At 37.3% G+C, this 108,753-nt stretch overlaps 17 protein-coding genes, 1 long non-coding RNA gene and 2 pseudogenes across 37 annotated transcripts; 10 read left to right on the top strand and 10 right to left on the bottom strand.

Moving 5' to 3' along the window:
- Nucleotides 1-642: 642 nt before the first annotated feature.
- On the bottom strand, nucleotides 643-2,793 carry LOC120005530 (heat shock factor protein HSF30-like). The gene is made up of 2 exons (XM_038855211.1): nucleotides 2,103-2,793; nucleotides 643-1,852 (listed from the first exon to the last, which is right to left on the bottom strand). The coding sequence occupies exons 1-2, from the start codon at nucleotides 2,685-2,687 to the stop codon at nucleotides 1,001-1,003; spliced, it is 1,437 nt and encodes a 478-aa protein (XP_038711139.1). The 5' UTR covers nucleotides 2,688-2,793; the 3' UTR covers nucleotides 643-1,000.
- A 2,125-nt stretch (nucleotides 2,794-4,918) lies between these two features.
- On the bottom strand, nucleotides 4,919-11,335 carry LOC120005529 (zinc finger CCCH domain-containing protein 65). Of its 9 annotated transcripts, none has more exons than XM_038855209.1 (9): nucleotides 11,044-11,335; nucleotides 9,175-10,352; nucleotides 8,435-8,503; nucleotides 8,060-8,188; nucleotides 7,091-7,141; nucleotides 6,667-6,807; nucleotides 5,551-6,520; nucleotides 5,289-5,452; nucleotides 4,919-5,213 (listed from the first exon to the last, which is right to left on the bottom strand). In XM_038855209.1, exons 1-8 carry the CDS (start codon nucleotides 11,228-11,230, stop codon nucleotides 5,433-5,435), a joined length of 2,745 nt encoding a protein of 914 aa, XP_038711137.1. In that variant the 5' UTR covers nucleotides 11,231-11,335; the 3' UTR covers nucleotides 4,919-5,213; nucleotides 5,289-5,432. The 9 variants fall into 9 exon arrangements, with proteins under 9 accessions (XP_038711137.1, XP_038711134.1, XP_038711138.1 ...); XM_038855206.1 differs by having other exon boundaries at nucleotides 4,919-5,202; nucleotides 5,289-5,436; XM_038855210.1 differs by having other exon boundaries at nucleotides 5,289-5,432.
- Nucleotides 11,336-12,781: 1,446 nt separating this feature from the next.
- Nucleotides 12,782-16,768, top strand: LOC120004955 (nucleosome assembly protein 1;3-like). Of its 2 annotated transcripts, none has more exons than XM_038854340.1 (11): nucleotides 12,782-12,960; nucleotides 13,065-13,111; nucleotides 13,217-13,312; nucleotides 13,695-13,787; nucleotides 14,832-14,919; nucleotides 14,996-15,057; nucleotides 15,158-15,342; nucleotides 15,430-15,607; nucleotides 15,692-15,735; nucleotides 15,983-16,175; nucleotides 16,403-16,768. In XM_038854340.1, the coding sequence occupies exons 1-11, from the start codon at nucleotides 12,912-12,914 to the stop codon at nucleotides 16,472-16,474; spliced, it is 1,107 nt and encodes a 368-aa protein (XP_038710268.1). In that variant the 5' UTR covers nucleotides 12,782-12,911; the 3' UTR covers nucleotides 16,475-16,768. The 2 variants fall into 2 exon arrangements, with proteins under 2 accessions (XP_038710268.1, XP_038710267.1); XM_038854339.1 differs by having other exon boundaries at nucleotides 12,784-12,960; nucleotides 16,400-16,768.
- A 1,485-nt stretch (nucleotides 16,769-18,253) lies between these two features.
- On the top strand, nucleotides 18,254-23,369 carry LOC120006266 (DNA repair protein recA homolog 3, mitochondrial-like). Of its 2 annotated transcripts, XM_038856239.1 has the most exons (8): nucleotides 18,254-18,531; nucleotides 18,786-18,843; nucleotides 19,262-19,479; nucleotides 19,876-19,963; nucleotides 20,373-20,545; nucleotides 20,819-20,965; nucleotides 21,803-21,937; nucleotides 22,560-23,369. In XM_038856239.1, the coding sequence occupies exons 1-8, from the start codon at nucleotides 18,475-18,477 to the stop codon at nucleotides 22,941-22,943; spliced, it is 1,260 nt and encodes a 419-aa protein (XP_038712167.1). In that variant the 5' UTR covers nucleotides 18,254-18,474; the 3' UTR covers nucleotides 22,944-23,369. The 2 variants fall into 2 exon arrangements, with proteins under 2 accessions (XP_038712167.1, XP_038712168.1); XM_038856240.1 differs by lacking the exon at nucleotides 18,254-18,531 and having other exon boundaries at nucleotides 18,801-18,843; nucleotides 19,236-19,479.
- Nucleotides 23,370-24,624: 1,255 nt separating this feature from the next.
- Nucleotides 24,625-27,117, bottom strand: LOC120006647 (cytokinin dehydrogenase 3-like). Its single transcript, XM_038856768.1, has 5 exons — nucleotides 26,485-27,117; nucleotides 26,207-26,334; nucleotides 25,395-25,646; nucleotides 25,044-25,294; nucleotides 24,625-24,919 (listed from the first exon to the last, which is right to left on the bottom strand). Exons 1-5 carry the CDS (start codon nucleotides 27,098-27,100, stop codon nucleotides 24,625-24,627), a joined length of 1,542 nt encoding a protein of 513 aa, XP_038712696.1. The 5' UTR covers nucleotides 27,101-27,117.
- A 5,136-nt stretch (nucleotides 27,118-32,253) lies between these two features.
- LOC120006048 (stemmadenine O-acetyltransferase-like) lies at nucleotides 32,254-33,265 on the bottom strand. Its single transcript, XM_038855924.1, has 2 exons — nucleotides 32,878-33,265; nucleotides 32,254-32,828 (listed from the first exon to the last, which is right to left on the bottom strand). The coding sequence occupies exons 1-2, from the start codon at nucleotides 33,263-33,265 to the stop codon at nucleotides 32,254-32,256; spliced, it is 963 nt and encodes a 320-aa protein (XP_038711852.1).
- A 1,717-nt stretch (nucleotides 33,266-34,982) lies between these two features.
- On the bottom strand, nucleotides 34,983-36,593 carry LOC120005418 (stemmadenine O-acetyltransferase-like). Its single transcript, XM_038855043.1, has one exon. It carries the CDS (start codon nucleotides 36,437-36,439, stop codon nucleotides 35,081-35,083), a length of 1,359 nt encoding a protein of 452 aa, XP_038710971.1. The 5' UTR covers nucleotides 36,440-36,593; the 3' UTR covers nucleotides 34,983-35,080.
- Nucleotides 36,594-46,151: 9,558 nt separating this feature from the next.
- Nucleotides 46,152-47,549, bottom strand: LOC120006680 (pathogen-associated molecular patterns-induced protein A70). The gene has a single exon (XM_038856813.1). The coding sequence runs from the start codon at nucleotides 47,417-47,419 to the stop codon at nucleotides 46,529-46,531; it is 891 nt and encodes a 296-aa protein (XP_038712741.1). The 5' UTR covers nucleotides 47,420-47,549; the 3' UTR covers nucleotides 46,152-46,528.
- Nucleotides 47,550-51,289: 3,740 nt separating this feature from the next.
- Nucleotides 51,290-54,247, top strand: LOC120005126. 9 transcript variants are annotated; one of them, XM_038854599.1, is made up of 4 exons: nucleotides 51,290-51,644; nucleotides 51,736-52,000; nucleotides 52,543-52,631; nucleotides 53,252-54,247. In XM_038854599.1, exons 2-4 carry the CDS (start codon nucleotides 51,943-51,945, stop codon nucleotides 53,405-53,407), a joined length of 303 nt encoding a protein of 100 aa, XP_038710527.1. In that variant the 5' UTR covers nucleotides 51,290-51,644; nucleotides 51,736-51,942; the 3' UTR covers nucleotides 53,408-54,247. The 9 variants fall into 9 exon arrangements, 4 of the variants coding, with proteins under 4 accessions (XP_038710527.1, XP_038710526.1, XP_038710524.1 ...); XM_038854598.1 differs by having other exon boundaries at nucleotides 51,293-51,609; nucleotides 52,528-52,631; XM_038854596.1 differs by having other exon boundaries at nucleotides 51,299-51,644; nucleotides 52,528-52,631.
- Nucleotides 54,248-56,973: 2,726 nt separating this feature from the next.
- On the top strand, nucleotides 56,974-65,803 carry LOC120005524 (mediator of DNA damage checkpoint protein 1-like). The gene is made up of 22 exons (XM_038855193.1): nucleotides 56,974-57,688; nucleotides 58,237-58,338; nucleotides 58,426-58,701; nucleotides 58,827-58,961; nucleotides 59,054-59,176; nucleotides 59,291-59,413; nucleotides 59,529-59,651; nucleotides 59,770-59,892; nucleotides 60,008-60,130; nucleotides 60,257-60,379; nucleotides 60,475-60,591; nucleotides 60,684-60,773; nucleotides 61,345-61,473; nucleotides 61,687-61,887; nucleotides 61,968-62,045; nucleotides 62,138-62,239; nucleotides 62,362-62,469; nucleotides 62,566-62,937; nucleotides 63,017-63,310; nucleotides 63,656-64,045; nucleotides 64,144-64,387; nucleotides 64,632-65,803. Exons 1-22 carry the CDS (start codon nucleotides 57,601-57,603, stop codon nucleotides 65,320-65,322), a joined length of 4,155 nt encoding a protein of 1,384 aa, XP_038711121.1. The 5' UTR covers nucleotides 56,974-57,600; the 3' UTR covers nucleotides 65,323-65,803.
- Nucleotides 65,804-66,242: 439 nt separating this feature from the next.
- LOC120005727 (transmembrane protein 258-like) lies at nucleotides 66,243-69,522 on the top strand. Its single transcript, XM_038855519.1, has 4 exons — nucleotides 66,243-66,396; nucleotides 66,508-66,608; nucleotides 69,160-69,238; nucleotides 69,337-69,522. The coding sequence occupies exons 1-4, from the start codon at nucleotides 66,394-66,396 to the stop codon at nucleotides 69,382-69,384; spliced, it is 231 nt and encodes a 76-aa protein (XP_038711447.1). The 5' UTR covers nucleotides 66,243-66,393; the 3' UTR covers nucleotides 69,385-69,522.
- A 339-nt stretch (nucleotides 69,523-69,861) lies between these two features.
- LOC120005726 lies at nucleotides 69,862-70,891 on the top strand. The gene has a single exon (XM_038855517.1). It carries the CDS (start codon nucleotides 70,073-70,075, stop codon nucleotides 70,625-70,627), a length of 555 nt encoding a protein of 184 aa, XP_038711445.1. The 5' UTR covers nucleotides 69,862-70,072; the 3' UTR covers nucleotides 70,628-70,891.
- Nucleotides 70,892-71,369: 478 nt separating this feature from the next.
- LOC120005725 (probable polyamine oxidase 5) lies at nucleotides 71,370-74,770 on the top strand. Its single transcript, XM_038855516.1, has one exon. The coding sequence runs from the start codon at nucleotides 73,051-73,053 to the stop codon at nucleotides 74,698-74,700; it is 1,650 nt and encodes a 549-aa protein (XP_038711444.1). The 5' UTR covers nucleotides 71,370-73,050; the 3' UTR covers nucleotides 74,701-74,770.
- Nucleotides 74,771-77,724: 2,954 nt separating this feature from the next.
- On the bottom strand, nucleotides 77,725-81,997 carry LOC120004865 (beta-galactosidase-like). Its single transcript, XM_038854192.1, has 18 exons — nucleotides 81,600-81,997; nucleotides 81,418-81,513; nucleotides 81,220-81,332; nucleotides 81,077-81,143; nucleotides 80,894-80,986; nucleotides 80,657-80,800; nucleotides 80,492-80,580; nucleotides 80,291-80,396; nucleotides 80,115-80,202; nucleotides 79,897-80,015; nucleotides 79,650-79,814; nucleotides 79,378-79,556; nucleotides 79,188-79,297; nucleotides 78,991-79,100; nucleotides 78,781-78,891; nucleotides 78,583-78,690; nucleotides 78,279-78,484; nucleotides 77,725-78,179 (listed from the first exon to the last, which is right to left on the bottom strand). The coding sequence occupies exons 1-18, from the start codon at nucleotides 81,771-81,773 to the stop codon at nucleotides 78,068-78,070; spliced, it is 2,190 nt and encodes a 729-aa protein (XP_038710120.1). The 5' UTR covers nucleotides 81,774-81,997; the 3' UTR covers nucleotides 77,725-78,067.
- Nucleotides 81,998-84,467: 2,470 nt separating this feature from the next.
- Nucleotides 84,468-86,129, bottom strand: LOC120004866 (GATA transcription factor 21-like). The gene is made up of 3 exons (XM_038854193.1): nucleotides 85,799-86,129; nucleotides 85,266-85,661; nucleotides 84,468-85,073 (listed from the first exon to the last, which is right to left on the bottom strand). Exons 1-3 carry the CDS (start codon nucleotides 86,006-86,008, stop codon nucleotides 84,717-84,719), a joined length of 963 nt encoding a protein of 320 aa, XP_038710121.1. The 5' UTR covers nucleotides 86,009-86,129; the 3' UTR covers nucleotides 84,468-84,716.
- Nucleotides 86,130-89,541: 3,412 nt separating this feature from the next.
- On the top strand, nucleotides 89,542-91,108 carry LOC120006552. Of its 2 annotated transcripts, XR_005470035.1 has the most exons (3): nucleotides 89,542-89,619; nucleotides 90,410-90,530; nucleotides 90,842-91,108. It is a non-coding gene; the product is annotated as an uncharacterized LOC120006552 (long non-coding RNA). The 2 variants fall into 2 exon arrangements; XR_005470034.1 differs by lacking the exon at nucleotides 89,542-89,619 and having other exon boundaries at nucleotides 89,637-90,530.
- Nucleotides 91,109-91,431: 323 nt separating this feature from the next.
- Nucleotides 91,432-96,508, top strand: LOC120006533. Its single transcript, XM_038856593.1, has 14 exons — nucleotides 91,432-91,706; nucleotides 91,786-91,927; nucleotides 92,018-92,074; nucleotides 92,181-92,232; nucleotides 92,341-92,414; nucleotides 92,509-92,636; nucleotides 92,991-93,114; nucleotides 93,236-93,369; nucleotides 93,466-93,795; nucleotides 93,891-93,945; nucleotides 94,020-94,765; nucleotides 95,505-95,621; nucleotides 95,761-95,915; nucleotides 96,385-96,508. The coding sequence occupies exons 2-13, from the start codon at nucleotides 91,903-91,905 to the stop codon at nucleotides 95,854-95,856; spliced, it is 1,938 nt and encodes a 645-aa protein (XP_038712521.1). The 5' UTR covers nucleotides 91,432-91,706; nucleotides 91,786-91,902; the 3' UTR covers nucleotides 95,857-95,915; nucleotides 96,385-96,508.
- Nucleotides 96,509-96,524: 16 nt separating this feature from the next.
- LOC120006534 lies at nucleotides 96,525-101,909 on the top strand (annotated as a pseudogene).
- A 451-nt stretch (nucleotides 101,910-102,360) lies between these two features.
- On the bottom strand, nucleotides 102,361-105,962 carry LOC120006535 (annotated as a pseudogene).
- A 443-nt stretch (nucleotides 105,963-106,405) lies between these two features.
- Nucleotides 106,406-108,437, bottom strand: LOC120006571 (tetraspanin-2). The gene is made up of 2 exons (XM_038856642.1): nucleotides 107,754-108,437; nucleotides 106,406-106,986 (listed from the first exon to the last, which is right to left on the bottom strand). The coding sequence occupies exons 1-2, from the start codon at nucleotides 108,249-108,251 to the stop codon at nucleotides 106,675-106,677; spliced, it is 810 nt and encodes a 269-aa protein (XP_038712570.1). The 5' UTR covers nucleotides 108,252-108,437; the 3' UTR covers nucleotides 106,406-106,674.
- Nucleotides 108,438-108,753: the final 316 nt, after the last annotated feature.

Raw genomic sequence — 108,753 nt, 5'->3', positions numbered from 1 at the left:
ACATAACGAGATAGTTGGCGTGGCATTAACATAAGGCAAAGTCTAAATGCACTTCTTCTTTTACTCTATATTACTATATAGTATATAAAAATAGAAAAAAAGTGGGATCAATGGTGAGATCAGAGGGTGTATAGAAAAAAAAAAGGGGGTGTATCTAGATCAACCCTTAACATAATCAAGATTTGTTTTGTTGGGGTCTGTTTGAACTTTCTGTTGAAGATCCAAGTGTATTGGGCTTCACACAATTATATTCATTGAATATACTATATAGTATTAGAGATAATGACACATAAGATTATCCATTGAATATACTATATAGTATTAGAGATGATGACACAAAAGATTATCCATTTTTTGTTAGATGTTAGGAAGCATAGTAATCATGTCCTGTTATAAGGGCTTCCTTCTAGATTCTAAGATTTGCATGCTGTTAATCCAGTAGCTGCAGCCCTTAAGGAGGGAGTCACTATGTACAACGTAACAGTTGGACATTTGCCATTAAAATTGCAAGTAAACTGCAGTGACTTTTATGGGTTAGATGTTTGATTGATAAAAGATAGACTGGTTCAAACGATAAGTTGAAATTTTTTGACCAATCATTACTGATCAGTTTTTAAGTACAAAGCAACTGATATGAGACCTGAAAATTAGCAGTAGTGATGAACTATCATTTACCAGCCACAAAAACTTACAAAAGATTTTGATGCTACAAGATCTGTTCTATCATTATATACTTATATGCTGCTGTTGCAGAAGGGATTTGTACAAGCCTATTGTTAAGGAAGAGGAAAACGTTCAAGAAAGGAAATATAAACATGCAACAATATCGATACACCCAGATCTCCAGTAGAATCAAAATCCCTTAAAATTCCAATCCTGGCAATTCAACTGCTAGTATTCTCCAATCCCGCGAATTCCAACAAGAGCAACTGCAACTTTGTCTACATTGCTAGCTAGGCAATACCATATCACTCACAAATAGGTAATACCATTGCTAACATCAATTTATTGCGCCAACACAGCCGATATGCTCAACCATCTCACTCACAAATCCTCCCCAACTTGGCCGCTTCTTACTTAAATCCTCCAATTCAGGCTTCGTAATCAAATCCTCCAACTCAAAACATAGGTTAGTGTCATTCACAGCAAGGTCTTCATCTACCAAATTCTCAAGAACCATGTTATCTCCCATCAACTTCTCCGACATTCCATAATATGTAGAAAACATGTCAGGAGCACTTGCTCCGCACATCAGATTCTCCCTATGACCCCCAACAGGGTAGCAGAAGTCGTCACTTCTTGGACAACCCTTCTGCATTGTGAAGGTATCCATTCCGCCAGGCAACACATCACCATTGTTGGGTTGAACTTCAGTCAGTTGCTCCTGCACTTGATTTCTACAACCGGCACATTGGTCAATTGCCGGGGTCCTGAGTAACCTGCGCCTCTTGATGAATTCACCACCATGTAGAGCTGTTTGTTGCTTTTTCTTGTACATTAGTTGTTGGATAAGTCCAGGGTTTTTGGTTGCTTTGATGAAGAATATGAACATCTGTAATTGCTTAAATTCTGCTGTTCGTATGCGCTCTCCGACAGCACCTATTTGGTCATCTGCCTCCAGTTGTTGCTGTCTCAGTTTCAGGATTTCACCTCTCAACATGTTCTGATCAGTCATCAAGGATTGAACCTCAGCTTCCAATGCAGGCTTCGATGAAATGACATGAGATGTGGCTCCCTGTTTCTGCTTTTCAAATCTCCTCCTCCTACTGATGTTCTTGAGCAAATCTTTATTGCCCCCTCGAAACCCTTCATTCGCAAACTCCCATCTATCTGAATCAATCTTCCTAAATCCCTGAAACCAGAATTGCACAGTTCTAAAAAAAAAAATCAAAATTGAAGCAGAACAACGTTACAACTTGCATATTCCCAATCATTTGGGATCCACAACAGGAATGAAAAATCAATTTAAACCTACAAATGGATTCTCATTCGCCATATCAAACGAATTCTTTGATTACGGATTTTTGGAGACTTTCCGTGGAACAAATAATCAAACGAATGGAAAACACTATGACATAACAAAATAAACAGAGAACCCTCACATAGGTATTGAGCTGGCGGATGAAGCTGGAGAAGTTGCTGTGCTTAAAATATTTGGGAAGCAGATTTTTGGAGAATTCATGAGAGTCCCAAACAACGAAACTGTCAAGATTCTTGCTCCACGAAACGACCGAATCGGTCTCCGGATCCTCCACCATCTCGAACGTCTTTTTCAAGAACGGTGGTGGTCCCGACTCGTGCAGTCCCTCCATTGGCTTAGGCAGACCGACTGATGATGACGAAGAGGGCGATCCATTTCCATTTCTGTTCGTATTCTCCACTCCGTCAGCGAGTTTAAACCGATAGCCTCCGTCCATATAATCAAAGGCTTCTAGGTCGTCGTCTTCTCCCTCCTCTTCCATTTTGATTGTCACGATTTTGAGTGCCTCTTCTTTCTTCGACGCCGACGACGATGAATAGTACGGCCCTCGCTGTTCATCAGGCATGTCCAGATCATTCTCTGCGTCAGTGGATTCCTTCAGTTCTTCAATGGGTTTTGGCAACGGAGCTGATAAAAATCCTCGGGGCGAAGGGGGAGCCCGACCGTCGGCACCGACACCGCCACCGCCTGCGCCAGGTAACACCATTATTTTGTATTATATGGAAATTTGAGTCACTGTGATTCTGAAGTTGCAGAGAGGGAGAGTAGGCGAATAGGTTAAACTGAAAAGAAAGTATGTGTGAAGGGAGAGTGTTTTGCCTATTTAAAGAAATAAAGGCAAGTCGCCACGTTTCACTACTTTTGAATAATTTCCATTTGAAGCAACACTTTGCCTTCCTCCCGGGACCCACTGTTTTTTGGATAAGATCCAAAATAGTGCGTCTACTCGCAAAATGGGATGGATCGAGTCCCAATCCTTTTTTTTTTTGTTCAAGTTCTTGTATTTTGAACAGTTAGCTATGTTAGAACACTCACATCGATATCGGTGTCTCTTAACATACTTTTTATTTTATCTACTCAAACATCATTTTTTTTTTCTTTAACATATTCTTTATTTTATCTACTCAAACATTATTTTTTGATAGATTCTATTTAGTAACAACTGCATCAGTATCTCTATTATAAATCTCTATAATATTAAAATATTAGTTTCTTCTTACTTTATTATTATTTGTCTATATTATCTTATTTCATGTAAAAATTAAAATGTTTCATTATATATTAATTTTAGAAAAATAATTAGCATTAATTATAAATAAAAATAATTAGTAAAAATATAATTAATAATAAATAAATAATTATTAAATTATAATAAACTAAAATCCCAACAACTATATTTGAAAAGTAAAAATTCCCAACTATTATATTTCTATATTTATAAATAGAGGCAACCTCATTTTGTTGTTTACAACAATTACTTCCTTCATTCTTACCCTCCGATTTTAATTCTATTACATTTGCTATCATCATTCCCACAATCAAATGGGTTCATCTATTTTAAATTTAATAAAATAGTATGTTATTAATGTCTTTTGTAATGTTTGAATATTGCAATGATTTAATAAATAATGAATATTTTATATGATACATAAAATTATCTTTTAATGAAGTTATTGGGTGTTTTGATGATTTTTAAAATACTCGGGATAATATAACCTTACACAAAAGTGATTCTTATACAATACCGATCGTATAATTTTGTTTTTTTAAACAAGGTGGGGGGATTCGCGCCCTGATCATTATGGTGATATACATCATCCTTACCACTTCAACTAGTGGCTCAAGTGTAATATATCAAATGACAAAAAAGACCCTCACTCTCACTTTAATTAGGGGTAACTCAGACATATTATCACAAATCTTATACTTTACTAACCTAATATCAAATTCTTTTCAAATACCAGATATGATTAAATTATACATCAATTTATATAATGATTAAATTATATATTGGATAGCAATATTAAACTATTCTATACGGAGTTCCAAACAGAGTCTTTGATGTTAAAAACTTCTAATTTGGCAAAAAAGTTTCATTTTCTTTTGATGACATTAAACAATGACTTTTAAATGACATGGCATACAAACATAAATTTTCACACACAAACCCTAAATTTTGAAGAAAATCAAAAGTTGGAGAATGGAGATTAGAGAGGATACCCCTGATTTGGACGGTGGCAAAATACTTCCTACTCTCCTGTTTTTGTTTAAGCTGGAAGGCAGTCCAATTTTTAATACAATTGTGGCTACAATTCTTCCCAAAAGAGTTAATAATTGGTATTTAGGGTTTATAGTTCAGAGTTTAAGATTTAAAATTTAGTTTTTAGGGTTTAAAATTTACGATTTTCAATTTGTTTCAAAATCTATTATATTCCAACTTTATGAATATCAAAATACTTAAAAAAATATTTAATCAATGATTTAAGATAATTTTGAGGAATCAACGAGCGATAACTCGATTGACAATCGATTGGGTTAGACATATGTATCCCCAAAATCTGATTCCAATGAGAAACAAAATTCTCAATGGTATTTCAAAAAAAGGGAGATAATTTTGAGGAGAATTATAATTACAATTATAACAAAAAATTAGAGCTCCCCCTATTCCATTTTTGTTCTCTCTACAGAAAATCAACATGACCGTACAAGTGCCACTTGGCAGCTAACTGACCGTGTTGCGTTGGAGTAGGTTGTTGGGTGGGCCCAGCCTAGTAATCGGTGAACTAGGTGGTCGGTGGTCCACTCTTCCAGGTGTAATTATTATTAAGATAAAGTTTACCAGGAATTTAAAAAAAAAAAAGTGAGTGTCGGCTAATAGTTCGTGGGTTGGGCTTTAATCGGATACCTTCATAAGCCCAGCAATTTTATAGACAAGTAGACGACAATATTTAACTAGTATTTAAATACTTAAAACCAGTCCACATAAGGACTCAGCAAGAAAACACAGAGTCCCCCATCAACAGATTTTGGCAAAATATCAGGAATGACAAACTTGATTTCAACTATCTGAAATATAAACAAACTACATGTTATATAAGATTGTATGGTGTACCGTAAAGAGAACCACCAAAAGAGTCGACACTGCACCGATCAAGAGGGCTTCACCTCACCTCCATTCCCCTTGCCAAAATACAAACCATCACGGCCAGCTATGTCCAAACCTGATAAACTCCTGTATGATAAGAACACACTAATAATGAAATCTATTAATTCAACTTGCACAATGTAAATCAAAGCAGAGGAGTACCTGGTTAACAATGACCGGCGCTAAAAGTTATACATGAAGAATGACTGACTATCAACAGCCGCTGGATGTTACATTGGGCTCTGACCACTCCAAGATTAGAATCGCTAGTAAGCACATTTGTTGTCTCGGGTCTTGAATCCTATTCTAACTACAGCAGAAACAATCTACTTAAGAATCAGTTCTACAACGAACTCCGGCCAAGAAAAGCAAAATTGTTAACAATTTACAGAATCATTTTGTGAACCTAAAGAAGCAGCAGTACCAGTGCCATTGTCCTTATAACCCCCATTGCCAACCTCCAGAGCGCCAAAACTGGATCTATCGATCTTCATATCGGATTCAAACTTTGCAACAAATGCAAGTGTCGACATGAGTGCCTTCTGAGAGGAGTTTGGTGTCTCTTTAAAGGACACATGAGGTAAGTAATCTACAGATGGACCCGAAGTAGGTGGAGTAGCAGGCATCTTCCATGGGTTTGAACTTGACCCTTGTTCTTTTCTTTTGAAAACATCCAATGAATAATGATCAAAAGAAGGAAAAGGCGGTCTCTGTGGTGCTGCAGCAGGTTGAGTTTTCTTCAGCATCGCATTTAACTTCTGAATCATGTTTGACGTAGTTGGGTTTGTCAAGCTGCCTTTGTTTACACTATCAACCAAACATGGCGATGAGCAAGCTTGTTTATGTGCACCAACATTGTTTGATGAAGATGATTGGACACTTTCATTGCTATTCAAAGTCAGATTAGCTAATTTCCTAGCACCTGAATCTTCGAGCAGAGATTTCCCAAAAGAAAGGAAATTTATTCCCTTTGGTGGAACAGTTGGTGAATTTCTCTTAGGAAATTCATTCAAATTATGAGCAGTACCAGATGCACTTATGGCTGTAGCATTTCTAGCTTTGACACCCTCATTATTCATTGGAGATGAGCTGCCCTGTCTAAGTTCATTGGATCCACTTGTCGATGATTTTCCCACAGCTAGAAATCTGATGCCTTTGGGTGTCTGTTGGGGCAAAGTCTGCGTGCTCTTTACCTTCTGTCCAATATTCTTACAAGTAACATCTCCCGCATAGGACGATAGCACATTTATATTCTGATCAGAGTGTCCATCAGTGCTAAGTTGCTTTTTAGATATTGAGTTACCCATCAAGAATGGAGGCGTAAATCCAGGTCTGCAAAAATTGGGATTCGATGAAGATTCTATCTTGAGTGGAGAATCTTCCTTCAACGGCAACTGCAGGGAAGATGCTTGATTAGACACTCAACCAACAAGCTTTATCCTCTAAGCAAATTAGAGAATGTAGCTAGTTTGACCAATAGGTAAATGTATTAAAATATTAAGTCACTCAACAGTAATCCTATACAAGGGCAAGAGGGTACCTTGTGCGAAAACTTGCAATCCTTGCCTCTACTGCATGAACCCATGGATGCATAGTTGTTGCAAGGATACTTAGAGAGCTGATGATCATAAGGACAGTCATCCCCCTTCATGCATGAGTTACGAGCAAAGTAACTGCATGGCTGCAAAACAGAAATGCATCAGAAAGTGAGGGAGAAGAGACATATATTGTGATTTTCACATGAAGCATCAATATCCAGCTCATCGTATGTAAGTTATGTATGGAAAAGTGAACTAATTTACCTCCGCTGTAATTTATCGACAATGAAATTTAAAAAAAAAAAACATTATAAAACAAGTTAACTACTCTCAGAGATCTACCTAAGCTATTCAACCTAGCAGTCATTGGAGAATACAGCAGTTACATCATGCAAGAGGACAAGGTTTAAGGTCAAAACACCATACCATGGATTTTGTCAAAGGTATCACATCATGTGAAAATTTGCACTTCTCCCCCTGTTGACAATGAAACGATCAAATTAATTAGATTGCAATTGGATGAAAGTCCACATTGACTCTAACAGATAACAAAACATTATTATATATCACACATAACCATATTTGAGACTACAACTTTACAGTTAATTCCTAATTCAAACTTAACAAAAGCTCGGAGTCAAAACCATGCAGGTCCAGATAAAAGATTCTTGCTGGGAAAAACAAAGATAAAATCTAAACACTCAATTAGTGAAAAGAAATACTCTTACATCGTGCCATTGTTAACAAATGTAATCAAAATAACTACATTTAGCTGAAAAGTGACTACGCTACATTCATTTATTCAAATAGTTTGGTTATCTGTCAAAATATCTCATGTGCCTCCACCATAAATGATTATGGTGTTTCTTTCATTTTATATGCTAACAGATTTCACCATAAAATATCAGATTAAACAAATAAATCTGTTATCACATGAAATGCAACGCCCCAACCATGCATTAGACGAGAGAATTTATAAAATTTTGACTGCTTAAAACACAGAGGGTGGACTCACAACAAACTTGTTTGTTGCCAAGTCCCAAGCTAATCAAATTCTTCCAGTGTTACAGATGGAGGCTCCAGCCTCCAGGGACCTATTATCGTGTCAGGGTAGAGTTAGGAACAAGAGGGCATGTTGTCAAGTATCTTTCTAAAATACCTAAAAACTAACAGTGCCATGACATATCCTCCTATTAAAAAGCACACAATGATATTAAATTGAGAAAGCTTTTTTTAAGCCTTGGCGTGGCGGTAAAGTTGTTTATGCTAAACCAAAAATTTACCAGAAATAGATGAAGTCCTAACCATGATTAGAATGTCGTAAAAAAATTTTAAACAGTTCAAGCAGATAGAGGAGATTCATACAGAAAAAAAGGAAATTTAGAACGGTCTAACCTCATGGCATCTGCCCTTTAGATAATGTCGACAATGTGCCACAACTTTTGGTTTCAATACTGGTTTCAGTTTCAACCTTTTGACTCCAAGTAGCCGATTCTTTTCTGCTCGTTTCTTCCGATCTCTTTGCTGCAATTAAATTTGAAAATGAATGAATTTTTAGCATTTTGCAAGGAGTACCTATGACTAGGATACATAGTAAATAGTCACATTATAGGGTAACAGGAAAATAAAATAAATCAACAAATTTTACATGAATGTGGGGTATAGATTACAAATTAATTGTACCCATCTAAAATTAATATATAATGTCTAGACAAAGAAATCATTAAATAGTGCATAAATTTTTAAAATGCTCATGAAAAATAGTAATACCTTTTTCTTAGCTTTCTTTTCCTTAGAGGGGGGAGCCCGCTTTTTCTGATTACAAACACCAGCATCCTGCTGCACATGACCACATAGATTATATGTGAATAAAACCACACAAATTCCACAAAGTTAAATAACCTAGTTTGTTCTTTTTTTTATTTGAAACTAACCTAGATTCAAGCTCTCCAACACATTGTTAAAACCAAAAGGCTTTCAAGCTAGTCCAATGCACCAGGGGCACACATTTTAATTTGTGCTAACCTGTGTGCATGTGTGTGTGTGTGTGAGAGAGAGAGAGAGAGAGAGAGCACAGCCTATAAAATAAAGTTATAAAGTACTTTGGATGTGAGAGCATGCTTCATAACTAAATTTACGATGACAGAAACAACCATTTACTCAAAATTCCATACCTTACTAGTTGCATAGAAGATTAAAAAAGCTCGAGGTAGTGCCTATCACTAGAAATTGCTCGACTATACAGTCAAAGTCTACTCATGCACCATGTTAAATATTGAGAGATCATGTGCATACTTTTTTTTTTTAAACCTCAAATGAAAACTAGTATCTGTCATAAAGCCTCCCCAGAGAATGGTAATGGCACGTCACAACTCAAGTAACAAAATGTAAGACATTTTGCAAATAAATATTAACAAACTAGAGCAAAGGTTTGGTAATTGGTATCATAAAGAAACATAATTCCTAAGCTACAAGTAATCACAGAATAAAGAGAGTCACCTAAATTATACCTTTTCCTTAGCTGTTATCATTTGCCCTTCAGATGCACTTTCGTCCAGTTTTTCTCCTCTCAATGCCAATTCATCAGGAATATCTGCTGGAGAGCAGTCACCTCCAGCTCCACCACCTTCTTTTTGATTCTCATAATGGTTTACCAATTTACCTATTCGAGCATCTTCCAGAACAACCATTGGGGGTCCAGGCACAATCTCATTCCTGATGCTTTCTTTGCGTTTTGTTTCCACAACAAAACTTTCTTCATCGACTGCATCCACGGTAATAGAACTGAGTCCAGAATCTTTCCCATTTGCTCTGTATTTTTCATTATAAGAGAGATCTTCTCTCCCTGATATGTCTTTGGAAACTTGCTTCTGCTTAGAATTCTTCTCCTCCAACATTACAGCATCTTCAAGAAACCTATTGTCTGAATTTCCAGATGCCTCAAATTGACCAGGTATTTCTCCTTCTTCCACATCTTCAATCATATGGCTAAGAGAATCCTCTGTGCCACTGGCACAAGCCAATTTCTCAAATTCCATATTTTTCTGTTCCAGTTCATTATTTTGTTCCACAACAATAGTCTCCCTCAAAGAAATTATTTTGCTATCCTGAGCTGAAATTGAACCTTTACTGATGACACAATTATCCAAAGATGTATCCAAGGCATCAGAAATGTTTTGTCTGCAATGCTCTTCATCTATTTGTAGCTGACCAAGATTTCCAGATTCCTCCATAACATCTTGTGTGAGTTTAATATGTTCATCAGGGTTATTTATCAATTTAAACTCACCACTGAAAATTTGCCTCTTGTCTTTCGGTGAGGTTGAGACATTGCTGTTGTTGTTGCATCCAGGTTCTTCATTCCCTTTTACAATATGTTCGAGCTCATATACCAGCATTTGGACCTGATCAGACCTTCTATCTTGCGATTCAGCCCCTTCAGTTAGGCAATCAACCATCATTTCCTTTTGTTTAGTGAACTCTTCATCTTCTTCTATTCTCATCATAGTGTCTATTTCATCTACTACCATTTGAGTATCATTAGACCCACCGTCTTTAAAATTACTACCTTTAGGGTTCCCATTACGAGCCAGAATATGTATGGGCTTCGTGCCATCAGGGCTGACCAATTCACAGCACTCATGAGCTTCATTCCCAGAAGCTTGCTCCAATGCATTACTACCATGATCTTCAAACAAGTGAAACAGTGTAAACTGTCAACAGCGTAATTAAAACATCTCATGGATTAGTAATGGAAATGCAGTAATAACGAACTTAATTATAGGAAAAGAAGGAGATGCATTAATAAACTATTGCCCATGAGCCACGAATGATTTAGACTGACTGGAGATCGGTGAGAGAAGTTTATATGACTTGTAATTCATTAAGCAATTTCAAGACTGAAGAAGAACATACGAATAGTAAATATATATCAACTGAGCTGAATGGAAGTACCAAAGAAAGTTCAATGCGCAATAATTTTTCAATAAAAATGTCTTTCGGTCAATCTGAATAAACCGAGTAAGATGAATTTTATTATTTGTTTCATGGTAAAGAACTCACAAAGTAATTCATTCAACGGTCTCATAAGTCTAGAAACAATATAAGATTCAGAAACAACACAACAAACAAGCTAAATCGAACTACGAGAATCATGAATAGCTCATGTGTGTGGTTTGAAAAAAAAACACTATATCGAACTACATATTCCATCACTTCCTCTTTTCAATTTCTTAATCATGTATTCTTTATTAATTACTCTTGACCGAACATGATAGATATTTTAACAAAAACACAACCAAAAAAAAAACGGTGAAGATTAACAAAAATTTGAGTAAAGAAAATCAATGGAAACATGATCCAATAATTCATGTCATCACCTGGTCTTAGCGACTGAAGAGGCGCAGAATGAGAGGTCTCACAGAGCTGAGGGGCCTCGTAGCAGCGAGAGAGAATACGAGCGAGCGTACGATACGTTTCACTCTCGAGATGCGATTGGCGATAAGGAGGGAAAGGAAACGGAGTTCCAACAGAGGGATTCGAGTTCTCCATTCGAATTCTCTCCATGCTGTGCCCACAATTGTAAACCCTCGACCTCGAGTCTAGCTTTCCGTTCGCGGCGAGGTTAGGAGTTCTTGTTCTTTTTTTTGAAAGTGTGAATTTTCTAACACTTTAAATAAAACACGCACAAAAAGAAGGAAGGAAGGAAGGAAAAGGTTAAAAAAAAAAAAAAACGAAAACCGCATCTTTTCTCTCGCCAAGACGGTATCGTTTTTGGTCTGGTATTCACAATTTGACGAATATTCAACTAGATCCCTCTACTTTGGGCTGGTTGCAAAAGACCCTCTATAGTTTTAAATTTTAGAAATATAGCCGATAAAATTTTCACTCTCTTTTATAATTGCCACGTAATTTCACTTCCTTGCAATCTCATTGATATCTATTAATTTAGTTGGGTGAGTTCAAATCAGTAAATTTTTTTCCCCTTTTTGTTGTTAATTTTATACCCATTACTCTATGGTTGTGTGTGAGATAATTCTCTCTTACCCATGATAAATAAATTGTCACAAATAACCAATTCAAAATAGTGTTATTAAACTTGGCTCGCTCTGTCAATCGAATCGAATTAAACCGTTTCTTTTAAAGAACCATGAACGCATCGCTCTTTAATTAATTACTATATTATAGTTCATTTTCTAATTGTGTTTCGTAGAAATAAGTTAGGAAATCAATTGTCATCATTTGCCATAATCTTGGCGATAATAGGTTGGAAAACGAAGTTTTTACTAAAGCTTTAGTTGAAAACAATTCATGCATGAATAATTTCAATCGCAAAGTTACTCTTTTTTATCAAATTTAACCCTTTTTTTCATCTTCATCTTCAAAGTCTTTATTTTAAACCATTGGAGCAAAGTTATACAATCAATTAGTACAAATCAAATTAGTTCATCACATAGATTCCATTCAAGGCGATCTTCCGATTTGATCAAATCACTCTTTATCCTCCTGTCACATTTGCGCCACCAATGAGTTAGGAGTTGAAGCCTGTAGGCTGTAATTTCCCGCCACACTGGCTCCAACCATTTGCTTTGACATGAATCACAATCTCAACCTGCACTTGCGTCACCATTTGGTTATGATATGAAGTCGTGATCTTCAGCCACATTGATTCTTTCGATTTTTTTTCAATTTGAAGTTACACTCTTTACTAATTTAGATTGATCACATTCAATAAAAATGTTTTCCATTTTGCTGCAATTTCTATATGATTATTAAATTATGTTCCCTCTTAATTTACTCATTCCCATCCCATGAAAATGTTATCCAATTAGCCATGGGCGTCCTGGGTGAGGCGACATGGGTTGCCTAGCTCCATAATCTTGGAAAAATATCAGTTACACCACCACAACCAGCGAGAGCTCTGCACCCACCTGGTCGGTGATTCTTAGAAAGTGAAGATTTTGCATTCCCACTTGTCATTAGACTTTTACTCAATGCGCCATGCGGCCTTATTGGGGGGTAATATTGGAAATATAATGTGGATTTCTCACTGCCGCCGAATACTACCAACCCCAGTCACCAGGTACATATAAAGGTGAGGGGAGTTTTAAACGAACTCACGCTTCAAAGACCGCCTCTCGCTCTCTCTAAAGATTTCCTATTTGCTCCTAGCTAGGGTTTTAGCTTATCGCTTCTTCCCTCCTCTCCTCTCCTATCTGTCTCTCGAAATCGAATTGGACCCCAAAATATGAGCAACGACAACAAGGATAACTTCAGCATGGCCGATCTCTCCTCTGGTAACATCTCTCTCAACTGAAACCTTACTTCGCTCGGTGAAATTTATTGTTTGCGTACATGAAGTGGCCTTTTTTTTTGTTTTCCTTTGTTTACTTATCGTTAGTGGCTCTCAACGATGAGGATCGAGCGGGTCTTGTTATTGGTCTCAAGGTCAGTGAATTGTGTATGATTTATTTTGATTATGATCGGGTGGTTATGTTGGGGAATTGTTGTTTTGATGGCTGATTGGGGTGAGTTTGTGGTGACCTGGTGCAGGATAAGCTGCAGACTCTCGCTGGACAGCATTCCGATATCCTGGACAATTTGACTCCGACTGTCAGAAAGCGTGTTGAGGTTCTCAGAGAGATTCAGGTGGCTTGCCTTCTTGCAAAATAAATCTCGTTTTTGTGATGCAACGGCCTTTCATTTGTTTAATGTTGATACTTTGTCTCTCATCTCTCGGAGACAAAAAGTGGTGCTCTTTAAAAAGGATTTATGTTTTGTGTATAATTTGGATTGCGTTCCTGCTCAATTACAGTTCTCTGCATCGACGATTTGTTGTGTACATGGGTTTGGAGGTGTCACTGTTCTTTTCTTTATATATGCTTGTTCATTCTTCCCCTTTTTTTTTTTTTTTTTTTTTTTTCATTTACAATTTCTCTTACACAGTCTTTCCTTTACAGCTTATTTATCTTACCTGAACAAGATAAAAACTTTCAATATATTTTTCATTGTATTTTTGCTTCATCTGCAGATCCAACATGACGAATTGGAGGCAAAATTCTTTGAGGAGAGAGCAGCTCTCGAAGCCAAATATCAAAAATTATATCAGCCACTTTATGCAAAGGTATTTATCCACATAAACTTTTTAATGATGAGCCTGAGTGTGTGTCCCCTTTCCCTTATATGTGCACCACAGATGACTGATCTCTTATAGATTTACCATAGAAGAATGACATGCATTATGTAGGAACGTACTTTTACCCGAGCTAGGTCCATCTGTTTAAAGACTCTTAGCCATAGTTAACCAGGTAACTATTACGAGGTGGATTACGATAGAAGGTTTGAATGAGACCAAGATATATTTTTTGTAGCTACTGAAAGCTTGGGAATGACATGTCTAATTGTGCCCTTATTAAAGCTTAGATTTTTTTTTTTATCACATTCAAACATCTATCGACTGATTTCGATGAAGAGAGCCCATTGTTATAATTCATGCAGCTTCGTATCTTCTTTGATATATCATATTGTTATCTTTTTTTGGTAAGTAATTAATGCATTGAATAAGAAGCCTGTACAAAATAGGAGGGGCATACGCCCGCATACCTTAACATCAAGTCCAAAAAAGGACACTAAATAAAATTAGAACAGCCGTGGAAAATTAACACCAAGCTCATAGCCCGCGAGTCTAAACAAGCAGCCCGTGAGCCGAAAAAAACCCCCGCAGCCCACATACCACTTCAATTGATAGGGCCAATCATACTTGCAACAACACCACAAAAGTATCTCCGTAAAATAGAAACACGTAGCCCAGAAAGAAAAGTGGCCCGTGTCATTTTTTTCCCGTTGCAACATTAAGTTCGAATTAATAAGATACCATAGTTTTTGGATGCAATCATAAAATTAGTTGAGGAAGAAAAACAAGTTTTAAGGATACTGTGTTTATAATATGCATTGATTGTGTTGTAATGTTATTGGTGAATATAATATATAATTTTTTGCTTTGTCAGTTTTATGAAGCTAGTGGCTGAACTGAATGCCTCTACCAAAGTAGCAACTAGTAGTTGCATCGGGCCTTAGCCTTGCATTTAGACAATGGCCACATTGGTTTGACCATAATTAATCGCTGTCATTTCCTCTCTTCAGTAGTTAATTTATTTAAATTTTGCAGCGCTATGATATTGTTAATGGTGTCATCGAAGTTGATGGGACACCGGATGAATCCACAATGGACCAAGAGGGGGATAAAGCCGCTGAAGGTGCCTCGATGATCAGTTTAGATAATCTATTTGTGCATTATCTTCGTGACCTGATAACAAGTTTCCTTGAATACAGAGAAAGGAGTGCCTGATTTCTGGCTTACTGCAATGAAGAACAATGAGGTTTTAGCTCAGAAGGTTAGTTCTATGAGTGTGTAAAAATTCTGTTATATATGTTTTCTTTTAGTTTAAATTAAAATTTTGACTGATAATATTTCATCTCACACTTTGCCGTCAGATTTCGGAGCGTGATGAAGGGGCACTTAAGTATCTTAAAGATATTAAATGGTGCAGGATTGATGATCCCAAAGGATTCAAGCTTGAGTTCATCTTTGAGCCTAATCTATACTTCAAGAACAGTGTCTTGACAAAGATATATCAAATGATTGATGAAGACGATCCTATTTTGGAGAAAGCAATTGGGTAATTTCGTTGAGTGTAATGTGATAACTTTTTTAAGCCTATGACTAGCTTTTTGAAAAAAATACCTAACTGATTTGGTTATTGTAGAACGGAGATCGAATGGTACCCTGGGATGTGCTTAACACAGAAGGTCCTGAAGAAGAAGCCAAAGAAGGGGACAAAGAATGCCAAGCCTATAACAAAAATTGAATATTGTGAAAGTTTTTTCAACTTTTTTAACCCACCTAAAGTTCCAGAGGATGATGAAGACATTGATGACGACGCTGTATGGCCAAATATCATTGCACTTATAAATGCTTGATTTTCTCTCATTGTGTATTATGTGCGCTTATCGTATTTGCTCTAACAGGCTGAGGATCTTCAGAATCAGATGGAGGAAGATTATGATGTTGGGTTAGTTATTCTATCATTCCTATGGCTTATGGTTAGACACTGATATTTTGATAGGCAATTGGGCTGTTGATGCTCTAGAGTCTAGAAGATCTATTAATGGTAGTATTGTGTTCAACATTTAAATTTTTACAGGATCTCTTTAGACTAAGTTGGCAGTGGAATCTTAATTGAATTCTTTTCGACTCAAATTTTTTTTTTTTTGGCATGCGGCTTGCTGCTTGATGGTAATCATTGGTGCCTCGTACAGGTATACTATTCGTGACAAGGTTATTTCCCATGCTGTGTCATGGTACACTGGTGAAGCTATTCAAGGAGAGGATATGGAATTAGATGATGACGACGACGACGACGAAGATGATGACGATGAAGATGATGATGAAGAAGACGAGGACGAGGATGACGATGATGAAGGAGAAGATGAGAGAAAGACGAGAAAGAAGGTACATGTATGCTTACTGTTTTTGTTGACATATGAACTTTGCTAATTTCTCTTTGTTAATTGTTTGAAATGTGCTGCAGTCATTGTCTGGACAAAGTGTATGTTGCCTGATACTATCCTGTCTACTTTGGGATGTTCTTTATGTTCAATTATTTTATGATGCCTATGTTTAATAGACGAACACAATCTGACTTGTTCTGATCACTTGTGTCTCGTTCATTGTAGAAGAGCGGAAGAATTCTAGTTGGTGATGGTCTGCAGCAGCAGGGTGAACAACCTCCAGAATGCAAGCAGCAGTAGATCTGGTCACAGAGATGCGTCGGTTGGCAGGGAATTGTTGTCATTTCGGAACATTAGGGGATTTTGGGGGGAAGGATTTGCAGTTTTGGCCTTTTCTTTTTGTTGCTTATTTGGTTATCGTTTATAACGGTTTAGTATGATTGAATGGTTTGGAAGATCCTTTCCCTTCTTCCTCCTATTGGTATGGGGAATGATATTTGATCATATATATAGTTTTTAAAGGCTGTTGCTGTTTATGGGGATTTCTTTTTCTTTCCAAAATGTCAATTGTGAGCCTCTTCCGTTTGTGTTTTATTTAAATACCTATCATTGTTGTCGCAACTAGTTTTATTTTTGTCTGCTCTTTAGTCTGATGTTCTTAATTCTTAGTTGTCGAAATTGTCCTTTACTCCTTTTGGACTAGCGCCTTCGACAGATTGTTGAGCGAGAGCTGGCTGGCTGGCTTATTGAAGACTTGAAGGGGTCGACTAGATGACTTTCATTGGCGGGTAATTATTTAGCCCATGATTGGGCCCAATGGACAGCGGAAGGACAATAGACCTAGGTTCTGTTTGGTAAAGCAGATAGTTTGATTTTCAATGAAAATGTTGTAGAAAAAATTTTGAGTTTAAAGTTATGAAATATTTTGTGAGTTGTTTAGTAAAATAAAAGTTGATGTTAGCGGGGAAATTGTTGAAGTAATATTATTTTTTATTTTTATATTAAAATTAATCTAATAAATATAATTTTTATTAAAATTAATTTTAAATTAATAAATATTCTTAATTATTAATTAATAAAATATTAATATTTCTTTATTTTAAGTATTATAACTGTTAAAATATTTTTATGGTATTAAAACAGTTAAAAATAATTTGAAGTATTAAAATTATTTTTAAGCTAATAAATCTAATTTATTATTCAAATTAATTATAAATTGTTTTTGTATCAAAACTGAAACTAATGTTGTAAATATTAATAAAATGTTATCATTTTGTGGGACCTATATTATTAAAAAATAATAAAATGTAATCATAATGTGGGGTCCACATTATTAAAAAACAAAAAAAAAGAAGGGAGACATTTAGCCTCCAGTTATGAAAAGAAGCTCCCTCCTCCAGTGGATCCGCCGCACCGTTTGATGCAGCGGAACATAACAACGATTGGTGCAGCGGATCCGCTGTACCAAACAGGTAACAAAATGCAATCTCATTCAAATCAAGTTAGTTCTTAATTTCTTATTAGCATTCATGTAAATATTATCATTCATCTAAAAGGTTAGTTTTTATTACCAAAAGAAAGGTGGTTAGTTTTTTTTATTTAATTTCCAGTTTTTATTGTACTCTTTTTAAGAAATTAATTAATTTTTGTCTCATCATCAATTATCATTTGAGACCTTATCTAAAAAATTTAGGATAAGCTTCATGTGTTTATAAGAGAATTAAAGAGAATACTCCACGGGCTAAAAACGAAACGCAACAATTTTGTTTTAGTAAATTCGACATTTACTTACCATTTCATGTCCATATTTCACAGTACCTATAAACTCATTCCTAACTCCTAAACTCTAACATGTAATTAAAGCTTAAATTTTAAATGCTAAACTATACATTTTAATTCCTAACTCTTAAATTTTAATATGTAATTTTTCAAAAAAAAAATCATGATTTAACATGATTTTTGATAAAGAATTCCAGCTAAAATTAGTACTCATAGTAAAAATGCCACGTCAAACCATTATTTATCATCATGCGTTGCCATATTTAGACACCCCGGTCGCGGGCCGGAAAAGGAAGCCCGGTTTTCTCGTTCCACCAAACCAAAAAAGCCTAAAGCTCACAACATGGTTCAAGAAAGGAGGGAAACCAAGCCCTCAAAACCCTAAAACCAAAAAATTAGCGCTCTCTTGCCCTCCTCCCTCCTCTCTTTGCGAATTCGATATTCCCTTCATTCTCACTCTTACAAGTTTGATTCCGAAAGAGTTGCCGTATTTTGAACCTTCCTTCACCCTACTCCACTCCATGGCGAGGCTCTTTCGGAACAGTTACTCTCTGAAACGCGCTCTACTGGCACCGGAGGTTTTGCTCTCTTGAATTTTTCTCTTCTGTTTTTGTGCGAGCCCTCTCTCGTACTTACCGAGTTTTGTCGTATTTGATTATATTCTCTTTGTTTAAGAAATGGTTTTGGTCTGCTAAAACAAAGTTATACTTTTCTTTTTTGTTTTCTGTCTGCTCATTTGGCCTACGCTAGTTTGTGTTCCATTTTATTTCTTACCAGTTTGGTTCTGTTTCTGTAGTTTTTTGTTATCATCTAATACTTATTTACTGTGCAGGAGTTGAGAAGGGGAGTACTGGGGACATCATGCCAGTTCCGGAATTTTGCAGCTAAAGGTGCTTTAGGTTTCGCTATGTATTGGGGTTAAATTTTATTATGGACATTAAAATTGTTTGGTAGTTTGTCTCCCGTGGTTTGGTGAGTTTGTTCTATAAAAAGAGTAGAATGTGTTGACATGTTAAATAGCACCAATAATGACCTAAAACGTAATTTGACTTTTACCTGCATTGGAGAAACCTCCTTGCGAATGCAATTATTGGAGGGTAAAGGCTTGTTACGATTTGACTGTATGATGTTCCTAGTGCTGACTATAAGATATTTGAATTATCGAAAATATGTGCATCATCATTATTTTTGCTCTGATTTTTTGAAATGTTAAGCTTGTTTGGGATGTGCTTTTTGACTAACGATGTGGTAGCCATTTTTCCATTCGGAGTACGCTATACAGTTGATAATGCTACCCTACCTTTGAAGGTCGGAGAAAATCCAAGTCTGAGGGAAGTGACTCTGGCGATGAGAATTTGTCTAAGAAAGAATTGGCCCTACGGCAAGCCTTGGATCAGATCACTAGCTCATTTGGAAAGGGATCTATCATGTGGCTTGGTCGGTCAGCGGCTCCCAGGAATGTTCCTGTAATTTCAACAGGCTCTTTTGGCCTGGATATAGCGCTGGGTATCGGTGGACTTCCTAAGGTATTTTTGAATCCTTTGATTTGAAGTAATTTTCATCTTTTTACGTGCCAACATATGGTCTTTGAACTTCTTCAATGTAAAAGAAATTTTGTACAAAGTTACTTATATGTTTAAAGTGTGAAATGATTTTCCAATATTGGTGCTTTTGCTTACCGTTGCTTCCTGCTATAGTGAAAGTAATTGCATCTACTTCTTTTCTATAGTAACAACCTGTGAGCTTTTCCACTGGACAATTTTGGCTGATCATCCTTTTTTTCCCGTATTTTTCTCCTTTGTTTTTTGGGTTCCTCCCTCTTTTGCATGATACCATTACAGTGGGAGGGGATCCACGGCTTATTCTATGGTGCGTTTCTTATATACTGTTATGATGACTTTGTGGGTGTGGGATCTATACAGGGACGTGTTGTGGAGATATATGGTCCAGAAGCTTCTGGGAAGACCACTCTTGCTCTACACGTAATTGCTGAAGCACAGAAGCAAGGAGGTTTATTTAATGTTCTTATAGTTACAGTTTCTTCAATTGAAAGAATCAGGACAATCCAGTTTACTACCACATTCCAGTGTCGTGTTTTATAAGTTGTTTGCTTGATTAACTGTGCTCGTGAATGAATGTGATACTAGATTTTAATACAAGTCAATGGTAGCTGATGTATAATTAAATTGTATAGGCAAAAAAATTATGAAAAATTCGGAGTGTGACAATGGTACCATCATACACCGTTCACACTTCCTTTTTATGTTCTCCTTAATTTTGATTATGATTGATGATAACTATTTGTTGGTTTATAATACCAATAAATTTCCGGATCCTACATGAAAGAAAATTGTGTTCCATAAGGTTTATTGCTTCAGTTTCTTCTAGAAGTCTTACCATGCATGAGATTTATTTTCAGCTTACTGCGTTTTTGTTGATGCCGAACATGCCCTTGATTCGTCGCTGGCTGAGGCTATTGGAGTGAATACTGAGAATTTGCTCCTTTCGCAACCTGACTGTGGGGAGCAAGCTCTCAGTCTTGTGGATACAATAATCCGGAGTGGCTCGGTTGACGTTGTTGTTGTGGACAGCGTAAGTAAGGCGCTTGATTGCTTTGTAGTTCTTTGCGAGGGATTGCATTCCCTCTGCTTTTAGCAGCTGCTTACAAGTTGCATGTTTATCGCTAGTAGAAAGAATTGTCTTTCTTATCATCTTAATGTATAAATTACCCACCCCTCCTCTACCCAAAGGTAATGGGGATTCCCCCCCCGGGTTGTGTGGGTATGGTGGGGGGTGGGGGGTGCTCCATAATATTATCAGGTTTGATGGTTAATATTTTCTGAATCCTGATCTGGTTGTTGGCAGGTTGCTGCCCTTGTGCCTAAAAATGAACTTGATGGAGAGATGGGGGATGCTCACATGGCGATGCAAGCTAGGCTGATGAGTCAGGCGTTGCGGAAATTGAGCCACTCTCTGTCTCTGTCGGAGACTATTTTGATCTTTATAAATCAGGTATCATTGTTAGTTCTTTTAATCAGCAATGTTTTTTAAGCTTTTTATGAAATGTGTTTTTCATTCTGATGTAAGTTGGTTAAATGCTGAGTAGGATGATTAAATGCTGAGTAGGATTATTATCTCTGGTTCTGAAGCTATGCTTACTATTAGGAGTCTTTGATATTTGGTTAGTGCTTGAACTGTCAATTGGGTTGAATAAAGCTTGATTCCTACTTCATTCACACAATCCTTTTGAACAAGGCTGGACCATCGTGCATCCATAGTTGGTAAATCCTGAACTTGTTTTGATGACCCTTGGCCCAAAAATGGAGCTTTCCCTATCCTGACATTATCAAACAGGCACTTGAAGGTTTTGGGACTCATACATTAGAAAGTGTAACCATCTACTTAGATGTTTTAGGGCTAATATGTCAGAAGGTGAAACTTAGAGGTCACATATTCAATTTTTGGAAACAATCTCTCCACATATTATGCAGGGATAATGTTTGCGTAGATCCTGCATGTCCCTGACCCCCACCAACTAAAGAATCTTGTGCACAAGAGTTGTTTACAATCTTCAAGGATTTGAGAATGAGCTGAAAGGCATGGGCTGATTTTCCTCTCATATTTCAGCTGTTAGTCCTTGCTAACATATATCAATTCCAGCCCCCCAATCGATTCTTCCTTGTTTCACCATTCTCTCTCCCCCCTTCAAGTGAGACAAACAATAGTGCTTGGAAAAATTGACATCGTATGGTTGTCAATGCTGTCAGTGTTGTGCAATTCCAATTCTACTGTAACATGTGGGCCATCTACTACTATTATTCCTACTTCAATCAATGATTTTTTTTTCAGGTTAGGGCAAAACTTTCTACCTTTGGAGGATTTGGTGGGCCTTCTGAAGTTACTTGTGGAGGCAATGCCTTGAAGTTTTATGCTTCGGTGCGCCTAAATATAAGAAGGGTGGGCCTCGTCAAGAAAGGGGAAGAGGTATACGTTCCCATCTTTTTATAAGGATACAAGAATTGCTTTTGAAGAAGACTGTTTTCATTAACTGTCTTGTGCACTCAATTGAATATTCTATAACATTGCTGACTATTGAACTCCTTCGGTGGAATATTATTAGGTCATCTAATCTGTTCAAACACTTGAGCCAGGGGCCCAAGATCCAAATTGTTTCTTAAGAAATAACATATCATGCAAATATGTTCGCTCTAGACATTTTTCCAAAGTGGACCTGACCAGATTCTTACAACCAGAGCAGTTAAGGAGTGGAAAGAGTAGCGTGGATAGTAATAAATTTGTTATCATGTATTGGAAATGAAGATCACTTCATCCTTGATTCCTTTCTTTGCTTGAGACCTTTTTGTTCTTGATGATTTGTTCATGTTAGTGGTTATCATTAAGGGGGCCTCTTTTTTGAACAGTATCCGATCTTGCGATCTTGCTGACATTCTCTTACATTAGATTTTTCAGTTGAACTATTTTCTATTGGAACATGCATTGGAATTTACTCGAAATTGAAAGGCTCAATTGTGAAAACTTTTTTTTTCTTTTTCAAAGCACATATTTCAGTGGGTCTCTCTCTTTTGATACTGTTCAAATTTTGCAGACAACGGGAAGTAAAGTCCTTGTGAAGATTGTGAAGAACAAGCTTGCTCCTCCATTTAAAATCGCAGAGTTTGAACTTGAGTTTGGGAAGGGAATATGTCGTGAGGCTGAGCTCATAGACTTGGGATTGAAGCACAAATTTGTCACTAAGGCAGGTGCAATGTACCATTTTAACAGTCAGAGTTTTCGTGGCAAGGATGCCTTCAAACAGTTCCTTGTTGGGGATGACAGTGCACGAAATGAACTTATGATGAAGCTCAGGGAAAAGCTTCTTGCTGAATTACATAAAGTTCCAAAAACCGAAGCTACTGATGATGAGCCTGTAGAAGAAATTGTTTCTGCAGATAGTACGGATGAAGAAACCGTCACTGCAGTTGAAGCATGAGTGCGGGGTTGAATTGAACTTTGAGTGGAAGTGCTTTCCCTTGGCTGGGTCTTGCCCCATTTCTAGGACGCGCAACCCCTGTCATTTGAGCGATCACTGGGAGGTGCCGACTGACCTTTGGTTTATATTCACCTGCTACATTGTGTTTGAGCAACGTCAAGGTATTGATGTGGCTTTTTGTAACTCTTGGTCAATATATAGCTGTTGGGTTGTATGGTCCAGGGAAATTTTGAGTCAAATGGAATGCAGGCACTGTTATGATTTCCGGGCTTATTAAAATTCAGGTTGTTAGATATTGTGTACGTTGATGAGGCTACATTTATATTTGAGTTTTGGGGGGAAATGTGCAGAAGCTGTAAAATTTTTTTTTATCTTCCCTTCCGTTTATAACGTTTTTGTATTGAAGGCGCCTGATAGTTCAAGATCGTATCGGTACTGTTCTTCTTCTTCTTCAACTTGCCATGGGAATTTCTCTCTGTGAAACATGCTTAAGCGACCACTTATAACGGATTTTCTGAATGAAGCTTGGCATGGGTTTTCTTCTCTTCTTTTGGGTCTCGAGCCGCCGGATTGGTAGAACAATTAGAGCAAGATATCTTGAACCTGAATTTGAGAGACGTAAAGCTATTGTGCGGAAATGGGTTGTGGGTTTGGGGTTGAAGAATAATTGGACAAAGAGAAGACGAACCTGCTTGGGCATTTAATGGCGGATTGTTAGAGCGCCATTGCAAATCAGAGAGTATTTAAAGCTTGCTTTTCTATTATTCTCACTGGTTCTCTTTATTTCCTGCAGTATCAGCCGATGACTCCTTGAAACCCAGAGTCCGAGGGCCTCAACTCAAAATTTGAAAAGGCCCCGACCCAACTACTTGGGGTGTATTGGATGAGGCCCAATCCAACTATTTCTGGTTTATGATGAGGCCCAACTAGGCTAAATTAGAGTATCAAACATTCAAACCTAGCGCTTAATTGGATTTGTAACACCTAAAACCTTGGAAAAAACCTGATACATACAAGTGTACCCTTTGAACATATGATATGAGTCTAAAACTTGGATGTCAACACGCACACCTTAACCTATAAATTAATATCACACCATTTATCTATATATATATATATATATATATATATATATATATATATATATATATATATATATATATATATATATATATATAAATAGAAGATATGAGATTGTGTTTGTGTACCATAATATTTTAGCGTGCCATATAATATCACAGTAATAGAGTTTAATCAAAATTTCATTTTCTTCAGTAGAATGTTACCAATTTAATTAAAGCTAATTAGGATTTAGATTATACATAAAGAAAATCACATTTGATTTATTACAGTCATAATAGTTACCTGTTTCCCTCACTCATATATCAATGTTGATGTTATATATATTCACACACACACACACACACATATCCTCCAACCAAACAATTCCAAAACTCTAATTAATTATTAATTTATTGTATATTATTATCATATATCAATGTTGATATATCAATTTCAAAACTCATATATCAATGTTGATGTTACACACACACACACATCCTCTAACCAAACAATTCCAAAACTCTAATTAATTATTAAATATTATTATCATTATCTGATTGTTCGATTCCAAAAAATCACAATTACAAAAAAAGAAAAAATAAAAAAGAAAAAAGAGGCCTTAATTGTTGTTGAAAATTCTTTGTCCTGGCGATAATATCATTCTTGGATCAAAACTAGTTTTCCTCTCTTGAAAAACTCCCCATTTTGGTCCAAAATGGTCGATCCACTCTTGTTTTGTTGCGTGGTTAGGAAGATACTGCTTAACCTTAATGCCAGCTCCATCACAGAACTCCAATATCTCCTTATTTAGGTCATCAAAAGCTTGCCAATCACCCACCCCACTTGTATGCAGAAAACCTACTGTGTAAAAAATTTCTTCATCCGGTGTCATTGCAGACATTCTATCATCCCATCTGTGCATATATAATCAAGAAACAATTCCGAAATCTAGTTACTAATAATTATTTACGGAAACTATACATTTTGGTCACCGAAAGATATTATTAGAGATTCATTTCGATATATATGGTCACTTACTTGCTTTTGTTCATGGGATACAAAAGAACGAGTCCCTGAGTAAGGTTACTTTTGAGAACAATTTCTTTGAAAACTCCGGCATCAAAATCCAAAACTCGAGATTTCGGTATGAAGAGATTAAGCCATGGATGAGCTTCATTAAGGTTTTGATCTCCAATTTGAACTCGACCGATGAACTCGACGTAGGAAACGTCCTTTTCAAAATTAAATCCTGGAATGAAGCTTAAACCTTTCAACAATGCTTGTAGTTCCTATACAAGATCATAATAATCACCAAATTAAGCACAGAAAAAATTCAAATTAAATATAGTTAATTAATTTCCTACTATATATATATATATATATATGTACCTCCTGGACGGTGGCTTTGGTACGATCATCATAATACATGGCTAGTTCAATACTGTAGATTATACGGTTCTGCTTCACCAGCGCTGAGATTCTGGGAATATCAGAGGGTGAAAAAAAAGTGGGATCTGGAGGACCCTGGTCCAGTAGAAGTGAACCTTCCAAGTAATTGACTCCACCGTTGATTGAAATCAACTGTTCTTGGTCCTTTGTAAATGCAGCAAAATCACTGTAAAGCAACCGCACCCACTTGGCCTGCAAATTCGTTAATTAATTTAATTCAAGTAATTACAAATTTAATTTTCTAATTAATATATCTAGGTACAATATTTAATTTTTTTTAAACGGATAGGGGGATTTGAACCCTGATCATCAAGGTAGTACACACTATTCTTATCATTTCAACTATTTTTATCATTTCAACTAATGGCTCGAGTGTTATATATATATATATATATATATATACTGCTGTTAATGCATTTCCACACTTAATCTATTCTGTGACTTATCAAACAAAAAACAAAACAAAATTAAAAAAACATTAGGTCTAAGGTTCGATCCCCTCCCCACGTATCAAAATAGAAACTATTTATATATATACATATATACACGTGCGTGTGTGTAGAGCAATGTATTCAAATTTCAAAAGTCAAATAGTATTTATTTGATAGGTATACGTTTAACGTGTCACACACATATATAGGTGCGTGTGTGGAGCGATGTAACAAAATTTCAAGAGTCAAATAGCAATTTTTTCTCAAGAAAGTCAAATAATATTTATTTTATAGGTATACGTATATTGTATAGATAGTTACCCTGTTTGGTGCCGGTTGCAAGGGAATTCTGGCTCTGGTTATAATTCCGAATTGGCCTAACCCTCCTAACACAGCATAGAACAGCTCTGGATTATTTTTTGCGGAGCAAGTTACGAACTCTCCTTTACCTGTAAATTAAACAAACAAACAAACCCTGAATTAATTACCTCCACATGCAGGCATAGCCGACTCTACAGTACTTTCATGGTCAATGCATTGCCGGCTACAGTAACGAATAATTAATTAAAATAATAAAATATATGTGCATACATACATACCAGTAATTACATCCATCTCAAAAACATTGCTGATTTGAGGCCCAAAACGGTGCGTTTGGCCACTAATTCCGGCATTAGACAGGGTCCCACCGACGGTAATGTTAAGATAATCCGTCCACGAAACCGGAGAAAAACCACGTTTGTTTGTCTCGCTTAACACATCAAGCCATAGTTGTTCACCCCCAACGTCCGCGTAAAAGCCCGAATTGGCATTACCGGAGACCACCACTCCCTGCCCATTTCTACTCTTCTTCAACTCCATCATGTCCACCACCACCCCTTGTTGGGCCATGGCCTGTCCACGGACCGAGTGGGCCCGGCCCTTAGCAGCCACGGCCCTATAAATGGAGTCTTGTTTATTACTGTTGCTGATTAGGGCAGCTATGTCTTGTACTGATGATGGGAAAAGTACTGCGGATGGTTTTTGGTGAACAATGTTGCCATAATCCGTCGCGGCTGATTGGATTGTTTGAGGATCGGAGCGAAGTTGATTTGAAATAATAGGGAGTTGGAACTTATAATTACCTGTCCATGGCCTGGATTCGGATATTGAACAGGTCATGATATATGAGAAAAAGAAGAAGAGATAGGTTAGGGTTTGAAAATTTTCAGCCATTTTTTTGTGTATTGAGAGGGACAATAGGGTTTGTGTTGGTTGTGAGAAGGAGAAATAGAGGTGGTGTATGTATTTATAGGGAGAAAATATTGAATTGTGAATAAGAAAATCAAGGTGTTGTTTGGTAATTAACATATAACAATGACATATGGACTAAATTCATTTTATGACTTGGTCATTTGTTGAGGTTTCAGTGCTATGTATTCGTGGGAAGATGTATTAATTTAGAATCTTTGATTGTTTGGAATTTCTCAATTCTTTTTATAAACGAACTTTTTTGTCCAACTGATGGTACCAAAGTCGATTAATTTGAACCCTTGGATTGAGGTGATTAATTGATTAGAATTGCTAAGTTATTGAGTATATACGATTTTCTTATAATTAAACTTATTTTGTTTCCTAATATAGGATAATGTCTGCGAGAAATTTATTATCATTTAAGTACTTAATTACCATAATGATACACAATTTGGATTTGAAATATAATACATTTAACCCTTGGATTGAGGTGATTAATTGATCAGATTTGGTAATTCTCTCATTTAAGAAATTTGTAGTTGAATTTAAAAAAAAACAATTATGACCACTCAAACAAAAAAAGAAAATCTAAACTCAAACCCAAACAGAGAGGAAATTATTTTATTTTTTTTATCAATGCTAAGCAATGTAACTAATAGTCAAAACTTTGCATTCCAAAATTATCGAGTTTGAACCATGAGCTTCTTAATAGGATCATTTTTAGTCCATCTAACAAATTTGTTTTGTAGATTTTTAATGATTTTCCCACCAACTACAAGTATTATACTTATATATTTTTACAAACCATATTAAGAAAGATGATGAATGCATAAAAACTTATTTTTCACTGTTTTGGTAAAACTTATCTGCACATCATCTTCATTAAAGATTTTGCTTGTGTATGTTTAATCTTTTTTTTTAATATTATAATTTATGAGTAAGACTCTTGATTTTATTATAATTTCATCATAAATGAAATATTATAGTAGACCACGGACCGAGTGGACCGGACCCTAGTCTCGAATAAAGAAAATTTTTAATGCAATTAATTACATGGTTATTGAAAAAAAAATTTAGTATAATAATCTCGTGCATTGCACGGGGTACAAGCCTATTGTAGTTAATAGGAAAAATATTTGCGTTATAGGGTTATGCTAAGTAGGTGTTTTTTTTAGGTAGCCAGTGTTTCTTGTGTTGCAAGAACTTAAAATAGCAACTTCACTTTCGGCCGTACATGTAGAGGATAGCTTTCTTTGTACAAATGAGACTTTCCTTAAAGAACAAATTATGGGTAGTTGCACAAACCTAATTACCTATTCCATACGAAACATGTATAAAAAAAAATCAACAACATAATCCAAGTAGGGATATTCCACTCCCAAATGGATCAATCCACACCAATGTTAATTACCATCAAAATAAACAAGTCAACAACTTTGAGAATTGGTTTGGCAATTGAATATTGAGGAGGCCGGCCGGCCATCTTCCGCCTGTTGAGAATTCTAAACTAGGGGTGAAGCTAAGACTTAACATGGAGGGTGTCGTATTGATGGATTTAAGATTTTATATCATGATAGGCAAAGTTAAGTGGGGTTCGGGGCAGCGCTTCACAATTATTTTTTTTTGGGTTATCTATTAGTTATATATTTGAAAGTAGAAAAAAATAACATTGAAAATAAAAAATTAATAAAATATGATAAGTAATATTTATCACATGTCTTATGTTTTAACCATGAGCATAATTTTTTACAACAAGGGGTCTAAATTGAAAATTTAAGGGGGTCATTTATATAAATTACTACATAATTAAGGGCATAAATTTTGTTTTGAGGGGATCAGCTGACCTCCTCACCACACTAGGGCTTCGCCACTGACTAAAAAGGCACGTTAATTCTCCAAATAGACATCCTGCGATTTTTCAAAGTAGAATGAATAAAACGTAAAATGACCTCGGAACCAATGTCTTCCAATTGCCTTAATTTCTACCAAAAAATTTGTAGAAAAACAAAAGATTTTGTTGCACGTTGCTGTCTTTCCCTCAAATTTTCAACATTGAATTTAGTTTCCGGGCATCATTGGGTGTTTGTTAAATCTTTGTGGTATCTATTTGAAAACGATTGATCTTTGTTGTGACTCAATCAAAATCTTCAAAATCTTCTCGACGCCATGACAATCTGTCTAAAAGATTGTCCAACATAAAATTTTGAGTGGTTTTATTTGCACACAAAGATTTATTATCTTTGCATCATTTTTATTAATTTTTTTATTTACATATATATCCTTATATGAAATACCTAATATGTCCTTAAATAGCATCTTCATAGTTGTAAAGCTGGTTTCTGGGTGAGATTTCCCTCGTTAGCAATATATTATGCACATCTGATTGTCCTCAATTATGTGAATTTGGTGTAGTTCCTAATGAGGTTCTAGTCATACTTGAGTGGGGATTATCAATTTGATTTTGCATCTGGCTTTTGCGAATTTGAACTATTAAAGTTTGTGGGTTTTCATTTATAAATTGTATGAACCATTCATTCAACTGATGTGTCAACCTCTTGTTTTGTTGTAACCTTAGAAACACAAATAATAAAAATTGTGTGTATATTATCTATTTCTCACTAGAAAGGCGGGCGGAATGAGGTATTCGATGAAGCAGGTGTAAGAAAGGATAGTTGAATACCGATCGTAGATATCGGTGATAGTTTTCATTTAGCAGGTATCACGTACCATAAATAAAAGAAACTAATATTTATAAAGAAGAAAAAAAGAAGAAGCAAGTGTTAGATCGATGATATGAGTTTGTGTGTAAAGATAACATTTTTGTATATTGAAAACTTAAATCAAAGGTATTTTAGGGTTAACAATATTAATTTGGTGTAAACTTAGATAAAATAGTGTAAACTTATATGGAGAAAATTATTGGTGTAAAGATAACAAATCTTGGTGTGCAAATAAAATTACTCTAAAATTTTTCATTGTCAAACCAAATTATACCATCTTCATGTGAAACACCAAATTCTACTAAAAGCTCGAACTTGTGAAGGGATATTGAATATATTATATTTTGTATTACTAGTGGGTCTAAAACTGTAACACTTCGAACCCCAGTTTAATCAAGTTTGAGCTTCTTATTTTTTTTATTTTTATTTATATTTTTACATTTCTCTTCAAGATAATTGTAGTTCAATGCATCTTAGGCGTTGCAACATATACATCATATATGACTCTTGGAGGAGGCTCCTCATTCATTTTATTTTTAATTTATGAGTAAGACTCTTTTTTATGAATTAATATTGACTTTATTATTCGTTGTTTTAAATATGAGTACGACTATTGACATTATTACGAATGAAATATTATAGGAGGGTCAGAAGCAAGAGAATATGTACATGATCACATCCATATATATATATATATATATATATTCAAATATTATAATACGAAATCTAACTCAGATATTAGCATGAAATTATTAGAAAGAAATAAAGTTTAGCCCAAAATTAATAAAACCAAATTATTGGCCTTTAATTTTGTAGTATTATTTAACTAACTCAAAGTCAAAGGTGCCACTGTTGAAGAACGTAGTGAGACAAAAAAAAAAATGTGCAATATCATTCTTTTCTGCAGATATATAGAAGAATATGTGGTGGTCCAATAGGAATCAACTCAACTGGGGTGGACTTTTAATTTTTGTTATTTTAGTGAGTGATGGAGGTGCTAGCTTGACTATCACAATTAGGTCAAGGTGCATCTGTATATGTTGGAAGAATATATTTAGTTAGTGTAACTAAATGGAGAAAAGATTGTGCAATGTTGTTGTTGTTTTGCTGATATAAGAACATGGTTACTAGTTGCTTTCATGTGGAGACTTTTGTATAAAAATATCCAACGTGATGAAAGCAATTATGCCCTCACAAATGTAAGATACATTTAATAAAACATATATAATAAGCATTAAGAATGATGGCCATATTTTGATATAAAAATCAAGGTTCAATTTTTTTTGCTAATTTTAATTGTTATAATTTGAAGAAATTGAGAGGGATGAGGAGGAGGTGAGAAGGTTTGATCCAATTCAGAATATTGTATCTTCGGACCTTAAGGCCCGACACTATTTTGTCCTTATAAAAGTTGTATATAATTGAACGGAGTTGGGCTCAAATTTATAAACCATATCGTTGGTTCTTGTCGAATCATTGGCTCGTTTATGCTGTTTTTGGATCTGATATGTGTTGTTTGTTGAGGCTCTTATGGAATTAGGCCTTTGAAAAGTTGCATGGACCAAACATTTTGCTTTGGGCCCTCTGAAGCCCAATTACATTGCTACATGTCGATTAAGCTTCGGTAGAGTCGAGTGACTCTGATGAGATCCCACATCGTTAAAATAGGAGGACCAAACCTAGCTTATAAGCGCATGGTCTTCTCAACCTACCAGCCAAGGTTTTCATGGGATTCAGTCCATGGGCCTTGGTTACAGCTGGCCCGCAAGGGCGTCGGTTGGGCTTTGGTTGGCAAGGGGGGTTGGTCTGTGGCTGTGGGCCGGTGTGGTTCTCATCATTTCTGATGAGATCCCACATCGTTAAAATAGGAGGATCAAACCTAGCTTATAAGCGCATGGTCTTCTCAACCTACCAGCCAAGGTTTTCATGGGATTCAGTCCATGGGCCTTGGTTACAGCCGGCCCGCAAGGGCGTCGGTTGGGTTTTGGTTGGCAAGGGGGGTTGGTCTGTGGCTGTGGGCCGGTGTGGTTCTCATCAGACTCCACAGGGTCGCGAGACTCTGATTTCTCTCTGTGTAACTTTATAAATATAGTAAGCTTGTCTAGTGGTTGTGCTGACAGTTTATTGTATATGAACACAAGGTGTTCCATAGTATGCCAATCCCTTTATTGAGTTAATTTCTGCTGGATTCTTTTTGGTTGTCTTTTGATTCTTGATCTAAAAAGCTTAATCTTGACCCTGAAAGTGTATTTATGGAAAACATACGGATTAATGTTGTACTCTCCGAGTGTTGCAGGTAGAGAAGGAAGAAGTAGAGGCATGCTCTGCATGCTATCTTTCATTGAAATGGGAAAAAAAAGAACGAAGAAAAACAACACACGCAGAAAGAACAAATTACAAATCCATCTGCTGATATCAAAGACTCGATTTTAGCGAACCGATTTGCAGAGGACTTGGATCTAATGAGGCTGTAGAAAGAAGTAGCTTGTCATGCTCAAGCATGGAGATGACTGGTTCATCCAACATCAACCATGCTTCAATTCCCTTACCACGCCTTGTGTCCATGAGCTGGATGAAGAATATTGGATACGATCGGACCATACCAAGAAATGGAACCCATAAAGGTTTTCCCCATCCATAGTCGACATCATATTGCCCCATGTTACACCCGCTATTAAACGATATTGATTCCGCTCCATCGGACTTGGCCTTAGAATTTAATTCACGAAACCTTTTCATGTACCCACAAAGATTTCCCAACCCTTGATCACCTTGAAGGCTCTTCACAAGATCACCATCGATCCTCGATAGTGCTTCCCTCGTCTGGTGCACGAAGCTACCCAAATCTGTTTCTTCTACTTTTGTTATCATGCTTACTAGCAATACAAAATTCCCCACGCTAGCACTCGTGAATGGCGGGGAAGCCCTTGGCCGCAAGTTTACAGCATTTGTTATCACAACAGACTTTGGGGCACCTGATTTTACCTTTCCTAATGCAGATATGATGCGATTAGAGAAATGCTGAGACAACCTCCACACGGGTCGGGTTCTGAATGCCGTAATTAGTTGCTTGGGTTTTAAGTTTGCTTATGATATGCCCATCAAACACAAATCTACTTGTAGCAGGCTTGCCCTTTCTCACGAAGACACTCGACAAACTTGCACTGGTTAAATCTTGAGGGAATCCATTGTTTTGAGGAAAGATAATCGAGGCACTAAAATCGGGTGATTGATATGTATGCGCTCTTCCACCTCCTGCTGTCATTCCAGCCCAAGTTTTGACAAATATAAACAGATTACTTCCATCAAAAAATTTGTGTTGAGCAACGACGCCTATGGCAATACCACCACAAGCAAAAACATTTATTTTTACCATACAGGAATGAGCTCCCGGGGTTACTTCATCCAAAAGAATCTCCTTCGGCATAAATTTAGGGGTTGCTGAGATATCATGTTGTTTGAGATAATCGCTCAAATGGCAAGTAACTCGAGACTCCACCTAATAAGCCCCTCGTCGTTACAATCAATAGAAAGATTGTCCTTGGCTTTCCCGACGAGGGGATAATAAAGAGTTAGTGTCTCCGATAGAGATTGTTTCAACACTTGTAATCTCTTTGAGATGGAGACTTGGTGATTTTCTGGATAAAAAAGAAGAAGGGGACCATAAATATTTGGTACAAATTGATCAAGGAGAGAGATCTTATGTGTTCTTAGGTGGTGAGGTGTTGGAGAAGAGGGTTTGATGCACTCTTTTGTGACTATCTCGACCTCCATTTGTGTTTTGCTTTTCAGTTGCTGGAATATCTTTGCTTCGTAATATGTTTACAGATACAGTGTTTATATACACTAAAACTGTACGTCCACTATCTAACACCATTAATCAAGGTCAAACATGCGTGTGCTTCTGGGTAATTTATTAATTGCAGTTCGAATGACCAACATGTTTTAAATTTATGCTTTCCCCTTTAGAAAAATGAAGGAAAGCATATATATATATATATGTATATATATATGGCCAAAAGCGCATTTTGTGATCAAAACTAGAATAAAGTAGAAATAGTGCTAACGATAAAATAAAAATAAATAAATAAAGTAGAAAGAGTGCTTTCTTATGCAACCTGCGGAAACACTGCTCCTAATTTAATTTAATTGTATTGGCAATTATCTCACTCACCTAAAAAAAATTACCAAAAATGATAATGTTGCCTTTATGGTTAATGTTGGGTGTAGAAAATGATGTGTGTAAAGTGATATATATACCAGGCTTTTGATGATAGTTGAACAGCAGCAATGGTGCGATGGCTAAGATGCACTACACCTCTACACCACCACTTGAGTTATAATTGGATCTAGCGAACACATGCAATACATATTGGCCATACTACCACTTGAGTCATAATTGGATCTAGCTAACATGCACTACACCTCTACACCACCACTTGAGTTATAAGTGGATCTAGCTAACATGCACCACATATTGGCCATTCACTACCACTTGAGTCATAATTGGATCAAGCAAACATGCACTACAGTTGTTACATATTGGCCATTTACTTGCTTAATCACTTCCCCTCCCCTCCCCTCCCCTCCCCACCCCTATATATATTTGTGGTATAGAAAATCGGGCTTCTTATCCTGACATTTCAACCCAGTAAAGATATTCTGTGCTTTGAACCCTTCTCGAACTTGCACGTATTTATTCAGAAAATATTTTTATTCCCATCTCCCCAATTGTACTCACTCTCCATAACTAAAAAGAGGTTAAGAGTTCTAGCAGTGGGGAAGACGGGAAAATAAGAATATTTTTTGAATAAATATGTGCGGGCCGGGCCAGAGTAGGAGCCAACCATCTTACATAATCTATCTATGTTGGGTCTGAACTTTGAAGTCTAGTGGTTGTGCTGACAGTTTATTGTCTACGAACACACGGGCGTTCGATAGTTTGCCAGTTTCTTTATTGAGTTAACTTCTGCTGGATTCTTTTTGGTCGTCTTTTGATTCTTGATCAAATGAGCTTGCTGGATTCTTTTTGGTTGTCTTTTGATTCTTGATCAAATGAGGTTAATCTTGACCCTGAATTGAAAGTGTTTTTAGGGAAAACGTAGTGATTGATGTTATTCTCTTCAAGTGTTGCAGGTAGACAAGGAAGAAGCAGAAGGTATACTCGGCATAATCTCTTTCGTAGAAATGGAAAAAATTAAAAACAAAACAAAACACGCTGCAATAACAAATTACGGTGAAATCAAAGACTTGACTTTGGTGAACCGATTTGCAGAGGACTTGGATCTAATGAGGCTGCTGCAGAAAGAAGTAACTTGTCATGCTCAAGCACAGACATGACTGGTTCATCCAACATCAACCATGCCTCAATTCCACTACCACGCCTTGTGTCCATGAGCTGGATCCAGGATACTGGAAACGGTCGGACCATAGGAAGAAATGGAACCCATAAAGGTTTTCCCCATCCATAATCAGCATCGTACATCCCCATATTACACCAGCTATTAAAAAATATTTGTTCCGCTCCGTCGGAGACAGCCTTAGAATTTAATTCACGAAACTTTCCCATGTCCTCACAATAATTTCGCAACCCTTGATCACCTTGGAAGCTCTTCACAAGATCACCATCGACCCTCGATAGTGCTTCCCTCTTCTTGCGCACGAAGCTAACCAAATCTGTTTCTTCTCCTTTTAATATAAAGCCCATTAGCGACAAAAAATTCCCCACGCAAGTTTCCGCGAATGGCGGGGAAGCCCTTCGCCGCAAATTTACAGAATTTGCTACAATAGCAGACTTTAGGGCCCCTGATTTTTCCTTCCTTAATGCAGACATGACGCGATTATAGAGAAATGCTGAGACAACCTCCACACGAGTCGGGTTCTGAATGCCGTAACTAGTTGCTTGGGTCTTAAATTTGCTTATAACTTGCCCATCAAATACAAACCTCCTTAGAGTAGGCTTGCCCTTTCTAACCAATTCACTCAATAGACCTTGACTGGTTAAATCTTGAGGGAACGCATTGTTTTGAGGAAAGATAACCGAGGCACTGAAATCGGGTGATTGATATGCTCCTCCACCTCCTATTGCCATTCTAGCCCAGGTTTTGACAAATACATTTAGAGCAGTTCCATCTAGCAAAATGTGTGGTGTAAGAATGGCTATGGCGACACCACCACAAGCAAACATAGTTACTTGTACCATACAGGTATGAGCTCCTGGAGTTATTTTATCATCAAGAATCTCCTCTGGCATAAATTTAAGGATCGCTGAGATATCAGGTTGTTTGAGATAATCGCTCAAATGGCAAGTAACTCGAGCCTCTACGTAATAAGCCCCCTCGTCATTACAATCAATGGAAAGATTGCCCTTGCCCTTTCCAGCAAGGGGATAGTAAAGAGTTAGTGTCTCCGATAGAGATTGTTTCAACACTTGCAATGTCTTCAAGACGGAGAGTTGATGATTTGGTGGATAAAAAAGAAGAAGGGCGCCATAAGTATTTGGGACATATTGATCAAGGAGAGAGATTTTATGAGTTCTTAGGTGGTGAGGTGTTGGGGAAGAGGGTTTGACGCACTCTCTTGAGACTATCTCAACCTCCATTTGTGTTTTGCTTTTCAGTTTTCACTTGCTGGAATATCTTTGCTTCGGTAATATATTTACAGATAACAGTGTTTATATACACTAAACTTGAGCTGCTGTGTAATTTGTCTAATGTGGGTTGGAATGGCAGGTGTAGTCTTCTACTCGTGTATGATGTGTCTGTAACTCTCAGTCAACTTTAGTTTGATTGTTCATATGAAAATATATATAAAAAAAAAAAATAAAGACCGTTAGCTTAGCTTAGTTGCATCCAACAGTTTAAACATTTGAAATTTGCAATGTATTTTTCTTGATAGATTCTATTTTTGATCGAGTTAAACAAAACACTATTATCTTTAAGACTTTAAGATCTTGCAAATTGGAAACAATTATTTCTACAGGAAGGTGGGAGCTGTAGGTGTAGAAATTGCTAAATTAAGTCTTTCACAATTGACCCCGTCGAGTTTTCATTTTCTAAAAATGTCTTGATTGTTTACAATCGATCCAGAAAATACATACAAAAAATTGCTAAATAAAGTCTTTACAATCGATCCAGAAAATGTCATAATTGTTTCAGATCGTAAGACCCCCTATGAGGTTTAGGGGAAAGAAATTGACTTATTAAGACTTGTGGAGAGTTGAGCTTATTAGGGTTTGTGGAGAATTGGGTTTATTAGGGCTTAGTTTTGTATTAAAAGAAATGTGCTTATACGTAGATTTGGGTATTTTTAGTAAATTTTTTCCGAAGAGTTGAGGGTGAGCCCACCCTGGGCATGCATTACATCTGCACTCGTGATTGTCTTGCTGTAAGTATGGATAAAGCTCAGACCCATGGGTTTTTATGGTGCACATCTGAAGGGTAATAGCTGCAGTTTTCCATATAAAAAAATTTGTGAACATCCTAATTGGGTGGAAGTAATTATTCATTTCAAGTTTTAACCACCAAAAGGAAATAAGAATCCTTATAATAAGAAGGGGTATTCACGGTCAGTTTTAGGATATTCAATACAAAATCTACATGATCGGTTTTTTGTACAAACCGTAACCATAAACAAACCAATGATAAATTTGATATTAATAAAACTGATGAATCGATTTTTACCATATGTGATAAGGGTGTGGCAGATATTTGGAATCTCTTCTTATCTATATCTTTATCCACATCAAATCATCGTCACCACAAGTGTTCCCATCAAGTGTTTATTGCTGATCGCTACTTGAAATATGTCTCAAGAAAAAACATAGTATGTCCAACTTAGTCATAGTTGAAGCTAATAATAATTTTCAGGTTAATAGAATTTTCGATCACTGAAAGATATTCAAAATTTCATTTTGATTCAAAACAACTTATGTTAACTCCAGCTTTGTTTATTATTATTATTATTTAAAAATTTCATGATGATCTAATGAAGACAAAATTGAATTTGAAGTTTTTAACAATCCAGGAGGCTTGTAGGCAATGGTGTTGTTTGACAGTGCATTTGCATTGCGTTCAGGTGTACCGCGCCTCACAGCGCCATAGTTTTTTATCTCACAACACCTCACATCATCTCACCGTGCTCCCAAACAGCTTAATATATGTTGAATTATCCCACGTAATCAAATTAGATCAATCATTTTATTTTAGATTAATGTACAATGTAAACGTTAAGTGATTTTATATTAATATTATTAATCATCTGATATAACCATAATTTAGATACGTCAAACGCACCTCACAGCATCGCAGTACAGTTTTAAAAGTGATGCGTCAAGCAGCTTTTGCGCGTTCTAACTCACCTCACAGCACCACAGTTTTATAACTCACAATACCGCACAACACTCCCAAACAACACCAATGAAACTAGGGGCATATTTAGGGGGACTACACTGTGTGCAGCCCTTTTTTTTTTTAAAATAATACAGCTCTTTTTTGTAATCATATGATTCATATAATTAATATAATAAGCTATTACCTGGAAAAACAATATATATATATAATGATCTATGTTTACATCATTAATTTGAAACATCTGGGATCCAAAGCAGTGGATCCCACTTATCATCTCATTCATCCATACAATTAAAAAGTAACTCTTATTTTATCTCATATAGAGGAATTCTCACATAAGGATCTAATGTAAGGGTGTAAAATAAGGTTTATGTTTATACCATTGATTTGAAACATGTGGGACCCAAAACAATGGACCCCACTTGTCATCTCATTCATCCACACCATTAAAACGCACCCTTATTTTACACCCTTACATTCCTCTTATGTGAGAATTCTTCAATATATATATATATATAAAGCTATTAAGTATTAAAGTTCATTTTCTAAATCGGATTGTATAAACAATTCCTTTAATTGCTAAGGGATAAACCAATTCTTTTAAATGACCAATAGTTGGGTCTATCTTCTTTTAAATTATTGGGCCCATTTCTTTTGGTCTTTAGGGACTTAGGTAAGTCAATTTCTATTTTCTTCTATATACCTGCCTTGTCCTCTTTTTCTTTTCTTTTTTTTAAATAAGGGATTTAGGGAGGGGGTAGGACTCGAACTCATGCCCTAATGGATGGGTCGGTTCCTTCCATGCAATGTGATTGCCCTCTTTTTTTTTTCTTTTCTTTCTTTTTTTTAAATCAAGGGTTTGGGGAGGGGACAAGACTCGAACTCACGCCCTAATGGATGGGTCGGTTTGTTCCATACAATGTCATTGTCGTTTAACCAACGACTCACTTGCAACTGCCTTGTCCTCTATTATAGGTATAAGAGTTTTTTTTAATACAATTAATATAAACGATTAAAAATATACACTTAATATTTTAAAAAAATTCCGAATGCGTTGCTCACAGAGCTCCTTGAATGAATTTGTCTTAACTTATCTTACGTAATCTATCTGTGTTGGGTTTGAACTTTGAAGTCTAGTGGTTGTGCTGACAGTTCATTGTCTATGAACACAAGGTGTTCGGTAGTTTGCCAGCTTCTTTATTGAGTATTCTTCTGCTGGATTCTTTTTGGTTTGTCTTTTGATTCTTGATCAAATGACCTTAATCTTGACCCTGAAAGTGTTTTTATGGAAAACATAATGATTGATGTTATTATCTCCAAGTGTTGCGGGGACACAAGGAAGAAGCAGAGGCATGCTCTGTTGGAAATGAATGGATATTGTCCTTCATTAAAATTATATTTCAAAATTTTAAATTGGTTCATATGCCAAGTCTTCCAACCTAGTCTTTGGGAAGTTACTCAAGACTTAGTCCGGAGTTGCTTCATCAAAAAAATCTCATTTGGCATACATTTAGGGGTTGTTGAGATATCAGGTTGTTTGAGATAATCGCTCAAATGACAAGTAACTCGAGCCTCCACATAATAAGCGCCCTCGTTATTATAATCAATAGAAAGATTGTTCTTGACTTTACCGGCGAGGGGATAATAAAGAGTTAGTATCTCCGATAGAGATTGTTTCAACACTTGCAATCTCTTTGAGAAGGAGACTTGGTGATTTTCTGGATTAAAAAAAAAGAAGGGAAACATAAATATTTGGTACAAATTGATCAAGGAATCAATAACAAAAAATAAACGGTGCCAGAAGCGGATATCAAAGAATTGACTCTACTGAATCGAGAGGACTTGGATCTAACGACGCTTCAGCAAGAAGTAGCTTGTCATGCTCAAGCACAGACATGATTGGTTCATCCAACATCAACCATGCTTCAATTCCATTATCATGCCTTGTGTCCATGAGCTGGATCATAAAACGATCGGACCATAGCAAGAAATGGAACCCATAAAGGTTTTCCCCATCCATAATCAACACCATAAATCCCGATGTTACACCAGCAATTAAACGATATTGGTTGCACCCCATTGAACACAGCCTTAGAATTTAATTCACGAAACTTTCCCATGTACTCACAAAGATTTCGCAACACTTGATTACCTTGAAGGCTCTTCACAATGTTGTGAATAACGATGACTCAATATGACGAAACAATAATGCGGAAACAAAATAGAGAAAAAGAGCAAGACACAAGTTGAACGAGGTTCGATAAATTGTCTAATCCTCAGACGAAGCCAACGAAAGTCCCACTAATATAAAAGAAAATATTACAAAGAAATTCCAAGACACCAGTTCTCCATGCCAATAACTACCCAAAATCTCATCCGGAACAAAGACTAACTCTCTCACACTCTTCGCAAACAAAAACGATGAACAAAACCCTAAAATTGTCGAAGGGTTGCCGCCAAGAGAATAATATGTCTAACTATTGTTATGTGTTCTCTCTTTCTAGGGTTTACAACATATAGCCTATTTATAATATACTATACGGAAGAGTTTAGGTCATCCCAAAACCTAAAACCACTTAAAAATCCGAAACCAAATTGAATTGGAATTCACCAAAATTTTTGCTGCGGTCGGGCTGTCCGGACAGCCATGTAACAAATCCTGCCTGAGACTGAATCAACGTCGACTGTCCGAACAGCTATATAAGTCGTCCAGAAAGATGCAACTTTGCGGTAGAAAATCAGCAACTAAACTCGTTTTTCACCAATAAATACAACACACAAGATCGCCATCAATCCTCGATAATGCTTCCCTCCTCTGGCTCACGAAGCTACCCAAACCTGTTTCTTCTCGTTTTGATATCATGCCTACCAGCCATACAATATTCCCTACGCTAGTTTTAGGGAATGGCGGAGAAGCCCTTGGCCGTAAATTTACGACATTTATTATCAAAGCACACTGTTAGGAATCCCACGCTGGAAAAATGTGGAACCAAACACTTGTCTCGTACATCTTTGATGGTGAGGATGCTCAGTTAATTTTACAACAACCAATGGCAAAGGGGGTTTGCGTAGGACAAGCTATACTGGGATGGTACTATAAATGGAAATTATACTGTACGTAGTGGTTATCATCGGTTAATATATGGCTATTCAAGGTAGAGAAACTCCATCCCTTTCTTCAGAGATAAAGGTGAAACGTCCGTGGGAGGCCATTTGGAGTTTACAAACACCTCCATCTTCTCCACCCATATATATCTCAACTTCCTTTAATAACTACTCGAAGGATTTTTGATATTATTTCAAAATTAGTACTGCAGAGTGAGTTTAGAAAGAGAAAAAATAGACACAGCACACTTGACAATTGACATTATTGATTTACTATACACTATTATAGACACCAATAGATAAACTCTGAGACAATTAATGGTGGGTGGAGTAGCTGAGACTTGTCTCCGAAGTTTTCTTCACAATCCCAACGGCAACCTCTCTACTCCCCAAAATATTTGTAATGCTACTAAAGGCCAATAGAAAGTGACAGATAATTGAACTTTAATTACTATTTCAACCACATATCCTCAAATATCCAACTTCTGTTCCAAGGACAAACAATCGCGAGACAGAAGTGATAGCGACTATATTGGATGTGTCACTCTCTGATTCAATCACCAAGTTTTGTAAGCTCCTACACGGCTACATTTTCATCAATCAAATGACAAGATTCACTATGGAATGATTGGGATCCTTAACATTTTTTATCGGGTAGAAAAATTATGGTGGACAATACAGACAAATTTCACCACCAGTGGTCAGTCATCTTAAGTTTTTGAGGAATACTCCGATGTTGTTCGTCCTACACATGACATTCAAAAAGTAATCGAGAAAACAACTGCACAGAAGCCAAAAAAAAACCACACAAAGATAAAGAATGTTGATACTTGATAGCTTTGAAATGCAAATAACATGCTTGAAACTTGGGTAAAAAGACACCCAGACAATATGTGTGCATTGAGTTCTTTGTCATAATATTGTTCTTGTAATCCATGAATGTCTAATACTAGGAGAAGATGAAAGACTAAGAGAATATAGGAGGTGAGAAGAGAACGATCTTTTGTATAAAAATTTAATTAAAAGGATAAGGGTTATAAAGTTAAAATTTAATTTAATCGTATTAAATAAAAAATATGAGTGCAAAAAATAAATAGGTTCTAACATAATTTCATTTAAGAATATCTTAGTAAACTAAAATACTTAAAGAAAATATGTGTGCATTCAGTCCAAGCTCGCAAATATCTCTAAATGATGCTGACTCTTTAATCTATGTTCTGTGAGAGTGCTCGGTGACTGAGGATGTTATAGGTCATTGCATGAAAAGAATCCAAAAAATAGCCTTCCCGGTATGTTTTGTGAGAGTGCCTCCCGGCGACAGCGACTGAGGATGTTATGGGTCATAGCATGAAAAGAATACGTTAGCCATATAAATGAAATTGGTTAAACAAATTGTGTTGTGTTGGAAATCTGCCGAGGCAGATAGCCATAGGCTGTGTTCATTACAGGAAGAGCAAAGCTCACTCCGACCCTGTCAGAGGAAATGTCAACCATCCCTCCCTTTCACAAACAGGGATTTTTACTGGTCCCATCTATGTGAAAAAGGGGATCAAAAATCGTGCATCTATAAACCGTTAGATGCCTGGAGTTGACTTTGACCAATGTCATGTGTCAATTAAATACGTGAACGGATTTAAAATACCGACGGGACAGTAAACCATCCCCCACAAACACGTTTGAAGTAGTTCAAACCGTATATTTTAAACCCTTGCATGTAATTGTAATATATCGATGTGTGACAAATACGCATTTCACAAGATTTTTGTGGGCTCAAGATTTGTAAATTTCCAATATTTGAGACCGGGTAGGCCCAAGGTTTACTTTTCTAGCCCAAACATCCGACAAATGGAGGCCCAGAGAAGAAATTAGCCTGTGTTCTAACGACACAGGCTTATATATTATTTTTATGGCTAACACGACAGGGTTTGATATATAAATATGCCCACAATGTTTAACCTTTAAACCAATAAAGCACTGGCTCGACTTGACGTTTTAGGCCTTGAAACAAAACGAAGCCCATCTCTATTTCCCTTTTACATTCCCATGCATGCATGTCCAATATGCACTCTACGGCGCTATCCCCATTCCCCACCAATGGTGAGATATTTTGATTAAGGGTGATAAAATTCTGTCCGATCTGAATAATCGGATTTGTCCGACCCGGATTATCTCCAAGTGTTGCAGGTAGACAAGGAAGAAGCAGAGGCATGCTCTGCATAATCTCTTTCATTGAAAAAAAAAAGGAAGAAAACAACACGTTGCAATAACAAATTACAAATCCGCATCTTGTCCTATTTGTCTAAGTGATGCTGATTCTTAAATCCATGTTCCGTGAGAGAGTGAGTGTGCCCGGCGACCGAGGATGTTATGGGTCATAGCATGAAAAGAATCCCATAAAATAGCCTTAGATGGAGCAACTACTTTTGAGGATTTATGGCCCAAGGCTACAGAGTCTCTGTCAACTATTGAGCTTGTTAGCAGAACAGGGGTTTCATAGTTTGCGTGGATTAATTTCTATTGGATTCTCTTTTAAAGGTGAAAAAAAAAATTGTGTTGGAGATCTGTCGGGCCAGACAACCTTAATAGCACATAGATGTGTTTGTTGGATTCTCTTTTAAAGATGAAAAAAAAATTGTGTTAGAGATCAAAAAATTGTGTTGAAAATCTGCCGAGGCCAGACAACGTTAATAGCACATAGATGTGTTTGTTGGATTCTCTTTTAAAGATGAAAAAAAAAATTGTGTTGGAGATCTGCCAAGGCCAGACAGCCTTAATAGCACATAGATGTGTTTGTTGGATTCTCTTTTAAAGATGAAAAAAAAATTGTGTTGGAGATCTGGCGAGGCCAGACAGCCTTAATAGCACATAGATGTGCTTGTTGGATTCTCTTTTAAAGTCGAAAAATAATTGTGTTGGAGATCTGTCGAGGCAGACAACCTTAATAGCACATAGATGTGTTTGTTGGATTCTCTTTTAAAGACGACTTTTAAAGACGAAAAAAAAAATTGTGTTGGAGATCTGTCGAGGCAGACAGCCTTAATAGCGCATAGATGTGTTTGTTGGATTCTCTTTTAAAGACGACTTTTAAAGACGAAAAAAAAATTGTAAATTGTGTTGGAGATCTGTCAAGACAGACAGCCTTAATAGCACATAAATGTGTTTGTTGGATTCTCTTTTAAAGACGACTTTCAAAAACGATGAAAAAAAAATTGTGTTGGAGATCTGTCGAGGCAGACAGCCTTAATAGCACATAGATGTATTGTTGGATTCTCTTTTAAAGACGACGAAAAAAAAGAAGAAAAAAAAAATTGTGTTGGAGATCTGTCGAGGCAGACAACCTTAATAGCACATAGATGTATTTGTTGGGACGACTTTTAAAGACGACGAAAAGAAAAGAAAAAAAAATTGTGTTGGAGATCTGTCAAGGCAGACAGCCTTAATAGCACACAGATGACCCTGTCAGGGGAGATAGTGGGCTTGTTTGGGAATACTGTGAGTTGCTGTGAGGTGTGGTGTGGTGCTGTGAGTTATAAAACTATGATGCTGTGAGATGAGTTGGAACGCAAAAAGCTGTTTGGCGCATCACTTTTAAAACTGTGGTGCGGTGCAGTGTGATGCTGTGGGGTGCGTTTGACGTATCTAAATTACGGTTATATTAGATGACTAATAATATTAATATAAAATCACTTAATGTTTATATTGTACATTAATCTAAAATAAAATAATTGACATAATTTGATTACGTAGGACAATTCAACATACATTGTAAACGTTTGGGAGTGCTGTGAGGTGTGGTGAGGTGCTGTGAGGTAAAAAGCTGTGGTGCTGTGAGGTGAGTTGGAACGCAAAAGCTGTTTGGCGTGTCACAAAAAACTGTGGTGTTGTGAGGTGTGTTGCAACTGAACGCAGTACAAACGCATTGTCAAACACCTACACTAATCATCTCTACTTTTCATGAAAACAACTGTTTTAGTTCGACCGTATATTTTCAACCCTGATTCGTAGTTGTAATTATGCGATGTGGGACAGCACGCTTTTCCACAATATTTTTTTGGGCTCAATATTTTGTAAATTGCCAATATCTGAGAACGGAAAGGCCCAAGGTTTACTTTTCCAAGCCCACATTTGACAAGTGGAGGCCCAATATACACTCACTTCGAATAATCATATGATGATTCCACACGAGCAGAGCTCCATAGAAATCAAAATTACACCAACTCTTGACTCTACCTTAACTAATACATTTTTCCCATAAAGTACTCATCACAGCTTACAAATTGTAATCGTCTTCTCTGAAGTTCATCTTTATGGTCCTACAACGTACCTAACATGATAAGGAATCCCGCCCTTCCCGTCCTAATTTTCCAAGCATTAATCAATCAGTAATGCCCTTGACAAGAAAAGAAATAATTGTTTGTTAAGGACACATATAGGGTTTCCAACCGATGTGGGACTCATTGTTAACACAGTGATGGGAACTTCCCTCTTCCCTTTTATGGGCCACTGTCGGGGATCAAGTAATCAGAGATTCAGAGCGACGTGAATTCTGTGGCATGGATGAATACAATTAAGTCCCGACACCGTGTCCATGTCCTTCTCTATCTTACTAATTTTTCTCATTTTCCTTGACCCATATAATGCCTTGAGTGCTATTGCATGTGTGTAATATCGTAAATCACCATAAATGCAGCAACTGGAACAATGTAAATTTTAAAGAACCTCCCTCCCCCCCCCCCCCCCCCCCCCCCCCCCCATGTTACTTCAGGTATGGCATCCATTACTCACTCATTACTCAAAAGACCCCGCTATTTTCGTCCACATCAAGCCAATAATTCAACCGACCAAAACACAATTCGGTAAAAAAATAATAACAATACTTCATTAAATAGACAATATAGCCTAGGTACTTGATAAAAGCTCAGCAGATATGGAATGACAGATATACCCACCATTCTAAGTGCATGCACATCAGTAAGAAAGCAACAGGGTCATCTCAGTCATTCAATCACATACACCAGCACCGATACACAATCCGTCGTCGTCCACCCGCCTGTCATGAATCACCATCACTTTGTCATTGCTCAAATGACCATAATATCCATGCGTTGCAGAGAATATCACCCTCAGCTCTGCCAAGAAAACTCTACTTTCTATGGAAAACGGAAAAGAAGAAAAGGCCGCTAAAGCAGGACTGATTTTTTTATTTTTTTTTACTTTTTCTCTTTTTACGGATTTCACTTTGCCTTGAACATGTCCTTGTAACGCAATAAGGAATCTAGCCTCTGCAACCTCAACTGCTGCTTGAATTTGTTGATGAAATCGTCGGCTTTGGCATCCACTCCCTCGTCCCCAAACGACACCGTTTTCTCAATCTTCATCGTCGCCGGCCTCCTCTTCTCTATGCTCTCTCTGTCTTCCTGTTGTTCATCATCGAGCAGCGCCATCTTCGATTTCTCACTTGCTGACTTCTTCATCTTCTCCCTCTGCCCAGAAGGCTTAGTCGATAGTCCAATCTCCGATTTACTTTTACTCACATGGTGATTGAGATTGTCATTGTATGGACTCCGGTCCGGAATTAGGTTGTCGTCGATGTCGGTTTCTGGAGTGAATTCCGGCTCATGGCTTGTCGGGTCGGGTCGGTAGAAAGAAGATAAGTTGATAGACTTCACGCGTTCCAGTAGGGAAGGGGCTCGAGAAAGTGGAGGCGGACCGTCCGGAATTATGTTGGCATCCGAGTCGGTGTGTGGGTCGAACTCTCGCTCCTGGTAAATCGGATCGGGTCGGTGAAAAGAAGGGAAGTTAATGGACTTCACCCGTTCGAGCAGAGAAGGAGCTCGAGCAAGTTGATTCGGACCCGCCGGGTCATGCATGTAGTGTATTTGGGCTTGTGGTTCATGCTGTTCAAATTTGTAGCCGGAGACGTTTATGGACCTGACCCTGTCGAGGAGTGACGAGGATCGGGCAAGTGGAGTTGGATGGTCGGAACTAAAGTTGTCATGTTGTGGTCTTCTTTCAGCGCCAAATCGAGAAATGATGAAGATTGTACCGACGACGAGGTTGAAGACGAGGAAGAGAGAGGTGGGTGCGAACCAGCTGGTGATGTAAGTCCACATGGATCCGGTCATCTCTTTCGGCAGCTAGTTTGGCTTTCTCTGTATAAGAGAGTGTTGCAGACTCGCAGTTGCAGAGAGGATGTGGGGTTTGTGACGTTTTGAGAGAGAGTGCAGAAGAAGGATGGTGCGTAGGGCGTATTTAACGTTAGTAAAAGCGACCAGGAAAAAGCAAAGCTCTTTTGTCTTTTCTTTTGGAAAATTAGAAATATATAAACAGTTGTAGTCTAAATAAAATGATTACTCTTATCAATAAAATAAAATGATTACACAAATTGAACGTATTGTATGCAGGCACGTGCCTTTTGTATTAATTTATTCTAAATAAAATCGTTATATGAAGATAACGGAAAATGTAGATTTGCTAAACTTAGCCGGTTTCTTACGGCAGCGAAAAGTAAACACAGGTCCGTTTCATGCGAAAGTGCCTTAGGAGAAGTCGAACCTTTTTAATATTGAATGTTTTAGATGAGTTTAAATTCAGATGGTCGCGATAGAGCGCACATAAGTTTTTCATCCGATAACATAATAAATTAAGATAAAACTCAACGCACGATCACAAAGATATCATTGAACCTGCAAACTATTACACCTAGATATATATCCATTTGAGAGTACCTTCATTCCCCACTCCTTTATTGTAAAAAGAGATGGGAATGAAGTGAAAATATGCTAAATAAAAAAATAAATTCTATTTTTTTTACAACAGATCCCGTCATTCCCCACATAAGTTTTTCACCCAATAACATAATAAAGTTAGGATAAAACTCAATACATGATCATAAATGTATAATCCAATCTATAATGATGTAGAACAAATGACAGTTGAATTTTATGAAAATTGGGATCGAAAGAAATGTTTTAACAATAGAGCTTTGAGGGCCCATAACTTTCAATCCGGAATGAGTTGCGGGGAACATAATATATTTCTTTATTTAATTCGGTTTCCTTTATTTGTTTTTCTAAGTTTAGAATTTCTTTTCTAGTATAAATACTTCTTTAAGTTCTAATTGGAGACACGCTTGACTTTTATTAATAACAGTTCCAAATGGACTTGTTTTCCAATTCTCTGAGTTTGCTTGTTCCCCAAGGTTTCTACAAAGAGCGTACCTTTTTTCAGTTTTCGTTTTGTGTTATGTAAACTATTGAGCAACCACAATGGTAAAACTTTGCTGGGCCAACAAAAATATTTTGGATTTTGTGTTTTTGTTGATGTGGTTATATTAGAAGATGTGTTTTGTTGATGTGACTGTATTGAGATACTTGTTTTGCTGACGTGGTTGTATTGAGATTTTATGTTTTGGTGTAGTTTTGTTTTAAATAACATGGAGACAGCTCCGTTTGGTATACAATTTTGTCTGTATCATATATTGTAGATGATAAATGGTGGTAATAAATGGTAGCATCAATGATTTCTGAAATGCTGATAGGTGTTTGGTGTAAGTTTTGCTAGTAGCATATATAGTGTTGTAATTAGTGTGCAAATTACGCTAGGGGGTATTGTGCATTTAAGTGTTTAACATATTTTAATTAACATCAATTTTAACTGTAAATACGTTATAAAAAATGATTATAGCATTAATAAGCAAAACAAATATTTGTAGTATAATTATATTATTTTTAATAATCAAATATATCATACATATTTATTAAAACGTAAATTAAGAAATTTTTATTCACAAACACAATTTATTGTCAAAATACAATATATGGTGCACCAAAATGGTTCACCAAATGGAGCTATAGAATATTATTGACCTCCATATTTGGTGGAAATGGATAATGTATAGGAATTTGTGTTTTGTTGACGTGGTTATATTGGAAGAAGTGTTTTATTGATTTGATTATATTAAAAAACATGTTTGATTTGATTTTTTATGGGATAAAAATGAAATTCAATATTGATTTTTATTATACCATTAAACGTAACCCATTGCATTTACTCTTACACCTAGATTTATATCAGTTTGAGAGTACCCGTCATTCCCCACTTCTTTTATTGTAAAAAGAGAGGGGAATGACGTGAAAATATGGTAAATAAAAAGAAATCTATTTTTTACAGCGGATCCCGGCTTTCCGGAGTGTTAGGGTTGAATCCAGAAATTGTGAGGGCGTATTCGGTATTCAAGGATAGACACATGCTGGTGCCAGACTGCTGCCTAGAAAGAAGAAGGAAGCTACGGCAAGTTTTTTCTTTTCCACTACAGTACTGTTGACTTGTAATATTTATTGTAGAACGCAAGTGGAATTTATGGTAAGCGCTAACAGTAATCATAAATGGTGTGGTTTTGTCAGATCAACAAAATACATTGGAAAATGTGTTTTATTGATGTAATTGGATAAATAAAATATATTAATATAATAATATAAATTTGATGACTTGATTTTTAGTATAATAAAGGTGAGCTGCAAATGAAGCCAACAAGTGGGCAATACAAATACCATGTCCTCTACAAGTCGGGTGCCAACTTAGTTGGTTCCCATTCTTATATTTCTATCTTGTGATCAAGGGTTCAATCCTTGTGGGTTGCATGTCGCGTGAGTTGGAGAGATACATATGTGATGCATGTGTGTGATTCTATTATCAGATAAGAAAATACCATGCCATTTTGTTTGGGTCATTGAAAAAAAAGACAACAAAATATTATTGTTATGGCCCAAATGTGATCCATATTCCAATAAATTAATGAATTTATCATTTATGGGTCAATAAAAACTCACAATTGTGAGTGCTCTAATATTGGCTCCTCTATACACTGTATGTACATCAGTGTGAAGAAACCCTTGGCCTTTAATTATAATAAGTTGTAATATTCTGGGCGCACGTTCTTTTAGACTGCGGTGTCTACTTGTAATTTGTATGTTTGCTTCCTTCCTACTTAACTTACCTATACAAAATCCTTCATCATGAGATGGTTTGACCAGTAGAATGAACAACAATATTATCATCATCAATATCATATCTTATTCTGTTATATATGTATGTGAGGCAGAAATTTTATTTTAAAACACTTTCGTTGTTATCTTCATGAAATATATAATATGACCTTGGGGAGTCATTTTGATGGCTCTAGTGTCTTTGTCAGTTTTTTTGACCCATCCACATTCCACAATGATAATCACTTAAAATTACTTATTTATTTTAAAATTGATGTGACGACAAGGAGTAGATACTATATATGGTATGCAATGATTTTTTTCCCCTCTGTCACATTAACGAAATTACACCAAAGCCAACCTCTGGACCTCACTAAATTCTATAGTTAATTCAGATTGATTGCTGGTCCGACAATCTTTGCTATCAAGTTGCAACCTGTAACGCTGTGACACATGCACGGGTATCACATTTTCCACGCGTTCATTTTATCAAAGGGTTTTTGTTAGGATACGGGCCTGGCGGAGCCAATGCTTATAAAACACAAAGATGGTCAAGCGGTGTTGGATTTAAATGGCGACGTAATTTTAGGTAGCATGTTCACACCACCCCATTTAAATATGTTGATGATCTGGTGGTGTGGACATTACGACCCTAGACAGTATCCGAGGGGGTTGTATGGTCGTTGTTTATTAATTACGTGGAGACCTGGTGATGGTGTTATCGAGATCGACTTCATATCATGTGGGCCACGAATGTGTTTCTTTGAAAGGGAGGGGGAGAGAAAAATAGACATATTAATCAAAAGAATCATCATTAGTGGTAGGCTGAGAAAAATGGAGCTTGGATATTCAAGGACATACTCATTAATGATATTGTATATTCTAAGACACGGGTCCGTATGAATTTGTTCTTATTGAGCTAATGACATGTTGAACTATGAGATTGTGCAAAGACGTTACTTATATACCACTCAGTTGAACTATAAGATTGTGCGATGTTAGTCCTGTTTGTTTTCTCCGTATCTCCTACTCATCTAGAGTCTTACACTAAGCCTGGGCCTGCAACTAGTCAAGTGGAATATGGGCTTAATTTAGCTGATAATGTTCAAATAACTCGGCCCATAATGCTGAAAATTGAATACCAGAGGCCCGTTGCGAAGCTGTCTCCCCCGCAGGGCCCGGGCTTGTGTACCATCCGTCTTCAAGCGTAACGCGCCTTTCCCGTTCTTCTCTCAGGCGCTCACACACACACGCTCTTTCTCATGGCTGGTCCAAGAATTTTGCTCTGCGGGGATGTCGTACGCCGCCTCAACCAGCTCTTCAAGCGTGTACAATCGGTCACTCTCCATTTACTACTACATATGTATATGTGCTTATACATGATACAAACAGCTACGTTTTTTGTTTTATCTACTCTGGTACTGTTTTGACTGAATTGGGTTTAATTCTCTTAGGTTAACAAATCAGCGGGTCCATTCGATGCGCTTCTTTGCGTTGGCCAGTTCTTCCCTGACTCGCCGCAGCTGCTTGAGGAGTTCATGGACTACATTGAAGGCCGCTCCCAAATTTCACTCCCGACCTATTTCATAGGCGACTATGGCATCGGAGCAACCAAGGTTTTGTCAGCCGCGTAGAAGAACTTGGCGCATTTAGGGTTCTAGATGGATGGCCCGAAGATATGTGAGAATATGTATTCCAGAGCCAACTTTACTTTACACGGTATGAATTTTGAATTCGGGCTTCATTACTTTACACGGTATAATTTGCTGGTTCCAGGTTGCATTAGCCAGTTATATATGTCTCATATGTAGGGCTGTTCACTTGCCATGCTAATTTGATCAGTTGTTTGCTGACTTGATTTGTGGTTTTCTTGACTTAGCCTTAACTAGGATTGAATTCAAGTTTTGTTTTGTTCATTTGACTTTGGGCATATAGGAATTGGCATTAATATATGCTTATAAGTTATTAATATACGCTCATTTTTAGGTTTATCCTATCATTCTCATTCTTATCTGGTAGGCAATCTTCTAGTGATCAACAATTTCGAACATATAGTCAGGATGATATAAGTGCATTGCGAGCTTTGGCAGATGAATCTGGAATTGTTGACTTATTTCTAACATATCCTTCCTATGATCCATTTTAAGTCCAATGCCTATTGCATCTCTTGCTTGATGTTCTTCATCTTTTCATTTTATGGTGCTTGTTTCAGCTTCCTTAATTAGTTCTCACTAATGCATGGCCAGTGGGGTCACAAACAGAGCCGCTGTATCAGATGTCTCTACTGGAATATCAGATTCTTCAGGCAGTGATTTACTGTATCAGAGCTAATTGCAGAGATCAAACCACGGTATGTTATTCATGGAAAATATTGATTTGTGATAATTGTGCTTGGATTTTGTAATGGTCAGAGTGAACGGAGTTTTGCTCTTCCTTGTATCTTCAAGTGCGCATTTAAGCTTCATCAATCTTTGATGTGTTGAAAACTTGCGTATATTGTCACCAAAATTTTGTTTTAGTAATTATACTTTTTCTACATTTAGCTTGAGATTCCAACTGAGCAATTTTCCTGAGCACACAGGCTTATCCTAAATTGTATGATGCTAAATTGGGCGTTGGAACATCTGCCATTTATTTTCATTTTATGTATGGCCACCTGATCCCAATCTTTATCTCTAGAAGATAGTACGTCCACCTTCTCGTTAGTCAAATTATGGGGCGTGGTGGTTCAACAATATGTAGAGAAAATTGCAATGGAACACGACAGATATGATTTTTTTTTATCCACATCAACATGGATAAAGTGTATGGTGCTAAATTGTGATTTGTTTTAATTGACTTTTCTTATCAGTAAAACCTTCAGTACTTTTCATTAAGAGGCCAGCACTAGTTGGTTCAGGGCTTTAATATGAGCTTTTAATGAGTACCTTTGGACTTCATTATGGGGCCTTATGTTTACAAAATGTTAAGTGTAATTTTGCAGATTCTTGCTGGCTTGCTGAAAATGCTACTGGTTTAATAGGGCTGATTGTACTCACAAAGATTTCGCAACCCTTGATCACCTTGAAGGCTCTTCACAAGATCACCATCAATCCTCGACAGTGCTTCCCTCCTCTGGCGCATTAAGCTACCAAAATTTGTTTATTCTCCTTTTGATATAATGCCTACTAGCCATACAAAATTCCCTACGCTAGTTTCCGTAAATGGCGGGAATCACTTCGCCGCAAATTTACAGAAATGTTTTTCACAGCAGACTTTGGGGTACCTGATTTTACCTTCCTTAATGCAGACATGACGCAATTATAGAGAAATACTAAGACAACTTCCACGCGAGTCGGGTTCGAATGCCGTAACTAGTTGCCTGGGTACAACAGGCTTGCCCTTTCTAACTTAGAAACTCGTCAAACCTTGACTGGTTAAATCCTGAAGGATTAATGCATTGTTTTGAGGAAAGACAGTTGAAGCACTAAAATCTGGTGATTGATATATATGCTCCTCCATCTCCAGCTGCCATTCGAGCCCAAGTTATGACAAATGCAACGAGAGCAGTTCCATCAAACAAATTGTGTGGAGTAACAACGTACGCCTATGGCGATACCCGCCACAAGCAAACACATTTACTTGTACCATACTGGTATGAGCTCCTGGAGTTACTTCATCAAAAAGAATCTCCTCCGGCATGAATTTAGGAATTGTTGAGATATCAGGTTGTCTGAGATAATCATTCCATGCCACCTTTCTGGATCATACTCCTATAATGTTCAGATTTTAGTGCATTGAAGGAACAACTAGTTTCATTGCAAATTTCCTTTTGCTTGCTAGTATGTTGGTAGTAGTAGGAGATATGGGGTCGTGCATACCCTAACAAGGGGCTTTAGATTCCCTATGGTTTCCTTCCCGGTTGTGTAGTAAAAATCGCTGGACTGCATTTACGTTATTGCTAAGGTTCATTCAACTAGTGGAGTATATTTTTGTCCAGGTTTAGTATCTACGTCATGCATGTATGGTCCCAACAAAATTTATACTAACTAATTATAGGGTTAGCTTAGCTGGAGGGCCACTGGGGTTCGATGCATGAGATTGAGATCCAATAAATGTGGGAGCTTTCACATGTTCTGAAAAGGTCCCATGGGAGTTGTTGTGCCTTGAGTTTAATTTGTTGGAAAAGAAAAAAAAAAAAAAAAAAAAGAGGTTCCTTGTGAGAGTTTGGTTAGGTAGAAGCGATTCAGGTCCATATGCAGGGAATTATTTATCCAAAGTCTCTCTCTTTTTCATCCTTGACAAACAGAGAAAATAAAAAAGAAGAGAGTATAGAATTGCAGGTTCATCCCAGTTGGTATGATGGAGATGGAGTATTAAATGCGAGTCGAGGATCAGTGAGGAACCAACAATGTTGAGTGGATATCAAGATCAATTATTGATTGTGTAGGGACAAATATGGTGTTTCAAGTACTCCCATCAGTACTCTTTTTTTATTTTTGAAATTGAAATTATATATATATATATATATATATTAATTCTTTTTTGTCTACTGCTGCATCACATGACAAATAAACATATAGTATTAACTGGTGTCCAGGTAAGGAGAGTCACAAGCTGCGTATAAAAATATCGTTTTCTTTTTGTAATATAGTAGTAAAATGAATCAAGATTCTTAAGAAAAATTGTCCAACCAATGAACCAACACAACTAGTGGGGAAGGAAACATTAGTTAGATCAATAAAAGAGAAATAGTATTCTCATCACCGATTAAGTAATCTTTCCCCCAAACGATTGAATTTTATTTTTTAATATTATTTTATATATGATTTGATATTTGATTCTTTCGATTTATGTGTGATTTGACATTTGATTTTCATTTTAAAAATTAGTTTTTACACCCACCTAATTGGTTTTCACACTTTATCAATTAATTAAAGTAAATTTATTGGAGCATCCACAGTGTTAACAAAAATATCCAGCACTCTAAAACCATTATCTCTTCTCCTCCCTATTGAGTGGCATAATTTAAATGAATGAGTGTGAGTCCCACAATATATACTATTCATCAACACTCCATACTCATTTTCTCTCTCGTCCTTTTCATCATCTCTCTCATTTTCATCTTCTTTCTCTTCATTTTCATCACTTCTCTCTTTCCTTTTCATAATATCTTTTCACTGTTCATTAATTTATATACACTTCAAAGATATAGCATAGACAAATTTTGTTAAGTTTTCAAGTGTCATTTTTCACCCATTATGATGGTGTAGCACTATATTTATTCAAAAAGTGTTGCTAACAATGTCAAATATACCATCCACTGTGGATGCTCTTACATCACATCAATGCAGATTAACGGGTATATTTAATGTGGGCTGCAAGTTGTTCTTTGTACGGAGTGACCCATACGTTTCTATTCTTTTGTTTTTTAATGTGAAGTTGCATGCTTCTAGTTAGAGTTATTTTAATTGGCAATCGCATTGATAGATGGTTATCTGATGCTTTTTATTGTCATTCAATGGTTTAAATATATGTATGATTATGTAAACGAATGGATCACTCCATATAGAGAACAATTTGTAACATGCATTAAACATATCCGTCAATCTGCGTTGATGTGATGTAATACATTTACTTTAGTTAATTGATGGAGATGGAAAAATTAATTTTTAAAATGAAAATCAAATGTCAAATCACACATAAATCAAAAGAATAAAATATAAAATAATGATAATATTAAAAAAATTCAATCAATTGGGGATGAGATTAGCAATTTCAAGGGGTGGGATTGCCCTCTCTCATCAATAAAGCAAACGCATGTTCTAGGCGCCATCATGTCAGAAAGAATAAACGCACTACGGTCTAAGCAAAGCAAACCAAGCCCTTGGCAACACTACTTTAATTAGTCATTATACTTTTGTGATTTTTAAGAGGACTTTAAAATTTATTGACTTTTCTAATATTTTTAAAAAATATTTTATTTTACAGATTAATGGAGTCAAAATTGTTGAAGTCCATGTCCATCGCTTAGCCACTTGCTGCACAGTCAAATCAACTTATAATTCCAAAATTAAACTCATTTTAATTTTATGTTTCCATACGTAATTTTATTTAATTATTTTTGATTAAATATAATAAGAAAGATTTGAAACCTAATTGTAATTAACTAGAATGCAGACAGAAAAATCTCTTATTTGAAATTTTAAAATTCTTTAACTCTCAAAATACATATTAGATTTTAGAAGAATTTACATATTCAGAATTAGCGCATAAAACTCTTTGTAATAAGATTTATTGTCGATAAGTTTTATCGGATGAATCTTAATTCTATTATTTTTTTCAATGGAATTTGAAAAATAAACAATGAATTATACATTGTATTATAAAAAAATAATAGAATTTATATTAAAACAATAAATTTTGAATAATAAATTATGGGATAAAAGAATGAAATAAACTTGTTACACTGTCTTATCCTTCAAAGTTGGGCTACATGTTGTTCTTTTCGTTACGTTATCTTTATTATCTTCACTAACCAGTAGATTAGCTTTTAAGAAAAATCAAAATAACAAAACTTAATATGGAAAAACATGGTGAAGTGGCAAATTTTGCACTTGACACTGCAACAATGTCAGGAAAAAGTACTCCAATAACTTACAAACGACAACAGGATCAACTGAAAAGCAAGGGACGGTTTGAATACAAGAAAGATGACTCAAAAGCATTACCCATCAATCAAAATCAAAGCCAAAACAATTTCCAACTAAAGACTAAAGGGAAACTTTTCATTCAATACCCTACTCATAAATCTCATAACCTCCCTCCCTCTCTCCACCCAACTAAATTAACACCACTAATCAAAGAATCTCATCTCGTTCTCTAGCCTTCCCCCACCAAATTACCCTCCTCAATACTTTTATTTGTAGTCTGTTACTTGGCGCTTTTGAGTCTGTGTTCATTGTATGTATTATTACCCTTTTTTGGATTTTGTTTTCGTCCGTTTTTAAATTGATTTTTCTTTGTAATAACTCATGTCAGTGAATACGTTTCCATTCTCAAGCATGGAACTTTCAGAGCTCTGTGAAAACCAGAGCTTATGGGTTCTTATCACCAAACCCAGTTTTGGGTTTTCCCATAAACCGCCTCCTCAATGCTTTGTTTATACTGTGTTCAAGGGTTGTTGCTAATCTAATTCTAACCGACTCGTTATCTACACCTCACTCTCTTGATTTAGTGATTTATTGGTTTCATAATTATACTCCTTGTTGGTGGATAATTTCTTATGGAGTTTTGGATTGGGTTTTAAGTTATAGAGGTTGAGATTTGGTGTTTAAGGGATGGGGTTGGTGCTGGTGGTACCGGTGATGCTTCAACTTGTGAAACTCTCAGTCATTTGTGCTCTTTTAACTGTGCATGGATCTACAGGTAATGTTTTTTCTTCGTTCTAATTTAGAATCTAATGTATTATGCTTTCATCCGAATGATTGAAAGTAATTTGTTAATCTTGGTAGTTGCAATTTGATATCGCCAATGTTGATTACGTTTACCAGTAATGTAGAGGATCTGAACTTCTGGGATGAATCTTGTACTGGATTTGATTAGTTTGATAGAGTTGGGATCAAGTGATCTGGACTCTGGTAATTTAAATAACACCCGAGCACGATGCTCCTGCAGTGGGCAAGGTCGGAGACATGTATATGTTAGTCTTTGGAAGTTGGAACTACTAGTTTGTTCAGTTCCAGTTGATGCTAGAAGTATTACACTTATTGAAAATTTCCATCGTTCCATAGTCCTATTATCATGCTTCATTTAGAGGATACCTTTTGGCTTGGCACTTTGGAATTGAATTTCCTTAAGCATCTTTTGCAGCACAGTCTTGCATGTTTACTTCATGTTTCCTTAATATGCCATCGTTTATGTAGGTATTCAAAATTTATATCCATAACATTGAAATGTAATTTTTTACCTTTCAGGGTATGATATATCCCCATCACCAGCGAGTCTTTCTGTAGAAATTACACCCACTCCTGTTTCCTGGAGTGGCAATCCATCTAGATCAGCATCTCAGCATCATGGTAACATCCATAAAGCTGTCTTTGTCAAATGTTAGTATTTTGAGATTGTTTGACCAATGACCAGGCATCTTGTTTTTGACGTCCCAGGGTTAGGCTTGCTTGCTCCTCTTGCATCACCACCTCTAATGTTTGCCCCTAGGCCTAGGACAAAACGGCCTGCGCCCTCATCAGCTAATACTCCAATGGAACCAATGCCACATAATGCAGCTCCTCCACCTTTGACTGATCAAGAACATTCACCATCCTCGTCACCCAGATTTCCCTTTGTATCACCATCTAATCCCACGGCTACTCCCTCCTCAACTATTCATGCAGATGCACCATCCGTGTTGCCAGGTGCTCCGAGAGAGAAGACACCAGCTGGTAATGTTTCCACCTCGGTGCCAGTTGCTCCCAGCTACACGACCAATTACATCTTCTATGCTTGTTCTGTGCTTGACTCTGTCTTGGTTCTAAGAATGCACCAATTTTCCATTTTGCTATTGCAGTTGCAACTCCTCCAACAAAATTTCCACAAATAGCACCAGCCATCAGCCCGAGTGCACCAGGAACTTTTCCCCCAACTTCTCATCAAAGAAATGCGTCAAAGAGCGAGGCTCCTGTTGTAGAGTCCATTGCTCCAGGTACCAGATAGATGTTTCTTGTGCCTTCAATAACTATTAGTTGATTGACTTCTGAACTGCTTTATTATTTTCCCATGAACATCCATGATCAGTTGCACCACCACCAAGACCAACCATACAGCCGAACATACCTGGAACTTTCTCCCCACCCCCAGATGAGCAAGAAAGGAATGCGTCAAACAATAAGGCTCCTATCCAGGAGCCTATAGCTCCAGGTATGATGGCAACATTTTGTTGTGACTCTAGTAGGTATTTCTCTTGTCTTTTCTTGATATAAGTTATGGACTTCTGAACTGGCTAGTTATTTTCCCATGAACATCCATGATCAGCTGCACCACCACCGCGACCAACCATACAACCGAACATACCAGGAACTTTCTCCCCAACCCCAGATGAGCAAGAAAGGAACGCGTCGAACAATGAGGCTCCTATCCAGGAGCCCATAGCTCCAGGTATGATGGCAACATTTTGTTGTGACTCTAGTAGTGCTTCTCTTGTCTTTTCCTGATATGAGTTTATGGACTTCTAAACTGGCTAATTATTTTCTCCATGAACATCCATGATCAGTTGCACCACCACTGAGACCAATCATACAACCGAACATACCAGGACCTTTCTCCCCAACCCCAGATGAGCAAGAAAGGAACGCGTCGAACAATAAGTCTCCTATCCAGGAGCCTATAGCTCCAGGTATGATGGCAACATTTTTTGTTGCGACTCTAGTAGGGTTTTCTCTTGTCTTTTCTTGATATGAGTTTATGGACTTCTGAACTGGCTAATTATTTTCCCCATAAACATCCATGATCAGTTGCACCACCACCGAGACCGGCCACACAACCGAACATACCAGGAACTTTCTCCCCAACCCCAGATGAGCAAGAAAGGAACGCGTCGAACAATAAGGCTCCTATCCAGGAGCCTATAGCTCCAGGTATGATGACAACATTTTGTTGCGACTCTAGTAGGTGTTTCTCTTGTCTTTTCTTGATATGAGTTTATGAACTTCTGAACTGGCAATTATTTTCCCTATGAACATCCATGATCAGTTGCACCACTACCGAGACCAACCATGCAACCAAACATACCAGGACCTTTCTCCCCAACCCCAGGTGAGGAAGAAAGGAATGCGTCAAACAATAAAGCTCCTATCCAGGAGCCTATAGCTCCAGGTATGATGGCAACATTTTGTTGTGCCTCTACTGAACATCTAGTAGAGGTTTCTCTTGCCTTTTCTTGATAAGAGTTTATGTACTTCTGAACTGGCTAATTATTTTCCCATGAACATCCATGATCAGTTGCACCACCACTGAGACCAACCATACAACCGAATATACCAGGAACTTTCTCCCCAACCTCAGGTGAGCAAGAAAGGAACGCGTCGAACAATAAGGCTCCTATCCAGGAGCCTGTAGCTCCAGGTATGATGGCTACATTGTGTCATGGCTTCATTGGAAACCTAGTATATTATTTTCTGAGTTGGACCCTGCATTTCCTCCTCAATATATGTTATTAGTTGTACCACCACCACCACCAACCATCCATCCAAGCATTCCCGCAACTCTGCCACCAACCTCCCATCAAAGAAATGAATCAAACTATGAAGCACCTATTGTGGCACCTGTTGCTCCAGGTATATGATCTCTCTTTAAATGTGCCATTGTTGATCTGTTAGATGGTGTTCTGAAGTGGTTTCTTTCTTTTTCCAATATATTTAATCAATAGCACCTCGTACTAGAGGGGATTCACCACCAATTCATCATCAAAGAAATGTATCGGATGATAAGGCTCCAGAAATTTCACCTACCACTCCAGGTAAACTGTCATTGTCATATTGTACTTTCACTAGACATCTGATAAATTGTGCTTGGAACGCCATTCTTTCCATAGATTTTACCCACATCCTTGTGGATCTAAATTGTGTGAGATTCCATAAACTTCACAGAACTTATTAGACGAATCTGTAAGCTATGACTCTTAAGATATATTTCATATTCTTCACAGAACTTATAAGATGAATCAGGAAGCTACAGCAGTATGAAGTCTATCTATTTTGTCTCCGTATCTCTATTTAAGGATAGGTATCCAATATGCTATTCAAGAAATTATTAAAGCCTATGTGTTATTTGTGGCATTTGGACAAAACCGGACATCCGACGTGTTCTGACCCCATTCCTTGGTATGTTTCAAGTTTCTTGTTTTTGTTGTATTAGTTGGTCATTCTGATAATATTAATACAATCAAGATTGTAATATATGTTTATGATCACTAAAATAGTTATCATTCAATTGGTGGCTTCATTTGCTTTAAATAGAAATCTGTATCTGCAAAAGTTCCGACTCTCTGAAATCTGAATAGTGCTACACTGAATATTCCAAATATGAAGTTGCAGATACTGATGTCTCTCCTGCGGCTACTCCAAGTGTTGACTGGGAGGAAGGCGGAGTGCTAGTTGCTGCACCGCCAAATGATATCCCCAAGCTATTGCCACCTGTGAACCATTCCCCAACTAAGGGTATACATTAGAACATCAAAATTTTCTGTTGACTATTATAAAGTTGGCAAACCCCGGAAACAGCCTTTCCGCATATTATGCGGAGGAGGCTGCATACATTTTGTCTGTCCCCGACCCACTGCGGTTCCCTTGTGGACGGGAGTTGTTTACCGTTAACTATTATCAAGTTGGTAAAGCTCTGAGTGTTAACTGAAGGTCTTTTTCGTGCTGTAGCTCCTTCAAAGCACAATGCTATAAGGCATCATCAGAGTGCCCCGGTGCCATCACTTGTATCTCACAGACCTCCACAAGATAGAGACTATCTGTCTCCTGCATTATCACCTTCTTCCTCATTTCATAAACCTCATCATGCAAGGGACAGAATGAACATCCCATCTCCGGCATATGTGATACCTCTTCCTCCAAATCAGCAAGGTTTTTTATTTTAACTAAGACATACCCCGAAAGAACAGCTACTCATAAGCTAATCATCTTATCCTTAATATTCCTTACAGGTCCTGCCAGTTCTCCTGCATTTCTTCCATTGAGTAAGCGGAGACAAAATGCTCATGCACCCGCACCCTTTGATCCAGGTACTGTAATGTTCATGTGTTGTATGCTGACTAGAGCCAGAGCCATGAGTTAAAACACCCAAGTTAACTACTGACACCATTTCTGTTTGTAGGTTCTTTAATTTCTCCATCTCGGCATCACTTTCCCCCATCAATAAGCCATGCATCACCTACTCCTTCACCATTTCCAAGTTCTGCATCTGTCTGGACCCAAAGTAATGTTTCTTGCTTTTTTGTATATCTTGAATAGTATGCTTCAATTAACCCTTTCTCCCCTGGTTGTCATAGTCTTAGTAGCATAACTGTGTATTTTATACGTACATATGTATTTTTCCAGTGCCCATTCTCTCCCCTAAGGCTTCTCCTTCTGGGTCTCCACCAAGAAGTCCAAAGATTCCACTTCTGCCTCCAACGCAATCACTACCACCTCCTCCTCCCAATAAAGGTAGTTCTCTAAATGTTTCTCTTAGTCTTTGTCTTTGTTGTTGTCATTGTTCTTCATCTTACTGCCGTGTAACTCATAGCTTGGTTATATCTACAGACTGTTCTTCTACGGAATGCAAGGAGCCATACACAAATGCTCCTTCTGGGTCTCCCTGTGGCTGTGTTAGGCCCATTCAAGTTGGACTGCGCCTCAGTGTTGCCCTTTACACTTTCTTCCCTTTGGTTCCACAGCTAGCCGAGGAAATTGCTGCTGGGGTATTCTTGAAACAAGGTCAAGTTCGTATTATTGGAGCCAATGCTGCCAGCCAGAACCCAGAAAAGACAATTGTCCTTACTGATTTGGTACCTCTTGAAGAGATGTTTGATAACACTACAGCATTTTTGACATACCATAGATTTTGGCATAAACAAGTTGTCATAAATCCTTCCCTGTTTGGGCAATATGACGTATTATATGTGCGTTACCCAGGTATTGAATAATATTAAGCCTCACTCTCTCTTTTCCCCACTGCCTTCTGGGTGTTAATGCCGATATACTTCATCTACAGGTCTACCTCCATCTCCACCCTCTGCACCGAGCGTTAGCATGATAGATGGTGGGCCATATTCTGCTAATGGTAATAATGCGCGGGCAATAAAGCCCCTGGGGGTTGATGTGCGGAATGGGCAGCATAAAGATGATCTTAGCGGTGGCATAGTTGCTGTAATTGTTCTGTCAGTTCTTGTGGCAGTTGTTTTATGTGGCGCAGTTGCTTGGGTTCTGCTGTTCAAACACAGAGACAGTGCTTCCCAACCAGCATCCATCCAGCAGTCTTTTCCCGCTACCGTCCTAAAACCATCACGTAATGCACATTTTTATACCCTCATTGCTGTTTCGACCGTTTGTCTGTGTTGCAAGAACCAGAGCCCCCACTGAGTTAATGGCCAAGATAAATAGGAATATTGCAGAAAAAATGAAGAAATGTAGAGCTTAAGCAATTAATCTTTCCATATGGTTGGATTAAGGGAAAATTGTGTAGATCTAGTAGTTGAGCTAGATATGATGTTCCGGTGTCTGGCCTTTTTTACTTTTCTGTGACAGATGCTATGTTATAAATTTAATATCTTCTTGCTATTATAATATTGACCACAGGTGATGTGGGGAAAATTGGGTCCATTGAGAAAATTTTGCCTTTGATAACTTGCAGGTGCTACTGGGTCAGTTAAGGGAAGTGGTATCAGTTCTACATCCTTATCATTTGGATCTAGTATTGCACCTTACAAAGGATCTGCTAAAACCTTCAGCACTGCTGATATAGAGAGAGCAACAGACAACCTTAATGCTTCGAGAGTACTTGGGGAAGGAGGCTTTGGCTGTGTTTACAGTGGTGTTCTTGAAGATGGGACCAAAGTGGCGGTCAAAGTTTTAAAGAGAGATGATCAGCAGGGTGGACGTGAATTCTTGGCCGAAGTCGAGATGCTCAGCCGTCTACACCACAGAAATTTGGTCAAATTGATTGGCATATGTACAGAGGAGCGCAGCAGGTGCTTGGTTTATGAACTCATTCCAAATGGCAGTGTAGAGTCTCATTTACATGGTAATGATGTTGCTATTTTGTTTGGGTTAACTGCCTATTTACTTCTAACTGATGGTTTTTCTGCAAAATAGTCATGCTCGTGTCTTGTTTGTTGTCAGGAGTTGACAAAGAAGCTGCTCCACTTGATTGGGATGCCCGGGTGAAGATAGCTCTTGGTGCTGCACGGGGTCTAGCATATTTGCATGAAGATTCGAGCCCCCGTGTCATACACAGAGATTTCAAGGCGAGCAACATCTTGCTGGAACATGATTTCACACCAAAAGTGTCTGACTTTGGTTTGGCACGAGTTGCCATGGACGAGGACAACAGGCATATATCAACGCGTGTTATGGGAACTTTTGGGTATGAATTTCTTATTCTGGAAACCCATGCAGATTACTCTGGAATGGAAATCGTCACAACTGGCTTCTATATGGCTGTTTTCTGGGAATTTGATCCATCTTTGACATGGCTATCATTCCTTATTCCATGCATATTATATATTACGCATTACTCCTCTGGATTTCTATTTCATGTAACTACCACATTGATGTTTCAATTGTTCCAAGTTATTAATAGTCTTGCTTCATTTAATACTTTTGACCAGGTATGTAGCTCCCGAGTATGCGATGACAGGGCATCTTCTGGTGAAGAGTGATGTTTACAGCTATGGTGTAGTCCTTCTTGAGCTTCTAACTGGAAGAAGACCTATAGACATGTCACAACCACCCGGTCAGGAGAATTTAGTGGCATGGGCACGTCCACTCCTCACGAGTAGAGAAGGGTTGGAAACAATTATAGATAAATGCTTAGGACCTGATGCCCCATTTGATAGCATTGCTAAGGTAGCTGCAATTGCTTCTATGTGTGTACAAACGGAGGTAACGCACCGTCCTTTCATGGGTGAGGTAGTTCAGGCATTAAATTTAGTATGTAATGAGTGTGATGAGGCGAAAGAAGTCGGTTCAAGAACTTCTAGCCGAGAAAATTTGTCAATTGATGTGGATGCTGGAGTCAGTACTAGCTCTAGACAGCCTCTGGATCCCTTGCAAAGCCAATATCACATGCCTCGCTATGATTTTGGGCCGGATACAGAGATGGGACTGTCAGCCTCAGATTTGTTCAGTGCATCGGTGAGACTTGACAGGCAGGCATCTGGATCCTTTAGGAGATATTCCAGTTCCGGTCCGTTGAGGACTGAAAGGGGTAGACAGTTCTGGCAGACAATAAGAGGGTTAACCGGGGGTAGTTTGAGTGAACATGGAGTTATGTTCAAGGTACAGCCGGGTTCGCATTGAGCATTTGCAGTCTTTTTCCATGCACAAAGAGCCTTCCACTCCTGCGACTCCTGCATGCACATAAGAATGGTATTCCGGGTCCTCCCAACAGAGAAGCGTGTAAATTCTTCATCTTGAGTACATAATTTGACTGTCATAGCCTGGATGGAAAAGCTGCATTGGATAGAACCATAGAAATTCTCCCTTATTGACTATTATCATTAAGAAAAATCAGATAAATGCAGGAACTTATAGGAGGAAGAAGGCTTCCACATAGTACTATACTAATCTGGCAGGGTTTTTGAATCAATAATGCAGTATGCAGAGCGATTCTGATGTAGGCTTTTATGATCTGCTTGAATTGTTGATAGATGCATTTTTGTACGGGAAAATACCAGGAAGATGAAAGCAAATCTTCTTGCTAAGAAAATGTATAGTTTTTGTGTTGTGTCCGTGAAAATTAAACTATTCCCTTATAAATACTCTTTTCTTACTGTTATCACTTTCTTTTTTTTGAAACAGGGGTCTAGGGATCCACGCCTTAACGGGTCTTTAATCCCTTACATGTACGGGAATTATCGTTCAACCAACTACTCATTTGGACTTACTGTTATCACTTAGCAAACCAAATTTTACGATTGGATTTTTTCGATTTTTAATATAAATTTAATTGATCGATTTTTTTGTCAATGCTTATTGATTGGTTCTTTAAATAAATATATAAAATTGTTTGAAAATGATTGAGCCATGAGTTTGGTTATCAACCGATTCGATTATTTAGTTTAGTTTTTAACAGCCCTACTCTTGGTTTCAAGCTTTCACCCCATATGTCACAATGGGAATTGAACCCAAGACCAAACCCACTACTGGGATCTGTTCGATTACTACGCCAACGAATGGACGGTCGAGATTGAAAACATCATCCGAGCGACCATGAACTTTCACGTGCTGCCGTAACATCAAATACCTAAAGCCTAGAAATTAACGTTCTCTGTTAGAGAGAGAAACAACAGCTCTTCAGTTGGAAGCGTTCCTCGCGCGTGAATTCTCAGATCGGAGCAAAGATCTGACATCCTCCTCTGCCTTGCAGTCATGGTAAAGCTCTCGATGCTATAGTTCTTCCGGCAACATTTCACTATTTGCCCGTAAATGATTGCTTTCCCTCTGAATTCTGATTCTGCAATTTTTTTGAATTTATTTTTCAAGGCTCCGAAACCGATCACGAGTCCCGTACCCGACTCATCGTACCCAGCCCTAGCCTTCTTGATGCTCGCAATCGGCCTCGTGATCACTGCTTCCTTCTTCATGTAAGCTCTATGTAGATTTCATAACACTTTTTTTTGTTTGTTTCGTAAAAACCGATGATTGCTTCTTGTTCTTTTTTTCTTTGAATCGTTGGGGATTTAAGTCAACTATTTTGAGATTGCAGATTAGTAGATCTGCGCGATTAGATAGTGATTTGATGAAAGATTTTATCTGTTTATGATGTTTGATGGTTTGCGATAACTCACTATGGCAAATTCGATGTTTCTAAAACTGGGGGTGGTGTCTGTGGTCTATGCGTTAATCTGTTCACTCGGGATATTACTGGATTGTGTACCATGTCCGGCTTTCATGAATATTGATTTAAAATTGTGTGAGAGAGAGAAATATAGTGTCTAGGAGGCAGTGGGCAAGGTTTGGAACTTTGGTCACAGCCTATTGTAGCTGCTGTTTTCTATTGAACTGGTCTGCAAATCGTTTTGTTGCTTCACAGCTTGCTGTTTGCTTGAGTTCTGGTTTATGATAGTAGGGATTCCATAGGTTGCTTCACTTGCTTATCTTCGTTTATAAGTTCAAGTCACTTGGATTTGGTGCGAGTTAGAGAAAAGCGATGGGCTACTTCAATTTAAGGCTAATCAGTTAAAACGAAAGGATAGGGAACCATCTCATGATGGATCTTCTGTGAGAATGAAATTTGAGACTTTCAATGGGTTTTTTTTTTCTTTGATATTTTATGCCATGTTTGAAGGAGTGCTTATACAGAATGTAGATATGATTTATACATTGTGAGCCAAATACTATGATATTTACGTTGCATTCATGTATATCTTTCATAATTTTCATGGTTTTTGCTGGAAAGCTAGCTTAGTTTTCAAAGACCTACAAACTGAATTTCAGGAGGATGTCTTAAATTTATGTCAAATACTTTCCTTCTTGAAGGCGTTCATTTTTTTATCCATTTGTAAACATTTATTTATCTTGGATATGAGGCTTTTGTTTGGGGTGTTTGGATGTTGATTTTTATTTTTGTTCGAATTTTCAGGACTTGCTTTTCTCTTCTATGCATCCTTTTGTGGATTGATCTCTTTGTGGAAAAATATTAAAAATGTTTTAGAATATTTCATGCTGGAATTTTGTCCTCTATATGTGTGTCATTTGCGCAAATAGTCAATGTGTGGATAAACAATTAAGAGCAGCATGTCTTTAACTTGCAATGTTTAACATTTGTTTGTTTGTTTGTGTGTGTTGTGTGTGTCTGGTATGACTTAACTTGCCATCTTATTTACTATGTACAAGACATGAATACAATCATCTTCAACGGTTTAGTGGCCATCCCTTCTGATAAGGAATTATCAGTGGAAGTTTCGAATTGGTGTTCCTTTTACGATCATTATTGCTATTTATCGAATCATGCTAAGGGACTTCTTTATACTCAGCCTACTTGAATTCCTCATGTTGCTTCTAATCAGTGACTTTGTATCTGCTTGCAGTCTCTGATGTGATGTTTTCAGTCTGTTTATTTCCTGAAATGCTTTTATCATTTCCTTGTGATTAGTTGATTCATGTTTATATAAAGTTCTCTCAGTGTATTTGGTACTTGAACTAGTGAAACTGATTCCAAGGACTTCTTTTGAGCTATGCCTTCCTGAGAATACCATAGTGTCTTTTGGTTGGGCAGAGGCATTCAGAGGATGAAAATAGTTTGGTGGTTGTAAGCTTAGCTTGAATAATATTCGAGAATGATTACCCTCAGGAGGTGTTTGGGAACCTACTGATTCAGCCTCATAGGTGATAAAGTCTATAAGGGTATTGTTAGTATTATGTGGGCATTACTTCTGTTTTGTCTATATTGTACAATTTATGGTGTACTTCTATAGGCCTAAAATATTATACATAAGATTTTCTTGTGTTAGCATATACCTTCTTGTGAAATATGAAATGTGGCAATGCTGTCAAGCCACGTCGTTGAAGAAAGAATTTGGCCTACAGAAGAAATAATACTAACCCACATATTTGAAGAACGAATATCAATCCCTTTTAGTACACGTGCATGTGTGTAGCTGTACTTTGTTTCAGGCTGTGGCTAACATTTGAGCTGCACCATGCAACACTTATGCTTGTGTTGACACGTACATTCACCTAATCTATACTTAACCTGTCTTATAAGGATAACGTTAAATCAAACTTTATTTTTTCAGCTGTAAAAAAATTATTTGGATTTAGGGCACCAAGGGTTGCCACATGTGAGCATTTTCTAGATTTGTGATCACTGCACTATTTTCAGTATACCACTTGGACTAAATTGCCATGTGTCTATGATAAAAGAGAAGTGAGTTTCTTCACATTGGATTGAATTTTCCCGGGTGCTTCTTGTGGGAGGTTGGCTGATCACCATGTTTTCTTCCTGTGCTGAAGATAAATTTTTCTGTGCTGCCATTGACAACTCATTGATTAATCCTTAAACTTATCACAAATCATGGCTGAGAGTTAGTGGCTCCCTTAACTATGTGGACGTGAATCAAGTAAAATTTTGTGTGGTTCATCGTCGATTTCTTTTTTCTTTGGGTTCATAATGTTGCTGAATATTCTCTGCAGCTATGAAGCAACCTCATCAAGGCGAAATCGCAGTCTTGCCAAGGAACTTATAACAGGAGCAGTGGCTTCTGTTTTCTTGGTATGACTTGTCAAACTATTTCATAACGTTCTGGTCTTGCATAATAAGTGATTTTGGTGAGTGGCTGATACCTGATAAGCTAATACCTTTCTGTGCAGGGGTTTGGATCTTTGTTTCTTCTACTATCCTCTGGTGTTTATGTTTAATTTCTGAAGATTGAGCTACTTAAGTTTTGTTAAATGACATCAATTAAAATGGAGTATCTATTGTTTAAGATTGTTAGTTTAATGAATCCTTGTTATTTGTGAGAATGAGAAGTTAACATTTACGGTTTCCCTCCCAAATGTTGCTCGACTTTTCTAGACACTGCTCGCCTTACCATTAATGCACGCCAGTACGCCACCCACATACACTAGAAGGGAAAAAGAGGATTACCATTACTTTAATAGAACAGTAGCGTATCGGGGTTGCTCTGCACTAGCGGATACGGCCGCGTTGTACTATCTCCTCACCAACCACTTCATAACACGCACAAATATTCCCGCCTTTTTAGTCGAGAACTGCCACCCTGGCTAAATCACACTCCTGAACCGTCTAGATCAATCATTTCTAGATATAGCGGCTAAGAATTCATCTGATGACCCCACAAAATCACACAAACAACAAATATTAGAGTGGGATTGTGACAAGAAATTACAACTTTTTCCTTAATCGGCGAGATCCTTCTTTCTCACGTTGCCCGGTGAGCACTCTCAAAGTCTCAGTGGCAGCGAGCGACAGAGTGATTATTTGTAGAAAGTAACAAACTGTACGGCTCCCTACCTCACACACTCTCTCGTATACAACAAACACGCAATCGCAAATCGCGGAAACGTTAGTCTTGTTGGAGAGTCGATGGAGGAGACAAGGAAGCGGCAGGCGGAGGAAGACCTAGCCAGTACTGAATCGTCGCCGAGGAAATGCCGAAGTGTTTGTCCGTCTGAAGGGAAGTCGGAGAGTAACGGGGAGGTCGGAGAGGACATCATCTCTTGGTTATCCATAGACGATGAAACGGCAAGTGAACTATTGAAGCTTCTGGACCCCAACTCGGAAACCTGCGGTGCAGCAGCGACGACTAGGGTTAGGTTCATCTACAACCCGTACTCAAGGCCGTTGATCTTCCAGTCTTCGTCGTCCTACGTCACCATTAACAGCAACGAAGAGAGCTGCGGCTCCTCGTTCTCACACTCCGAATCCTCGATGATGGCGAGTGTAGACGCGCGTGGTATCAACATTTCCCGCCATCTACTGAGTGATGAAGGAAAGGCGGTGCGATTGGGGAGTCAAGTAGAGGATATTGGCGGCGGGTTGGAGTGGAATGAGGAGGAGGCGCGTGGGTGGGAAGCGGTTGAGGGCTACGATGGGATTGACTGGAATGATGATATGCTAGCAAGGTTTCTGGGTGAGTAGTCCTTTTATTTTAACGTTAATTCTTTTTTTTTTCTTTTTAGGGTTTTAGGATAAAAAGTAGTTTTCTACACCTGTTAATAGAAACACAGTAAAGGAATATAAGAGTTTTCTCCCCGAATCATCCACTGTTCCATTAACTGTGGTTTGATCTCGAATCATCAAATTCACAAGATAAGAAAATTAAGTCAATAAAAGAAGAAGTAGAAGAAGAAAAGTGTCCTTTGCTGGTAAAATTCTCATTCCTAATAATAGAAGATTTGAACATTTTCCTTGCTACCTTTCAAAGTTCAAACATTGCTGCGGAAGCCTGAAGACCATTCGGTGGCCCTATGAATAAGTGAGATGATAAAAGACCCCAGCCCAGCCATATGGGCTGTGGTTCAAATGAACTCGCCTAAAGAGGCCTACTTATTACTTGTATTGGGCCGATGACTGACAACAACGAAATTGTTTAAGGCCAGAAGCATTAGATCCATTTTGGATGGATCGATTAGAACGAGTCTTCACTTTTATCATGCCATTTTCTTCCATCATCTAGGCCACTCAAATTTGACGGTCAATACTCGGGTCTTTGTCGTCCCCAGTAACCAATACCGGTAATCTGACTAAGCTTGTAGAGATTGTTTGTTTCTAACCACTTACTTGGTAATAGCATGGGGGTAAATCTTTATGAGGTCAAACGGTATGAATTCGGAAGATCCTGAACTCGATTATAACTAGGAGCAATACCCTATAATCAGTTTGGAAAACTTCTTTGCGTGTGTTGAATTTGCAAAGTGTAAACTTGTATAATTTCGTTAAGGTTATCGAAAAATTGAGATTTTTTTGTATGATTTAAACGTGTCACGTTTAAGTTGTGGTGAAGTGAAGTAATTTTTACTGCTACTCTATTTAATTTTTTGATCAAGTAATGAAGACTACATATTGAAATAGTGTATTAATATTTAAAAGGAACTTGTAGCAAAAATAAAGAAGAATGATGGTCGATTATATATATTTATGTATAGTACAGTTGACAAGGAAGTATGTGAACAAGGCTAGTGTAATCATCTTTAATTAAGCTATGATACTTACATATCTTGCACTGCCTTTCATGAAGATCTTGAAGAAAGTTTAAGATTAGGATAATGTAAATAATTATGCAATAGATCTTTGTTAAAGAGATTGACAAACATATATATATATATATATATATATATATATATATGATTAAAATAATTAATTACGATGATGGGTCATAATAATAGAACCCCTAGCTATCATAGTGCTTGGAGCCACCAAGATTCATAGCTGATTTTTCCTCAAATTACTTATAATATAAATATGTTGCATTCATGACATTAGAGGGAAAAAATAGTTAATAATGATTAATGACCAAATTTTAGGGTTCATAAAATTAAACATGGTTCGAAAAAATCTACCACATATGAAATATCCCTCTCTATGTTTTTTTTTTTTAATTACATTTCACATAATTCATGACATTGACATGAGTGAAGTAAATTATAGTAAATGATATGTGTTGTCATGACCAATAAACGATTTAACACATGATATATTCTCTTTTAGTTGATTTGGTTACCAATAGAAGTTGTTTTTTTTCCTTAATAATAAAATAAGAATAAGAAAAAGAAAAATTTGCACGAGAGAAAATGGTGTAACCCATCAATTGAATGTAAGCCTTTCAAGTTTAGCCCTCAGGTACCTTCCATCAAAATAATGCTAATGCATGCTGAGTACTAACAATAATGGCGGCCATGTCTCCAAGAGAGAAAATAGTGCTTGAAGCCATAAAATATTGAATGCCAAAAAATTTCAAGTTTTAGCTTCTACACTGACAGATGTTTTAACAAAAAAAATTTGATTTATTTTTCTCTTATGTTTTCAATGTGGTGAAGTTTTACATATATGGGATCCCCCCCTCCATTTTGATTCATCCAATGACTTTGCATCAGTGTCGATAAGGACAAGTGACTTGTTTAGTTGGTGGGCCGTACCTTAAAATCAATTTACATGTGATTGGTTGGTGAGAGGCACTGTCAACCTTTTATTGCTCCTAGCATCACCATAATTCAATTGCCTTCGCAAACCTTAGATTTTTTCTCTCATTTTGGAAAACTGAAATGGTTATTGCAGCTTCTAATATTCCTGCAAATTGAGCAGCAGTGATCGAAGTAGATATGATATAAAGTCAAAAGAGTTTTAGGAAGATTTATTGAGTGAGTTATGTTTTTGGGTATGAGCTATTTTTACTAGAGTTGAAGAAAAAGTAGAGTCCTGTCTTTTACTAGAGAGAATAAATTATTATTGTTCTCGCTAAAAAGCCAAAACACCCACCTCTTATAAATTCTGCTTCAGTAATTCAATCTCACCCCAGAGTAGTCTTGGATATCTTTTGTTTTGTCTCTGTTTTTTCTGCAACAATGGTGGCCAAGAAGCCAAGAATTGTGATAATTGGAGCAGGAATGGCTGGTCTTACAGCAGCTAACAGGCTCTACACTTGTACTGCTTCAAAGGACTTGTTTGAGCTTTGTGTTGTTGAAGGTGGAGAGAGAATTGGTGGCAGAATTAACACTTCGGAGTTTGGTGGTGACCGGATTGAGATGGGTGCGACCTGGATCCATGGCATTGGTGGTAGCCCAGTTCACAAAATTGCTCAAGAAATCAATTCACTGGAGTCAGACCAACCATGGGAGTGTATGGATGGGTTCCTGAATGACCCAAAAACCATAGCAGAAGGTGGGTTTGAGCTAAATCCATCAATAGTTGAGCCTGTCTCCACCCTTTTCAATAACTTGATGGGTTTTGCTCAAGGAAATGTGATTGAAGATGTAGATTTAGTGACTAAAGCTTCCAAGATTCGTTCAACCACTGATGGTGATAAGCAGCTTAGTGTTGGTTGTTTTCTACGAGAAGGACTTGATGCTTATTGGGGTTTTGAGAAAAAACCAGAAGAGATCAGAGGTTATGGTAAGTGGACTAAAAAGTTACTTCAAGAATCCATTTTTTCAATGCAAGAGAACACCCAAAGGACTTACACTGCAGCTGGTGATCTGTACACTCTGGACTTCAATGCAGAGAGTGAGTACCGTATGTTTCCAGGTGAAGAAATCACTATTGCTAAAGGCTACATAAGTGTAATCGAGTCATTAGCTTCTGTTCTACCTCCTGGTTTGATCCAATTAGGCCGAAAAGTTGTGAAAATCGAATGGCAGCCTCAATCAACAGAGATGGTGAATGGGCATTCAACAAGTCCTGTGAAGCTACATTTCTCAGATGGGTCAAATATTGTTGCTGATCATGTTATTGTCACAGTTTCATTGGGTGTACTGAAAGCTAGTATTGGCCGTGATTCAGGTATGTTTAATCCTCCTCTTCCATCTTTGAAGGTCCAGGTCATATCAAGGCTAGGATATGGTGTAGTAAACAAGATGTTTGTGCAATTGGCTCAAAGAAATGATGACACAGAAGGTCCTGATCCCAACAAGTTTCCATTCCTGCAAATGGCTTTTCATCGACCGGATTTCGAATTAAGGCATAAAGAGATACCATGGTGGATGAGGAGGACAGCTTCTCTTTGTCCAATTTATAAGGATTCAAGTGTCTTGTTATCATGGTTTGCAGGGAAAGAAGCACTTGAACTTGAATCTCTTAGTGATGAAGAGATTCTTAGTGGAGTTTCAAGGACTATTTCTTGCTTTTTACCACAACCAACCCACAAGCACAAGCAAGTGAATCTTGATTCGGATGGTGATCAAGTGTGCAATGGTCATGCCAATGGAAGTGATGAAGTGAGATTCACAAAGGTATTGAAGAGTCAATGGGGCAATGATCCTCTATTTTTGGGTTCTTACAGTTATGTGGCAGTTGGATCAAGTGGTGATGATGTGGACAAATTGGCTGAGCCATTGCCAGAGATTGATGATACCTGTGAGAGTGCTCTTCCACTTCAGATCTTGTTTGCAGGGGAAGCAACACATAGAACCCATTATTCAACAACTCATGGAGCTTATTTTAGTGGTCTTAGAGAAGCCAATAGGCTTCTTCAACACTATCATTGTGTTGGGGTTTAGATACAATTAGCAATTTAGTATTTTATTTGTTTTTTTTCCCTATGAAATGGAGTATTAACTATTGAGTGAAGGAGGTAGACAGGGACAATTATTAGATGTATCGGCATCAACTAAAGAACCTGAAGTTTCATTTCATTTTTTTTTTTATAATCTCTCTCTTTAAACAGTTCTGGTTGATATTTAAAGCAAACCCATCAACATTATGTGTCTGGAATTGATTATTTGAAAGCTAAAGAGTAACGAACAACCGAACAAGAAAGCTTTGGATCCCACCTGTGTCTCTTTCTGTGTCCAAGTGTTCTGCTTTGTTTTGCTCTCTTAGAGGGACAGGATCCGGTAAACCCGCCTCTTTCCGTCAGCTTATTTATATCCTCTCGTGTATTGTATTGTATAGACTATAGTACACTGAAAGCCAATGGCTTATAAGTTTAGGGGTGCAAACAAGCCGAACCTGCTTCACTTTTAGGCCTTAACTCCTGCTCTTTTGCCTTAGAAAACCGAGTCAGGAATTTCGTCGAGCAGGTTGCGTGCATTATATGATTACATTGATCATTAGAGAGACTGGACCCAATAAGGAAATGAGAGGTCCCAATCCCATGCATACGTGAGATGCTTTGTACAGTAAGACAGTTTAGCTTCTCCCAGTAGACACTAGAACAACAAAAACAAACAAAACTTGGTACAGCAAGATTTTTCTCAGGGGCAGAATCCAATTACTCTGATTGCTAAAGACACAAAAATGAATGTCCATATCAGACTAGATAGATAGATCTACCCCCAGGTTTTCTGACTACTTATGTATCACATGAATCTAATTCCTGCTCGTCGGATCAGATTTTATGAATCCAACCAACGGCTACAAAGGGATCCCATGTCTCTTATTAATGGACCTTTGCTCAAGTTAGTCGATGAATCTCTGTGTCTAAATCATATTGACTCTAGATATTTTGATTTCTGAGTCCAATTTTCAGGGACATCAACAATATTTTAAAAAAAAAGACGACTTTTCTTAATCAATTAAGGTTTTTTTTTTCTCTTTTTTTGAGTGGGCCCAAATATTGCTGAGCTTTACTGCTTTACTGTTGTGCCACTGTATAGTCTAATCAGAGGAGCTACTCACAGAGACTCCATTATTGTATAATTTGTAATAACTCTCTCTCTGGCTCCCAAAGTAACTAGGGATGGTCCTCCTTTTAAATTTTTGTGGGCTTCAGTCAGTCTTTGATGATTTCACAGACCAATCTGTCTCACCCGGTACTTTTCTGGTTCAATAAGCAAACGAAGTAGAATCTACATTCCCCCTTCAGCGTACCACTGCACAAATGAAATCCTAACATGTTAAATTAGTTTTACTCTAACCTTGACTCCCTCCTTCGTTTTTTACTTTTTACCCTCTAATCATTCATCATTAATTAACTTCTTCTTTTTTGTCTGATCATCATTAATTAACTATTGAATGCTTTTTTGCTAAGGAACATAATGCGTTTTGGCTAATCTATGTCTAGTCTATTATTAGCTTTACCACAACATAAAGATACAATAGGGCATATCCAAAACTATTATGTTTTTTTTTTTGGGTAATCAAGACCAATACTATACAACTTTATTATTTTGACATCTTATATAAGTCAAAAACTCAGCCCGTCAAATCCGCTCGCACAGAAATTTTTCATCTGACGACAATGTAAATTGGGTCAAAACCCAACGCATGGCTATAAGAATATTACTTTTAGTGAGAATCGAATTCAAGGCTTGACGAGTTTCTACAGTTTGGACTTGGAGAGTGTTATCATTATACTATTACAAAAGTGGTTCGAAACATCCGGGACCCTAAACTTTAAACTTAATATTGACACAAAATTATTTCTAAGAATTTCATCATGGACTCAAATCTTCAAAGTAAAAGAGAAGAGAAAGAAAGTTGATACGGACTATATGGAATTATATATCCTAAGAAAAAGAAAACAATACATTGTGATGGTTATCAAGATAAACATCTATTGATCATTATTTTACTATAATTGAGACTCTTAGGCTTAATTAATTGATCAAGTTAATTATCTCTCATTGCTTTCTCCCCCCTCCTTTTTAATTTAGCTTTCTTTGAAAATGATTGACAATTACAAAATAAATACAGTGGATGCAACATAAACACTCATGTCATTTTTTAAAAAATGTATAAAAAAGGTTATTGGTGGACCAACAATTAATAATTTCAAATATTTATAGTCAATATAGTACTTAATATAGTACTTTTCTTTCTATTCAATTTATGGTGTGTGTTTGATTATCTTTTTTCATTTTGATATTATGAGACCAATCATACCCCACCTTAGGACAACATTTCATTTTCATTGTCCAATATCTTTATAAACCCAACAATGAAGTCCCTACTTGTTTATTTGCAAAATCTTGGATTAAATTAAACATAGGTGTGTCCACTTTGATTATTCTTTTCTAAATGATAATCACTTTTCTATCCTTAAGTGAGCCAATCAATCATGTCCAATTAAATAAAGCTACAATAGCATCCTTTAACTGGGCTAGGCCGCTACAATTTTTTTAGCTAGAAATGATTAAAATCACGATTTTAGATGTATTATTAAGTATTTTTGGTACTCACAATGTTAAAATATAATAAATTTTTGAAAAAAATTCTTAAACCCTATTTTTTTTTGGTAACGTGAAACTTATCCAATTACCCACAACATAATCTTAAAAGGAAATTGTAGCTAATTCTAATTAAAAGAATTGTAACCCCTCCATCGCAACTCCCTGTAACCCTTAATTCACTTTTTATTTTTTTCAAAATTGAAGAATATATCTACACATTGAATTGAAGTATTCAAGAAGACAATGGTTAGGGTTGATGGGGGGATTTTTGGAGTCTTGTGCAGCTTGACAACATAAATTACTATTTTTTTTAATTTATAAAAGTACTTGATTGATGATGCTAAAGCACAATCCTTGTAAAGATCTGCCCCCACATCTTTGATTTGTCCTTTTTCAGAAATACACACATCCTGGCCCATGGGCTTGGACTTTTATGTAATTTAAATTGGGCTTGAATTCGCCAGAATTTGGGCCCATACCCTACACTGCAAAAAATTTAAATCAGCCCAAACACTAGGAATCTAACTTGATTGCAAGAACTGAGAGTTTGGCTGACAGTTTCATTTGACTGAACTGATATTACAATTCAAAGATTTTGATTCAACAATCAAAATATATCAAATTTTGACACTAATCAGTGAAGAACATTGAATATCTGGATCTAATTTCAAATCACAGCTGATTGAGCATCCTTTTATTATATAAGATGATCAAAACATGAGTCTGTCAGTCTGTCTCTTCATCAAGGTTCTATTCACTTTGGTGTTCTCATGACAAGTTTGATCCAAGTAGGATCACCACCCAACTCCTCAAAGACAACCAGAGTGTTCCCTTTCGGCCACATCCACGCTCGCGGAACATGGTACCTGAAAATTGGTTTACATTGGATTTGTAGTTTATATGAAAACAAAGTGAGACTGATGGATAATGGATAGATTTTCTGCTACCGATGAATTAACTTTTACCATTTCTGAGATGGCTCGCCGCAACCAGCTAGGCACTTGGTCTCAGTATACCAATCAGCATAGTCACATTGGCTACATTTACCAGAGGCTTTGTTTGCAGCCCAGTGACGTCCAATGCTTTGTCCATTTATCCACATCTGGCCTTTTCCCATGCTGCTCATGTCTAAGGCTAATGGGTCATTGCCTAGCGGTGCATCGAACGTCGTCTGCAAAAAATGTGACAGTAGTAAGATCCTCTAAGTTAATGTATTGGAATATTAGATCAGTAGTTGGAAGTTCGAAATGACTACTGGTTCTTAATTACCTTGTACCATGTCAATGGCTTTCTTTTGGCTATCCAATTTCCTTCTGCCCACTTAACGAATGAGCCTTTGGGTGAGAAGAGATTCATTGCTTCACCTTCTAAACCAATCTGCTTGAGCCATTCAAATTTATTGGATTGTGGTATACTGGCATTGGAAGACATAATGAGCAGAAGGACAAGTAGGGAAGAAATAATTACCTTGTATGTCCATTTCCATCTTGACATGTCCCAAGTACCGGAATTGAGACCCTGTAGTGTTACAGGGCCAAGAACCCCAACATTCCATTTCTCAAAATGCACGCCAATGTTCTTCGATCAATGGTCGATAGATAGAGAAGAAAGATGTCAGATTGCAGACCAAATTACATATATATATATATAGTATGAAATTTGTGTCGGAGTACTGACCGCAAGGCCAACAGAAACACTAAGTAATGCAACCTTGTTAACACCGGCTTTCAGGTTCACTTTACCACTAAATGTTATTCTTGGATCTTCCATGCTACCATAAACAGTTCCTGCAAAAGAATTTCAGAACAAAAAGATTATGAAAAAAAGAAGAAGAAGTCTTTAGGATAGTTGGCATAAAAATGATGTCCTCATACCTACTAATTCCCAGTTTACGAAGACATTCAAAGCATGACCTGCAGACTTTACAGTAAGGACAGGAAGTTGTCCAGTCTTTAGAAATCCTTCATTGGCACCTATGGTGACACTGAAGGTCACAAGCTTTAAGTAAGTAATGTAACCATAGAAAGAAAATGTATCATTAGAGAGTAATTGAAGCAAACTTACTCTGTCATGTACCACAAGTAGTCTGTTTTGTCCCAAGTCACGCTTACTTGTTCGCGTAAACCGTCTGCTGTAAATGTATTCTTATCAGAAGGAGATGCAACTGCTTCAGTATATGAGTGCCAATAGTATGACCCCTTATTCGCAGGCCACATTCGCGGCCGCATACCGCTGGACGCAACCTACAGAATGATATCAACATCAGAAAAAGAGAAACAGGAGCTAAAAATGGTACTGAAACCATACAAGTTTTTTTTTTTTTCTGTTTCAGTCACCTGTGCAGTGTTGAATAGTACTGTCTTGCAGTCAGGGAGAATGCTGATGGACCAACGGGGAAGGGTGTACGGAAAATGTTGATAGCTCACATTTACCTCCCAATGAGTGTCATAGTTAGCTAGGAATGCACAACAACCCCCAGCTTTGTACCAGAACACATGAGCCTTATAGCACAAATAGAAGAATTTATCAGCTTAGATGAACAAATACTCGAGTTTTATCGCTGGGAGATGAAAAGAGAATTACTTCCTGATGCTTCCCAAGAGATGTTACAGTGGGATTTCCATTGGTTAATGCTGGTTCACACTGCTTGATGGCTCTATGCATGTTCTTTAAATGGCTCCATTTTGGTTCCCTTGCCATTCCTATTAAGTTTAAGACAACCGTCGGCCATTAATCCATTTCTGGTGATTTGGAAGTGAAGTAAACAAATATCTTAATCAAGATTGCTATGAATGTTATACCATATTCATCGATTGGAGCGTCGTAGTCATAGGAAGTCGCGATGAAGGGGCCACCAGATGTTCTTCCAAAATTAGTCCCTCCATGATACTGTTAAGCAGTGCAGTTCACTGGTTCACTTGCTGTGATATCAAGTTATGCACTAGATTGATGGGATTGATTACTCAGTAAAACTCACCATATAATAATTCACAAATGCACCTTTGTTCTGTATAAAACTTGCAACTGAAAATGCCAAGTCCTCTGCAGGCCTGTACGGAACTGGACCGCCAAACTTCGTTAACCTGATAGAATCATCATTGGAAAAACTCATAACAAGGTCAATGCATGCATGTATCAAGTTATTATATGTAGGTTGTATTTATATGGGGAGAATTACCAGCCACTCCAGTTCTCAGTCCATAGTTTGGGCTTATAGTTCTTGTTAGGATAGAACTTGTCACAATAGAAACCATTGCAGGTGTTGATCTGTAAGACCAAATTAACATGTTAGTAATCACTTCACTTGTGTAACGACGTAGCGAGATTATATTTCTGTACTTACAATTGGATCAGGAGCATCCATTTGCTTGCACATGATCCATGGAACTCCGACTCCGAGACTTTCAGCAAATCCTGCTGCCCATTTCACATAATTTTTTGCAGGTTGTCCAAGTGAATACTCCACAAGATCATATTCATTTTCTATCTGTCATCACATCATCAAAAGTTGCTTGCAATGGAGAAATTCTAGGACAATTGGAATCAGGATCAGCAGAAAAAGAAAAGAAAAGATTGAAACCTGAGCCAGAATTATAGGACCTCCTTGTGGTTCAAACAGTTTCTCTTGTTTCATCATATATACAATTTTTTCAGTAAATGACTTCATTGCTGCCTACAATGGAGTAACAGGAGAAGATCATGACGAGTCGATGATACAAAGATGCATACATGCATTAAAACGTTAGGAGAAATAATAATTAACCTTGAAAGGTTCATTGTCTGTTCGAAAATCGATACCCGGAACAAACTTGAGCCAAACAGGAAATCCCCTGAAATAGAACAGATCAGTTTGGTTGGGCACAGAACACATTGTGTACAGAAATGTATCTCTTTCATTCTCATTACCCATAATTCCATTCAGCACAAACATAGGGTCCAATCCGGAGATTAACGTAAAGGCCAGCTTGCTGCACCAGTTTTATGAATCGAACCAGATCGTACCGATCCTCAAAATAGTACTGGACAAACAAAAACAAGAACTTGCGAGTCATTGATCAATGGAGGAAATAAAAAGAAAAGCAAATGTGAGAGATTTGCATTTACTTTTCCCTGAGAAGGTTCATGTCCATTCCAAAACACATATGTCTGAATCACATCCAGGCCTCCGACTTTCGCCTTTTGAATAAGGCCAGGCCACATCTGTGAACGAAACAAGAAAATCACAGAATCAATGAACAACAATAACCCAGAAAATTCTACAACAAAATATGTATATATATACATACATCAGGAGTGCTTCTTGGGTAGTGAATGGATCCTGACATAAGAATCCTTCTTTGGCCATTGATGAGGATAGCTTCTTTGTCATAAGACACAGTGGCCTTTGTAACAGAGATCCATAATGTACACAAAACTAACAACAACAATAGCTTCAACATTGTAAAAACTCTTGAAGACATAATCACTTGTGTATGTAATTGAGATATATATATATATATAATATAATACTTGCAGAGACTGATCAGTTTCTTAAATATGTGAAAGAGTGGAGAAGATGTCGGATGTGTATGGTTAGGTCAAAATCACTAATTGCCTTAAAATAGCAGCGGAAGCGATGCTTGAGGAGAGGACTACGTGGATGTAAGCTTGATGGAAGAAACCTTTGAATACTTAATTATCATCCATGATCCATGAATGGCCATGCAAAGAATATATATATATATATATATATATATATATATATATATATATATATATATATATATATATATATATGTTAGTTTAGATAGACACCATTAATGCCCAATTTTCGCAAATTGAGTGTTGTAATGCACTACTTTATTTGTTATTTCTAAGGAAGGAAGCGTTTACGTTTTGTTCTTGCATAACTGTACGTGGCTTCCAATTTTAAAATTCTGTTAAAAGATGTGACTTCTTGTTATATATTCTTCCTTGTGAAGCATATCATAAATAAATTAAGGATTTGTATTGGTGACTAGATATGATTAGGCCATGCAATTGATGAACATTTAAAACACGTCATTTGTAAATCTTGATTATCTTGATAACTACTTGGGCGGAATACGGATGATGATCAATGTGAATGCCACTTTTCATTATTTTCAAGCACTGGGTATCAGTGATTAGTCCATGTCACAACTAGTGCATGGGAGTTGCTGAGTTTTTCATGTGGCCCGGGGTTTACTAGTCAATTGTCCGGTAGAAAATTGAGTGGATTTCACGTTACAAAAAAAGGGACCCAATATAATCTCGATCATAATCCCAACAATAACAGAAAGAATAATGTTTCATCCATCCAAAATGTGACTCTCATTTAACCCTAATTAATGTCGACTATTAGATGTTAAGTACGCTCTACATATGTGTTTATAATCAACGGTTATTTCACATGTCGCATAGATTTGAGGTTAAAATGAGTGATTTATTTTGAGTGAATGTAGCATTAGTCAAAATGAAAATTGAAAATGACTCCAAATATTTGCCATTGAAGTTGCTTTTGTGTAACCCTAAAAAAAATCACAAAAATAAGCTTCAGGGGAATCTTTGACTAAAATCTATAGATTGTATTGTTGTAAAGATTAAATTAATTAGCGTGTATTTTGTCTGAGACTAACAATTTACACAAGCCCAAGCCCAAGCACAATTACCAAAAAAAGAAGCCGAGGTCCAATCTAGAAAGAAAAAGTAGCGCGAAATCTGATAATCGTAGTTTATATATGTTCGCATTCATTGACAAACTCCATGGGGGTCTCTTCTCCAATCTCGCTCTACAATTCCAAAACCTAAATCAGACTTCACCAATCTAAGAACAACGACAAGAGATGACTCGCTTGACGTTGCTTCATCAATCTCTCATTAAGATTCTGTTACTTTATCATTCTTTATTGGGTTGAAACATTTCATGTCATTTATAAATACATGGCTTAATAGTACATTTGATCTCATATTCTCATGCATGTTTGCGGGCTTATGAAAATGGCCTTTACGTTTTGCAAACTATTTCTCATTAAATGCGACTTGGGCCGTCCAGGTTACAAACTTGCGTTTAATAGCGGCAATGCACCCCATGAGGCCCAAAGGATTTCGCGTCCAGCCAATGATACTATTCGGGCCTAGATTTGGCCCAATCAATCCACATCCCTTCCGGGCCCTGCCTTCTGCTTTCTCTCAACAATCTTCTCACCACAGACTAGCCACGAAATCCAGATTCTTGTTCATGCATATAAATGGCAGAATGTTCTACTTTTATACATAGGTATATACACAGTAAGCATTATTGGATATTTGATTAATTCCACTTTTATACATATATATACACACACACACACAGAGTAAGCATTATTGGATACTTGGTTAATTAAACTAGCTAGTCAGGGACCTCAGGGTTTGTGATTCAAAAGGCACTTGTAAAGTTGTAATCATTCACACAACAAATTGCTTTGTGCACTTGGATTTCACAGTTCATCATGTCCAGCTTTTATCAGTTGGTTCTGACATGTACATGGTCCGATCGGAATGCAGACAAAGTCTGTGACAAAAAAAAGTACAATATGTTATAGGCCATTTTCTTCCCGTCAGATCCCAAAAAAGCTGTGTGTACCACCATGAATCTTCACCATCATGATTGATAGACCAAAAAAAAAAAAGGACATACACAAATGACAACTGCTTTCCTCATGACCTAGCTAGCTAGCTTGTCATCATAAGATCGGGAGGCTCTACAATTCTCATATAATGGTTTGGGATGTATGTTATATTGCACCACACTTTTGTATATATTTTCTCTATCAGACTTATTCTCCACCATTGAACGAGAATTTTAAACTCTGAAAAATTCCAGAATTCTTTCATCCGTCATTATGTATCAATGTATGGATGTACACACCACCATTAATTCCATTCACTGAGTTAGGGTAACTATATATAAGGGTCAAAGTACATTCAATTGTGTGCGTATATATAATTGTTTGAATTACGAACCTCAATTCCAAACAAAATATATAAAAACTTAAGAACCTCAATTGATAAATTAAATAAATAAAAAAAAAAAACTTGGCGCTTACTAGTTGAAACTATCAGTATTGAGAGAACAAACTGATCAAGCACATGAGCAAAAGAATATGAAACCTCAAGTACCCTTAGTAAATTTATTGATTTTCCAAAACATAATAAGAAATGTAGGTGAACAAGGGACCCAAAATCTTAGTTATCAACCTCTTCAAAACCCAACTATATCCCAAAGAGATATGATCACACTACTATATATATATATATTCAATCTCATTACTAAAATTCTCTCTTATATCACTACTGACAAGCTTTCACACACACACACACACGACTCTAGCTAGCTAGATATCTATAATACTAATAGTACTCAATTAACCACGAATAAGGCCATAAGATAAAGCCATTAGCAGGATTGCGGCTTCTTTCTCGTCTTGAGGAAATACTTGCTGATAAGCTGTGCTGTTCTTGCTTAATATCATCTGCAAATCTTCGAAACATATTTTCTTTCTTCCTCGACTAGGTTGGGAAGTGAGCTTGTACCTTTTCTTGATTGGAAGAGTACTGTAACTTTCATCTGATGATCTTTTGTTTTTGTTCTTCACTTTATGGTCAGTACTCTTCTTCATACTTGTTGTTAGTGGTGGTGGTGTTTCAACTGCACCATTTGCAGGCTTCGCCATAGCTCTCCTCGCCTTTCTTTGCCTTATCCCGCAGGCGTTGCAAAGTGACTGCAACAATGTATACAAGAGTGCATTAGTTACCAAATTAGGTTAAATCACCATCACTCACAAATAACGCCAAAGTTGCAGGCACATGCGTTAAGAGATTCAAACAACCAACTTAACCATCTGAACCAATGATTTTTTGTTAAAATCAAAGCTTAAGCTACTAGAGGAAAAGCACACATAATTGGTATATACCTTGGGACCTGTAGGTCCACTTCTCCAAAGAGGGGTCTTAGTTGTGTTGCAATCAGTACAAACCCTAATTGCGTTGTTGCTATTGATGTAGGGATTGTTAATTTCTTTGTGATTATCAGTTTGTGAAGTTGTTGATCGGTGCTTCTGAGTCTCCGACGAATGAGTAGAGTGATCTGTGACCACTATTTGATTTGAATTCATCATCTTCTCCATCAACCTCATCTTTGATGACATCCACTTGACTGAGCTACTACTCTCACTCGGATTTCCATTTCCATTTCCATTTCCATCGTCGTTCTTCCAATCAATACATAATTTGTTGTCACTATTAGTATTCTCAGTCTTTAGCATCGATGGGCGATCACATGATCCGTTGTGTGAAACAAATATATTGCCCTAGTTAACCAAAATCACATCAGAAAAATTAGCAATCACAACACTATATCAAGAAAAAAAAAAAGAAGAACTAGCAATACTTTACTGCTATGTACAATCCACTGAAATTCAACGCTAATTTAAAGAAAAAGAGTTACCTGATGTTGTATCTGTTGCGATTCCCTGTAATAACATGGTTCTCCTTGTTCTTGATTAGAATTGAATAAGATTGAATTTGAAAGAGGACATGATGAAGATGAAGACAAGGATGAAGCTTGTGGTTTTAAATAGAAGAGGTGTTGATGATCTTCTTCATGAAGCCCTAAAGGGAAAGAAGTAGAAGGTGAATGAAAATTAGTTGAAGTCATTGATCAGACAAAGATGATCAGAGAACAGTGTACTTAACCAATAGGGGTTTGAGGAGATCGATCAAGTACTTGATAGATAGAGAGAGAGGGATCAAAAGGAAAACCGTGAGTAGTGAAATTGAAAGTACAAAATAAAAAATAAAAAACAGCTTAATTAATCTCTTAGAGAGTTCAAATTATATAAAGCAGTCTTGTGAATAAGGAGGACACACGACATATATATGGGGGGCCACAAGAGATTCACGTGACTCTAGTACCTCCTCCATGATTAATTATCAAAGCAAAGACAATCAGAAAAAGAGGAATATTATGTGTGTTTGGTTACCATTTGGGTTATACGGTCGTAGTCTAGTTGATGAATCTCTCTAGAGTTAAATCACATAGGTTATAGTCTAGTTCGATTATCACTGGGAGTAATACCCTTGCAGCAACGCTTTGGACTTTGTCTCACGTGCGAAATTTCTGCAAACGCAGGCCTAACAACCCGAATTTAGACCCATATTAGATGTCTAAATGACAAATCTGTATGGTATGCACGCAGGCCTAACACCCCGAGCTAAGCTCATATTGAATGTATAAATGACAAACTTGTTTGATATTGTTTTTGGTTAAAAAAAACAGAGAGAGAGTGTGTTTAATGTTTAATTGCAGCCCCATATGACAAAAACCCTATCTCTCTGGACCAAAAGTCTGCACCAATATATCCATAATGTCCATCGTCCAAGCATGATGAGAAAAGAAAAGTATTATTGGTTAGTCCAAGAAGGAAATTCGATTTAGACAGGATCATCTATATTTGATTATTTAATGCTAACATCTTAGACCAATTATATTATACATACATCTTATCTTGCACGAATATCACTAAAGAGAATTTAGATGTTATTAAATGTATGGACTAAAGAAAATTAATATTTGGTTGATTCCAATGGTGTATATACTGTATATATACCTATATCATGTACTGATGTACAGAGACCTCGTTGAAGATGACAAAAAGGTTATCTTGCATGGTATCTTCTGTACATACTACAGACAATCCTCCATATTATTGTTGCCAAAAAGCATTGAATGCTTGTGTTGGGCAAACGACTGTGTGGACAGATACAGCATCTTCACTCCACAATCTTCCTCCCCTACTTGAAGTTACAAAACGAAAAAATGACTGGTCATAGAAGCGTGGTGCGGGCTTTAGCAGGCCGCTCGAGATTTACATCCACTTAGCTCGAGATTTACATCCACTTAACTGTGCAAATGGCATGTTAGGTTGGTGATTCCTCGGTTATCAAGAAAAACCCTCAAATTATTGGAGATTAATTAAAAACCCTTCCATGGCAGTACTAATTGATTGAGGGTTTCTATTTTTGTATCTTATCTAAAAAAAAAAATGAGGGGTACTAATATTCCTCAATAATTTACAGTTTCTCCCAAGCTGGTTCAAGCAGCTCACATCACATGAACAAACAATGACTTCACAATCTCTATATATCTGCAACGCACGCATTAATTACTCCCTTCATCACTACCCTTTGTCTCTGGATCCTCTCCAGTCTCCACACCGATATATATGTCCGTGTTTGTGAATTTTTGTTTCTTAATATATATATATTCTGGCAGGCATTATTTTGTTCTTTTTTTTTCCCCTGTATATATGTCCTCTCTATGTGCCATGTTCACGTCACACATCTGAATGAGTACTATTTGTTGATGAGGGGATTGATATCCGCTAATGTTCACGCCCAGTGGTGTACCTGAGTTTACAGGAGCCGCGGGTCAGCTCTAGAAAAGGGGCCCGTGTTTTCTTTTTTATTTATTTTAAAATTAAAAAATTTTCTTTTATTAGTTTTTTAGTTGAAATACGTGGAGAATTGTTAATTTTTAATTAATTTTTTATGTTTATATTAATATAAAATCAATATTTTTTTAAAAATTTGGGGCCCGGGGCGACCCCCGCGTCGCCCCACCCCAGGGCCGCCTCTGTTCACACCCAGGAGGGTTGCTATACTGATCGCTGCTGCCCACCCTTTTCCAAGAAAAGTAATATAAACCATAAAAGATTGACATTTTTTACAAATTTGGATTTTAAGAGTATTGGTATGTCACATACTATTAGAATTAGAGCCTTTACCTAATAATATGGGATTTGAATAGTGTAGTTCTTCCTCTTTTCGAGCTTAATACTAATGGACTGTCCAAACGACACGCTTGCTAAGTTGTTCTTGATCACAAAAAAACCGTAATACTTCTTTTTTGAAATGACATTCAAAAAATATCTTAAGTGTGTAGATATATAAGTTATTATTATCTTAAACTATTTGTGTGTATGTGTATATCAGAAAATAATAATAATATATATCCATATAAAAAAAAGAAATGAATTATTTCCGATAGTAAGATAGGCTACGTGTGTGGAGTAGGAATCACTCACTGCAATCTGCAATCTGCATGTCAAACAATAGAGACAAGGACAACGACATTTGTGAAACAAAATGATGGTGTAACTTGTCAGGTACTATATAGTATATCTCCAAATTTAGCAGGTTGTTTTCAATACGGTCCTCGCCTTGTCCATTTGAGCTACATGACACTGTATCCTCATTGGCTTAAGGTCCCATATATTCCCCCCTCTCTCTTAATTTTCTTTCTCTCTCTAGATAGATATATTATGGATCTGATCATCTTATGGTGGCTGATTTTGTTACCCCGCGGAGCACACAAGAGCCAACCATGTCTTTTGGTTTGTGTGAATCATTTGATGACAACTCCACATGCAATACATAATATATACCAAGTTTTGACCTTTAGAGATCTGATCTGACGTGATTATAAACTAGGGTCATCATGCCCACGTGCACATAAATTTTTTGTATGACGACATGATAAATTGGATCAAAGCCCAGCATGTAACCACATGAATATTACTCTCAGTGATAATCAAACTCAGTGCTTTCTGAGTTTAGACGATTTGATCCCAGAGAGATTTACTAACTAAACTATCACCGCGGCACAAATTAAATTATATATTTGAAGACTAAAAAATCAAGAGAAGATTTTCCAAGAATTTTATTTGGTGACCTGTTATTGGTGGAATTAGCGATAATGTTAAGATTAGTTAGCGAATCTAACTGGGGCATATGTCCGAAACAATAAATGGATTGAAGAAAATGGATAAGGTTTTACAAAGGGTACTTGTTCCTAATTCCTAAATGTGGTTGGGAATTAATCAGGTCCTTAATCTGCCAAGTAATGGAATCATTAGTTTGTCTTTATTATAAGGTACTACAGCTTGGAGCCATGGAATCAATATACATATGGATAGTCATATATGTGGGCTTTTGATCAGACCAAACTTTAGTCAAGCCCAAATTAGGAAATCGATTCTGGACCTGGTACTTATGTTGGGCTTCATGGGCTATGCTCTCATACAAGTCCAACCATCCCGTACCTTCCGGTTATGTATGAGTCGGCGAGGCCGGTATTTTTATTGGGCTATGTCATATGGAAACGATTTACGGCCCAACCAAAAGTGGTTCGCGAATTGGAGTTGGCCGTTGGGAATTGATTTTTGGTAGCGCCGCGCTCACTGGTCTGTCCCGATTCCGCTCTCCCAGGTCAGTCCCGCTATCCTCATTCATTTACTGAAACCCTAGGTGAGACGATGTTTGATTCGTGTTTTAGGGTTATAATTCTGTTTGATGGTGCATCAACTGTGACATCAATAATTATGAACCAGCACCATGAATGTAACTATTCAAAGGAATTGATGGTTTTCTTCTTTTTTTTGTTGTGTTTGGAACTAGAGTGTTAACTGTCAACAGCAATGTCCATGCTTTCCTATGGGCAGTAAGAAATACTGAATTGATACTAAGGAAAATATGTTCTTTTGTGAAGTGTCGATAGTAATTCTCACCAACTATCATCTGAAAAAAGGTGAAATGGTGTTGGAGCTGATTTTACAATTTTTTTACCAAGATCTTATCAATTTTTTGGCATTTTTGATGCATTGAATCACGAGGAAACAGCTTCGTTCATGTTGTTGTGCATGTAAAGCTGATTTTTCTATGGACTGCTTGATGGCGCTACTTGAATCTCAGACAACTTCATGATCCCTATTTTAGTCTTTCTTATCTTCTTATTCTTCTTCAAGTTGGAGCAGAATAATCCTAAGAATTAAAGAGACATGTGCATAAGCATTCACTGTATGTAATTAGAGTTAGGTTGCAATGTTGAATGGGGTAGAGCTAGCAATCCTGCAAGTTAAATGGTTTCTGAGTAATGGTCCTTATGATGTGAGGCTGTGAGCAACTAACCATACTGGCTTTCTTATACTTTACGACTTTGGACAGTTTGTTGTGATTAGCTTTAACAATGGCAACATTTTCCTTTTGTTCTTGCCTTCAGGTGGTTGGAAGATAAAAAAGGTAAACAACACCCATGCATAGGGCTCCCGCTGTGGGCGGGGTGACGGGGACAGAGACAAGCAATATGTACACATACCTTACCCCTTCACAATATTTGGAAGGTGAAAAATTGAATTTTTCCTATGTAAAATTAAAGAATAAAGTTATAAACACCCCTTTTTGTCGTGCTTATTATCATTACGATTTCAGGATTCATGGGATGATGATGTTGCTGTTGATAACATTATGGCAATCTTGAGCATTTTTTTCCTTTGAGAAAATGGTGGCTTTTTTTTAATGATGTGCTATATTTCAATTCTCAGCTCTATCTATTTTGCTTTTCCTATTAATTTTTCTTGTGCTAGCAAGTTTTGACATCAAGATTTTTCTTTTTGCTGAAAACGTGACTGCAATTTATTTGCTACTGTAGCAGTTTCCTCTGATCCTCATGTAAGGAGTCTGTCCCAAAGCCCGCAAAAGAGCCTGTAAGGGCAAAGCAGCTCTCCATGAAGATAAGCAACGCCGGCGTTTTAGCTGGATGTTCAAAGCTAAGAATCCTGAATAGAAGACACGATTTGATGAAAAGAAATCCATCCTGAAACGGCTGATATGTTCAAAATCCATTTCCAGTATTTGATTGATACATGTCTTTCAAATTTCTGAAATTACTTTGAATAGAAGAACTGAGTTACAGAGGATACTCATTTTGATGTTAATCCGTTGTGAAACGACCATTTTGAACATATTGTCAAAGGTCATGAGTGATGACAGATATCAGATGCAACTGCTTGTTTAGTGAGGACATTTTATGTGCTTTTCAATGAATTCAAATTGATTTCCCAAAGAAGCAGCTTCTATCTATACTTTAATGGCGGAAACCCATGTCAATAATCAACCCATGATGGTCTGCCTTTCTACTTGTCGCAGAACGATGACTCATACTTGTGAGTCATTTCAGGGATGTAATCCATCCAGTGTTCGTTGACGTTTTACCTTTCCTGAGTAGTGAGTACCTTGGCTAAGGGTGGATGCTGCAATCAAGAGCTTATACGTGATGATCCCCCCGATGAGGTTTATGAACTTAGTGGTAAAAATTGGAGAAAAGAATCAGGGGTGCAACATTGCCGCTGGTGAAGTGTAAAGTTTAAACGTCAAACAATACTTGTGGTCCGAACCGGCCCAATCAGGACTTAAGAGCCAGCGTCAGACAAAGATAGGGGCTTGGTCTCTTTAAAGTTTGAGGTGGCTATTGGCTTGGCAACTATCTAATTCCCACATCGTGTGGACTGTGGACCCCTGTACGTAATCTTTCCTGAACTCACCCACATCCACAATTTCTCATTCAATCTCCATTTCTCACCTCTCTCTCTCTCTCAGGTGATCTGCGCTTACCACAGCATAAAACATTCATATCTCTGGAACCAGTCCAATCAAGGTTCTAAAGTTAAAATCAGCAATACACACGTCTGCCACTTTTTAGGGAGCCGTTCTTCAATGCCAGGAACCATACAGGTTTCAGGTATTAACAGCCCTTCTTGCCACTGTCATTTAAAAATGGCAGTTGTTTTCATTCTAATTCTTTCTTTTCTTCTGTTGCAACTCACTCTAGTTCTGGGTTTCATTGGCCTTGAGTCGTCATCAACACCATCACAAACATCCATAAAGGGTAGATCCGTAGATGACCATTACTTATAGATTACTTCTTTTTTAGTTTATTGCATAACTGCTGCATTGGGAGAAAAAAATTTATTGGGTTCATTTCCATGATGCAGTTTCCATGGGGAAAAGAGCGTATCAAACCGTGGATAAAGGAGACTTCTCTTTGTAATGATTCTCAATAATATCTGAACTTCACGATTTCTGCGATGACACATATGCTTGAAATATCAAAGCTTTGTTTCTTAATCCAACTTCTGCTAATTTTTGTTACAGCCCCTTAGCAACATTCCGTGATAAATTGGTTATTGCACTTCAGGATGCTGAGGGGAATGAGATATCACATACAGGTTTGATATAGTGTTCCACATTCGCTCTCATAATCATGTGCATTTGATGTCAAACTAGCATTGAGGATTATGTGATGATCATGTTCATGATCAGGTGTTGATACCAGGCTGGTGGTTGAGAAAGGTACGTGGGATGACCGATTTCCTCTAGGAGGTGGACATGTCCATCTGAAGTTGCAGTTCATTCTTAGTGAAGAAGATCGTCAACGGATTCGATCTAGGGTAATGCTTATTTTTCAATTCTAGTCCTTTTTCCGGCCCCAAGAAATTGAATCATTGCATTTTCATAGATTTTGCTCTGCTAGAGACATATCAAGTAGACCCACAATTCGAGTCTACCTGCAGAACAGAACTAACCTTACTAGAGTAGTGACCCTAAGTAGCTCTTAAGAGGTAAGGTTTATTGCTGACTGTACATTGGCATAAAGAAGTTACTTCAATATTTAGTCTAATATCTCTTCTGGAACAAAAGTATTAGAAAAAGATGTCTCTTCTAGTGCATTGTAGAATATATGCTGTCTAGTCTATACAGGATATGTAGTTTGTCAATGTAATCGTGCTCAAGTTCTCTTGCAGAGAGAATTGGCACTAAAAAAAAAGAAACACCAAGAACTTCCTAGCAGCAAGCAGCATCAAATGAGAAGATCTTTTTCACATTCAGACGTTGGTACATCTTTGTACCTCAACTGCGAGGTCTCAGGTTTGATTTCTTTAAAAATAAATAAATTAAAAACAGAAATTTGAATTCCAAGAGTCTTATATTGGCCTTGACCTCAAGGAATCTCTTGATTTTTCTTACTTTTGAGTTTTCCATCTTCAAGATTCACAAGATCGCCTTATTCAGATTGAGGCAGAGCAAGCTGATGGAGTGTCAAACCCTCCAAATTTCTTCGGAATTGGAAAATCAGGTCCAAAGGTCATAGAAGAAACTCATTCTGTTCACAGGCCAACCCCAGTTAAGGATTACCCAACATTTCAGTGCTTCTTATTATCTTCATCACTAATGGAAAGTATTGTTGAGATTGTCTAATGGTCATTCCACCTGTTTTAGAATGATACAGATATATACAAACAGACTTCAACAAACACCCATGTTCCACAAGAGTTTGATATCCATCCGGCTGAAGCAAGCAACAAGAACTCAGGTGAGAAGGTTGAGACTCAAAAACCTTCCATTGATGTTCCCATGAGAGCCATTTCTTCAGAAGGAGTTTCAACATCATTCAAAAACTCTGGATCAAATATTGCTGCAAAAACTAAGTCCAACACCCCAAAACTGGACAAAGATAAGGCTAATAAGTCCGAGAAGCAGAGCCCATCGGAGAAAACACCTAGTAATGTCAGGAATATGATAAGTGCCTTTGAAAATAGTCTATCACAGGTACATAGAATGTGTGTCGTTGAGAAGAATTTTTGCTACATGATTTTCTTGTTAGTTACTCAAAGTTATACTTCACTTGAATTGTTCTTGAGCAGGACACGAGACTTCAAATAACAGTGCCTTTGGAAAAATCTCAGCCAATAAAGACTGGTATGAATCTGTTTTGGAACATTCAGAGTTATTTGAAATTAAAATGAGAACATTATGCCTTCCACCTATTTCAGGTAGGATCGCAAGTCCTTTGCCAACAAAGGAGCTGCAAGAAGACCCAACATATATCAGAAAAAGAGGAGAGCTGACTAATTTTCCTGGAGGACCTGAAGGAGCTACACCATCTAAGGATAGTGGGCAGCTAAAGGGAGTAAACCCAGCAAAAAGTCAAGCTGACGGAATAAGTGTTGATTTGAAGAATGAATCAAAGGTTATTCATAAAGAAACTGAGGTAGAGGAAAAGGAGACATCTTCCCAGGGTACGATGAGAACATCCACAGGTGAAGTGGCTTTAGTTTCCGAAAGAAGTGTTGATTTGAAGAATGAATCCAAGATTATTCATAAAGAAGCTGAGGTAGAGGAAAAGGAGACATCTTCCCAGGGTATGATGAGAACATCCACAGGTGAAGTGGCTTCAGTTTCCAAAAAAACTATTGATGACCAATCCAGTAAACACCGACCAATTAACTTGTCAGTCCAGAGACATTTCAGAAAAGAGAGTTGCAAAGGTGTTTGCCTGGATGATTCAAGAGGGGAAGATGTTCATAAATATTCTAATGAAAAACTGAGATCGAGAATGGCTTGGGAAGATGAGCATAATTTCTTAGAAAGTTCTGGTGTGTGGATATATCCAGATGGAGTGAGTAGGTTGTGTATAACAACTGGTGGGAAACAAATTATGGATCTAATGGATAGTTGCTGGCCTGAAGCTGAAACCCAGGAAGGAAATACGAGTTCTGCACCATATAATGTGGAAGAGGTATCAAATTTTGTATATAGCATTTTTTTCCCTCTGCAATAAATTACCTGGTAAATTAGTTTTGAATTATAGTAATCTGGGCCTGAGTTGAGCTGTGAAGCAGAAGGTACAGCTCTTGGTGTCTGGTGTTAGTATGAAGTTTCAAATTTCATATATTGGGTATTCAAATTAAATTTGGTAGGATGAGAATATACTGAAATTTAATTAAGTTTAGTTTCTTACTAAGTTAAAAGATCTGGTTAGTTAAGGTGACTTGAACCAGCCAATGCTGTTTAGTTCAAAATTGATGACAATCAGAATACTTCCCATGAAGGTAAACAATGGAGGGATGCCAAGTGCCAACTGTTCTTGACAATCTGAAGGAGTTTTGTCAGGAAAATTGCTTCCTGACAGAGTGAATAGATATATTGATAAGTTTACAAGCTTCATAGGTTCATGCAGTTCTTCATTAATGACTAATGACCTAAACAACCAGACTGAAGTCTGACCAGTATCACATCGTTTCAAGTAGAGTATGAACTACAGAATTATTTACACAGGATACATTGAATATTCACAAAAAGGGATACCCATTTGATTCAAGATCTTAAAACTATGTTACGTATTAAATGAACTTTTATTCTTTAAGTACCATCTCCATGCCTTAATACGCACCAGCGGAATATTGTTATAATCTTCTGACTACATAAAACCTCGGGTATCAATGAAATTTCCTGAATTTGTAATCTTTTTATTGAAGCTGCAGGAAAGTGTGCATTCTAGTGTTGATATTAAAGAGAGGACTTCTCAAAGACAGAGAAGCTCAAAAGTTGATAGATCAAGGAACATTGAAACTCCTGGAGGGCCATTTGGACAGGTTTCATAATTTTCTCTTCTGAAACCTTGTCTTAGTTTTTGTTAATATGTTGCTCTGTTGTTTACGGAATTTTCTTTGGATTGCTGAAATAATGAAGAAAATCTCTGACATGCCCTTGGATAGTTTTGACTCTTTGCAGTTCCAAGATCTTTATACCTATGAACTGCAATTACACATTCATTGCTGTCTTATATGCTCAGCCAAGGCTAGAAATGTACAGTGTTTGCACTTTTAGTTACACTTTGGATGGTTATGGCAGTATTTGCAATAAATTTGCCATCTGGCCCCTTAAAAGTAAGCCCTCCCAAAGATAGCTAGATCAACGCTTACCATTCAGCATTGTACTAACTCTATATAGTGAAGTTCTCTTTTGTTTTTCTATTCATCATCTATGATATCATTAAATCTTAGTCCTAGTTATTTTTGTGGTCAGATGAATCACTATGAAAATTATTTGGAGTATTTTCTTTTGGATTGATGTTTGTGGTTTTTCACAAAGTTTTTGTTTTTTGAATGGAATTTTTTTTGTTGGGTGTCAACCTACTACAAACCTTATTGTTTTACCTGGACTTGAACAGCTGAACCATGTGTGTAAACTAAGTTACTCCGCTTCCCTAAGCGTGGTTGCATCTGTTTTTGCGTGTTTGTTAGCAAGGATCACTGCCTGGTAAAATTTAATGTGGTTATAGGCTCTCTAGAATCCATAGAAATACTCGACGAGTGATATATCTTTCACTGTGCTGTTTTCTATCATATTGTGCAGGAACAAATCCTGTTCGATTCGTCACTACAGTTGAAATGGTTCAATTGCCATGAATATTATAATTGAAGTTTTTCACTCTCCTTCTGTTTCAGTGGAGGAAAATCGCAATTATGGTAGGCTTTGCTACATTTGTTCTCCTTACAAGACAAAGAAATGCAGGTAAGCATCTTTAACATGGATTTTTTACATAATGCAACGCTCAAGTGCCATGACTTTTTAGTCCACAGTAGGTGTAATGACATGCCATAGTTTGGAAATTTAATTATTGAATCTCTTCTCCTTTCTAAAGGCAAAATTGGCCAGAGCATACCAACTGATAGATATCTTGAATACCCAGTTTGCTGATGTTTGGTCTGAATGTTTCTGATATAGCAGATGGATGAGCTGTTGGAGGGATATATAGCCATCAATCCATCACACCATGTTCATGTGCCAAGAAACCATTGCTCTGCACCAGTTGCTTAGATACTCTTGAAAAATTCTTTTTTGTTAATTGAATTAAGATCCAAAAGGCCTTTCTGCCTATCAATGTAAAAGCTGCTTCTCAGTGTTCATGGTGCTGAATGTTAACCTTTCAATGTAGTTATGTTATTCCACATTATTTTGTGGTGCTTTTTAGGGCTTGCCCTTTTAGGTGTTGGGAGGCGTTGGGTTGGGAGGTGTTTGTACCAACGGTTTCGAACGCCTCAAACAGTCAAGGGTTGGGAAGTGTTCGGGACTAACCCAACCCTCCCCAACACCTCCGAACACCCTAAACGGGCAAGCACTTAGGGTCATTTGGGCATTTGAATCCACAACCCACAAGTCCATTCATCAAGGGTCAGATTCAGTTAAGAGAGGCAAGCAGTCTGTCTGTCTGTCTGTTAGAAATCAAATTATTATTTCACATTAACCTCTGAAGCCTGTAATAATTCAGGGTCATAGAATAAAATCAAGAGCTTTATTTTGGGGCCGTTCAATAATTTTGTTAAATTAATTTATCAGGTTCGAACTGGTAGTAACAGTAGGTAACCAGTGAGTGGATATCTAATATTTTCCAAAATGTTTCCACCGTTTGCAATTATGCCCAGGTGGAGTGTATAAGATGGCGATGACAATACCCTAACCGATTCATAAACCCTGAAACCAGTTAACAATCAGACAAACTCACTCCAATGGTTCGCAGCATCAAAAACCCTAAGAAGGCTAAGAGGAAAAACAAGGTATGGTTTTTCGCTCTATCAATTCGTTAGTTAATGCAGTGGTTTGGGTTTTTTTTTTAAGGTTAATTTCGTTGCGTGGGTTTGCAGGCGAAGAGCGGAGATGGGTCATCGTCTTCTTCTGCGCATTCGATGCCTACAAAGGTGTGGCAACCAGGCGTGGACAAGTTGGAGGAAGGAGAGGAGCTCCAGTGCGACCCCTCTGCTTATAATTCTCTTCACGCGTTTCACATTGGCTGGCCATGTTTGAGGTGATTCTACTTCTTCCTTTATTTATTTATTTGGTATTTTTTTCTCAATTTGATTGCTGAGAAAGGGTGAGGAGAGAAGTGAATAACTGGAAATTCTGGAGTTTTGGGTCTATGGTTGTATGAGATCGAGAAAGTTAAAAGGGGAGTCTACTTTAGAAGCTAGTTATTTTTCGCTCCATATTCTTTGGTTCTAGTTTGATTTACTTTCATAATTTACTTGATTTTGGCCCACTTGTTTTGATTGCCGGTCTACCTTAGTTGAGAGAGTACTAGATGTGAATTGAAATTGAGTCTTTAAATCTAAAAAATATCTTCTTTTTGTGACCAAGAAATTACAACTTTTTTTCTCAACTAAAGCTATACAGTTCTTTGTTCAGTATTCGTTTGAAGACTAAAAAAAAGAGGCTGAAATATTGAGTGGGATTGAACCGTTATGCTCTACTTTATTATTCTTGACGTAATTTTTGTTATGAGGATAATTACTGGCTTTAAGGTTTTCCATTGATTGTTTGAAATTTGAATGATTCTCTTTTTCAGCTTTGACATTGTACGGGATTCGTTGGGTTTGGTTCGGACTGCATTTCCGCACACAGCATATTTTGTTGCAGGGACTCAGGTGGGATGTCCATAATTATTTTGATGTAATTGAATACTGTTTATCTGTATCATAATTGGCCCTGGCAGATACTTATAGATTGTCATTGCAAGGGGTTCCCTTTAAAAGTATTTCCATGAAATCTCAATCCTTTTAACATGAAGATCGTGTAATTAATATGGCTTGTGGCCTTTTCTGAGATTTCTGCAAATTTTTTGTAGTTAGACGGTCTTAATTTGGATAATGTACATGGTCCAACTAATCAAGGAAAAATAAGCGGTTAGTCACCTTCAAATGCTTTTTTCAATGGATAAATAGATTACAAGCGTCTCTATTATTGGTAAAAGTAAAGCCCATAGATTAACATTTTCTTAACCTTTGATGTCATTTTTATGTTATTATTCTTTGAGATTGTTGTAGGCCGAGAAAGCTTCTTGGAATGCTATTGGGATATTTAAAGTGTCAATATTTCTGGTATAAGACGCGAATTAGTGCCTAGCAAACCTGCATCTGGTGATTCCGAAATGGACAATGAAAGTGTGAGTGACGAAGACAGTGACGATGAGGAAGATGGTGGATCTGGGATACCTGTTTTGCAGGCAACATCTACTTTCTTTTGACTTGTTTTGAATGGTTACCTATCTCACTTGTCACTTTTGCCAATGATACTCAATTTTGTTTTATTGTTGACACATACAGTTGCGTAAGGTAGCCCATGAAGGATGTGTTAATCGTATAAGGGCTATGGTACAAAGTCCACATATATGTGCATCTTGGGCAGATACTGGTCATGTGCAGGTCAGCTATATGTCCATATAATGTAAAAACTCTTCATGATTGATGAAGTTGTTCTGTAGTATTTTTTTTTCTGTAGTTTTGTGTGGTCTGCAGTATTCTTCATGGAAGACAATCTAATGTAAATTGAAAGGGTTCTATCACTGTATTAGTGAGTACTGTGAATCTGGTACTCACAGACCTGAGATATCAGTGACATGGAAAATTGATGGCATATAATAATTCTATAGATACATTTACTTCATTGTTTTTGTTATATGATGCCTAAAATCTTTCTCCGTATGCAGATATGGGACCTCAGTTCACATCTAAATGTTTTGGCTGAGTCGGAGAAAGAAGTTAGCTTGGAAGGTTCTTCGATTTCTAACCAGAAACCGTTAATGAAGTTTGGGCACAAAGATGAAGGCTATGCTATCGATTGGAGTCCTCTTGTACCAGGACGGCTCGTATCTGGTACCGTAGGACATATAAGAAATATTATTGTATATGTTCACATTTTTTTCCCGTCAAGTAGTACTAGTAATCAAACTGCTCTTGATTTAAGATGGTTAAATATTTACACTGTTCGTACTTTAGGTGATTGCAAGAGTAATATACATCTGTGGGAGCCTACAAGCGGGGCATCTTGGAATGTTGATGCCACTCCATTTAGTGGACATGCTGCAAGTGTAGAAGACCTACAGGTATATTCTTTTGGGGACATTGGGAATTGGGGGGAGGGGTATGGCATACCAAGTCTATGCAGACTAATATAACATAAATGGCTGCCTTAATTACTTAATTTGTTCAATCTGTTTATCAGTTTGTTTCATGTTATTTTTGCAGTGGAGCCCAACTGAAGCTGATGTGTTTGCTTCTTGTTCTGTTGATGGCAATATTACGATATGGGATACCCGCCTGGGGAAATCGCCTGCAGTTTCCTTTAAGGCACATAAAGCAGATGTCAATGTTATCGCTTGGAACAGGTTTCAAGAACTCTAATTTTTCATTTATCTCACACCTTTGTATTTTCAATATAAAACATGTCATGACTTCAATGCTCAAATTTTTTGCTAGGCTGGCTAGCTGTATGTTGGCATCTGGAAGTGATGATGGGACGTTTTCCATCAGGGATCTTAGATTGCTAAAGGTATTTCAAATCTAATGTTGGGTACTAGTATAATATAGCATTTCTTCAGACACACATGTTAAGCCACTAAAGATTTTTACATCTGCCAAGTGTTAAGCAAATGCCATGCTGAAGATTTGGCAAAATGAATTACATGAGAAACACAAGTTTGTGATTTCAGAAAGAGATCAAAGAAAAAGATGGAGATAGTTGCTACGCATTGAAATGCTCAGGCAAGTTCAATTGTTACTGGAATGCCTGATGAGAACTTATGCAGGAAAAGATCTGGAAAAATTACTGCTGCCTCTGTATTGTAATCAGTTACTGTGGAAGTTGTATAGTTGGGAATTATGTTCCTTTGGGTAAATTATATTTTATCTTGCAAGCAAAAAAATTAGACGAAGGGCTAACATTGAATTTTATACGACTTTAGAGTTTCTTTTACCACAAACGAGGTTGACAGCAAATACTGAAAAATATGTTGATCAATAGAAACTTGACTAATTTTTCTTGATTCTAGCATCCAAAAGAGGTTTCTGATTGGTTTACTTGAAGTTTTGGTTTTTATTGAACTTCAAACTATGTTTTTACGGCTGCCCTCGTGCCAGCTGTTTTTAAGAGTGATGAATTTTGAATTGGAGATATTGTCATAAGAGAATAAGTCTGATTATTTTGTTTTCATTTATGGGGGTTTTTTTTTTCCCGTGGTACTCCACTAATCTCTTTGTGGTTAGGAAGGAGAGCCTGTGGTGGCACAGGCAGTTTCATCATCAGACAACCAATTAACGTAAGTGATTAACAGCTTTTGACATACAGCAGACGAAAGACGATATCTTTTTCTCCTCCCTTTTTGCTCATGTTTGTCTTACATTTTCAGAATATGGGACCTGTCCTTGGAAAAAGATGAGGAAGAGGAAGCAGAATTCAAAGCTAAAACAAAAGAGCAAGTAAATGCTCCAGAAGATTTACCTCCTCAACTCCTGTTTGTTCATCAGGTAATTACATTGAAGCTCATTGATCAGAATGTTCAACTCCTATACTTTACCCCGTAAACTCATAGTAACTTCAACAGGGTCAAACGGATTTGAAAGAACTTCATTGGCATCCCCAGATTCCAGGAATGATTGTATCTACTGGTGGCGATGGTTTTAACATCATAATGCCTTCAAACATTCAAAGTACCCTTCCATCTGACGTTGCTTGAGAGTTGAATTTTGTCCGATGGCATGTTTCTTGGGACATTCTGGTGGCGTATTCCTAACATGCATTCCCCGGTCTCATTGACAGGATAAAATAGATGAGTTTTTGACATGATGCATGTGTGTGTATATATATATATGGCTCAATTGAGGGTCTATACCTCAAGTCCAGTTTGTCCCCCATTTTTGGTTGTGCATCTTGAGTTTTTGTTCGTTTGTTTTTTCTTTCCAAGAAGGAAAATTTTCTGTTGGTCTCAAGTTTTCATTGGAAGCTTCTAGGGGTTTTAGTTCCATATTTATTGTCTCTTTTCAATGTTTGAAAAGTTCGAGTTAAATCGGCAGTGAATAAAAGAGAATGGACGAACATGTATTTCTTCACTTATGACGTATCTCACTAATTTCTGTTCCTACCCAATGACTGCAGCTGGTTGTCAGCTTTTATCTTCTTTCTTTCTTTAGATTTTTTGGAGTTCCCACAGAACTGGGCTGGGCTAGGCTCAATAGGCCAGGCCTGATTGAAGGACTGGGTTTAAGTTTGAACCCAAGTCGGGTCTATGGATGAAAAAACTGGGGCAGGCCACCTGGTCCATGGGTACAGACACAGTTGTTGATTTGATATGAGTTCATTGGACGTGCATTAATTTGTTACCACTTTTCTATGTATATTATTATTAGATTGTACGTACAAAACTAATCGATATTGGATGTCATTGTTAAAGATTGTTAGGATTACATCGACTTGTCTTACATCTTCATGTACGGTATTTCATACTTGCATGAGCTCAACAATCTCTAACAATGGCAACTGAAAATGTAAGACAAATTGATGTAATCCCAACCTCTAACAATGGCATACAATATTGGTTAGTTTTGTACATACAGTCTTATAACAACAAACGTGAAAAAGTACCTAGTAAATCAATATATGTAGGATGAGTCCACATCAAATCAACAACGGTGTCTATACCGTCAATAGAAGATTTATGGTTTGTGCTTGAAAAATTTACCTAATAAATATTGTATTTGTGTCATTCCCGCCGATGACTCCGTTCCCTTGACGCCCATTATAAATAGTTCTGAGTATGATTGCATTTGATGAAAATCGATTTTTAAGGTACAAAGAATTTCCTTTGACCGTACCAAATTCTTACACATGTCTACCATCATTTATATATGCTCATGTGTCAATCTCAAGCATTCTGCGCAAGACCCGTGATTAATTTTCACCTTAACTATCATGAAATCACCAGCACTAATCTTCACTGCATGCCTGGAATGTGCTGGTTGATCTCATTGGTGGGTTCCTACGTGACTCTTAACAAGCTGCATTGCTGATCACAAACTGCTTGGAAAGCCTGAAATGTAACTAGAAATCCAGAGTCCCAGTCTTGGAGGACCCTGAACAACTAGCCGTTGTGCCATATGAACTTCCACTTGACCCATCGATAGGAGCTTGATTGAGACATTCCAGAACCAAGAACCTACGCTTTTGCAATTTTATTGAGAATGTTGTTGCCTCAAGAATAACGGGAACCTGCAAATAAGGTTGGAAAAAAGCAAACTTGAGATTATCTGCAGTAATAGGAGGAAGGCATTTTTTTTATCGTGTGCCAATCTTAAGAAACAAGAAACATTTTTTAGTTCAAATTCTATGTACAACTAGATTGAACAAAGCAATCCAGGTTTACTAGAAAGAAAGAAGACCCAAAATAGGTTAAAAGGGAAAAGAAAAAGAAAGACCCACAATAGTACTTGCTTGCATGCAAGCCCCTAAAAAGTAGTTGGAAATTGGAATGGCTCTGTATCATGATGTCGGTGTCATACTCACCTTCACCTTCAGTACGCTGAAGGCTTGGGTGAATATATTACTATTACTACACATGCATGTAGATGCATGAAGTCTGCAGTCGTGCATGCATGAGAACTGGTATGCATTGAAAATTCAGAATTCAAGAAAAAATAACCATCACACAAGATTGGCATGAAGCTGCTCTTATGTTACCTGTGTATTGATACGCACAACTTTGTGTACATTGAGAAGGCCAACCATATCCTGGTAGCCCGTGAGGAGTTGTGCCAACTCCTTGTCCTCATCTGAAACAATCATCCGATGAGAACTTGGACCAAAATAATATACGAAATGTGGACAATTCTGGAGATAAACCTGGGATTGCTTTGACAGAAACCAAGGTGTCAGCCATGTGCTGCCATCTTTTAGAGGACGATGGCGAAAGAAGGGAAGGTTATCACTGCAACTGCATATGAAGATCGTAGCATGCCTTTCAGAGACCTGATGAAGGAAAGCATCTCCCATTCCTATGATAGTAATGATACGACAAGATGTAAAAGATAAAACAACATCAGCATAAAGCTTTTCCAAATAGGAACCATGCAGAGCCGAGTCGGAAATTTTTGTTCTCAACATAAAGCAAATGAAACAAGGACATCCTAACAAGGGATTTCAAAAGTTTAAGCCCATAATAAAAAATGTGTAACTGCCACTAACCATGGTGGAATACCCACATTGTGGAGCACAAAGTGATTGGATAGCAAGTCGGCCAACGCGTGAAATGTTGTCATCATTTCTGGGGATATAACCAAGGGAATACATACATTATTTGTTTGGATTAACATAACTACATAAAATACAAGGAAACAAAATATAAAACTATAATGCACCCAAAATGAATGTGTTATAAGTCTATTTTCAAAGGAATCTTAGAAAGAACCAACTGAACAAGTTTCTTTAAGCTATACATTCATTTCTTTGTTGAGCTGCAAGACAGATGACATGTAACAAATGATTCGAAAGTTGTAAAACAAATAAATTCAGAAGGTAACTGAAACCATTTGAAAAGTACATACGCTACACAACTTGTAAGAATACCTTGGAAACTGAGCTAAGAATGAGGCACAATGATCCTGGAGCGCACCAAGATTAGAAAAATTTTGTAAGCTAACACAATCCACTCGACATCCACCGAGAAATTGCCTCTCCAGGGGCTTCCTCAAGTCAAAGTCATTGCAGAATTCTTGCTTACCAACTGCAACACAAAAATTGAGATAACGACTAACATAAAGTAAGATATAAATTCAATTACGATGTCCCTAACACGAGTTATGTCTATTGCACTTGCATCTACCCTCGAGCATGGTCACTTCAGATGAGAACCATGTCCATGTGATTCCTCCTCAAGGCTGAAACCTCACTGGCAATCCAACTATTGGTAAGGGCCCTCTTTGAACGTACTTTACAACTTTGGATGACAACAATTATAATTTATCTGTTTTCTAGGGGAACTAGACGCATACAAAGCTGATAATGGAAAGGACCTAATGCATTCAGTTTCTAGGCAGGCGACTATTTGGAATTATTTTGAAAAAGTAAAGAAATAGACAAGGAATGGACATTGAATTGTCTAACATGGAACGATTAAGCTCAATGAAGTTAATGGAAACTAAATTATTCAATATGTAATGACCAAACCCAATGGGGTTAGATTAGCTATAAATCACCCCTTGAGAACATATATAATACATGAACGATCTTATGGAAATTAAAAAGTGAAGCCAAACGTATACCATGGGGATTTCAATATAAAATAACTTCAACACCCTAAAAAAAAAAGAAAAATATTACCTCTATGACTATCATAATTTTGCTGATTTTCACCAAAGTACTTCTTGTACTGCCAAGCTATCCTCAATCCTTTATCCTGAAGTTTGTTCCAGCACACCATTCAAATTCTTCACCTAGACAAAGGAAAAGAAAATTAAAATGGACAACAAAGAAGAACATACGAAGGAAATTGAAGAAGAGGAACACCTGTTCTGGATCCTTATTATGAGATTTATCATCTTTAGACAAAACAGGACTGGGCAAAGTACCCAAAAATTCTCTCGGGTCTTTGGCAGGACTGGCATATAGAAGAGGTTGGTTGTGAACAAGTCCTTGAGACATAAAGTTCCTCAAGAGAAGCATGTGATGAGGCGCTTCTGCATCTTCCATCACCATTACTAGGCTTCCAAGAGGGAACCCACCACCCAATATCTCTACAAATTAACAATAAAAAAACAACAACAAATTGAATTTCTCCAGAAACCAATAGAAACAATGCATAAGGAAAGAAATGCAGTAGTTTTACTTACTGTCAAGGTCGGGAATACCAGAAGATACAAAGATTGTGCCATTGGGAACAAACTTGATTCCGGGTGTCTGAGACGAGGGTGCAGCCGAGAAGCTGCTTGTTCGTGTCTTGTTTGCAGCCATGGCCGATTCACCACTCGAAGACACTTTCGACGGTTGTGTTTGAACTTGCCCTGCTTACGGGTTTAGGGTTTTAGGTTTGACGTTTCATTCGTATAACGGACTCTTTATAGGCGGACAGAGACAGCGTGTATCATTAGCCCACGAAATTCTTTTTCGTGTCAAATGGGCTTGCTTACAGTATGTTGTAAATGGGCTTGCAAAGTAGGCCACGCAAAAATGTTTGGACTTACACAGGCTCGGCCCTTAATATACCTCAAATGAAACTTTGACCCAACAAAGAAGCCCAAAACAAGAGCTTGGTAAGAGCAAATGCAATGGTTTGTTATTTGTTGGACAATAAAAATGTTGGTCCGATCCCACCTCTAACAGAGCAACCATTCATACCAATGACAATGGTTCGAGAAAAACAAAGTCGTGGACAACTTTGACCCAAAGCGATAATATCAATTTGTAGTGTTTGAGTTGAATTTACTAACAGACTCTTTATGTTTTTTTGTAAGTGGAAATGTGTCCCTTTTTTTTCTTCTTGTGGTTGGTTATGGAATATTGTGCTGTGCTTTAGATGTTTGAGAAAGTAATAGTCGATTCAGGGTGACCATTGAAATGGAAGAATCTGGTACTCAAATCAATAGGCATATGGCTGATATAATTGAGATTCTAGTCTCATGCGTATCTGAAAAAACTAGTGGCTTATTTGTTTGGCCATACATTCTAGATAAGAAAGAACAAAGGAATATACACTAAACACTGACGAAAACTGACACAGAGGTACGACAGAAGATAAGAGAAACCACGCAAGAGAAAGAAAGACAAAAAAAACCATCACTATTAAAGTGGGAACGATGTGTGTTTGGGTTTGGCAACAGGTGTATTTCAAGTCCAACCCTGTTTGTAACGGCGGAAGAGGTCTTCAGTTTGGGCATTTCTGAAGGCACTGCAGGCTATAAGATAAACCCAAATGAGCACCACAACTGCGACAATGAGGATTATATTGGCTTTCCTCCATTCCTTTCTCAGATTCCCCAACAAACCAGCCTTGCAGGAACTGCAATTGTAGCAGAGTTGGCTCTGATCATTGTTCCACAAAAAGCAATCTGGGTCTGCTGTTGGGGATGTGGGGTTTATCCACAATGTTGGGTTCACATAGCTGTACCCACAAGCAGTTGGTGGCTTGCAACATCCCGACTGCATCACACACCAAAGTTACAAATAAAATAAAAGGGAAAAAGAATATATGCCAAAGCTGGCATCCACAACATTCATTTCCTATCTTATACAGTGAAGACAAAGCTGTTACCTTCAATAATTCAAGGTCTGGGTCACTTTATTTTGGTCTTAGATTCCATGATTTCTCGTAATTAGAATTAAGATTGGTCTATTATCAACCAATAATGCATGCTCATGTCATGGTGATTAAGCTTTGACAAATTGAAAGATGTGTAGTGATGTGCATGGACCCACATTGATCCCCTAAAAAGGGCACACATCAGTATGGGATAATAACATGGACTGGACCCCCTAATCAGAACCAAAATAATTAACTAATTCACTAAACCATTAAATTTGTCTAAGTAACCTTATTTTAATCTGATGTAGGTCCTACTTTGATCCACTGACCTCTAGATCTGGTTATGTCCTATTCCAGCATCTTCCTAAGAAACAACCTAAATTTCCTCTGCCACATTTACTGTCAGTGCCTTCGAAGCAACCAATGACAGCGTGCCAGGTCACAGTACAAAAGTTGGTAAAGTAAAATATGGACACCGATTTTTAATCTTAGGAAAGTCAAAACCAGAGCTTCCCTTCTTTGAACATGGTAGACTGAAGCAAACTCTCCGATTCAAGTAAATATGAACAAAAATTCTAACCCAATACTAACAAGAAAGAGTTGTTTACGAAGGGAATGAAGAAGATTTTGTTTGTGGATGTAAAACAGAGTAAGATGAACTTGCCTGCAAAGGAGAGATGTTAGAGGAAAATAATTGGTCAACAGTGAAGTAATCCTGAGCCAATTTGGAGCAAGTATCAGATTCAGCAAGGCAGGGTCTGATTTTATCCCAATTCTTGCTATTCACAACGTGGTTTCTAAGCCAGTCCGAGAATCCATCCAGTCTATACTCCTTATACGCCTTTCCTGGTACCGAATAACTCCCGTCGGGTCGGGTCACGACGAAAGCGAAGATGAGGAGACTGAGGAGGAGAACGATTAGGATAGCCATGAGGCAGAGGTAGACGGCGAGGAGAGTCTCTTTGTACCAGTAAGCGCCAGCGAAGCCAGTGAGGGAGACAACGAGAATTAGGATCCCAAGGACGACGACCGGCCACCGAAATAGGTGGACGCACTCGTTGTCGGGCTTGGAGGCAAGCCAGATTCCGGCGGCGATTATGGGGATGGAGCAGAGAGTGGCTATGAAGTTGAGGACTGCTGTTATGTTGTTGGCTACTGCCATGGCTTTCTGAATTCTCAAATCTTGGAAGTCTGAAGATAGAGTTGAGAGAGAGAGTGTGAAAGATGAGGATTTGATGTGGTGGTTGTTAGGGAGTGATGTTTCTGTGTTTGCTGTGGAGTTTTAATTCTAATTGCTGTTCATATTTGGGGTAAAATTAAATTGCGTGGTTTTCTGTGGTGAGTGGGGCGGTGTTAAAAGTGGAAAAGTGTGTCCTTTCCTTTGTTGTGCACTTGTGCGTGTTAACTGTTGGGAGTTTGGGAATTGGAAGGTTTGGTTTGATTGACCAATAATTAAGAAATTTGAGCACAAAATGGAAAGTCGATTTGGTTAGGGGCGTTAATGGTTACCGCGCTACTATTTATACCCCAGCTTTCACTTATTTCACCCCTTTGTCATATTTAAATGTCAAAAAGGTGTCTTTATTTTTGTTATGTGTGATAGGTTTTGAGGTACAAAGAGAGTGACGTCAAACTTCTAACTAAACTTATTGTTTTTAAAAAAA

This window comes from Tripterygium wilfordii, chromosome 9 (genome assembly GCF_013401445.1).
Source record: "Tripterygium wilfordii isolate XIE 37 chromosome 9, ASM1340144v1, whole genome shotgun sequence".
Lineage (NCBI taxonomy): Eukaryota > Viridiplantae > Streptophyta > Magnoliopsida > Celastrales > Celastraceae > Tripterygium > Tripterygium wilfordii.
Note: the sequence above shows the minus strand (reverse complement) of the source record. Positions and strands in the feature narration are given on the sequence as shown.

Bases quoted from the DNA above. Each gene is read 5' to 3' on its own strand.
- LOC120005529 (XM_038855201.1), bottom strand. From the start codon at position 11,230: ATGGAGAGAATTCGAATGGAGAACTCGAATCCCTCTGTTGGAACTCCG. The intron at 8,189-8,434 runs GTATTACTATTT...ATTTAATTGCAG, and splicing joins AAAAGAAAGCTAAGAAAAAG to CAAAGAGATCGGAAGAAACG. The intron at 6,808-7,090 runs GTATGGTGTTTT...TCTGTTTTGCAG, and splicing joins TACCTTTGACAAAATCCATG to CCATGCAGTTACTTTGCTCG.
- LOC120005418 (XM_038855043.1), bottom strand. From the start codon at position 36,439: ATGGAGGTTGAGATAGTCTCAAGAGAGTGCGTCAAACCCTCTTCCCCA.
- LOC120004866 (XM_038854193.1), bottom strand. From the start codon at position 86,008: ATGACTTCAACTAATTTTCATTCACCTTCTACTTCTTTCCCTTTAGGG. The intron at 85,662-85,798 runs GTAACTCTTTTT...TTGGTTAACTAG, and splicing joins CGCAACAGATACAACATCAG to GGCAATATATTTGTTTCACA. The intron at 85,074-85,265 runs GTATATACCAAT...ACATTGTTGCAG, and splicing joins GTGGACCTACAGGTCCCAAG to TCACTTTGCAACGCCTGCGG.
- LOC120006571 (XM_038856642.1), bottom strand. From the start codon at position 108,251: ATGGCAGTAGCCAACAACATAACAGCAGTCCTCAACTTCATAGCCACT. The intron at 106,987-107,753 runs GCAAGTTCATCT...TGTGTGATGCAG, and splicing joins CTAACATCTCTCCTTTGCAG to TCGGGATGTTGCAAGCCACC.
- LOC120006048 (XM_038855924.1), bottom strand. From the start codon at position 33,265: ATGCCGAAGGAGATTCTTTTGGATGAAGTAACCCCGGGAGCTCATTCC. The intron at 32,829-32,877 runs GTGTGGAGGTTG...TATCTGCATTAG, and splicing joins CGGCATTCAGAACCCGACCC to GAAAGGTAAAATCAGGTGCC.
- LOC120004955 (XM_038854339.1), top strand. From the start codon at position 12,912: ATGAGCAACGACAACAAGGATAACTTCAGCATGGCCGATCTCTCCTCT. The intron at 15,608-15,691 runs GTATGGCCAAAT...TTGCTCTAACAG, and splicing joins AAGACATTGATGACGACGCT to GCTGAGGATCTTCAGAATCA. The intron at 15,736-15,982 runs GTTAGTTATTCT...TGCCTCGTACAG, and splicing joins GAGGAAGATTATGATGTTGG to GTATACTATTCGTGACAAGG.
- LOC120005725 (XM_038855516.1), top strand. From the start codon at position 73,051: ATGGTGGCCAAGAAGCCAAGAATTGTGATAATTGGAGCAGGAATGGCT.
- LOC120006266 (XM_038856239.1), top strand. From the start codon at position 18,475: ATGGCGAGGCTCTTTCGGAACAGTTACTCTCTGAAACGCGCTCTACTG. The intron at 19,480-19,875 runs GTATTTTTGAAT...GGATCTATACAG, and splicing joins GTATCGGTGGACTTCCTAAG to GGACGTGTTGTGGAGATATA. The intron at 21,938-22,559 runs GTATACGTTCCC...CAAATTTTGCAG, and splicing joins TCGTCAAGAAAGGGGAAGAG to ACAACGGGAAGTAAAGTCCT.
- LOC120005726 (XM_038855517.1), top strand. From the start codon at position 70,073: ATGGAGGAGACAAGGAAGCGGCAGGCGGAGGAAGACCTAGCCAGTACT.
- LOC120005524 (XM_038855193.1), top strand. From the start codon at position 57,601: ATGGGGTTGGTGCTGGTGGTACCGGTGATGCTTCAACTTGTGAAACTC. The intron at 60,774-61,344 runs GTAAACTGTCAT...CCAAATATGAAG, and splicing joins AATTTCACCTACCACTCCAG to TTGCAGATACTGATGTCTCT. The intron at 62,046-62,137 runs GTACTGTAATGT...TTCTGTTTGTAG, and splicing joins ACCCGCACCCTTTGATCCAG to GTTCTTTAATTTCTCCATCT.
- LOC120005530 (XM_038855211.1), bottom strand. From the start codon at position 2,687: ATGGTGTTACCTGGCGCAGGCGGTGGCGGTGTCGGTGCCGACGGTCGG. The intron at 1,853-2,102 runs GTGAGGGTTCTC...TTCTGGTTTCAG, and splicing joins TCCGCCAGCTCAATACCTAT to GGATTTAGGAAGATTGATTC.
- LOC120006533 (XM_038856593.1), top strand. From the start codon at position 91,903: ATGCCAGGAACCATACAGGTTTCAG. The intron at 92,233-92,340 runs GTAATGATTCTC...TTTTTGTTACAG, and splicing joins GATAAAGGAGACTTCTCTTT to CCCCTTAGCAACATTCCGTG. The intron at 95,622-95,760 runs GTTTCATAATTT...GACTCTTTGCAG, and splicing joins CTGGAGGGCCATTTGGACAG to TTCCAAGATCTTTATACCTA.
- LOC120005126 (XM_038854598.1), top strand. From the start codon at position 51,943: ATGGATGGCCCGAAGATATGTGAGAATATGTATTCCAGAGCCAACTTT. The intron at 52,001-52,527 runs GTATGAATTTTG...ATGCATGGCCAG, and splicing joins AGCCAACTTTACTTTACACG to TGGGGTCACAAACAGAGCCG. The intron at 52,632-53,251 runs GTATGTTATTCA...CAAAATGTTAAG, and splicing joins ATTGCAGAGATCAAACCACG to TGTAATTTTGCAGATTCTTG.
- LOC120006680 (XM_038856813.1), bottom strand. From the start codon at position 47,419: ATGACCGGATCCATGTGGACTTACATCACCAGCTGGTTCGCACCCACC.
- LOC120005727 (XM_038855519.1), top strand. The intron at 66,609-69,159 runs GTAAGCTCTATG...TATTCTCTGCAG, and splicing joins ATCACTGCTTCCTTCTTCAT to CTATGAAGCAACCTCATCAA. The intron at 69,239-69,336 runs GTATGACTTGTC...CTTTCTGTGCAG, and splicing joins CAGTGGCTTCTGTTTTCTTG to GGGTTTGGATCTTTGTTTCT.
- LOC120006647 (XM_038856768.1), bottom strand. From the start codon at position 27,100: ATGGCTGAAAATTTTCAAACCCTAACCTATCTCTTCTTCTTTTTCTCA. The intron at 26,335-26,484 runs GTATGTATGTAT...TTTAATTTACAG, and splicing joins TGAGATGGATGTAATTACTG to GTAAAGGAGAGTTCGTAACT. The intron at 25,647-26,206 runs GTAACTATCTAT...ACGAATTTGCAG, and splicing joins TGCAACCGGCACCAAACAGG to GCCAAGTGGGTGCGGTTGCT.
- LOC120004865 (XM_038854192.1), bottom strand. From the start codon at position 81,773: ATGTCTTCAAGAGTTTTTACAATGTTGAAGCTATTGTTGTTGTTAGTT. The intron at 80,987-81,076 runs GTTAATTATTAT...ACTCCATTGTAG, and splicing joins CAGACAATGAACCTTTCAAG to GCAGCAATGAAGTCATTTAC. The intron at 78,180-78,278 runs GTAAAAGTTAAT...ACCAATTTTCAG, and splicing joins GGCGAGCCATCTCAGAAATG to GTACCATGTTCCGCGAGCGT.